The sequence below is a fragment of the Callospermophilus lateralis genome, chromosome 5 (assembly GCF_048772815.1).
Source record: "Callospermophilus lateralis isolate mCalLat2 chromosome 5, mCalLat2.hap1, whole genome shotgun sequence".
NCBI lineage: Eukaryota > Metazoa > Chordata > Mammalia > Rodentia > Sciuridae > Callospermophilus > Callospermophilus lateralis.
The window spans coordinates 12920392-13063914 of NC_135309.1; positions in this window are offsets into that span (position 1 = coordinate 12920392).

The window sequence follows — 143523 nt, forward strand, 5'->3', positions numbered from 1 at the left end:
GTAGGGCTTTGATATTGTCTGCAACATCTTCAGGGCTTGTATGACAATCAAAGACCCAGCATCCTGGGGAGGTGCTCCCTCCCACCTGTGAAGGGTGGGATTGGCCCCCATGGCTGGGAAAGGGAACCACAGGTCTGGGGCATAGGGGAGGCATGAGGAGTCTAGTGGCTGAGAACATGAGGTGGTGATGTCCAGGAAATCCTCGGAAATGTTTACATGAAGGCCAGCTTTTCTGTGATCCAGCAGGAAGGAGGTTTGGGGATTTTGTTGACATTTAGAGGCAGAGTGACCCCAGAAGGCTTTGAGGACTTGGAAGCTCTCAGGGAGAAGAAGATTCTCATGTGAAAGAAGAAAAAGAAAGGGATTGTATTCACAGGTCAGAGCTAGGTGTTTTTGACTTCAAGCTCACGTCAGTCTCATTTCCGCCTGTTGGGGTGATTATTCATATTGCCATTTTATATAGATGAGGAAACTGGGCTTAGAAGTGGAACAGTTTGTTCAAGCTTATGAGATCTTTCCTGAACTTCCCAGCAGCCTCTTGGCAAGGGGAGGAAAAGAGAAGAGGAGGAGGAGAAAAGGGATGGAACTCAGAGACCACTGAGAAATGGGTTGGTGGGCCGGAATAGTTAATGGGCACTGCTGTGGTTGAATGTGTTTCCAAAATTTGTGTTTTGGGAACTCCATCCCCATTGCAGCAGTGCTGGGAGGTGTGACCTTAGGAGGTGATCAGGTTAATACAGTTCTGATGCCTGGGGATGTGGCTTAATCACCACAAGAGTGGATGGTTGCAAAAGCAGGTTCAGTCTTTTCTCACACTCTCTTGTCCTTCTGCCTTCCACCATGGGATGATGCAGCATGAAGACCCTCACTTGACATTGAACTTCCCTGACTTCAGAACTGTGAGAAGTAAATGTTGATTCTTTGTACATTACCCAGTCCGTGGTATAAGGCTATGGCAATACAGTGTGAATGAAGACAGACACCTCCAAAGTCCCTGATCTAACTTCCAAATTAGAGCACAGCACCACAAAGGAAAAGAAGTCTGCTTTAAAAGTTGGTGGGGAGTCTCTTTAGAAGTTCCTGCTTGCAGAGAGGGCTGCAGGAGTGGCGCTGGGAGAGGGAAGCCTGTGAGACTTGAGCCATTTAGGGACAGTCTCAGAACTGTCTAATATGCATGCACACAGGGGACCTAGGCTCTTCTTTAATAACATCAGTGAAATTGTGTGTTAGTCAACTTTTAGCTGCTGGGATGGAAATACCAAACAAAAACAACTTAGAGGAGGAAAAGTTTATTTTGGCTAATGGTTTCAGAGGTTCAGTCCATAATCAGTGGACTCCACAGCCCTGGACCCAAGGTGAGGCAGGAAATTATGGTGGAATGGCATCCCAAGGGAAGCTGTTCATCTCATGGCAACTGGCAAGCAGATACAGGAAAAGTGTCTGCAGGGAAGATGCAGCCTTCCAGGATGGCCTCCAGTGACCACCTCCTCCAGCCACACCCCACCTGCCTACAGTTACCACCCAGTGAGTTCATTTATACTAGAACAGGCTGATTAGCTTACAGCTCTCATAATGCAATCATTTTACCTCTCAATAACCCTGCAATAACACAGGAGCTTTTGGGTGACACTTCGTATCCAAACCTTAACAAAATCATTCCGTGCTTTGGACTGTTTATGTGGCAAGAAGGAGAATATCCAAACTAACCTGGTTTAGAAACTGTATTGGGTCATCTAACTGAGCAGCCCAGGGCAACTTGCTTCCACAAGACGAGATCCAGGGCTTGAATTGTTGGGCGAGTCCAAGGATGCTCCATCCCTCTGCTCCATCCCCTAGAAGGTGTCTATTCTTAGGCAAAGTTTCACATGCCCAGTCACATGCCATGAAAACGACCAGAATCTCTCGGGCAGCAGGAGAAAGAAAGAGCCTCCTGACCTCCCCTGGATGAGAGATAGACATTTCCTTTAAAGCTGTGCATCCCATTGACTCGTTGGATCCAGCTGCTGATCTGTGCAGGGGAGTCTACTCCCTTACCTTAAGCTCAGTCTCATCTACACCTAACGACTCAAGGGGAAGGAGAAGTGAATGCTCCAGTGGATTATTTAAATTCCTCGCAAGTTTCATGGTTGGAAAGAAGAAAGAGGGTTGCTGTAGTTGGGCCTAACACATTGAGTTAAAAGCCTGGTCCCCAGGGCAGCATGTTGGCAGGTGGTGGAACCTTCAAGAGGTGTGGCCTAGGGGGAGTCTTTAGGTCATTGGGGTGGCCTGAAAGGTGACTGTGGGACCCTTCTCTCTTCTCATCATGAGCTCCCTGGCTCATGATGGGGTGAGAGCTTTTGCTCATGCTAACTGGATACAATGGCTGAATACATTTAGAACTGAGTGCAGTCTGACTTGACCAGTCCTGGGCAATCATCTCATGTCTCTGAGTCTCAGAGGTTGACATTTTGTTTGAGGATCAAAAGAACAAAAGAGCTGGAAAGTGCTCCTGCACAGAGCGGACTCCCTTCCTTCTCCCCAGAAGCCCGTGTCCCCAGGGCATTGCGACCTTGCTTCTACTAGTCTTTCTAACCTCCCCTTCCCTCACCCTTCCCCTCTCCTGCTCCATATTCCAACGGTGCCAGAAAAAACAGGCAGTGAAAGACCCTTGTCAAAGAGAGGCAGGCTCTGCCCTTTGTCCTGGTAGAGGATCTCTAAGTCTCTGGGGTGCCCTGCCTGTTGACCTAGGGACCAACGCCTTCAGACCACACCAAGGAATCCATGCTGACAAGGTGCTTGTGTGGGGGCTCTGAGCCACACCACATCAGCTCCACCTCTGGATGGAGACGAAGGTCACCCATGAGCACCACCACTTTCAGCGAACTCTGTGAGTCCTTCTAGCAAATTATTGAGCTTAAGGTGACCTTGGGACTCCCAGAAGCATGGCTGGTGTCAACAGTGAGCCTGCTTTGGGCCTCCTGCACTTTACACTTCGGGTTCCCCAAACCCTCTATGGTACCCTGTAGCTCTATGGCCACACGTGCCGCTCCTTCTCCTGTCCCTTACCCAGAGCTGCTGCTCATTCTTCCCCTCTCTCAGGCCCTCCTGAGCCATCCACCATCAAGACAGAATTGTCCTTTACTGTTCGTGTTGATGTTATGGCATTTACTCAAGGCAGGAATTATCTATAAATTTGCCCTTTCCCCTCCTGGTAGACATGCTCCTGCCAGGTAGGGCCCAGGTCTGCCTTCCTTCCCCATCTTCCTTCCCTGCGAGCAGGAGTCTATTTAGAGCCTCTGCTAGCTCATACATTGCCTTTGAAAAAATGGGGGGAAGTGTTTCTGGGGCATCCATATCCGTGCGTGCGTGCGTATACCCCTGCACGAGGCCCGCGCTGGGGACACAGGATGCGTAGGCTATGGCTCTTATCTGTGTGCTGCACATTCTGGCACTGTGCCTTGTGCCTAGAAAGTGTCTCAGTGAGTGTGTCAATACGTGAATACTTAGATGGACTTAGATGGAGGATTATAATTAGGGAGACTTTGGCAGATACTGCTTGTTCACCAAGAATATAAATTCCTACTTCCCGGAGGGCAGTGATTCTGACCTATTTTTTCAGTCATGGGGCTTTTTGAAATCTGGCGAAATCTGTGGTCAGTCTCTTGTAAAACACATGAAAATGTGGCATAGCTCAGGATAGCGTGGAATCTTGTGAGTGAATAAGCAGCTCCCACATCGTGTTGTCTTAGCACTGCGTTAGTCTATTTTTTGATGGAGTTACATGTTCAGGCAGAATGGCACGAACTCTGCTCACATGGACATTCAGGGACCCAAGTGGGGGAGGTCTCAGCCTCTTAGAACACAGGCTCTTCTTAGCTGCAGTGAAGCGCTGTGCAAAATTTGGAGGATTATTCAGCAGCTATTTTAAGATTTGATCCACAAGTTGCACAAATCACTTCCACCCTACGCCCCACGGGCCAGACCTCATCATAAGCCCCAGAACCTCAAGGACACAGGGTTAGTGCACCGTGCGATGAATTCCACTGCCCTCCTGTCTCCATGTGTCTTTCTGACTCTTCTCCTCATCTCCACTCTCAGTGTGAACCATGGATCTTTCAGGGGGACCCATGTTTAAAAGCAGTTGGAGGTCAAGCCATAAGATACCTTCAACGCTGGGCTAACGTCTGCAGTTGTGGGATTCAGGGCTTTATTTTGTAAGCCGGGATTCACAGTTGAAGTCCTGCAGTGCTGGCAGAGGCAGCTGCTCTGATGGCTGGGTCTGGGCTCTGAGAATGGTCATGGTCTACATGGTGCAGGGACTGTCTAGTGGGGCCACTGCCTCTCTGCTCAAGTCAATGTTCGCTCAGTCAGAAGCAGGCTCAGTGTTTTCCCATCTTCTAATTTTTTAAGAGGAATTAGAAATCCAGACTTAATTAAAATATCCCAATCGGAAGTATTGGTTCAATTAAGACAAAAAATGCTCTGCAGGCCCATGGAAGCCTATGTGTGGACTAGATGTGGCCAGGACATCAGCAGTTTCTGAATTCTGCCCAGGGGCAGGCTGTTTCCCAAGCCACGTGGTTTTTATCATGTGGTCTGCCTATGAAGCTTGATCTTGTTAGCTCCCAGGAGGAAATCTCCCCCGCCTGGTCAGTTCCATGTCTTTCCTGGACCTGTTGACTTTCCTGTACTGACCCAATATAGAAGCAAAATGGAGTTGAACTTAAAAGTAAAATTGTAAGATGCTTCCAGTGTTTCTGAAGAGCAGAGCTGGGGTGATTCTCTGCCTGTACAGTTCTTACCTGGGCACATTTCAGGGGGGTGGGGATGGGAGTGGGGCGTTCTGCTGCCGGGCACGGGACTCCTGTCATGGTCACTGCCTTCCCTTTACATGCTCACCACTGTGTACAGCTGCCAAGGAGCTCTGGCATGAAGCATCTCATTTAATCCTTACAGCAGGCAATGAAGCAGCTGTCACCTCCTTCTCCCAGATGGGGAACAAGCTCAGCAAATCAGAGATGCCAGCTGCTCCAGCTTGCAGGAGGTAACATGTCCAACTGCAGCTCCTCCTCATAGTGTGCCCAGCCATGGATTTTGTGGGATGTCCCCACAGTGCAGGCTGTTTCCCAAGCCATGGGCACCACGTCTCATGAAACTATTTTCTTTAAATAGTCTTCGTACGGTTCCTATTTTTATTTAGCATTGCTTTGTGCTATAGCATCTGTAAAATCAGACTTGATGTGCTGTTTACAAACTTCCTAACTTACATTAAGATGCATGGAATAGGAATCCTTTTACCCAAAGCCATGAAATGTTCTAGTTGAATGGCTAATGGAGAAAATTCAGGTTAAATAAAATGTTATAATCTGACATTATTACCCTAGGTACATACATCCCTATGTGACTGGTGTGATTCTACATCATGTACAACCAGAAGAATGAGAAACTATACTCCATTTATGTATGATGTGTCAAAATGCATTCTACTGTCATGTAATACTAATCACAACAACAAAAACAACAAAAAACCCTGAATGATAAACACATTCTAATTTCAAACATGCACATCACTTGATGTAAGCAATGGACTTCTTTATGAATAGGGATATTTTGTTACATTTTCTAAGAATGCTGTAGCAAAGTACCACCAACCCAGTGGCTTATGCTATAAAAATGTATTGTCTGACCTCTGGACACCAAGGGTTCCAGGTGGAGGGGCAGCAGCGCTGGCCTCCTTCTTAGTGTGAGGACCAACTGTTCCCGCCTCTGTCCTGCTTGGAGGTATCTGGCATTGCTTGACTGGTAATGTACCCCTTCTACCTCTGCCTTCACCTTCAGATGTCATGTCTAGATTTCTCCTATTTGTAAGGATCTCAGTCACTTTGGATTAGAAGTTCACCCTACTCCAAAATGACCTCATCTTAGCTTAATTCATTATATATACAATGACCCTATTTTCAGTGTGCTCATATTCTGAGGTTCTTGGGGTTAGAACTTCAACTTTTTTTTTTTGTGTGTGTACAGTTCAATCCAGAACAGGTGCATTATCTAGGCTTCTGTGCTTAACTGCATTCATAATGAATTGCCTACAACTTCCTTGTAGATTCTTGAAAATGGATGAGAATTTAAACCCTTGGAAGAAAAATCTGAGTGTAAAACTCTTTGGATTTTATTGCTTTCACCTGATCTTTAGTAGCAGGCTTCATTTCCCCTGACTCAACAGCACAATTTATCATGTTGGTTTTATCCAGCAATTCACCTTTATCAGGTCTCTCTAAAGCCTCAATTTGATTTTCATATGATCTGGGCTTTTCTGTCTTTCCCTGCTCATATTGCTTTGGTCTACATGATGTTTGATTGAATCATATACAAAGCCAAATCTAGTGGCACTCCTGGTTTGGGGACTAGCCCAGATGATTCCGGGTGAGCATGCTGTGGCCCTGGGGGCAGCGAGCCCATGGCTGGAGAGAGGGCCCTTATGGTCTGTGGGTGCCAGGCACCCTGACTGAGCACACAGGGAGCTGAGTGGATTGGGATAGTGAGCTTCTCTTGAGGAAACGGGTGGATCCTATGTCAGCCCACCGGCAGTGGGACAGGCACATACTTGGCAAAACACCCCGATGCAGTCATTGATTTGTTTTTAAAAATGAAGTTCCCACCATGGGCAGGCCTGTGCTGAGCTCTGGAGACGGAGGAAGCAGAAGGCAGAGGCTTAGAGCCATGCGGCAGAGGAGAACGTCGCCACGGACAAACATTTTGTTTCATGGATTTTCTGGAGCCAGAGAAAGTTCTGAACTAGATCTTGGGAGAGCGTGAGTGTTCAGTCAGGGTTTTCCAGAGGACAGAGGCCGACAGGATGTGAGTGTGAATGCGTGTGTGTGCGTGCGTGTGCCTGTGTGGTGACCCAGGTTAATCTTCAGGAGCTGCCCCACTCAGCTGTGTGGCCTGTCGGGTGTCTGTGGGGTGGGCACACAGGCTGGGGACCCCGGTGAAGCAGAGGCTGTACCCAGGCCTGAGGGGCCTCTGCTGGCGGGATCCCCTTGCTCAGGAGAGTTCAGTCCCTTTCTCTCACAGCTTTGGTTGATTAGAGGAGGCCCGTCCACATTCTGGAAGACAATTTGTACTACTCAAAGTCCACTGATTCAAATGTCAGTCTATCCACAAAATACCCTCACAAATCATCTAGAATAACATTTGACCAGGCATCCGGGCCTGGTGGCCCAGCCAAGTTGGCATGTAAAACCAACCAGTATAGTGACCTGAGATGGTCACTGGTCACTGAGATGGTCACTGAGATGGTCTTGCTGCTTCAAGTGCCTCTTCTCGGATCTGCCATCTCCTAACCTGTCTCAGAGAGACCTCTCTGGGATGACCTGGTGCTGCTTATAAACCATCCACAACTCCGTCCCCTGTAGATGTCATCCAGACCCCTCCACACAGCATGGGGCTTGCCCCGGAGTGGCCACCTCTGTTTCCAGGCCTGTCTCGCCTGCTCTTGCCCTTGACCTACAGCGACCCATCCTAGACATCTGGCCCTGTCTGCAGCCACTGTCCCGTGGCCTGGCCCATGCGGAGCGGGGTGGGGCGGGCAGGGCTCCCCCATGGAGCACGTGGTCCTCAGGGCTCTGGAGACCCAAGTCCACGGTCAGGGATTGCATGGGGCGTGCCTGGGGGGAGCCCTCACCCTGCTCCGTAGACAGGTGCCTTCGGGACAGAGCTGCACATGGGGAGCAGGAGAGAAGGGGTGCTATTATCTCACATCCCTTCCCCAAAGACATCGAGCTCACAGTGGACACCAGGCTCTGGCTGGGATGGGGAGTGATGGGGGAGACCGAGGCTGGGGCCGTGGTGGGCCCGGCTCCTCTCCCAAGAGCTGAGGAGGCTTTCTGAGCTCGTCCTGAGACTTCGTGAAGCCGTGGCTGCTGATTTTAATGGAAAAGGGGCATCAATTATTCACAGGTTACAGCCGAGTTGCTCCGTGCTACATGAAGGCCAAGGAGACACCCTGTTCGCGGAGCGCTGGCCGCAGCCTGGGAAGTGGAAATGAGAGGCTTCCTCTCTGGAGAAGGCCCCCAGCCCCCATCCTTCCCTCAGTTTCTGGAACGGTCCAGCCACTTTCTGCTAATGATCGGGGTACTTGCCATTGCCCCGGCTGGGAATCATTGTCACCTGCCCCCTGTTTAAGTCCTGGTCACCCACAGGTCTGGCTGAGCTGATCAGAGGGGCTGCCCCAGCCCTGGTCGGAACAGCCCCTTCCCGCCTTTGCTTCCTCTCGTCAGCCTGCTTTCTAGTACCTTCTTACAATTTGGGATGAGGTTTTTATTTTTCTGGGTGCTCCATGCCCCTTCCTTTACTATACTACAAACTTGATAAGGTTGGGCTCTTTCTGTCCTACTTCTTCACTCCCCAGGCCTGACTGAGCACGTGGCACACAGGAGGCACTTAGTAGGCAGTTGTTGGAAAAAGAAAAGTAAAATAAAATGAGTTAGGAACTCGTGTTGAGAACTCCCACAAGCAATTGGTCATGTAAGACTCACATTGATTGGAAGCAGAGTATTTTTATATTGTGTAAGTGGAACAGAGGCCCAGGGTTGCAGAGGGTAGGAGCAGAGCTGAGTTCAAGTTCATGTCTGTTGAACCCTCTCACCCTAACAGGACTCTTCTGTTGATTGACAAGCAGGCTCTGTAGTGGGCACCATGCTCTTATAACAGGCTCTCTCTCTCCTCTCTCTCTCTCTCTCTCTCTCTCTCTCTCTCTCTCTCTCTCTCTCACACACACACACACACACACACACACACTCACACGCACACTGCCTTATTTTACGTTTTAAAGCAGCCCCCTTCTTCAAGGGCTGAATCCAGTCCTGCGCCTCCTCTCCTGTTTTAAATGCTGGTTTCCATGTGGATGCACATTCATCCTCTGTGAATCTCATGGAGCTCTCTGGGCATCTGTCTGTAATCCTCTCTCATAATAAAATAGAGCTTTGATCAAAGTGAGAAGGTGCTCAGATGATTCAAAGCTACAGGAAAAGGAGATATTGACAATTACATTTTGTGCACATCTCAGAATATATTACAAATGCATTATAAATTTAATTTTTTTTTCCCTGAGGTGGCATGGGGACACTGGTGTATTAGCTCATTTTACTTAAAATACAAATCTCCAGCAGAGTAGCCAAGACCCCTGGAACCTTCCGAGGCTGCTACAGAGGTCCATAGCTCTTTCTCATACCTTCAAATGTGTGGTGGAAATTGTTCATTTCTATCAAGCAGGCTGCTGGCTCCTGTTCCTTGCATCTAGGTGGGTGTCCCTTTCTGGCCCATCTTTAATGACCTTTTCTCGATGGAACCATGTCGTGGGGAAAATTTTTGCTTTATTTAATAAATGGTGGGTAGCATTGAAAAATACATTTGTTTTCAGGGCATCAGTGAGTCACAGAGATGAGCTTTCCAAAGATTTTGACTGGAGGCAACTAGATTCAAATGACAGTCTCAGTTCACAGCATTTTCACAGAATTCCCTGCAAGTGGAAAGTGGTTGTATAATGTGATAGGCCACGGCCTGGCCAAGGTGACCGTGGGACAGGTCCAGGTATTGGTATTGGTCTAGGGTCTGCCATATTTCCGATCTGTTGTTTTATAGCCAAGTCCCTGAGCCCCACCTTGCAAGGCGATGCTTGAACTTCAGTGTGGCACTGACATGATTGGCTGTTCCTGTGCTTAATGACGGCTTGCCCAGAACTCCCTGGGATGTACTTAGCACGTGGCATACTCAGTTGACTGCTTTCTTACTGTGTGGCATCTCACAGCAATCCTGGTGCCCAGGGTTAAAGTTTTTTTTTTTTTTTTTTTTTTTGGGTAAGAAAAACGAAGTAAACAGATATATTCCAAGCTCCCTTTCTGTACTAGAACCGTGTGCACATTGCAGAGTCCTGCATGAGATTAGCAAGAGGAAGCCCAGGGCTGTCCAGCAAGCTGTCCGAGGTCCTGGGGGCAGGTCTCAGAGGAAACAGATCTTGGGTGCCCTTTACTCTTGGTGCCTTAGTTTCCCCTCTACAAAACATGGACAGTAACAAAATCAGTTTCACGCAGATGTGAAGATTAAATGAGTCAATACCCCCTACAGCGCGGAGGAAATGTTCCCTGTAGGAAGGTGCTGGTAACCTGGGGTCTCCCAGTTATTCCTGCCAGTGACTCCTGGTGATTTCTGACGTGAGACGTTCACTCCCAGGGGGACACCAGAGTTTCTCTGCCTGTCACCAGGCTCAGGAAGCTATCATGAACATGCAGCACAGTATCACCGGCTCCCCAGGAGCCCAGTGCCTCAGTCCAAATAAACCTGCCAGGGTCACTCTGATTGTGGCCACATGGACAGAAACTGGCAGTCTGGGTGGATCCACCTGCAGGGAGTTTAGTCTTCAAAGGACACCCATCTGATTTCATCTCATGTCAATGCACACAGAGACAGAGGGAAAAGTTCAGCTCACGTACTTGTGTGGTGCTCAGTGACAGGTGGACCTTCTGCTCTTATGGTGGATGGCCTCTGGCTATGAAGTGTTCTCATTTGTGTGACTACAGATGCATGGGCACAGGTGTATGCATATTCATGCACAGAAAAAAAAAATGTTTGCCAGCTCCCTTTGAAAGTTGAATGATGATGATCTTAGGATGGTGGACTCCTAGTGGGCTTTTCCTCATTGACTTACCTGCGTTCTCTAATTTTTCTTTAATGAGCAAAGACTGTTTAATAAGGTGAAATTAAAATGGAATGGCCATTCTTCACTAGTTCCCTCCTTTCGGTGGGTACAGTATATCCTATCCTCTTCATATTTTCTAGCCCTTGAAGCCTGAAGGTCTTTGCAAGAAAGTAATTCTCACCCCCATGCATTTATGGAGTAAACCAAGCAAAGCTAGAGGATAAAGATTGCTTGTTATCTCTCCAAAAGGATCTTTTCCAGAATCTGTAATCTTTTAATGACGTCTTTCAGATTTTCCCCCAGACCCCCATTTGATGGTGTCTCCAGCCCTCTGTCAGTCAGTGCCCTGGAAGCCTCTCTCTTTCTCTGCCCCTGGGAAGAGGTTTCTGTGACATCATGAGCTCAAAGAATCTGTTTATTTCTGAGTGGCATTGCTAAAGCCTTCTGGGTCCAGAGACCACAGTCCTTTGTCACTTGACTGAGCTGTCTCAGGGAAGGGAGACTGGGATGAGCGGCTGGTGAGCACAGACGCCCAACTCTGCTGGGGGGTGGGGGGCTGCTTCCTGAGGCTGGGCAGGGAAAAAGGCCAGTGCACGGGGACCCAGAGATGGCCTACCCTTGCCCAGGAAAACTTCATATCTGCAAACCAAAGCTGGCAGGAGGTGGGAGCTGGTGCCCTTTGTTTCCAGGGCTGACACCAAACTTTTGAAGGCCTGTGTGGAGTGGAGAAGGTGCCTTGATTTGGTTTAGTTCTTTAACTTTCACGCCAGCTCAGAGTCACGTGCTCTGGTATTCCTGGTTTACAACTGCACTCAGAGGGCTCCGTTTAGATGATTTAGCTGGGTCATACGCTGGTTCCACACCTAGTCTTTTGAGGAACTTCCACTCTGATTTCCACAGTGGTTGTACTAATTCACAGTCCCACCAACAGGGTACACCTGTCCTCCCCGGCCACACACACACTTGTTAGTCTTATTTTTTGTATTCTTGATGATTGCCATTCTAACTGGAGTGAGGAGAAATCTCGGTGTGTTTTTGATCTACATTTCCCAGATAGCTAAAGATGTTGAACTCTTTTTTTCATATATTTGTTGGCCATTCATATTTCTTTCTTTTTTTTGAGAAATGTCTATTTAGTTCATTTGCCCATTTATTGATTGGGTTATTTGCACTGGCTTGTTTTGGTAGTAAATTTTTTTTTAGTTCTTTTTAGATTCTGGATATTAATTTTCTACAGGAAGAATAGCAAAGATGCCCATTCCATAGGTTCTCCCTTCATGCTCTTAATTGTTTCCTGTGCTGGGCAGAAGCTTTTTAATCTGATGCCATCCACTTATTGGTTCTTGTTGACCATGGCTCTGAAGGTTTTTTCCTGTTCTGGCCCTTGCTGTACTAGTTCTGCTCTGACCATATCATGTGCCAAAAGGTACAAACACTTTTGTTCTGCTCCTTGAGCAAGGCAGCTGCTTTCTGGTTTCAGATTTTGCACTTTCTATTCCCTCTAATGAAATTCTTTGCCCTCAGAGGCCTGCTGCCTGTCTCCTCAGGTCTTTCCACATGCTATTTCTATTCATGGATGGCTTCTCTGCTCTTTTCAGTCCAGATTCGGTATCAGCTCCCCAGTCTTTCCCCAGCCAATCAATCCCAAATCCCTGCTCTGATTCTGTTTTCCTCTGCCTCAGATTGTTTCTTGCATATCATGGGAAAAATATCATAAGGAAAATAATAAAAGACACAGAGACAAGATGCAGAGGCAGGAAAGATGGCAGAGTGGACAGATTCAGGAGCAGTGGAGCTTGGTGAAACATTGTAGTTATCTAGCCAGACAGTTCCTTTATTCCCAGGACCTATGTGCCTGAGATCCAGGTAGAGGCTGATAGAACTCTAGCACAGAGCCTCCTCCTCATTCAGGGCATTGCCATGGCAGCTAGACATTGCACATGTATTTAGTTACTTTACTAGTTCCTAGAAGAAACCACAGGACATTCTAAGGGTGGTGAGCACAGAGGCCCAACAGAGTGCCAGTTCCCTACCCCCCACTCCTGGGGTGGGGGTTGCTCACCAGAAGAGCACTTCCCTGTATAGTTCCACAGTCAGAATTTATATATATATATTTATATATATATTTTATATATATATTTTACTTTGAAAATCTTTCCAGTAGGACATTGCCAGTTACATTGGCCACTTTTTAAGTTGTTTTTTTTTTTAATGAGCTTTTCAGTAGGGTTGGGATGCAACTTTCCTAGTTTTTTCCCCTGTGAAAATCATAAAGAAATAGCCCCCAGCTAGGACAGTTTCATTAAGAGGACTTTTACTACCTACTGAACCTAGGGGATCTTCCCAACCCAAGGTGCTGCTGCAGAGCCAGGCGGTCTTGTAAGTTGGCGCCCCTGGGAGCTGTCCCTGGTGCTGAGACGGGGGAGCCTGCAGGACGGGATGGGCAGGTCTCAGCTCCCAGGACAGAAAGGTGAGTGCTGCCCCCACCCCCAGCTCCCATCCTTCGGGCCAGAGAGAGGGGAGGTGACCTGTAGCTAGGGCACTCTAGGGACAGCACCTGTTGTTTGAAGTCCCCTCCCTCTCGCTGTGGTCCTGCCCAAGGGCTCCTGTGCTATTCTTCTGATGAGCATTTCAGTATTCAGGAGGGTCTCTGGAGGCTGGAGTGGAGACACTTCTGTGTCTTCCCCCTTGCTCAGCCCTCAGTGTGCACTCAGGATGATTCTACTTCTCAGATGGTGGGTGAGTACACACCACGGAGCTTCCTCAAGCCTCGTTTGTAGGTCTTAATATCTGCTGATTTGTCAATGTGTATTTCTTAAGCCCTTGATCTGTGCCAGATCCTGCACCAGGCACTCACTTTGTCAATGTAAACTCTCATATTTTATGCAAACTGCTTGAAAATTATTTTTTTAAAAATTGCTTTATCTTTCATTGACACATAATGATTGTGAATATTTACAAAATGTGATGTTTTAACACAATATGTACTGTATAGTGATCAGATCAGGATAATTAGCATATTAGTCTTGGTCATTTATTATTACTATTATTATTTTGTGGTGGAAATATCCTGAATATTTTTATACTTGGGCAGACAACTGTCCCTCCTTCAGCCCACTCCTGTTGATCCTCCCTTCCCCTGAAAACCATTAGTGGAAGCTTTGTGTTTATTATCTCTACACTCCTGATACACGTGTGCATTTCTAAAATATACATTGCATGTTTAAAATCTTAATATGCACATCGTCTGTCCCTTATGTGTTCTTATATAATATAAGTTTTCACTCCATATTAGGATTTTTGAGATTAAGTAGCTCAGGTTCATTGGTTAGCCCATGGTCCTGCCACAAGATCCCACCCTCAAGAAAACTCAGTCCAGTGGGAACATAGTACCTATCCAGCTGTCACGGGAAAGGCAGCCATGCAAGGGGGCCAGGGAGCCTGGGGCCCCAAGAGCCACCAGCCCAGTCCAGAGGATCAGGGAGGGCTGCATGGAGGAGGTGCCACTGGAGAAGGTAGAGAGGGGCTGGACAGTCCAGGAGGCAGGGTCAGCAGGGCAGGCATGTGCAGGGTGGGAGGGGACAGAGAGTGGATAGGTCAGTGTTGCTAGGATATAAACTTTCAGGAGGAGAGCCGTGGCCGGGTAGACTGGGAAACACCCCGGGCCTGGTGACACGGGGCTCGGGCCCTCTCCTTGTGCTTAACCCCCTATGACAGAGTGTTCATGGCCATTTTGAAAGATGAAAAATTTAAGCTTAAAAATGGAACTCACTCTTCCAATGTTCTGCAGCTGGCAAGCGGAAGGCTGGGATCACCCTGCGCTCCGGATTCAAGTGCTAGTGTGTCCGTCTTCATCATGGTGTGAAGGTTATGCTGGTAGCTGGGAAAGTAGGGAGTGGGTTTCAGGGAAGCTGGGTGAGGGACACGTGGCAAACATGCACTTCAACAGATGAGTGGTTAAATGATACAAGATATATATATATATGTATATATATATATATATATATATCATTCATATATATGAATGATGGGATATTACTTGGACTTAAAGAAGAATGAAATTATGGCATTTGCTGGTAACTGGATCAAGCATGTCATCTAAGCAAAATAAGCCTATCCCCCCAAACTAAAAGTCTAATGTTTTCTCTGACATGTGGCTGCTAATTCACAATGGAGGGTCCTAGGGAGGAATAGACTTACTTTAGATTAGGTAGAGGGAGTGAAGGGAGGGGGGGATTTGGAGGTAGGAGGGGTAGCAGAATGAATCAAACATTATTACCCTATGTAAATATATAACTATATGACCAGTGGGATTCTATATCATGTATAACCAGAAGAATGAGCACCCTAGGAAATAACAAGAATATACTAGCACTTACGAGGCTCTCCGTTTCATCACTTTATTTGCCAAAGTTCCATTTAGAATTACTGACACAGTCTGCTGATTGCTGGCGATAATATATTCTGGCTATTTATGACTCCATCTGAGAGAGAAAAGTTCTCCTGATTGTCTTGAGCAACGGCCGTGGCACGCTTTCTCTTGCTCTGGGTCCTTGTGATTACTGAGCCCGTGATTAGCTGCACTGATTGTCCTTCCGGATCACAGCGGCCAAAGTCTGCATTTTGACTGTCCCCATTTTCAGAGTTTGGATGACTGCATGGCTTCATCCTGTTCTTTCAGGAGGTATCTGTGTCTTCATTCTCCCCAAATCCTCCTTTGGGAATACTGTCAGTCAAGACAGGCTAGGTCATGCCACGGTGAAAAGTCCTGCGAGCTAAGGACCCTGTGCTAGCACAAGTTCTTTACCGTCTAACCCAAGTGGGCCGGGCCTCCCTTCTGTCTTCACAGGAGACTCAGCTGATGAAGGAACCTCTTCTGGGACATTGTCAGATGTTCAGCAAGAAGAAAAGAAACAGGGCAAACCATGGGCTGCCTCTGCAGGCTTTCAGCAGGAAATGAATCGTTACTTCTTCCTGCTGTCATGGACCAAAGAAGTCCCATGGCTGGACCCTAAATTCAGAGTGGGGATGTGTTCTCCTGCTGGGACGGGAGACACCAAGAGTGGGAGTCTGTTCTCCCGTGCACAAGACCTTGCTGCCTTTACTCAACCTCTCCGTCTCCCTAGGAAGACAACTCCAGAGCCCCTACTCCAACCCACCCAAGGTTCTGCTTCAAGATCAAAGTTCAGAGTCTCTGCAGGAGGCATGACAACTTCTGCAAGCTCCCTGCCTGGTATTTAAGAACACCTGTGTCACAGCTGGGCTTCCCTAGAAAGATGCATCTGGGGAGTGAGGGAGACACTGCTGGAGGACTGGGAAGTGAGATTAAAACAAGGAGTCCAACAGAGGCGCTGGAGCTAAGTCCTACTGGAGAAGAGGCAGGCATGGCCCACACTCGCTGGCCAGGAGGTCCCCGGGTTAATTCCCAAGCACATCTGGACTTCTGTGTCAGCAGAGAACATCCTCAGGAAAGAAACTCAGGTGAGTGGTTGGAAGTGACAGGTAAGGAGGAAATAGAACGGGAAGAGCCCCCAATACAAGTTTCTTGGCACTTTCTACCCAAAACACCTCATAGAGCATGAATAAGATAATCTCCCTTTCCTAAATGGTGACACATGGCAGCATACAGCCATCACTGGGCTGTGGCAATTTTGCAATCACATGATGAGACTTCCAGCTGGCATGAGGCTGTCCTACTACTGTTCTCTGTCACCGTCTGGGATGATATCCTGTCTTCTCCATGGTCCTTCTTCCTGATTTTATTGACTTACAGAATCACCGGCTTTGTTATGGCTTCTCTGTACATGCATTTAGCACATTTCAATCATTTCCACCGGCCCCTTCCTGATCTCTCTCAGGTACCACTGAAGAGGGCTTTGGGAAGCTCACCCTTGTGGGAGGTGGGTGGTTCTCTCATCTGCTTCCTCCCACAGAAGAGCAAGGACCGACGGGTCTTGAACTGTCACAATCTCCAGTTCTTTGCCAGAGTGGTGGTACTTTTGACGTCAAATTCTCACTTAGCTGGTGTCTTTCAGACAGCATATGGTGCAGCTACGCCTACAATTCTTTCTGAGGCATGACTTTCTCTCAAAATTGAATTGTGGGTATCTTGAGTTTCAGTTTTCTGAACAAGCCTCATCTTTAGGATCTGTCCTCTGAGACACATCATCTAACAGGAAAGATTTATTACTTGCTGTGTTAGCTTTTTATTGCTGCTTCATAAATTATCAAATTTCATTGGCTTAAGAAAATGCACATTAATAACCTCTTAGTTCTCTGCCCAGAAGTCAGGGTGTGTGTGGCTCTGTACTAGGGCCCACAGGCTGAAATCAAGCTGTCCACTGGACAGGGCACCTTCCTGAGGCTCAGAGTCCTCTTTCAAGGTCATATAGTTGTTGGAAGAATCCAGTGCCCCACAGTGAACTTAGTTCTCTATCTTCTGAAGTCTCCATCTCTGACCTTCTCAAGGGTCACTTTGAGATCTAGAGGTTGTCCTCAGGTCATGTGAGGATATGACCTTTTACTTCTGAAGAGCAGCTGCAGATTACTCTTTCTTTGAACCTCTCAAAGCTCATTTGAAGGCACCCCTGGTTAACAGGGCCACCCAAGGAAAACCTCGTTTGGTGATGAACTCCAAGTCCTCTGGTTAGGACCTTCCTGATTTTTGCAGGACCTCTGATGCATACATGCGGTATCCATCATCTTCAAGTTTCTGCTCACCTCTGAGGAGAGTAACCCAGGGTGCATGTGCACCTGTCAGCCTGATTGGTAGACTCGGGCCACCTTCATGCAAAGGGCTGAAAAGAAGTGCCGGCTGCCACCCGGAGCTGACCATTTCCACGAAACCAAGTTTTAACTAGCTGTTTTAGTTTGATCTTTCACAAGGTCTTGAGTTTGGGGACTCTGTACATGCCTCAGACTTAAAGAGAAATCCGTGTGTTCTGCCTGACACACCTCCTTCTTGCACCATGTTGCCACATGCTAAGAATACCCATCAAGGCCACTGCTGGCCTTCTGTTTGCCACCCTTTGGCCTGGAGGTACTTGCTCCTCAGAACTTTTATGTAGACGGGTTTTACTAACTGCTCCACCACCACCTTCCAGGGACTTCCATCTTCTGGCTTCCAGGGTCACAAATTTCTATTTTTGCAGGAAGAAACCTGTGCTACAGAACCGATCCTGCTAATTGGTGAGAGTGGGCGAGTGGGCCCAGTGAGGCAGGCAGCCTCCAGCTCCCAGCAGCCTTCAGCAGCCGTGGCCGCCTGCTTCCCTTGTGACCTGTCTCTACCGGGTCAGCCCCGTCCCCACCCTGATGGAGCTCCTGTCTGTGGCACCATGCCAGCTCTGTGGCAGAGGGGAGGAGACAGGCTGGCCCATCACACATCTGCCTGAAGCAACCAGCTTGCTTCTACCGACCTTCTATCAGAGGAGCGAGTGAAGGGGACATTTCTGTGTTCACCCGAGGAGAGACGTGTCGTCCTACTTCAGGGATGGGGAGGACAGGGAGAGAAATCAACTATGGATGAACAGGAACAGTGCAATCCTTCTGTGGCCCTTCGAGAGGGACTTCATCTCTGTCTGGACGGGGCTCCCATTTCCTCCCTCCCATCTCCATGAACCGTAAGAACCTGGGAAGGAGGAGTGAGCTCCCTCTCGGAGGAGGCAGAATCATCTCCTTTGTCTAGCCTACCTTTCCCCATGGGACCCGGGACTGTCAGGCCCTCTAACTTAGAACCCCTTCAATAGGGGACTTCAGACATGGCCTGCTGTCCTTGCCTCCATGTTTATCTTCTCCTCTCTGATTGACAGGCAGGGTTGGTGTTGTTTTTCAATGAGAGGAGGGTCCGGGTACCAAGAGGTGAAGAGTCTCTTCGGTAGCACCTGCAGCCCAGGTGAAAGTTCCCTACGTGGACTTTCCAAGGCCATCAGGGGATACCAGGGCTCTGGCAGCTTCCTGGTTGTCATTGTGATCAGCGTTGTGTCAGTCAAGGGCCAGTCATGAAAGAGAGCACGCGGAAGGGCATGTGGTGCTCTCCTAACGGGAAGCTCAGTGGACTGTGGAGCAGGAGGCCCAGGTGCAGAGAGGGGCACAGGCCAAGCGCAAGCCAGGCCCCCTTCTCTGAACAGAGCCTCAAAAGCTAAAGAGAAGCTTCCCAGGAGGAAGAGGGAAGAATCGTGGAGGAGAAATTGAACGTTCCTAGCAGAGAGTGACGGGGGGCAGTCCGGTGTGGCACTGAGTCCAGCGGTGGAGTGAGGCGGTTGGGTGTGGAGGTCAGCTCTGACACTCAGGGGTCAGAGGAGTCCTGGGCCTCGGAGTCTCAGTCTCTTCTTCTGTTAAAGGGAAGTCATTATATTCCAACTTCAAAGGGGTGTTGTGAAAATCAAAATAGATAACCTGCCTCAGTTTTTAGGAGAAATATCAAGTCCCAACTCACTTTTTATGAAGGCATAGAAATACAATTGAGTAAGATGTTACCAGGAAGCACCAGTTGCCTGGATCCGTGAGTGGGTGGAATGCACATAAGGCGTGATTCCCAGCACTGGGGCATGCAGACCATGGAAGCTACGCTGGTGTGTCATGAAATCTCGAGTCTTTGACATAAGCGGCTTGATTTCACATAAAGGCAAAAAAAGAATGATAGAGGCGACAGATGAGAGGGCCAACGTGGTCCAATTTGTGTGCAGAAAGCTCATGGCATGGTGCTGTGGAGGTTCTAGGATGGAAGACCCAACCCAGGTGGGAGGCCGTTGCTTGGTCTGGGAGGGTCACCACCATGGGATGCTGACGTAGTAGCCACTCAGCCACTTGCCGAGGAATCAAAGACTGAGGGGAAGAAGACTGGTCTGCATCACCTAAGGGTCCTGGAGGTCTCCTGGGGCCCGATCTACTAATTCAAGGTAGACCGCCCCTGGGATCAGCTGTGATTGCCCTGCTTCAGAAGCAGACACCGAGGATCTGAGTCCCGCTGGCTCAACCTCATGGGCTTGGGTAGAGCTGGGAGCAGGGCTGAGGCTGCCCTGTGGAGGGGGCTCCTCTATGGGGCAGGGGTTGGGAGTGCTGGAGATCTTGTCCTGCTCTCCCCAACCCCCTGCCCTAAGGACTTCAGACTTCAGCCAGCCGAGCATGGGGCACACCACCCTCTGGTTCTGCTTTTCTGGATGAGCTCTGACTGATGGAACTATTCACAGGGACCAGGGAGGAGGCGGACTTCAGCTCTATGCCATCCTCCAGGGACCCAAGCGGCTTCTATGTATTTTTCTACCATTCTCTAGGGACTCAGAAATCTCCCCTGGGATTTTTTTTTTTTTTCAGTTGGTGGGTAAGAGAAGAGAATGAAGCTCAGAGAAAGCACACATGCTGGATGCTCTTGTCTTCCAGGCGAGACTAGCACCTCTGTAAATCAATATGCCATTGGCAGAACCAGTGGCTTTACTCGCAGGGGCCTGGGGGCTGTGTCCACCTGTGCTTAGGAAGAAAGCAGGGCACAGCCCTAACAGCCAGACCAGTCCCCATGCCCTCTCCTTTGTGTGGCTCAGCTGTCACTGGCCTGGTCATTCCAGGCCATGGGCTAGGTGACTTTTAGCAGTTATCCAGAGATCCCAGTCCTGCAGAGCTAAGGGTTGATAATGGCTGAGTAATACGTCCTGTGTGGGATGTCAAGAGAGATGGCCGAGGTCCAGTTTGGGAAACTAGATAAAGACCAAGGCTGTTGGAAGACCTAGTAGGCTCCCTAGCTCTCTGTGTGTGTTGTCTATGCTACATAACAAACTACCCAAACCTTAGTGGCTTCAGGTACCTACATCTGCCATTCCAGAGATGCCACTGGGTGGGGAGACTGTGCACCATTTGCCTGGGTCCTCTGCAGGATCTCAGCAAGATGCAGGCAGGGTGTCACCTGGACTGAGTTCTTGTCTGGAAGTTTGAATGGGAAGATCTACTTGCGAACTCCCTCAGGTCGTGTGCAGAATCAACGTCCTTGTGGCCTTAGCTGCGGTCTCTGTTGAGTGCTGGCTGGTGGTAGCTCACAGCTCCTAAAGGCCTCTGGGAGCTCCTCGGAGGTGCACCCAGGTGGCTGTAACCTGGTCCTTTCACAGCATGGCAGCTTAGTCCTACAAAGCCAGCGACAGAGCCTCTTCTACCCCACAGCACTAAGACAGAGGTTTATGCGGTCAAGGGAGTGACCACCAAGTACCACTGCTGTGTCCTGAGGGTTAGAAGCAAATCACAGGCTCTAAGTGCTTGAGGAGGGAGAGCATTGGCAGTGGGCACTGGGAGGGTCCCTCAGGATGTGTCCACTGCACTCTGTCACAGAGATGGGATGCAATGAAATCTGTTGAAGGATCAAAAGAGGAAGATGGATGAGGGAGGCAGGTCCAGGGAGGTCCCCATGGGACTTAGTTACACCCCTCGCAGCACACATTCCACGGGCCTGGGTGTGTTTAAAGGGGAATGATAGAGTGGACTAGGTCTTGGAAGTACCCACTTCTCCAAGCATGCCTTCCCCTGGGCACTGGGTGGTGGGCGGCACTGAGCAGTCAGGCCTCAGGTGGGTGGTAGGTGGGTGCTGACCTCCTGGCTACTGTGTCCATCCAGGTCATTGCCAAGGTGCAGGGTCCCCGACATCCCGGTGGAGCCAGCCCCAGGCCCACAGTGAAGACGACACATGGACTGGACTTCCGGGGCCATCCCTTGGTGCTGCTCACTGAGATGCGAGAGGCCAGAGGCCGAGGCGACCTAGTGCCCATTGCTCAACGTGCCCTCTCTAGTCAGAGGGAATTCTGTCTTTTGGGGGCTTTCCTGGGAAGTCTGTTCTAATCCGTGGTGCCATCTGCTTGCCTGGCTGTAAGCCGAGTGACTTTATTAAAACTCGTGGGAGGCTTCCCTTGCTCTCCTCTGAGCTCGAGCCACGTCAGAAAAAAGGGCTGTCGGGGAAGCAGAGCTGGAGACAAGGACTTCAGTGCTCATGGTTTGGGGAGATGGCCCTTGGAAGAGTGGGACAGTGGACCAGGGAAGGGAAGGAAGCTCATGCGCTGTGTGTTGGCTCCTGAGGCCCAACCCCACGGGGACCCCTGAGACTGCCAATGTGTCCCCAGTGTCATCTCAATCACAGGGCAAGAAGGCAGGGGGCCCCTTTCTCCAATTCTTGCCCTCGAGTGGGGGAGGAGGCCCCCGGAGCTCCTCTCCCTTGTCCCATGGCCCACGGGGAAGGGTGCCCGAGGGCTGCAATTGCTTTGCAGATGTTGGTAGCAGACGCCCATCAGGCCCTGAAGTGAGCCTGGGGCAGACTGCCAGGCCCACGGCCTACAGCAGGAAGGGAACTGGTTCACGGAGCAGGGCCTTTACTTGCTGCTGGGTTTGGTTTGCTCTTGTTCACATCGTTCTGCATTTGTGGGCACAGGGATTTCCATTCTGGGGATGCCTCCCTCTTGCCGTGATAGCAAGGTGACAGGAGCCTCATAGAATGAGCTGGAGAGCACCCCTTCTTTCCTACCTTCAGACGGAGTTTGTTTTCTTCTCCGCGTCAGTTCACAATCACTGGCAAAGCCGTCTGCCCCTGAAATTTTTCTCGCTGGGAAGATTTTTAATTACTAATTTAATTTCTTTACTTGATCATGTATATTCAGATTTTCTCTTATTTTTTTGAGTTAGTTTTGGTACCTTGTATCCATCTAGGAGTTTTCCCATTTCAATGTCCCATTTCAAATGTCTAATTTGTTGGCATAAAGTTGTTCAAAATCTTCCCTTATAATTTTTTTTTAAACTTTTTGTAAGTTCATAGTGATGTCCTTCTCTTCATTCCTGACTTTGGTAATTTCTGTTTTTCTTCTTTCTTAGTCAATCTAGCTAAAGACTACACTGGCTAGCAATAATAAGAGTCAAAACTACACCCGCTCCATGAACAGCGGTTCTACTGATGAGTGATGCCACATTTCCAACGGAGGGCTGCGGGCAGCTGTTACTTTGTGCAGAACCTTCTGGAACATAGCAACATGGGTAGAGCTGGTCAGTGCATTGCGTGAGCCTGGAACCTTCATATCAGGGTGACAAGAGCAGTTTGAGAAAGAAAAACGACAAGCTAAGCTCACTTAATATGTGTAGGAAAGATAATCGAGACAGAATGCTACTGACGCCATTTCTAATTCTGTGAAGTAAAATAAAGTATCAGACACTTTAGCAACAGGCCAGGATGAACTCTCCAGCTCTGTGACTTGCAGCTGGGTGGCCCTGAGAAACCGGCCTTGGAGGACCTTGGCTTCCTCACTTACTTAGTGGGATGGAGGAGACCAGGTCACGTGCCCAGCTTTTCCTCATTCCATTTTGTCAAGGAGCTTGTGGGGTGCATACATTGCTCTTGGTGTTGGTGACCACGTGGGCATGGTTGCGACCAGGGTGGTCTGTGGAGCTTAAGTAAGTAGATGTGAGTCAGCACAGCAAGTCCCTGGCACACAGTAGGTGCTTAAAAATAGATTCCTACCCTGCATCCCAGCCTAGATCCACACCTTCAACAGCATCACCTGCTTGTTTTCTACTTATTCTCACCCCTCAAATGTCACCTCCCCAGGGACCCTGAACCTGGCCACACCCCATGAATGGCTCCCACCCCTTACTGTCACATGCTCCTACTTTTTTTGTAGTGATAACCCTCTTAGCTCTCTGGAATTCTCTTATGAACAGTTCCCTTCTGATGTTGCCCTTGCCTTTGACCATGAGCTTCCTGAGAGTAGGTGCCTGCTGCCGCTACTCTGCTGCATCCCCAGCCTCTGGAGGTCTGTACACTCATGTCTCCACGAATCTGTGGGGAGGGAATTGTTAAGGCCCACGTGTTTACCTCTGCGGCTCCTCGGCAGACACCTGGCTTGGTCCAGAGCAGGGGCTCAGAAAGTCATGGAGCTGAGGTCCTGTTGTGCAGAGGCTGGGGGCCTCCCCCAACAGGGTCCCTGTGAACTGCTTCTCCACAGAGGGCTGTGCGCTGGGGTGGGTGAGCATGGCCGCAGCAGGGCAGTGCTCTGGAGCAGAGCCAGCTCTCCAGCCCCGAGGCTGCCTGTGAGTGAGTTTCTACAGCAGCCAAGTGGAGGGTGTCCCCCTGGGTGTCCACCAACAGACCCACAGAGAATGGAATATTATTCAGCCACAAAAAGGAACGTAACCCTGCCATGTGCAGCAATATGGATGGGACCGGAGGACACTCTGTTAAGTGAAATCAGCCAGACATGGTAGGACTCTCATTCACCTGGATACTAATCCACTGGTCTCAAAGAATAAGACAGTAGACTGGAGCGCAGTAGAGGACAGGGAGGTGGGAGGAGAGGGTGAGAGGGAGCCAGAGAGCAGGTACCGGAGCACAGCTGGAGAAGGAGTAAGTTCCAATGTCCTGTGGCTTGGGAGGTGACTATTTCACAGCTGTTGATGATGTATAGCATGAAGAATGGTGGGTGGACGTGGGACACACATCAGAGTGGACACAAGTGCCTCAGAGGAAGTCAGCTCAGGCAGGAAGAGAGGCAGACAGAGCTGTGACCCTACCTGAGGCCTGGTCAGGCTGGGTTCTATCTAAGCAGGGTTTGTGGTATGATGAAACAAATTTATGCTTTTATTTTAGGAGATAGTAGAAGATAGGAATTCACTTTCCATCAAGGAGATGGAAATGCTGATAGTCCCGACTCGATCGCAGCAGTGTCTGCAGTATGCAGTGATCACCCTGCGCCCCACAAGTGTGCGATTATCATGGTCAATCACGCACAGCTACGCAGCAGGCAGCCTGGGTTTCCTTCCATGTGCTTGACTCCGGTCTCCTGGGGTGACTGGGAGGTGGAGTAGAGCCCAAGGACAGAGCAATCCCCAAATGCCACGTCCTCCTCCAAGGCTGCAGCTCTCAGGTGGCCCTGGGCAGCGGGGCTGGCTGCTTCTCTTCCTTTGCAGTGGGAGGGGCCAGGCCTGCCCTCGTCACCCTCCGCTCAGGGTGAGGTGTCTCCAATTGTGCTGCACAAGTTAAAACTGGAAACTTTCCTAAAGATGGCTTGAAATTGGAAGGTAGGCACCATGGAAAAGTGAAAAAGCAATTTTTTTTTGTTTTATGAGTTTATTAAAGATGGTAAGAGGAAGAATGCAAGCTAAAAGGTTGAAAACTGCCTCGAATTTGCTTTTAGTTAGGAAAAAAATACCTGATGCTCTCTAACTGTCAGGAAAGAAATTAGAGAACTTTTATAAGTAATCATGAGATGGTTTTTCTTTCTGTCAGGAAAGAAATAAGGGAACTTTTATAAGCAATCATGAGATGGTTTTTCTTTCTTTTCTGTTTTTTCTTTTTCTTTTTTTAGGTAGAAAGTAAAAACTTTGAAGAGGACACAAAATATCCCAGTTTGTTTCACATGCTGGAGAAAAGAAGAGCCGAGACTTAAAAACAAAACCAACGCCCATTTCCCATGACGTGTCTGCCTGGCAGCTGCGCACTCCAGTTGTACACTGACCCGCAACTCATCGGTCTCACAAAACCCTCCCGGGGGCTCCCGTGTCCACTCGAGAGTGAGGACACGTACAGAGACCTGAGGCGTCTGTCTGAAGCTGATAAGTGGCAGGGCCAGCTCTGACCTGCTTTCACTTGGCTGCTCATTTGGGTAGAGTGTCTCTGACCACATGGAGCAGACGCAGCCCTGGCGCGGGTTCAGAGCAGGGTTGTGCGATTGCGTCTAGAATAAGACAGCGTGGAGCATAGCAGCACCCAGAGCCCTCACTGCAACGGACTGTGCAGGGACAGAGGGCAGATGCAGGCGCAGGAGTGTGGACACCATAGATGAGAACATGCTGGCCTCAAGACGGAGTCTGTGGGGAGCTCCGAGGACCTGAAAACAGAGCCTCCGTGAGACCAAGAGTTCAGCTCCACAGAAGGAAGTGATGGGCCTGGGTGGGGACGTGGGGTGTGCATCAGGTAGGAGGCAGGTGGGTGGGTGGGAGTCAGATCAGGCAAGGGAGAGAGGCAGGGCCTGGCCTTGGACCCCCCAAGGCCAGCACTGTGCTCCACTTTACCAACACCTGTGAACAGGATGTGTAGATGTGACGAGTGTGTCGAGGACACATGTGCATGGAAGTGGAGGTGCATGTCCACGAGTGTCTCTCACACACACATTTAACTGCTTAATAAAGTTCACCTTTTCTATCCATGGAGTATGTCTTAGTCCATGCAGGCGGCTGTGAAAGAATCCCGAAGATGGGGGAATTGTGACAAATGTATTGCTCATGGCTCTGGAGATGGCAAAGTCCAGGATCATGATGCTGCAGATCCGGTGGCTCCTGAGGGCCTCTTTCTGGTTCACAGGGGCAGTTCTGCCTGTAACCTCACATGGCTAAAGGGGTGAGGGAGCTCTGAGGGGTCTCCTACTTTACCCTCACAACCTCATTATGTCCCAGGAGGGCTGTCTCCACCCGTGCTGAGCTGGACCACTGGATGCTCTCTTGACATGGGAAATTCTGAAGGGAAGAGGGAATTGCAATCATCACTTTTAACCAAACTCACAGCCCCCCAAATCCCAACACTAGTTCATGCAGAAAGGACTCTAAGCGGACCTGCACGCACATCCGGTGTGCTCTAAGTTAAGGGTGCCTTTCAGTTTAGTTCTAGCACACAGCAAGGGTTTACTGGGGTCCTATAGGATAGGAAAGCCCCCAGAGAGTACTTTTCCTTCATAGCACTGACAACTAAAAGTGCCCTATGTGAAACACATGGGCTCTCTGCATCTGTAGGTTCCACATTCAGGTTTAACCAACTGAGGGTCAAAACTACTTTTTAAAAGTTCTCAAAAGTTCCAAAAGTAAAATTTGAACATTTTATAAGCCAAGGACAAATGGAGTTGTGTTGGCATCATGTTAGGCATTTAAAGTCATCTAGAGATGATTTAAAGAACGTGGGTGTGTGTGCACAGGTGATATGCAAATACTGTGCCACTTCATGTGAGACTTGAGCGTCTGCAGGCTTTCGTGTCCGTGGGAGGGTCACAGAGCCAATCCAGGGGGGCACTGAGGTATGACTGCACTTTGATCTGTAAGGAGCAATCAAGGAAATTCCACAATTAGATTTACAAGTTTAGTTCTAAATATTCATGAATAAAGTTTTAAATAATGCTGAGAGCCATTAGCCAAGTAGGTATGACAATTTCCTTGCCAGCGTACCCCATGTTGCTTAGAGGAAGGACTGGTGGAAATGGACTTGCCTTGGACATTTGCAGTGACATTGCATGTATGTTTGAGAAAGGTGACCTTGCACAAGGACCAGGGCGGATCCGGGTTTAGGGCGGATCAGGGTTTAGGGCTCTCCTTGGGTTTAGGGCGTTTCCAGGTTTAAGGTGTACCCTGCTGAGAATAGGGCGTATCCTGCTGCCTCAGGCGTGCCCGCTCCTGGAGTTCCCGTTAAGTTCTCGGATTCAGAGAGTATTTGGGATCCAGAACGTGGAACTTGGCAGAGAATGTGGATTTCCCCAGAACGTGTTTGTAGAGGGCCGGTGTGAGTTTGGGAATAAAGAATTGCTGTTTGAATCTACAAAGCTGTGAGTGGCTCGTGATTTTGTGCCCAGCCAGACTGCGGCAAAATAATACTTTAAAGAAGCTTCTAGAAATTCTAGAAATTTCTCAAATTCTATCAAATTCTAGAAATTCCATCAGAAGTCTTAATGGGAAGAAGGCTGCAAATGCAACACTAGGTGTTGGTTTTCATGTGTGCTGTTTATATAAAAGACATATTTTTCAGTCACTGACCCTCATTGAAAAACTATGAATGCAAAAAAAAAAAAATTGACATCTGTGCAAAGCCTGCTGTAGTATTTGAGACAAGGCAGGGACGTAATGGTGGGCTATTCTGCATTTTTGACATACCAGCATGTGCCTGGGAAGGGACCCCCTGGGCTCAGCATCAGCTTTCCCAGAGGAGTCTGGCTCAGCCGTGTTCCCAGGAGAAGCAAAGGTCCTGGACAGTTGGCCATTTCTCTTTGTCTTATCAATACTAAACATTGATGAATTGCTGCAGGACAGTCCAGTCTTCCCAAGAGGCATTTCCCTATCATTAATCCAAACGTCTTCCAGCTAATCAGCCAGCAGCATCTGGAGTGCTCCCATTGCCCACAGGAGCTGAAGATCATTTTTGGAAGCCAGCACACAAGTTGATTCGCACACAGAACTCAACACCTGGCCTCCTTTTTTTGTCCCCCAGTAATTCGGAAAGATTTCTTTAAAAGCCAGAAAATCGGTTAATGTGGATGGATAGCAGGTGGAACATGGTGTCAACCCCTTCATCTGGACGGTGCTGTGTTGTCTGCTGGTGGCCGTGATGAATCTGTGAATCTGCCCCAGCAGGTGTTCTTCGGTACACTTGGAATAGACTCATCAAATCAGGTATGTGAGTCCTTTCTCCTGTCTTCGAACTCCAGGTTGCACTTGTCCCTGGAACTTCTCTGCAACAACTGAAGCTCATTATCCAGGGTAATGCCCCTGAAGCATTCAGTTACAGATTTGATTTCTGCAGCAGAGGAAGAAGAAACAGATGACTCCCTGGTCCACAGATCACCTACCGCCTGAGCCCAGGCCGACCTTGTGGAGGGTGGGGAGGCCTGCTGGAGCTCCTCGGGCTCCTCAGGCTGCAGCACCCACCCAGCTAATGCCATCACAGCCTCCTGCTTTAGGCAGTTCGCTGGATACTTTCAGGACATTTGTTCAGTGTATCTGTACAAGCAACTGGAAAGCCTAGTACGGAATCTGTTTCAGCATTGAGCCATTGACAACGGAGTGGCACTTCATGTGTTTTGCACAGGGGACCAGAGTGTAGAATGCAGAGTGGACACTATCTAGACTGGGGAGCAGCATGGCGATGTTCCTGGAGCCTGGTCCCCCTAAACCCCATCATCACAGGACGTGATTGTGTTGAGCCTTGTGAGTATTTGCCTGGCTCAACCTCTTTAAGTGTTAACTCAAAAGGGCCTGGTACATATTTCTCCCTAAGCCTAAGATTTGGACAATCTTAGTGTACACATGCCCACACATGATTTTTACAAAGAGCACTTTCAATCTTTCTGACCATCCCCATCAGTGAGGCTGTTTTCTAGATGTTCGATGGCACATACAGAGGTGGCAGAGAACCCTTTCTGGAGGTCTGCACAGAGCTGAGTGGACATAACAGTGCACAGGGGAGCTGAAAGACCTGGACATACTACAGTTTGATGCGTGAGAGCTTCAGGTGTGCTCCCCCTCCCCCGCTATGACTTTGAAGATTGTCTATATGCATTTAAAAATGATATTTGAGTAAGATGCTTGCAGGGGCTCAGATGTTTGCAGCTACCACAGCTGAAAACCCTAATGCCGAGGAAAAGGGGCTCTGGAGCAGAATCCTGGCTGCTGCCACCAGCTGTGTGAATATCACTTGCATCTTTCAACCTTGGTTTTCTCATCTCTCCAAGCAGCTGGCCATTTCATGGAGTAAAGGTGACATGGTGATGAAGCAAAGCTTAAAGCATGAGCGGCCAAGGTCTCCTGCCCAGCGAGCACCAGGCTCTGACGCTGTAAAGTCTGTTTTATAGGAAGCAGGTATTGCCAAGGGTGTGACACCTAAAGCAGGATCCATGATGCCATTAGCCTCCTGGGGTCACACGGAGAGGCTGCCTTGGGAAGGGCAGCTGTCAGCCTGCTCTGCACATGTGTCACACAGAGATTTCTGGAGACATGATGATTCTTGGGCAGCAGCCCCAGAGGTTCTGATCTGAGGAGTCTGGGAGGTGACCTAGGCATGAGGTCTTGAAAGCTCTCCAGGACTTTAGCAGGTGAACAGTGTTGGGGACCGCTGCTCCTGACGAAGGACACACTCCTCCAGGTCTGGGGACAACACCCCTGTCTCACGTTGTCTCCTCCTATGCGGGGAGTGTCGGTTGCTCTCCAGGCTATTCCCCCAACTACTGCCGCAGGAGCTGCGCCTCCGTATGCAGTGCCAGGTGGCCACGTGCCTCCATCCCACTCGGCTGCTGTCTCTCCAGCATCTTCTGGGCTTCCAAAGCAGGATGGTTGGCATGTGCGCTGGGTGCCTTGGGGAAAATGCCAAGACTGGAATCCTCCAGAGCGGAGAAACCATGGTTGACATTCTTCTTCTTACTCTGCAGGGAGACGTGACATGGGTTGGAAAAATAAAAATAATTAAAAAAAAAAAAAAAAAAAACAAACAAGGGCTACAGACTTTGCACAGCCAGAGGATACTTAAAACAGTGCAGAGAGGAGGACACGTCCCACCTGGCCATAGACCTGCCCTCAGTCGTTCACCACAGATGCTCCCAGCTGAGCCCAAAGGAGAAGCATTTCTTCTGCCCTAGGGAGACATGAGCCTTTGAGGAGGAGGTGACATTTGATGTGGGTTTGGAGGAGAGTAGCAGGTGGGTTGGTGTTGGAGGGCCTGAAAGCACAGGCAACAGAGTGACCCGCACCAGCAGAAGCACAGAGAGGAGAAGGCCCACTGCATGTGCATGATCCCACCGAGGGAAGGGGTGGGAGGCTGCCAGTGCGTGGTCAGGATGGGTTAGGTCACGCTGCAGTAACAAACAGCCCCCACATGTCGGTGGCTTAAAATGGGCATGTCTGTCCACTGTGCTATGGGTCCATCATGGCCAGCGGGGGCTCTGCCCGGTGTTGTCCCAACTCAGTGATGGACCCTCTGCCCCTGAGTCATCATCACTCACTGTGGCAAGGGGACAAGAAAACGAGAGACGAATTGGCCTTGAGGGGCTTCCAGGGGAAGTGACACTGCGTTCACGTCTTATTGGCTGAAGATAGACACATGGCCATGCCTGGCGTGAAGTGCAATTCCCCACGGACTCAGAAGGAGATGAACGGGAACTCCAAGAAAGAGGGCCTCAACAGGTCCAGGGGGGAAGGCAGACCAGCGAGGTCTGTAAGTAGGAGAGAGGGCTGGAGCTGAGGTTACACAGAGGTGAGGGACACTCATCACCTTGCCTGGTAAAGCTTCCCTCTCTTTCTGAATTTCAGGTCTGCCTGTCCAGAGAGAAGGCACACTTTATATCTGTGGGTCACCTCTGGAAGGACTGGGAGGACAGGACAATATGCTAGTCTGAGAGGGGAGAGAGCACATTCATGTGATACTTTTATTACAGTGTCTTGTCATCAGAGTCCTAGATCATCACAGTTGTTTATGTCTTATTGTACCTGGCTTATAAATTAAACTTAATCCTAGTTATGCAGTATAGGAAAAAAAAACACTGTTTTATAAGATTCCATATTGTCTGTAGGCATCTGCTGGGGTCTTGCAATGTTTCCCCCACAGTAAGGGGGATAATTTGGGCACTGGGTGGGTTGAATATGGGGATTACGAGGAGGAGCTCAGGGGCCAGGCTAACCCAGGGTCCAATCCCCAAACCCTAATCATCAGCAAGGACAAGAGCAAAGGAAGATCGCAGACGACTTATCTTTTGTGGTATTTCTTGCCTTTAAAAAATGGAAATGACTATAAAATTCAAGTCCTAGGGTTCTTGTGAGAAATGATGACTGATCCTTAGGAAGTGGTTAGTATGCTCCTGGCATAGGAAGCCCTAAATGGGGTTGATAGTCACAGCTTGGCATGTCCAAGTTATAGCCGATTTGGGCTAAACGTGAGGACGCTTGGACTTCTCAGAATGAGAAGCTTATCTCCTTATATTTTTTCTCTTGAAAACAGATTCCTGTTGATAAGGAGATCTGGCAACCCAGTGCAGATGCAGAGAGCTAATACATTTCCTCATATCTCTCTGCCTCAGTCCCCGTGGGACTCAAATTGTATTTGTCCTGGGAACTTTAATAAGGTTTTTCTTATTTTCCTTCTCCCTGGGCCAGTTTTTATTATCACTATACATTCCGTTCTCCTCAGCCTCCCCTGTGTGGCCTGGGTCACAGTCTCTGCGTATGTCTGCAATTATGATGACAGTTGAGAGTCGGGGGTTCAGAGGTGAGGTGGCATGCCTGGCAGACTCCTCGGAGCCCTAGTCTGCAGTGTGGCATGCATTTTTTAATATCCCCCTAATGCAGGGGGAATCAGATTTATTTTCATATTGAAAACTTTATTATTGTGTGGAACAGAGATTTGTGAATAGGGGGATTTTTTTTTCTTTATCCTGTAATTTGGTTGTATTTCATTGCTCAAAACTGCCTTCCAGCTTCCAGGAGACACAAATCCAGGACTGCAGCTGAAACCGACCTTCCATTTGTGGGGCTGGAAATAGTTTTGCGAGGTCCCTGGAGGAAGATTCTGAGAAGGAGGTTTTTGTCCAGGAAGCTCAATGCTCCGGAGCCGGGGAGGCTGGTTTGGATGGAGAGGGAGGCAGGCACTGTGCAGGCTTCAGGTGATCCCAGGGGCAGTGTGGGGGCTGGGACAGCCCTGCAGAGCTGTCCAGCACTGAGGCAGGGGACACAACCAGGAGTTAGAGAGAACTGCTGGAGAGGGCAGGACAGATATTGGCTCAAGCAGCTCTTTTTAGCTGAAGGCAATTCCTGGAGAGAGAGACATCGGTGAGACCCTGTAGCCAGCACCCCCAAGTGGGCACAGACCATCTCTGTCCTGAAGGGGAGGCAGGTTCCCACCCCCGCCTGGCACCCCCATACTCTTTCTTCTTCAGTATGAAATCACCAGCGCACTAGCACAGTTGGCTGACCTCCATAGGAGGGATCACACTCATTTCCTCAGGCCGCTGTAACAAAGTTCCACAAACGTGGTGGCTTAAAACAACAGAAATCTCTTCTCTCTCGGTTCTGGAGCCTGAAAACCCAAAGTCAAGTGTCAGCAGGCCGTGCCCTCCCTGAGTCTCTCCCTGACCCATCGGTACCTCTTCCAGCTCCCGGTGTCGGCAGTGACTCCACGGTGTCTCTGGTACCTGTGTCACTCCCCCTGCCATGGCGTGTCTCCCTGGGTGCCTCTGCGTGCAAACTTCCAAACTTCCTCAGCCAACTGCTAAGGATACCAGGTGAAGGGATTGGGTGCACCCCAAGCCTTGCTGACCTCTTTTTTCATGTTTTTTTTTTTTTTTTTTGGTACTGGGGATTGAACACAGGGGCACTCAACCACTGAGCTACATCCCCAGCCTTATTTTATGTTTTCTTTAGAGACAGAGTCTCACTGAGTTGCTTAGCACCTTGCTTTTTGCTGAGGCTGCTTTGAACTCGTACTCCTCCTGCTCAGCCTCCTGAGCTGCTTGTATTACAGGTGTGCGCAACTGAGCCCGGCATCCCTGACCTCATTTTTACACGTGCAAAGGTCCTATCCCCAAGTGCAGTCACATTCACAGGTTCCAGGACTCACACCCAGATTTCTGGCTTCAGCTTGGTCTCCTCCCTGAGGCTTCCTGTCTGTGCAGTTCCTGCTTACGAACTTGACCTTCTGTGGGTGTAAACTTACCTTTCATTTCTCATAACAACTATCTAGGGTTAGGGTTTCCACATATGGTTTTTGGAAGGTACAAACACCACAGACTCAATTAAAGAGACATGATGGTGGAATGTCATGAACATCATTATCCAAAGTACATGTATGAAGACATGAATTGGTGTGAACATACTTTACATACAACCAGAGATAAAAAGTGCTCTATATGTGTAATATGAATTGTAATGCATTCCACTGTTATATATAAAAATAAAAAATAAAAATAACCTACAAAAAATAAAATAAAATTCATTCCCCCCCCTCCAAAAAAAGGGAGAGCTATTTGTATACTACACCGTGTTCCATACCACATCACCCCTGTCCCTCACAGATGCATTATTAAAAATAACATCTCCAGCTCCGCCACTTCTCCAGGGGGCTGTTGACTGCATGGGTTCTGTTCTCCCTGCAGTCCCTCTATCCCATACCCCCTCTGCCCCAAGAGGACCCTTCTAGGACCCATTTAAGATCATGTCACTCTGCTGCTCAAAAGCTAGCAATGGCTTCCATTACCTGTGTCAGGAAATGCACCTGCAGCAGCGTGATCCCCAAGGTCCCCCTCGTCCGCTCCTGCTGGCCTACACAGTCTCTTGGGTAGCTCGTGCTTGCCCTAAACACTACAAACTCTAACTTGCTTAAGTGTGCCTACCACATTCTGAACACTTGAGAAATAGCAGTTTGGTTTACCAAAAGACTTTTCTCCTCCAACGATAGAGTGAAATTCTCCCGACCACCCAATGATGGAGGTGACTTCCCAGGTGAGCAGCGTGTGGATGAGGGTGCCCTGAGGCAGGGAGCACCAGCAGCTGGCTGATGGAGAGCCAGGACCCACACCCAGATTTCTGGATTCAGTGGTCTCCTCCCTGAGGCTTCCTGTCTGTGCGGTTCCTGCTTACGAACTTGACCTTCTGTTGGGTGTAAACTTACCTTTCATTTCTCATACCAACTACCTGTGCAAGCTGCAAATACTGAATTGGGGGTTGGGGGCAGGTCTCTCTTATGTTACACTAGAAACAGAAATAATTATGAAGAAGAAAAAAGTTTCCCAAATGAAACAAATTGAGGGTAGAATAAAAAGGCATTTGGGTTGTGAGATACTGCTTATCTCTCGTAACTCCTTGCTCATCAAATCAGTAAGCGTCCTCTGTCCATGCATCAGGAAGGCACGTGGGCCCTGGGAGCGGAATCAAAGCATCAGTGTATGTCTGTTTCTTTAAGATACAGCTGTGTGAATCATAGGTGGGATGCCAGGTGCTGCAGAGGTTTCCATGGCAACCCCATCCTTGTTTTCCTCCCTGAATAGCACTGCTAAATGGTGATGGTGACGCTGGAGCCACACCCATGTGAGATCCTCAGCCTAAAGTTCTGTTTCATCTTTGGCCTCATTTGCATGTTCCCAGGTACACAGGAGAATGAGGTGCTTCCTGGAAGTGGGGGTGTGACTCCCTGCCACTGGCCTAGATGGCCCACCCGTTCCCAGCACCGTTGTTACCGGAATGACGCTGCACTTACTTCTGCTCTTGATTTTGCTTTTCTGTGATAGAAGTAGCTGAAGAGACTTCACGTCCTCAGCCTTGTGAAGGAGAAACTTCTAGAATGTATTTGTAGAAAAAATGAGGTCAATGCCAGCAGATGAGCCTGAGGTGGACAGTTTGGCCGTGTTTGGACCGTCAAGAAGGCACACCTGGGAAGCAGTGAGAATACGTTCCTTGTGAGGTCTCTGTGTTTCCTGTGTCATGCTGCAGAAAGGGCTTGGAAGGGGACCAGGTGTTACTGTCTGTAGCCAGGCACCCAGTGGAGGTCTCTCCTTCAGATAAGAGTAGGCCACTGTCATCCAGATTTGAGAAGACCAGAGAAGAAATCAGGGTGCATCTGACTGTACTCATAAGTCCAAATCTGCCTCTCTGTCCCTCACTTACACAAGGAAATAAAAAGTTACTTCTTTAAAAAAATATTTATTTTAGTTGTAGGTGGACACAGTTTACTTATTTACTTATTTGAGTGTGTGCTGAGGACTGAACCCAGCGCCTCCCACTTGCTAAGGCAGTGCTCTACCCCTGAGCTACCTCTGACCCCAGCCCTGATAAGTGGCTTCTGAGCAGGTCTTCCAGCATTTGAATCCCACCTCTCACTGTGCTGCAAGCCGCTTCCTGGGAGCAGCCCTGGCTGTCCCTGCTTGCCCAGGGCCAGTGAGCTCTCTTCCCCCGCATCTCCCCATGGTTTCCCCATGTGAGACCCACGTTTTCAGTCCCTCCTGCTTTCCTAGGACCTGTGCAAGGGCCGAACTCGCAACTCTTTACTGAACGGATAGTTGAAGGAGCAAGTGAATAAATGAATGGCTGAATCAGGTCTGGCTGAGCAGGTGAGTGAATAATTAGTGAGCAGATGATTACTCTTCTGTGGCGGAAAGAGAACTGGGGAAGCAACGAACCTGAAGGTCCGGTGTGCAGCGTCACGACAGCAAAACGCTCCAGCCAATCCACTTCAACAAGTCAAACCGCAAGGAGGTAACTGCTCTCAGCCACCAAGGGGGGTTGGCACCTTGTAGTCACCTGTCATTTTGTAAAGCTAGACTGGGGTGGGATACCAGTTGTTACGAAGCTAGATGCTACTGTGTTCTCCTCCCCTCACATGCAGTGGTCCCCCTGATCTACAGGGAAACGTCCCAAGACCCCAGTGGTGCCAGAAACCACAGAGAGAGCCCAACCCACTGTGTCCTCTCATGAGGCATACACCCAGGGTGAAAGGAACCCAAGTCTTAGACTGGGCAGGTGGCACCCTGCCCTCAGCTCCACTGTGTGACCTTGGGTACCAGCCTCACCTGTCCAAGCTTCACTTTTCTAAATGTGAGGATGGGTCCCATCTCACCAGCTTACCCTGGAATAGAAGTCCAATTATGTAAGAGGGGCCATTCCTCTTTTTTTTTTTTTTTTAAGTGAGATTATTCATTTTAGCCTTAGGTGAATAGAAGTGTTCAATGTTAATGCTTTCAAAATAGTCCCCAAATCACACTTGCTTTCTGACTAGAGACCATTTATTATTCAGTTACACATTATGAAAGGTGCCCTTGGGTTCTGCCGCTGGGGACGACGCCTGTGTAGAGCTGTTGACTTCCAGCAAACATGGGGAGCAGAGCGTTGATGAACACCGGGCTTCTGCAGCCACCGTCAGCACCTTCTGCCTTCGGTCCTCGAAGCAGTACCCAGAGCTCCCCTTGGCCCCCGGCTGGTCTCACGGGACCACCCAGACTGGAAATGAAGGTCTGGGATGGTATCTCAGGTCTGCCTGGACCTGATACCGCTAGCCTTCTGTCACTCTCACAGTACGCGCCGTATTGTCTTCCTGTAATTGTTCTCCTTTTTTTTCTTGATGATCCACTTGGCTCCTGCTCCAAGCCCTCTCCCTCCCTCACACTCAGCGTGTGGCAGGAGTACTGCTCCTGGGACTTAGCTATCAAGACTGACACGTGGCCCTGGCCCGCCCATGTCTCACATTTCATTTGGCCTTGGAAACTGGTTCAAGAATTGCCTTATGATCCAGACCAGACACTGAGAACATTCTGAAATCTTGTTGGAACCATCGCAGAAGAGGAACTCTTCTTTTCTTTGAACTTGCTGGTTGTAAGGTGCCCCCAGGTTGAGACACAGGGAGGATCTTGCCAAAGATGGGAAACCACGAGGTGCAGACGAGGAGAGCCAACTTGTTCAGCTTGGTCAGGACTTTCTCAGGTTTAACACAGAAAGCCCTACATCCTGGGAAGCCGCTGTCCATCTGCACCTAGTGTGGCGAGGGGCAGAGAGAAAGTCTTGATGCCCCGTGGAACTCTGAGGACAGACTGCGTCTAACGCCTGGCTTCACGGCTCTTTCCTGTTATTACACAGGCATCTCCCTTTCTGCTCAAGCCCGTTGAGATGGTTTCTATCACCTGCAGTTGAGAGGATTCTAAGTGACAGACAGCACCAAGTTGGAGGCTTGCAACCTCCCGGTGGAGCCCACGGGACAAGGATGGGATTGTGTAGGGAGACAAGGGCAGGCAGGGTGTGGAATCTCACTGGAGAGCAGTTCAAGATCGATGTTCTAAGGCAAGGGCTGTGGGGATGCCAAAGCCCAATGTGTCGGGTAGGAGGTGAGGTTTTAATTGAATCTTGAATGAAGTTCAAAAATTGTGCTGCCAAAGCAGGCGGGAGAGGCAGAGAAAAAAGAGCACATTGAATAACAAAACATGTTCAGACCAAAATAAAGCTTCTCCTTAAACAGTAGCAGTGATAAAACTGTAGCTGGGCACAGAGTCGCACCCCTGTAATCACAACAGCTTGGGAGGCTGAGGCAGGAGGAACACCAGTTCAAAGCCAGCCTCAGCAACAGCGAGATGCTAAGCAACTCAGTGAGACCCTGTCTCTAAATAAAATACAAAAATGGGCTGGGGATGTGGCTCAGTGGTTGAGCTCCCCTGAGTTCAATCCCTGGTACCCCCCCCCCCAAACCTGTACCAACTAGTCTTATGTTGGGGTTCTTCATTCAGGAGGGACCTGGAAGGTGCCCTGAGGGCCAGGAGCTGTGTTTAGATGAACACACAGCAGTTAGGAGCATGAGTGTTGGAGTCACGTACCTTGCCTGGGCAGAGAATGCCTTCAGCCCTTTCCTCTGGGTGACAAGGCAGTTCTCCCTTGATTAGCCCCTGATTCTAAGCAGGGGCAGCCAGCTAAGCAGAGAGAACCTTTTTGGAGAGGTCTGTGTGGGCCAGGAGGCATTTGAGAGGAGGTCTTGGTGCTGAGACGATGATACATCACAAATGCAGGGCGAGTCACCTTGTGGGGGTCGAGCTCAGACTTGGACCTGAAATTGCACACTTGCGGTGTGACCTTGAGTCGACCTTTGGATTTTCCTAGGCTTAGTGTCCTCACTGCTTGAGTGAATTAAAATGTGCACGTCATATTTTCCTGTGAGAGCATGCTCACAGAGCACGTCACCTGCCATGAGCCGAGCCCCTGACCAGGTAATTCACAAACCACAGGAACTTGTTTGTCACAGCTCTGGAGCCCAGGAGTCCGACCTGGATCAAGGCACTGGCAGGGCATCTGCCCCACGTGGCAGACTCCCTCCAACAAGCCCTTTCTGATAAGGGCACCTCGTCCCTTTGGGAAGGCACAGCCCTGTGGCTCAACCCCTCCCTAAGGTGTCACCTCCCAGCTCTGCTGTGTTGGGATTGAGTTCCAACGTGAAGTTGGAGGGGACAGAGCCGTCAAGCCAGAGCTGCCTCCTACTTGCTCTGTCCTCCCTGCCATCAGCCCACAGAGCAAAGATCATCCAGACTCTCTGAACAGCTTCTCCCGCATCTCCAGGGATGGGGAGGAGGCTGTTTTATGAAGTGACTCCATCCATGGGGGGCAGTTCAGGAGGCGAGAAACTCTCCGTACTTTGAGCCCACATGTGTCTCCTTGTGACTTGGTCTCCCTGATCTAGGTTATGTTCACTGCATTTATTTCCGTGAGATCAACCCCTGGTTCTCTGGGGGACGACTGCTTCACGTGAACATGGGTGGATGTGGCCGGCATGACGTGTGATCGTGGTCATGTGAAGCGCTCTGCACTGCTGGGGACGTGGTCAGATCCTCGCAGATGGCAGCTCAGGAGGCCTTGGGACTGGGAGGTCTCTTCAAACCCTCTCCTGCTCTCTAGGGATGTGACTCAGGGTAAATCACCTGCTCTTCACCCCAGTTATTTCTGCATAAAATGGCGATGAAAAATCTACCTCATAGGATTCTTTTGAATTTATTAAAAGTGAAAGGAATGGCAACATTTATATAAATTGAGTTTCCTACATACCTAACTTTCCCACAGGATTCAGGAAAGAGATGGGAAGCTCCATAGACCCCCTGGGGTTCAGAACCACAGTAAAACAACTCAAAATGAGGAAGACATGGGGCTTAGAAGACAATGGTTCCAACCCAGAAAAAGCAACTCCCGGTGTCCCAGGGTGTCACCTGTGTCCAGAGCTGGCAAAGGACCAGTCTAGAGAGATACAGAGAGGGGAACCCCCAAAGGGTAGGGTCCTTGAGAAAGGGATATCATAAAACCTAAGGAAGAGAAGCTTTAAAAGACATGGACTTCAATATAAGCAGAAAGTAAAGATAGTTAGAAACTACAGTGGCCACATCCAGCCACATTACAAAGAACCCGTAACCCAGGAGACTGTGCGGTACGAGGCAGGTAAGCTCAATGCAGCCATGACAATGTTAACCATTCATCAGAAGACAGTGACACCGTACTGGGGACAGTGGAGGCAGAAAGAACCGGTCCTCGTCTGGAAGTTCAGTTGGCAAGTAGTTAATGTCTATGACGGTCAAATTGACCAGGCTGGGGAGACGCTGGTCAAAGGATCCAAAATTTCAGCCAAACAGGAGAGAGAAGCTCAGGAGGTCTATCGTTCAATATGGTGACTATAGTTAATTGCAAGGAATCGTGTACTTGAAAATTACTGAGAGTAGATGCAAGTGTTCTTACCAAAATAATAATAATAATAATAATAATAATAATAATAATAATAATAATAAAAATGATAAGAGTGGGAGGTAATGGGTATATTAGCCCAAATTTGCCACTTCACAGGATACCCATGTATCAAAACATTGTGCTGTATGTATGACACAACTATATTCAATTTTATTTATCAATTTGATAATAAGATAGAAGTATTGACATATTATTTGAATATGGATATGACTACCAAAAAAAAATAACTAGAATAATTAAAATTTGTTGCCTCTGTAGAGTAGGATTAGGAATTGGGGGTGACCTGAAATACTCGTTGATCCATTCAAAATATGGGCTTGCTCACTGTAAGCACTGAGATGTTAGGCATTGCAGAGACAAGAGTGGCCAGGACAGAGCAGAGAAGTGCGCCTCTCAGCTCGTGCATCCTGTTTGCAAAGCGTGGAGATTCATGGGAGATTCTTCTCGGTCCTTGGGGCTCTTGCCTTTCAGTGGAGGAAACAGAGAAGAGAAAATAGATGAGCCTACAGTGGCTTGCCCTGTGGAGGGACAGAGTGAGGGGGCAGGGCATGGCAGAGGGAGGGGGGGCTGTTTTAAGGGTGGTCAGGGTACCCAAGGAAGGAGCCTAGGACACCCCAGAAGAAGGCCTGGAAGAAGAAGGGGAGCGTCTGTGTTTGAGGAAGAGCCTGGCAGCTGCAGGGCTGCCCGTGAGAGTAGGGAACAGCCAGAGGCAGGTGGAGGCTGCATCTGCAGAGCTGTGTGCTTTTGCATAGAGTCCGGACCTCGTTCCCTGCAGGCAGAAGCAACTGGCAGAGCAACTCATCTGCCAGGTGAAACTGCCTGCTTGGCTGCTGTGTTCCGAGTGGTCACAGCGCAGTGAGCCTGGATTCCTGGAGACCACCTGGGCGAGACCAGTGTTTGAAGGAGGAGATGGGCATGTTGGACCATGGAGGTAGCAGAGGAGGTGAGGAGCTCGGAGCAGCTTGTGTTTGGAAGGCACAGTTGGCTGAGAGCACTTGCTAATAGCCTGATGCCAGGTACAGCGGGGAAAAGAGAAACAAAGGGCAATGCCGAGGGGTTCAGAGTCATTTGCTGAGTGGAAACACTAGGGGCACAGAGCTTCTGTGGGAAATGCTAGGGTTTAGTTTCAACTTCTTTATGATTGAAAATGCCTCATTAAAGAGTGGGTTCTCCTCCCTGGCTCCTTGGAACTACTTGCTATTTTCACCATTAGTTTGCTATAGATGAGGATTGCATTCTAGAATATACCGTGAGAATAATTTGCAAGAGAGAATATACAAGTAAACATACGTGTGTGCTACTCGGACACATTTATATACACACCACAATCTGCACGGTGCACACAGCTCACATGTATGGACAAGCACATGGGAAATTACAAATGAAGACTCTCTCTTGATTGACAGTTGCCCAAAACATCCTTTCTGCAGCTGTGGTTTGCTGCTGATGCTGCAGGAGGCCTTATTCTCAGGGAAGATCCAATCCCCAGGCAGTGGCTGAGAGTGCTGGTGAGCATTCTGACATTCTCCCACTAGCAGCAGCAGAGAAGCAGGCCTCATGGAGAAGAAAATCGAAATAACCGAAAGGCTGCAAAGATCCCGCGGTGCTCTTTTGCAAGGCCAACCCCTCTTTAGAAATCTTCTGGCTATTTCCCAGTTGTTATGGTTTGGATGTAGGGTATCCCCCAAAAGCTCCTGTGAGAGAAAATGCAAGAAGATTTGGAGGTGAGATGATTGGGTGACCCTTCACATAACAGCTCATTAATCCTCTGATAGAGATTCACTGGGTGCTACTGAAGGCAGGTAGGGTGTGGCCGGAGGAGGTGACTGTAGGGTGTGCCTTTGGAGTATGGTGAAGAGCTCTCTCTCCCTCCCCCTGTCCCTCTCTCTCTCCCCCTTCCTGGTGCCATGTCCCCAGCTGCTCTCCTCCACCATACCCCACCCATGATGCTCTGAGGAATGGAGCAGGCCATCTATGGACTGAGACTTCTGAAAACATGAGCCCCCAATACACTTTTCCTCCTTAACATTATTGCTGTCAGGCCTTTGGGCTGAAAAACGTGACTCAAATACCAGCGATGGAGTAAAACGGCAGCTCGGCCACCTTGAGAGGTGGTGCGCGCCCTCCTCCCTAGATTTTATCCACTCCCACCCCACCCCCCTCCAGAGTCTGCACTCTTCCCTCAGACACGTCCCCAAGTAGGCTGGGCATGCTCCCTCCACCCCTGTGACCAAGTGCACAGCGTCCCCTGGCTGGGAGGGCCCCGCCCCCTCCCCTACGTTTCTGGGACCCTCTGCAGCTCTCCCCTTGCATGGTGACCTGCTCGAGCTCCTCCAGCGTCACAGGCTCCCACTTTCTTCCAGGGCCTCTCTCTTGTGCTTCCAGTTTGCTTCTCTATAAATGGGGTGACATATCTCTGTCGTAGGCTTCACAGCGCCTTTTGGAAGTGGTTCTCAGTGACAGCTGCTATCCTTATGATCAATATAAATCATCTCCTCTAATTTTCCCTAAGATCGGGGCGGGTGGCTTGGGACAGATGGGGACCTCCACAGCTCCTGTAGGATTTGGAACCACGGGGACAAGAGCGCCCATGACTTGGATGAAGCCGGCAGCGGGGTTGCTCCTTTAGGTCAGTCTGTGGAGGTGTTTGTTGACTGGCTGAGTTGGAAGCATGACAAGCCAGGAAACAGATGTTTGCAGGAGGAAGGAATCAATACATGGATAAACACATGGGCTTTCAGTCTCACTGGTTCGCCACCAGTGAACACGGAGATTCTGAGGTTTAGAACCAGAAGGTCTCAGATGGACGCTGCTCCGGGGCCGCTGGCGGGTCCTTCCTGTGTCCCTGGCAGTCTTCCCTGTTGGAATATTCTCTCCAGGGAGCCTCAGGGCCTTTGTCACCTTTGTGCTGGAGTCACACTGGCTGTCCCTCTGCTGAGGAGTCAGTCCCTGGTCAGGCACTAAGACACAGGAGAGCCCGACCCACAGGTGACCTTAGGTGATCTTAGGTGAGTGACTGGAATTTGTGAAACTCTGTTTCCCCCCATTTGCAAATGAGGGGTGAGGATGACTCTTCAATAGAGGTGAAGGTTGCAGCCACATAGTGTCAAACTGAGAGCCTGGCCCGGGCACCAAGCTGTGCCCTCCCCCGATCCGTCCCCACCTGCCCCACGGAACCCTTCTCACCGCCAGGTGGCAAATGGCACCGGGTGGACGGGTCAGCACTGCACCTGTGTTGCTCTTAATGCTTTTATTTCTGATGACTTTTTAAATTGTGGTAAAATTTACACAACCTAAAATCTGCCGCGCAGCCTAAGAGTAGGGTCATGGCGCTGGGACACTGGCCTGGCTTTGCCATGCTCACTATTCCTTTATAGAGCTCGCTCATTGTCCCACATGGAGGTTCTGAGTATTAGACGGTGACTTCCCTGTGCCTTCATCCTCTGCCGACCTGCCATTCTTTCTAATTTTTAAAAAATTTAAAATAGAAAACACAAACTACCATGTGTAGGCGTACAGCCCGGGGATATCAAGTACATTCACACGTTGTGCAGTCGCCACCCCGTCCATCCTCAGAAGATCCTCATCTTACGAGACTGAAATTCTGAGCCCATTAAACACTAACTCTTGGTCTGTGCCGACCCCTGACACCCCAGTTCCTGGCCTTTGTGCTTCTGTCGCTGTGATTTTGTCTGCTCTAGGAACTTCATGATCTCATGGGGGTGGTTCACAGGGCTTCCCTGTTGTGTGGCTGCCCTCTCTCACTTGGCGTAACGTCCTAAGGTTCATCTGTGCTGTCGGTGTGCTACAGTCCCTCTCACCCATGATAGCCCATTGTAAATGCAGCCCACATTTGGTCAGCGCACTCAGTGACCACCTGGGCTGCTTCTGCCTTCGGCTGTTGTGAGCAATGCTGCTGGGATCACGGGTATGCAAAGATCTCTTTGAAATCCCGTAAACTTGTACTTTTAGCTCTTATATTTAGGTCTGTGATCTGTTTTAAACAAATTTTTATGCATGGTGTGAGGTTAGGGTCAGAAAATCTCCCCCAAATTGATGTCCAGTTATTTCAGGACCATTTGTTGAAAGGACTGTTCCTTCTCCCGTTGAAGTACCTTTCGTCAAACACCAGTCTTAGTGTGTTTCTGGGTTCTGTTCCATTGGTTCGTGTGTCCATCCTCCTGTCCTGACCACACCGACTGCCATGTTTTCCCTGTCCTGTTACATCGAGCCTGGAAACCAGAGAGTGGACAAGCCCGCCTTGATTCTTCTTTCTAGGAATTGTCACCTCTGATCTGGGGGGAGGCAGCCCTGGACATGCCTAGGGGGAAGGACCATCCCAGGAGGAAGAGACTTGAAATCTCCCTTCTTTGGGGGGCTAATGCCACTAGAGACCATGGTGTGGGAGGGCAGGAGGAGCTTAGAGCTCAGCCACCAGCAGGAGGAGGATTCTGGTGGGTGGGGAACCCAGCTTTAGTGCTGCAGGCCAGAGGGTGGGGCTGCGTTAGCTCAGGGTGCAGCGTGGATGGAAGGCCCCTTCCTGCCCCCGTTGCCCTGGCCAGTGGAAACGGGGCTGTGCCGTGAGCATGCGCTAAGGGGGCTGCCAAGCAGGAGTCCATCGACGAGGGCACACTGTGGGGCCCTAGGTGCACGTGCCTGTCCACCAGCACTGCCCATGCAGACTGTAAGGTGTGTGGAATCATCTTGGGGTGGTGTGACGATGACACTTCCTACACAGCCGGTCTGAGGTGGTGAGCGGGATTCTGCACGTCTAACCGCTGCTGGTCTGCTGGACTCTCAGCAAGGCTGTCGAGGACTCGAGTTCAACAGGGAGACAGGTGACAGGAACAGCAGTCCCAGCAGCCACCCCTGGACTGGCCGGCCTCTCCAGGTTGGTTCCTATCTCACTTCTGAAAGGAGGAATAAGGATTGGCAACAGAAGGAGCCCAACAGGTCCGTGAGGTTTTCAGGCAGTTTAGAAGTGGGAGGAAGACCTAAGATGAGCCCTGGACTGGCGCATGACACTAATAGAAGCTTTTGGAATCTGAACAGATAACGCAAACAATCATAGAAACGTGTGTTGGAACAGGAAGCTCATGAAATGGGTTTCACCCTGTTAAACTTTTGCTATTGTCTTGTCACACTTCACAGTTATTAGCTCCAAACCCTGAAGTGAGGAAGCAGGCATTGTAAGTGGCCCTGGGCAGAGAGACGTGTTGCAATAGCTGTGACAATGTCCATTTTATCAAAATGACCTTCCAAATGTCAACTGTTCTTTGATAATCTGCTTGGAAAGTCACTTTCTACACTGGAGGCACTAGGATGCAGGGGGCTAAAATGTGGGGGGCTTGCTTTATAAAATCCTGAGCACAGGAGGGATGGACGGTGAGCGCATGGAGAACGGAGTGAACAATGCAGGCAGTGCAGAGAAGGGAAACTGCAGCTCTGGGGAGACTTCTGTGGTCCATGTTTTGAAGATCTAGCAAACTGTGACAGAGGGTGTCATGATCTGCCATTTAATTTTAATTATTTCAGTTAAAGCTGCTGGGTTTCTTGAAATATGCTGTGGAGTGCAAAGCATTTGTCTCTGAGTTAAATGGCAATAACCTCCACTTACTCAAGACATCTCGAGAAGACAGTTAGCTCCAGTCTTTCTCCTTGAGAAAGAACTGCAGTCATGAAGACAAATACGGCTTCATCCACGAGTTAAAAATAACAAACCCCATGGGAGAATTTTTCTGTCTCTTTTCCTTCCCAGTATAATGTAAATAATATTTGCTGAGTGCCTACTTCATCCAAAGACCTAGCAGTTGGGCATCCAGGGAGAGATGACTTGAGGACCCTGCCCTTAGGGGCTCACCCTCCGGGGGAGGAGACAGGGATACTCCAGAACCTGCAATCTACAGTTTTTACAAACAGAGAAAAGGCATCCAGAACCTCCTGGGGACAGAGTGGGGAGCGATATATTTTTCCCTGGGAGCCATCCAGGAAGACTCCATGGAGAAGATGATGCGTGGAGTGAGTCCTGAGGAGCAAGAAGCTTGATTTAATGTGCCTGTCAGTTTTATTATAATTACTATCTTTAATATGCTACAAGGGTTTTGTTGCAAATGACAAAAACAAGTTTCACCAAGTAGAAGAATTTGTTGTTTCTTAAAACTGATGATTGACAAGTCCAGGGGGTTGTTGGCTCTGGTCATGGGCCCTCATTGTCATGGATATCTGGTAAACTCACATTTCCTGAGCCTTCTTTGTGTGAAGCCTTACACAGGCTCTTTTGTAGATGGTGGCAACTCCTCTGGGATCTAGGCTGCAACCAGAGTATGCACAGAACAACTCTCTACTCAAGGGCTGACAGAGGCCCTTGGTCTGGTGGTCAACTGCCTTCTCCCAATCCAGTCCCCACAGCCAGAGGGATCACCCTGGTCAGGTCTGGGCCAAATGGACCACCCCTGGTGCTGGGAGTGCACAGAGCCTCTCTCCCCCACGCCATTCCCCACTGAGAGATGGGTAGTGATTCGCACAGAAACACCAGACTGGGAAAAACCCGTGTCCACGTTCCATTCCGCCCATGCGTAAGTGTGTGATTCTAGACTGATCGAGGGCTCAGGGAAGCCCCCACGGGCACAGGGAAGGCTTCCTGCTAGGGTCGCGGTGGAGTCCGTGCTCTAAGAATGATCCGAAAGTGAAGTCCCGAGCTAGATTGCTGCATATTATATTACATTTATATTAATTGTTTCTCTCACAATCCCTTAAAAAGGCAGTGTGTTCTCCACATTATTCTCCAGAGGTTAGAAAACAGGGGCTGTGATCATGTCTAGGCCAGAGAACAGGACTGGTCTTGCTGAGACCTGGAACCATACAGCCTGAAGCCGAACCCTTATTTAATCTATAATAAGTTGTGTGGCATAGAGAATCATCTTTCTGAACAACAGAAGAGATTTGTCCCTCAAAACCTCTAACAAGGGCTAAAATATATTCTTAAAAAGTAAAACCGACTGGCAACTCACTTATCAATTATTTATTTGCCTTGGCCCCAAACTCTAGAAATAATAGTCCTGCTCTGGAGCTCATGAACCCAAAATAGTCACGTAAATTGAAAACTGCTAGGCAATGTGGGTTTGTGGTGACAAAGGACTGTCCCCAGGGCTCTGAGGGAGGAGCTGACGCCCCTGCTGCAGTGTGGGAGCTGGTTCACAATGTCCTGGGCTTCAGAGTTCTGCAGAAGCCACTGTGTGGAAGGTGGGAGGGCAGGTGACCTGCGCTCCTGGGCAGGGCCTGCTCGGCTCCACTCAAAGCCCCTGGCCTAAGGTGGAACTTGCACTGTGCTTCACGGTGCCAGCTGCTCCCTGGCCAATGCCCTGTGGACCAGGGTGGACAGCTGACCCAGGAGACACACTTCATGAGCTGAGTGGAGCCATCGGATTCTCTTTCCTGGGAACGTGCATTGGGAGCTTACCAGAGGGGACAAGCGCCAGCACTCAAGGTCACGTGGACGTGGGGCAGAGGCTGCCAAGGGCTTGTGCATGGATGGTGAAGAGTCCTCAGGGCTGCAGAGCTGTCTGCGGGGTGCAAGGGAAGAGCAAGGGAAGGACCCGAGACAGGAGCTCTCTTCCACGACAGCAGCTCTGGCCATGCTGCAGGGTTTGACTTCGTTTCACTTTGCTCCCAGCAAACAGCTCTGGCCAACAGCAGCAGGACAGGCTGCGCCTTCCCTCCCGCTGCTCCGCCCTGTTCCATGGACCTTCAGCTCTCTCCTTCACAGGGCCGTGCTTTTCTGAACGTCTGTAACCTCTGGGAGTTTCCCTGAAATGGACGAAGTCCAGCTCCCTCCACCAACCTCGCTGCCACCATAACACCCTGAGCCTCTCTTCTAAGTTGGGAACAGAAATCACCTCTCTTCACTCTCCTTACTCTAGTCAAGTCTGACTTGGAGCCTCCGTCCATGTCTAGGTGGGAAACGCACTCGGTTACTCTCGGGTAATCCAGGGTCCTGCCCACATCAGGGACAGCCCATGGACCTGCCATTCCCCAGAGCCTGGCTGACTCTTTTGCCCTCTCCCCGCCCGCTCCTAAGTCCCCTAACGGCTCCTGCTCAGGTTCTGCCTGGCTGACCCTTTTGCCTTCTCCTCCCCCTTTGAAAGTCCCCTAAGGGCTCCTGCTCAGGTTCTGGAAAACAAAGATGGAGAAAACCAGTCCTGGAGAACCAGGGATGATCCACCCCTCACCCCTTGCAGGGCAGCCTGCAACCGAAAATGGAACACTCCAGAAATGAGCTCCCAGAAGACCTGCTCTCTGTGGTTGCTGAGCCTAGAGCTACCTGTGGCTGCTTTGGTCATGGAAAGTAGACTGAGGAGCTAGAGGGGGATCAAGTTCAGGTGCAGGGAGGGCCTGAGACAGCAGCCTGCCAGCCGTGAGTCCATGACCAATCAAAGAAACAACAGAGTCTTTTTTTGCTGAAACTCGCTTCTGTTATTTGCAACCCAAAAGTCTTGAGTAACATATCAGAGACAGCAATCATAGAAATTGAAAGTAATTATTATGTGAAATCAAGTTTTAACCTGTTTACCGAGCTCCGATTATATCGACTTTATGGATACAAGCATCAGACATGTTCAAGGAACTTGTAGGGTCTCCAGGAAGAAGACACAAAACCACACTTTACACGGTTCTTTTTAAATCGTTTATTCCAGAAATAAGCCATTCACAAGTTTTAAACCAAGTGATGTTCAGAGCACTGTGGAGGAAGCTAGGGTTAGTTAGCACCTTCCCCAGGGCAAGCATTGTGCAGAGGACGTTTTTTCCCCAGAGATAGTTTGAGTCATTGTAAAGTACTCAGGACATGTGCTAGAGTTCTGCACGCCTTGGCCCATTTAACCCGGGTCTCACCTCCACCCTGTATAACGTGCGCTGCCGTCACCTGCCTCCAGGTGAGGGTGCTGCGGCTCAGTGGGGCTATGGAAGAGGGTCCCCAGACCCCTTGCTCTACTTCCACCTTTCAGCTGCCCACACTCAGTCCCGGGCTGAGCTGTTCAGTGGGACATTTCAGAAACAGTCCTTAAGTTTCAAACCATGCGCCCTTCTGAGTAGCTCAAGTAGCCTTGAGCCACCCGGGACCCGGATCACTCATCGCCCTGAGCGCCCAGGCCGTGCAGGCTGCCACCCAGCTTCTCCAACTCCCAAACGCCTGCCATAGCTTGGCAAATGACTCCCGGAGGGCTTGTTCCATTACTTTGTTAAAATCATTGAGCTTCTAAAATCATTGAGTTTCCAAAGCAGCCCTCCTCCCTAATGGGCATGTCACTGGGGAGCCTCCTGGGGCAAAGAGAGCAGCGGAGAACACGGACTGGGATGTGGGATGGAGGGGCGTGGGGAGGGGTCTCCTTCCTCTGGGCCTTCCAGCCCTGGCCCTGTGGAGTGAGTGGGCCAGCTGAGCACCCCTCTTTCTCTCTCCCCACCATGCTTTCCGTCCGGCTCTTCCTTGCCTTGCTCAGGTTCCCTTTCCTTCTTTGCTGGACGTGGACTGTTGGCCACCGAGCACCCGCTCTGCAGCGAACCCGCACTCACTCTTGGTGGTAATGACTGCAGTTATCGACGTCATTACAACAGCCAGGCACAGTTCCAAACGCTGCCCACAGTGTCTCCTTCCACCCCTAGACGGTTCTAGGGAGTGGGAACTATTAACTCCCCTCAGAGGAGGGCAACGAGGCACGAAGGATTGCTGAGGCCGTGCACCTCCAAACACACTCAGGGACTCACAGGCTTCATCCACATCCTCTCCCCACAGTGCCTGGGAGGCGATCCCAACCCCTTCCCCTGGTCTCCAGATAGCAACCCGAGGCTCAGAGCTGAGGAGGAAAGTCCCCCGGGTGCATCTGGTGGGAGGCAGGGCAAGGGAGGAGGAGCCTCACCTGAGTCCAGGCTCCTCGCGTCCCCTCTCTGCCGTCTTGTCATCTCCTACCTCCTTCTTCCTTTTATTTCAGTGCTGAGGTCGTCAGGATTGAGGACTCAGGATTGACCTTGAGTAGAGGGCAGGCTCTGGGTCCTGGGGCTCAGCCAGGTGGCGGGTGCTTACCTCCTCACCGTCTTGAATGCTCCTCTCTCACTCCCAGATCAAGACAGCGTGAGCTTACAGGAGGTGACAGTGTGTGAAGTGCCTGAGACCCTTGAAGACCAAGCTTCACTGCCCCCCTCTCCTCTCTTCCTTCTCCCAACCTTGGCCAATGAATCGAATCCCCAGGATCCAGGTTTCCCATGACCCCTGCAGGGCCATAGGCCACCCAGACCTGAGCCGCATTCCACAAATGACAGCCCACAGCAAACAGAAGCAAAGTGGTAGCCCAGCCCAAGACCCAGCAAGCCAGCTGACCACCGACTGGGCCTGGCCAGGGTCACCCGGAGACCTGCCAGCCCTGCCGGAGTGCCCTTCATCACCCTGCTCCTGGGCCTCAAGAGTCTGTGTCACCCTGCTCCAGGGAAGGAGCAGGCTTCCAGATGCACTCTCTCCCAGCACCCTGCCCCTTCCCACCACTGATCCCAGGAGAAATCACTTAACCACAGGGACAAGCCTGAGGTGAGGGAGTATCATCAATTCTATGTTATCAGTGAGAAGGCTGAGGCTTGGTGAGTTAAGCCTGCCTTCTGGCCATGGTGTGGCCCCCTGCCCCTCCCCTCCTGGAGAACCCTCCTGGCTCTGTGCTTCTCCGCCTCATGGAATCACGCTGCTTCCCCGCCCAGAGTGCCCTCCCCTGCTGCCTCTGGGACACTCATGTTCAATGTGGAAACCCCAAACTCAGCATCACCTTCCAGATGCCTCCTGGGCCTTCCCCTAGCACGTCCTCCTCTTGGCTTCTGTAGCTCTGGGCATGTTCCTCTGCGAGTTTGACGTTCCTCTGGGAGTTTGACATTACTCCGTGGTCCAGCCTTGTGCTTCCTGGGCTGAGCTTCCTGGGGGACAGGGACCCTGCCCTGGGTTCCTTTGTGTTGCCAGCACTAAGCACAGTGACAGGTGGGATGAGTCAGTGAATAAGCCTATCCCCGCACATTTAAGCACAAGACACGGAGAATCCATATAACAATGACATCAGCATTCAATACCGGAAAGAAAAAAGACGAATTTATGTCCCTCTGGTAGGGACAGCTGTGCTGGTAGGGACACACACTGCTGGCTTCGTGTAGGACTTTTGGGGAGCAGGCTCTTCAGGGTTGGATAGACCTATCTGCCACATCAGGCTGATGTCACTTGTAAAGCACAGCTACTTGAGTGTGGCTCATGGCCGTCTTCTGGGGAGGGTTTGTCCCCATTTGGCTGGCATTGAGTGGTGGGCTTGCTGAAGCTCTGCTGGAGCAGGATGTGGTTGAGCCATTGCAAAGTTTAAGGTCTGTTCTTGTGCTGCTTGTTACTGAGACCAGGGCAAAGGACAGGGAGCTAATTATCAAAGGAAATGGAGATAGCACTCCTACCACCTGGTTGCCAAGAGCCTACGGGGAGGGGAGGGTCCCATTCTCCCTCTCCTTGGCTCTCTTCCTGCCCTTTTGGTCACATAGGCAAGATAAGAGGTGGAGGAGACATGAGAAAGAGAAGAAACCTAAAATCTATAAAAGGGGCAAGAGACCCCCACTCCTTTGGCACCAGCTCTGGACCCCTCTCCTCTCTGGAGGAGTCTCTCCGTTCTCTCTGTTCAATCCTTTAAATAAAACTTCTTTTCTGCACTTGCCTTGGCGTTTCTCGGGTGCTCAGTCTTCAACATTGAAGACTCTTGGGGAGGGAGGGGACCCCAATCCTGACTCTCAAGACTGGTTTCATTACCATGGTTGCAGATCACTCTCTGTTTCCCTAAGTTTGTGGGAACTTTTTTTTTTGATTTTCAGAGAGTAGGTATTTATGACTCAATATATGGTAGTAACTTGGATTTGGCATTCATATATTCAGTGCTTCCGAGAAGTTCAGTTCTCATGTTTCCCAAAATTAATGACTTCTGAGGATTAGCCTCTAAGTGTTATTTATAGCTTTGAAAAATTGTTTGATTGTGGTTGGCAAATCATAAAGAAAAAATGCAAGATGCCTAGAACATTTATTTTCAGGGAAATACCCATGGTACTTTGCTTTTTAAAATAAATGAACAATGATTAATAGGCTCTTAGGATTCTGTTCAAAATGTAACTTCAACCAGAAATATGTCATTTTTTTTAAGATCTGAGTCAGCCTGCCTGAGCCCCACAGGCTGGGAAAGCTCTCACGCATCCTGCCTGGCCAGGATTGTGGCCGGGGAGGGGGCTGGTGGCCGCTGTGTGCCACAGAGGACAGGGGTCCCCTGAGAGCTGCCTCTCTCCAGGGGATGCACTGGGGCCACATTCCTGGCCTGAGATCTCAATGCTCACCTGCTCTCCCGTGGTCCCTCCCTAAGGCTTCTTCCTCCTGGGGTGAGAAGCCATGTTCTCGGGGCTCCTCCTATTCATGGTTCTTTCTGTCTCCTCCTTCTCCTCATTTCAAACTCCAAGTCGAGGCCACCCGGCTCTGCTCTCTAGCTGCTCTCTCCTCGGTGACCTCCATCAATCTCATGCTGGAGACTCCCCATGTTACAGCGTCCTTGAGCTTGGCACATCCAGGGGCCTCTCTGACTCCACTGGGCTGTCCAGTGGGCATATCAGACATAACATTGGCAGGATGGACCTCTGACGCCTCCTCCCAGCTCCCTCATGCCTCCCAGCCCCAGGCCTGTGCCTTCTCCAGCCTACCAGGGGGACAGGAGGCACTGCAGAATCCCCACAAGCCTCAGAGCCCCACGTCCAAGACACCAGCAAGCTCTGGGACTGTCCTTTGGGGGCCGGCTCAACCTGCCCACTCCTCCTCCTTCCACCTATCGTGGGCCCGGCCTTCTCCCCCTGGACTCTGAATTGCTCCCTCAGTGGATCCCTGCACCTGCTCTTTCTCCCTGCCGTCCTTCCTCCACTCCAGTGGGCTGCCAGTGACTGTCCTGTTCACCTAAATACAACACGAACCCCTTCCTAACGCCTTTGGGGCCTGCTGTCGCCCAGCCCTACCTCTGCCTCAGGGCTCTTCTCAGCTCCTGCCCATGATGGCTGCATTCCAGGGCCCTGGCCTCTGGCTTCTCACACGCTCGCCTCCCGCCCACTGCCACCTTTTATTCATAAGGTCCCTGAGGTTCGAAGAGGCCAGGTCATTTCTCCACAGTTGTGGCTCCTAGATGGCAGAAGCAGGTGTCAAACTTAGATCTCTCCAGAGGATTTAGCTATTAAATCGGGCACTCTATAGTTTTTGTTTAGTGCTGGGAATCAAGCCCAGGGCTGGCATGGGTGAGGCATGAGCCCTGTCACTGAGATGCACCCTGCCAGGCTCTCTAGTCCCTACGGGGACAGTGGATATGGGTGAGCTCTACGTCTTCCCCACCCTCTATCACTTCTCGGCCTCACAGTGCTGCTAGCAGCTGGGCGTCTCTGATCCCTACTCCCTTTTCCTGACCAGAGACAGTTGAGGAGCTGATGTCCTGGTGGCACCAGAGTGGCTGAGGTCTGGTGTTTTCTCTGTGGCCTCTATGGCACAGCCACTGCATTGGGAACAGGGCTCCACGGGATTCCACTAACTCGGCCTCACTCCCTCTGACGTGCCTGGTGCCCTGGCCTCCCTGATGCCACCCACATCTGCTGAGTGCCTAGGAGAGGGGAAGAGACCCCGTGACCCTGTATCTATCACAGATCAGGGGCTTTGCTCCCCAGTGGAGTTTCAAGAAAGCTTTGCAACAAATCTGAGAATTCTTTTTCAAGGAGAAAAATGAGACCAGCTTTGTCCGAAAGAGGTTTTAATGAGCTCAAAATGGAGCAGAAGCACCAATATTCTGGAAGTGGTTTAGGAAAGTAGGGGACAGTGGTTGGAGAGCAGACTGTGGGCACTAGAAGGCAGCCACAGGAGGGTACATCCAGCGTTCTCCATCAGAGTAGGGAGGTGAGTTGACAACAGCATCCGCATCTTAGAAAGAACTAGAAGCAAAAAGTTCAAAGGTCCCAGCCAAAGAAATAACAAATATTTAGGAGCTAGAAATGCTGATTACCTGGTTTCAGCATTACACATTGTATATATGTATCAACTTATCTCACTGTGCCCTGTGAATATGTGCAATTATGTGTCAGTTAAAAGTAAAAGTGCTCAGCTGGCAGCAGGGAGGAGACTAGCTTGCACATACTGCATGTAGAATGAGCTCATCAGGAGGAGGAAAGCAACATGCTGGGATGAGCAGGGATGGGCCCAGTAGAAGACGCTTATGGTCAGCAGATGCAGTACTGGAAGCACTGGGGGTCGCAGCTCCTTCTCCTACAGTGTGGGTTGAGGTGTATGGCGCAGCTACTGCGCAGCTTGCCTTCCTCTGTGCAGGAAAATGTGCTCAGCTCACCGGGGGCTTTCCAGCAATGGGTGGATGCAGAGCAGCTGGGTCCTGTGTCAAGTTTGCTCAGGATGAAAATAGAAGCTGCCTGGGCTAGAATTGGGTTGCATTTTATCACTGTGACTCCTCTTGGTACATTGACACAGGAGAGAGGACAACAGAGAGGGGAAGCTTGGAGGGGACTCATAATTGTCCTGAGATCCAGGGCTGGTAAGTGACTGTAGGATTCTTCAAATACCTGCAGTCTGCCCCAGGGGCATGCCTGCTCCAAACTGCTGGAGAGGCAGCCTGATAGTTACCAGGTGCCATTACCTGTGATTGCAAAAGAAGCCACAGAAACCAATTAGCCTCCACTGGCAGGCCACCACAGCTGCTGACAGTTCTCATCCCAAGAGTTCCTGGAGTCCCTGTGTTGTCTTGAGAGGCTGGAACACAAGCCGCTGCCATTGGCCCTCCATTCCTACTTGGCTACCACAGTCCTCCTTGTCACGCAGGCTCCATGCTGTGGGCACCCACCAGCCACCAGGCAGAGCACTTCCCCATGGTGACTGCCACAAATCCTCAGAGGCTCAGCAGGTATCTTAGGGCATGGGCCCTTCTCTGGGCTCATTCTCGTCTCGTCTGGGCTTCGTCCAGTTGCAATAACTGGTAGGTTCAGGGCTTTGTTAGTTCACACCATTCCTGATCAGCTCTCGCAGCACCAGTCCTGAGCTGGCAGAGCTCTCTTGGACAAAGGGATGAAGACAGGCGTTCACTCCACAATCCAGGACCCCTCCTGGAGAGCACAAGTGAACTAGGAAAGAGGGGGCATCTTGGTTCCCAGTTGTGAGGTCCCCTAGAGAGAAATGGGCGTCAGCGATGATATCCGAGCCTTACCTTCTCCTCTGAGCCACAGATGGGCGATTCCCGTATTGTTTCCTAGGAGAAGGCACGGCTCCTGGCCTTCCAGGTGGCTCTGTTTCAGAGAACCTGCCCATCTGACAGTTTCCTTTCCTCTGCCTGGTTCATCTCCTAGAGAGGGGACGTGGGCTGCGTTGTGACTTACTTAGGAATGGCAAAGAGCTGCTGTTCTTTGTCATGCCGTTTTTTATGATAGCAGACCCTTCCCCCACCAAAAAAAAAAAAAAAAATCAGTACACTGTAAATGGTCCCTGGTGGCAGGAGCATCACCAGTGGGCTCTGTCGCCTGAGCTGGGGCTGGGTTTACCCACCCGGTATTCCACACTGTGTTGAAGGCCCTTTATTGTCCTTGAGATCATTTTAGTCTCCAACAAAGGCTCTTTCCTGGGCTTCCTCAAAGTGGCCCTGGGGCTTTGGGTTTCTCCTGCTGATTGCCAGCCATCTTTCTCCTGTGTGCACCTGCCCAGGTATGTGCCCAGCCCACAGGGGGATGCAGTTTGGCTGTTTATGAGGACACTCCCACCCCCACCCCACAATAGATGGTGAGTAAATCCATTCAACTGTCCCATCTGGGCCATCTTACCCATGTCTGAGTCTCCCCCCTCAGGTTGGAACTTCTACTCCACCCACTAGCCACAAGTAGACATGAAAGATCTCGGTGTTTCTGTAGAGGATCAGAGAGACCCTTGTCCCCCTGTCCCTCTGCAAAGTTCTTCTGAGCTCACTGGACTTTCATCTCACATCAGGGCCAACAAAGACTGATCAGAAACCAATGTGACAGTCCCCAGGCTTCCTTCCATCCTAGGACACTGTCACCACCTGCCTCTCATTATCTTCTGCAATGATGCTCCATGGACATCTCAACAGACAAATGGCCTCCCTGCAGAGTCACCCAATTAACAGCTCTTTCAGGAAAATTAAGTCGACTCTTCCTGCCAGGAACGTGGTGTCCGTCGCTGGGAAGAGATGTCTCACGGACATGCAGAACAGGGAAAGGCCACCTGGGTGTCCGCAGGCTTCTCTGGACAATGCTGAGTCCTGTTCGTTGAGTTATGAAATTGGGTAACTTCCCATTATAGATCAGCTAATAAGCTGGCACCAGGGATCACACATAGGACCTGCCATTTAGCATAGTCATCTGCACATCCCCTTCCCTACTCCTGCCACCCAATTCTGCCACCCCTACCCCTGGCCATAGCTGTGGACCTGTCATTGCTTGGTCCAACCAAGATTATTTACTCACCTAATTGATCCTCTAGGGAAAAAAGAAGAATGTATTTACTTAATAAGGAAACTTTACATCAGCACCCCAAATCAAATCGCTGCAGCATCAACTATAAATAGAAGTTGTAACAACTAATAGGGTGGAAAAAAATAAGGCCAATGGCTGCCAAGTTCATGAACGAGAGTCCAGGTGAGAGGAGTAGAAGACTTGCAAATCCACCCCCAGGGTCTCAGCAGAATGAAGGGAACAGGTATCTAGAGGAGACTGGGGTAAGAGAAAGGGTGCAGAGAGTCAAGGGGAACTGTGGCCACTCCCAAGAGTCTGCCTGTCATGGCTCTGAACTTGAAGCCTCCTGTTCTCATCCTAACTGAAAAGGAGATCAGCAAATGTCAAAGGAGGCATTAAAGATATTGGCACCGCATGGGGTGCCTACTGAAGGAATCAGAAAGCCTATGAATGCCGCATCTTGATCCATCTAAAATCAGCTGTCCTCCGGGAGTGTCCTGCAGCCTGCAGGCTGGGAAATTCTACACAATCTGAACTTCAAGACCACCCTGACTTGAGATGCCCTGGTCCTCTTACAGAGGAGGATGCTGAGATGTGTACAGAGAAGGAGATGCAGGAGCTGCAGAGGAAAGAGGGGCTGGTTTCACGTTCTATCTGCTGTGCTTTCCGTGGCTGACCGCGAGGCCTGCTCCTGAGCTCTCTGTCCAGGTACCACTCCAACTCCAGGAAGCCCTGGGGATCTTCAAGACCTTCATAGGTGAACAGGGTTTCTTCATGAGAGGGTGGCGTGGCACTTTATAGACAGACCCAGCCTCGGGAGCTCGTCCTCCAGCAAGGGGTCCACCTGCTAGGAAAGGGCTGAATGACCCACAGATGACGAAGTCCATTCCCAGAAGCCCATTGGGGCTGCACTACCCAATGCCAGTGCCTCACCTGTGCTGGAGATGGTGGCAGTGATAGGGGATGGCCCTCATGGGTAGTGTCTGGTTATTCCAGGCCTTTGGGGTTGCTTGGCTTCATCTCCCTTCCCCACAACCTCCCCTGCAGGTATGCTGTACAGGGGCTTGCTTTTCTCATCTTGCTGAAGCCCAAATCCCCAGGACTCTTCCTCCTGGCCTCTGGCTTAAAGTACTCATGCTTCAAAGACCTGATGATGCATCTTGTCCGGAAGACCTTCCCAGAGCTCACACGATCATTCCTTCCCCCTCTTTACTCACTCCCACAAAACTGGTGTGCAGTGTGCTGCTGACACCCACCACTCGGAATCCCTGGCACAGGATGTAGTGGAGAGGAGGTGCCCCACAGACCGTCCACACCTCTCCACCCTTGATTCTGCATCGCAACTGCCTGTCAGAAACCCACACCAAGATGCCACCTACACCAACTCAAAACTGACTATTTCATTTATTATACATGAGGTGCAGTGGCTGGGTGGAGTCATCATTTGCAGGTTATGTTGCATAAGTAGTTGTTTAATTGAATTTAACTGGGAAGATAGGCTTCATGGCCTGTGGCACTTAAAAATACTTTACACTAATGTGATTTAGTTCATTTCAGTTCAATTCATTTCCCAGACACTCACGGAGCATCTTTGATATGCCAGACGTTGTTCCAGTTGTGAAATATAAGACAATCCCACCTGCTTCCTCTCCCGGGGAGGTGGGCATCTGAGTAAATAAGCAGAACACAGCATGGCATGGGTGAAAGCAGGGCAGGTGGGAGACAGGAGGATTGCCCAGGAAGTCAGGGGCTGCCTCCCGTGGCCGAGTAGCAGGAGGGACATTCAGTTTCTGAACTGGAAATTGAAGATGACTAGAAAATTACTGGGTTTTTCTGATGTCAAAGACTAGGGGTCTTTCCAGGCAGAAGGAATAAAACCTAAGTGTAAAAGTGCATGGATCTCTCGCTTGGGTCCCCAACCCTTTCTGACTCCAAACTGAGAGTGATTTTGCTTTTGTGACAATATTTACTAGCTGTTTACAAACTGCACAGCTATGCGGTGGCAGTACTGACAAAAGCAGGTGAGTCTTGACAGTCACAGAAATGCATCCCTGGAGGGGAGACAGCCACAAAACCAACAGCAGTCAGTAAGTACTTTCAAGTCCCAAAGTGCTAGAGAGCAGGGCGGAGGGACGGCTTGAGCAGCCTTCCCCGGAAGGGCCCCGGGAGCCCGGCCTTGTAAGGTCTGCTTGGAAGAATGTCCCCAACAGAGACAAGAGCGGGGCCAAGACTGAGGGGCAGGGGGCCGGGGTGTCCAGGACAGAAGGAATACCCATGATGGGAGGAGGAGGGCAGGAAGTCACTGGTAGCAGATGAGTTGGTGCAAGTCTGTGGCTGGAGTCACGAGCCGCTCCTTCCAGGCCATGCCCAAGAGGGTGGACTTGAATCCAAATGCACCAGGGAACACATTATTTTTCATGATCTACTGCAGAGGGCCCATTCTAGCCTCCTTGGCAGTGAAACCTTGATTTGTTCCTTAAAGTCACGTGCCACCTGAAGCACCTTCCTGGGTCGTGGTGCCCAGTGGGGCTCTGCTGGTTTGGAGAACCTCACTGGGCCTGAGCTCCTTCCTGCCACTCAAGGAAGGCGACGGGCCTGCGAATCCATCTGACCCTTTTCAGAAATGATTGAGCATGTTTCTGGGTCCCATGGAGGCTGCTTTAACACCCATGCTCCTCCTATCATGCCCATTTGTCCTTGGAGCGTAGTTACTCCATGACCAGTCCCTCCTGGGGCCTGTTTCTCATGGTGAGAAGTTGGGCTCTTTGGACAGAACTTCATCAGGCCGACTTTTGCCCTGCTAATGCTTGAGACCCAGGACAAAGTTGCCAGGCAGGCTGGGGAGGGCTCACGGGGAAGGGCTGTGAAGTTGGCCTCAGAGAGTCAACTAAGGCTAAGATTTGGGGCTCTGGCCGTCTTGGGCTCAGACCCTAACTTTTCTTCTTACTAGTTGTGTGGCCTTGCAATGTGTTTATGCCCCCGGGCTTCTCGTCCTTGCTAACACGTGCAAATTCCAGGCTACAGCCTAACCCAGAGCCAATAATCAGTAAGTTTTATTTTCCTCCTTCTCTTATTTTCCCCTTCACCATACTTGCTAGAACAAATCTGCTGTCTTGTTCTTAAATCTGCTGGGCCAAGCCTCTCTGCACCCTGGGCTTGTGGATCCTAAATGCTTGCTTCCTTTCAATAGCAAAACCTTTTTCTAAATATTTAATAGAGCACAGATGTAATCGCTACACTTGGTTAACTCCAAGTCCAGTGGGAGAAGCATTACGGCAAAGTAATGGGCCACTCCTGTTGCCATTGGGCCACATAGAGCCTCAGAGTAGTGAGGAAACAGCTCACCAGGGACAGCACTCATCGTGAGTGTACTACGTGCTGGACGTTTCAGGACCACCTATGGCCACCCACCTTAAGAGAGAGGCAGGCTGCCTAGGTTGAGGCCATTGAAAACTAGGGGAAGGAAGGGGGCTCCCGCCACCCTAAAGGTGGGACTCAGTTCAGACCCTCCAACCCCCGTGTTCACTGCCACTCCTGAAAGACCAGGGGGGACATGGCAGCTGTTGTTTAAAGGATCTTTATCGGATGGACACTCAAGACTTAATCCGCTAATCAAGAAATAGTATTGACTAATTAGAGTACAAACATGTTGAACCTGAAGCTGTCACTATGTAAAAGCCAACCGCTGTACGCATTCAGGGGTAGTGCTGGATTTATTAAAAGTCTCTGGTTTTTCTTTTTTAACCATCTGTGTTGACTCTGTTCTGTTGCTTTGGTGGTGACTGCTTACAAATACAACAAAGATATCTCCTTTTAGGCAGTTCAAATCTAAATATCTTCCTGGATGGGTGCAGTGGGGCCTGTGATCCTTGCTACTGGGAAGGCTGAGACAGGAGGACTGGGAGTTAAAGCCAGTCTGGAAAGCACAGTGAGACCCTGTCTCAAAAACAAACAAACAAACAAACAAAAACAAGAACGTGGACATCTCTCAAAGATCATATGTGGACGATGCAGCTCAGAATCTGGACTGTGAAGGGTCACATCCATGCACGACCTCTTCTCCTCGTCCTTGTCTTCTCTCTCTCTCTCTTTTTAAAGTTTACTTATTTATTTGTTCTAATTAGTTATACATGACAGCACAATGCATTTCCATTCATACACAAAGTAGAGTCACACCCTTCGAGTCTTCATACATGTACTTGGGGTAAAGATTCCATCTTATTCCAAGTCTTTCCTACCCCTTGCTCCTCTTCCCTTCCCCTCTCTCCCCTTTGCCCTATCCAGAGTTCGTCTATTCCTCCCACGCCCCACTCTCATTATGGATCAGCTTCCGCTTATCAGAGAAAACATTCAGCTTTTGGTTTTGGGGGATTGGCTAATTTCACTTAGCTTGATATTCTCCAACTCCATCCATTTACCTGCAAATGTCAAGGTTTTATTCTCTTTTAATGCTGAGTAATATTCCATTGTGTGTACACACCACATTTTCTTTATCCATTTATCTACTGAAGGGCATCTAGGTTGGCTCCATAGTTTAGCTATTGTGAATTGTGCTGCTATAAACATTGATGTGGCTGTGTCCCTGTAGTAAGTTGTTTTAAGTCCTTTGGGTATAGAACAAGGAGTGGGATAACTGGGTCAAATAGTGGTTCCATTCCCAGTTTCCCTAGGATTCTCCATACTGCTTTCCAGATTGGTTGTACCAATTTTCAGTCCCATTAGCAATGTATGAGTGTGCCTTTTTCCCCACATCCTTGCCAAAACTTATTGTTGTTTGTCTTCATAATAGCTGCCATTCTGACTGGAGTGAGATGAAATCTTAGAGTGGTTTTGATTTTCATTTCTCTAATAAGTAGAGATGTTGAATATTTTTTCATGTATTTGTTGATCGGCTGTATATCTTCTTCTGAGAAGTGTTTGTTCAGTTCCTTGGCCCATTTATTGATTGGCTTGTTTGTGTTTTTGGTATTAAGATTTTTTAAGTTCTTTATATACCCTGGATATTAGTGCTTTATCTAATGTGTGTGTGGTAAAAATTTGCTCCCATTCTGTAGGCTCTCTCTTCACCTTTAACTCTTTGTCCTTTTCTATCCCCTCTTTCTACAGGTATTATATGAAAGACATAAAGTGTTTTAATTTTCTATCACTACCAATCTAATTAAGTGAATAGTGCAAAAGAAAAGCATGCGAAGGAATCTGTATTGTTTGGCCCCAGGATCAGAGACATCTGACCTCTTAGACCGGCTTCTCCAGCCCTTGGATCAGCTCAATCCTTCCAACTCCCAATATCTTTATCCCCAGAGGTGAGGACCACCAGGCTGCTGAAAGAGACCATGAGCTGATTGACAAGCAGCCTGCCATCTATCACAACTGACCACTGGAAAGGGCCCTGTGGCCCTCAGACTTTTCTGGAATTGAAGGATATTCATCTTCAGCACAAACTGTATTCTAGTTCCATCCACTGGTTATGAATTAGTTTCAAAACCAATGTGTCATATACATTGGTTTTTCCTGCAATCTTGACTTATAAGTTCAAGTTTAAGCTTTTTAGATACTTATTTACTCTCCTTGATATTTGATATTTTGTGTACAATTTCCATCCCTTGGGCTAATCTTTATGGCAAAGCAGAGATTCTACTGACCCAAAGAAATTGCCTGTGCTAAGAGTTCTCACTTACCAGGACTTGCTATGTGCCAGGCGCATAATAATATTCCCCAAACACTAGAAGGTAGATTCCCTTGTGATTTTTTAGTTCCTGTTTTGAAGATGAGGAAAGTGAGGCTCAAAGAGGTGACTGTCTTGCTTGAGTCCTCACAAGAAGCTACAGAGCTGGGGTCTGCTCCTCTGCCTGACTCCACAGCGGCATTTCTGGTGACTGAGTTCATCTCCATGACGACCGATGGTGTGTGTGAGCACGGTGGGTCACAGAGCTGAAGGGAGCAGGCGTTCATGGAAAGGGCTGAGCACCAGGCAGATGATGGCTCAGCACCCACAGCAGCGTCTGTTTTATAGACAAGGAAATGGGGTTCAGAGAGCAAAATGACTTGGCCAAGGTGCACCTGGAGCTGGAAATCCAGTCTGTCCAACATTCTCAATATATCAAGAGCATCAGTTCTCAAAATGTGGTACCCAGAGCAGCCACAGTGGCACCACCTAGAAATCCATTACAAAATGATAGTCCCACCTCCAGTCTTTCTGAATCAGAACCTCTGGGGTGCAGCCCGGCAATCTGCCATCTCCTAGGCTGTCCTGGTGATTCGGGTGCTCGCCCAGCTTGGAGAACACTCCGCTCTCGCTCAGACACAGTCTCCTATTAAAAGATGGTCTTTGGCACACAGTCATAACCACCAAACAGTGAACCCAAACCGTGGCTTGCTCCTGACAGGTAAGACCTCAGATGGTCCAGGTGGAGGCCATTTGTTTTCTTGGTCTTATGCAGTTCATTAAACATCCACCGCGGGAAGAGGAGGAGAGCGAGATCAGACTGTGGAGGCAGAACCCCTTTCTGTGCTGCTGCTGGGCCCTGCACAGCATATTTGGCTGGCTTCACTTGACCCCAAGTGAGCTCCCCTAGCAATCCACCTCCCAGGGCACACAGGTGTGGAGCAAGGAAGGAGAGCAGCGGTGCTCCTCGCAGCTCCAAGATCTGAGAACTTCTGACCCCATGAGTTTCCCCTCTCCTCTTTTCTTTGAGAGACCACCTGGAAGTTCTTGCATATCCAAACCCACCTTCTGGGAGCTCCTCCTCTCCTGGTCCTTGGGCATGCAGGGATGCGTTGCCTAGGGAGGGGGACTCATTCTGAGCACTGCAGCGGCAGGCCACTCAGCACCATGTGATCACCAGGGCGAACTTCCACCGCCCAGGTGGTGCAGCCTGCTTTGGACTGACACACACCCTAGAGATGCAGCATCGCTCTTGCTTCTGGGACCGTGCTGAGCAACACCACGCTGGATTCCATCAAGCACAAGAGAAAACGCAACAATCAAGAGACACAGAGGACACAAGATGTCGGGGCCTCTGCAAACCGTTTCCTGTGAGCTTTCTTTTGTAAATGGAGGGAGAACACACTGAAGTAACAACAGAGAGTGCGGCACAGTAAACGTGTAAACGTGTAAGCCCATCACCCTGTCCAGCCCCGCAGCCCTGCGTGCGCCCTGCTCTCCTACGCCTGGCAGTGCAGTGGGCTCATTCACACCTCCTCCGCACCTGTAGTCTGCGACTGGCATTTTCAGTGCCAACTATACCGTGTCCTCTGTCTGGAAGTTGCCACACCATCTGTAAGTTCTCACGTACCTGAATATTCCCACACAAGTGACGCCGTCTTTGATTCCTTGACTTAACCCAAGTCCACCCTCCTCCTCCAGTGACTGCCGGTCCTCGTGCATACAGATTCTGGCACTGTTAGAGAGTCTCCAAGTGGCTTCTTGCTTTGTCATTCCCTCTTGTAAGGCTGGGATCCCTGAGGACAGGATCTGGCTGACTCACTCCTGAGTCTCCGGGTGAGTCCAGAGGCTCATGGGGGTCAGCACCGGCAGGAAGCTTGTTAGTGAGATGAAGAAGGACTGCATGAGCCTGCCAGCCTCTCATGTCCCCAAGCCTCCGCCCCATGAGGCCCGTTTCACTCATTAGCAGTAAGTATTAAATGAGATCGTGAAGCGGAAACATTGGAAACTGTAAAATAATAGCGCACAGGGTGCAGTGGCGGCCAGTCCTTGCACACTGAAAGCAAAATCAAGGAGGCTTTGTCTCATGCTGATGGTGGATAAATGCTTTGTTAGGGGCTTTCACTGTGTGAACATCAAAGAGAGATGGACACAGAGCAGGCCACGGCCAGCCAGTCCCAAGCCCTGGGAGCCCTCCACGAAGGGGAGGAGGCAGATTACATGCAGAGAAGCAGAATGGAGTGTAGCCACGTACTGCAGGATGATACTTGGGACAATGTTGGGCCATGTACGAACAGTGACCCAGCAAGACCAAGTGGCCCTGTGACGCAGTAGCGCCTTAGTTGAAGTGTACTCCGATGATCAGAAGATAAAGTGCCCTACAAAGCACTGACTAGAACCTGCCCATGGCTCAGTGACATGCAGCTACCCCATGGTGATGGGGTAGCTGCAAGCGTTTTCCAAATGGATCCAGTGGAGAGCAAATAGGTCTCATGCCTCGGGCCAGCGCTAAGGACCAGGCTCTGGGACTCTGTGTTCTAGGGAGGTGGACTGTGGCAGGTGAGAAGGGAGCAGCCATCCACCAGGCAGGGAACTGGCTTCTGGAAGCTGCTCTAGATTTGCCTCCGGCACAGCCCTGCCCAGGGCTCTTTCCTGAGCTCTGTCGGGAGTAAGGCGGAGGCTCATGGTGGGGGGGACTCCTCCTGGGACCACACCATGGGTGGGGGTGCAAGCGAAGGCCTGGGCACCCCGGCTGGGCCCACAAAGCCTCCCTGGCTCTCCCCAGCCCTGCGTCCAATCAGCAAAGGGCACAGAGCTTCCTGTCACCTGGAGGTGGGCATGCTAAGGGACACCAGCAGAGGGGTCGCACAGGGCCTTAAATCCCCTGCCTCCTCTTCCTCTTCCTCCCCCTCACGGGCCGGTGGTTGCTGATGCTCCGAGTCTCAGGTACCAGCTCATCTCGGCTCTTCTCTAGGATCCTGAATTATCGCTCAGAGCCACATGTGTGCTGGAGGCAAAGGAGCAGTCCCAGCTTGTCTTCGAGCTTTTGTCCTTGTTTAATCACGAGGCAGAAGCCACTTTTTTTTTTTTTTAAAGACAATTTGCTTACTTGCTTTTTCCCCCTTCTGTAATTTTTAAAACTTTTAGTCAGCAAGATCCACCTTGAATGAATCTCCCGATAGCTCAGCTGGCCAGGCAGGCACAGCCACCTGCCCACGGTCCAGTGCATCTCTCAGGCAGGCCCTGAGTGCCAGGCCCAGTGCTAGAAGGCAGAGCTGACAAGGGAGACGGGCTTCCTGCTTCAGAGGCTCGGGGTGAGCCCAGAAGCGGGGAGGGTGCATGAGGGAGGGTGGAGGGAGACAGCAGGGGGACGTCACCACCCTCTCTAGCCTGGCTGCAGGGGAGGAGGAGGTCAGCAGCCAGGAGGCAAAGCCACTGTCACACAGCTTGGGAGGAATTCCTGGTTCTCCTAGGGGTTCCCAACTCACCATAGCCGTTGACCGTGAAGGTCAGAGGCTGGGACAGGGGATGGCTTAGTCCTGTGGCATCCGCTCACGGGTGGGGAAGGTCACCTGCCTGCCATGCTGGGGATGCCTCCTGTGGGTTTCTGCCCCTGTTCCTTTGGCTTTTCCTTGGACAGTTTGGAGGAGCAACGGGATGTTGGGAAACCTGTTGGTATGAAGGAAAAATGGAATCACGCCAGAGACAGGGAGAAACTGAGACTGCCCCTAGCAAATCCAAATGCAGAGCCACCCTTCCCAGAGGGAAATGACAGTGTCCCCAGCTCTCTTTGCTGGTCTCAGTGTCCAGTTTCCCCCCCTGGTGACAAAAGCTGATCCTACCACCCGGGAAAGGCTAATTGCTCAGGAACTTGGTGTCACGGGCTCGTATCGGGAAATTTCAAAGGCCTCAGAAGCTTAGACTCCGAAGCCAGAGATGGAGACCGAAGTGGATTCTCCCTGTTGTGCATCACAGCATGGCGAGGGGCAGACAGCAGCTTCCTGAGATACCAGCGAATGCCGCTGAGTCCCCCCTCAGCGGTGGGAGATTATTTACGAGCCCTGTGAAGTAAGCATGTCCCTCTCACTTGATCAGCCTATTGTACCATTTAATATTTAAACAAGGACCTGATGGCACACTTGCTATTGTGCTAGACACGGTGGCATTTATATAGCACTTCCAGCTACATTGCCGACCGTCACAACATCCCCGTGATGAAAGACACACGGTGTGTGTTGGTTGTTTTGTCTGCCCAACACTTTCCACCTCTTCGGGGGCCAGGCCCGCCTTCAGGGAGCCACGTTTCCCTCCTTCCTAAAGGTGGGGGTGGCCTTTCTTCCCGAAGGGGACGCCCAGAGTGCCTCAGCCAGGTGGGCACTGAGACTGGACGAGGCAGCTCCTCTCTGGGCTTAGGGCAGAGCGTCTTTCTTCTCTGCCAGTGACGACAAAGTGACCCCAAGGGCTCCGGTGGCCACCCTTCCGGCTTCTTTGAGATGTCAGTTCTCAGAGCAAGAAAGCCAAGGTGTGCAGAGAAGCAGAGACCAGAGGGACTGCAGCTGAGAGGCCCCCCGGGCGCAGTAGGCTCTGCCCTGTTGGAGTCTGAACTGCCCCAGCCACACGGAGCTGTTTCTGTCCTGCAACCCCCAAAGGCCTGAAGAAAATGGATATGATCCCCATCCACAGAGGAGAGAGGGAGGGAGGAAGGTCCTGGCCAAAGACCTCAGAGACTGAGCACCTGAGTGAGGGACTGGTCACTGGAAGGGGACAGCGTGTGCCCTATGCTGCTCCAGGGCCCTTCCCTCTTGGTGGGATCTTCTCTTTTCAAAAAATAAACTGTCTTCCCTCGGCCTTCCTCAAAGTTCCCTCACGGTGAACGCTCTGCTCTTGGCCTCCGAGGACACCCTCAGGTCCTGGACGCCTGACGGCACCCTGGCTCCTACTCCTCTCCTTCTGTGTGGTTAAGCCGCAGCTGCCGCCCTTCCACCCCGTGACAGGGTCAAAGGTTTGCAAGCAGAATGGTTCCCTGCCTGCAGCCCCTCAGGATTCCAGGGAACCCAAATTCTAGATCAGACGTGGGTGCAATCCTAGGCTAGGTCGGCACCCGGGGACTGAATATTTGAACCTCAGATGGGACAGATGTTTCTGCTTCTGGGCCCGCCCCCTGGATGAAACGGGCAGCTCCCCGTGGCCACCTTCCCTCCTCACCTCTGCTCTGTCCCCTTGCCCATGGAGTTCTCCACATGTGACATGGCTCAAGGACATCTAGTCATGCTCAAGGACAGGCACCGTGTGGAGGCCCTTGAATGTCATCTAGCCCTGTCCATCCATCTGAGTGGGGTGAGGATTCCCAAAACACCTGCAAAGAAGGAGAATTGCTTTCTCCCTCCCTTCCCTCCTCCTGTGGTGGTGCTGGGGGGAAATGGGGCTCCTGCACAGGGGGGCCAGCTCTCCAGCACTGAGGTGTGCCCCAGCCACACTCTTTCTTCTTGGTCCCAGGAATTGAACCCAGGGGCACTTAACCAATGAGCCACTTCCCCAGCCCTTTTTCTTTCCCTCCCTCCCTCCCTCCCTTCCTTCCTTCCTTCCTTTCTTCTTTTCTTTCTATATCTCAATTAGCAAGAGGAGTCTGGCTATATTGCTTATTAGGGCCTCACTAAGTTGTCAAGGCTGGCTTTGAACTTTCAATCCTCCTGCCTCGGCCTTCTGAGCTGCTGGGATTACAGGTGTGCACCACTGAGCCTAGCCCTTCTCTTATTTTTATTTTCATAAAAGGGAAAACTGAGTCTGAGAGAGGCAAAATAAATTTAAAAATCATAAAATTCTACTTTACCATTCCACAAACTGTTTTGCTTTCTAGCCCATGTGTTGTCCTGCCTCCTGGACAGGGCTTCCCTCATCTACCCAGCGGCTCTGCAGACTCAACCTTTCCAAAGCTAAACCTGTCACCTTGATAATCAAAGATCAGTTTCCTGTTTCAGTTGAGGGTCAGTCGGCCACCCTCCCTCCCTTACTTCCTGCCCTCCCTTCCTTCCTGCCCTCCCTTCCTTCCCTCCCTGTATCCATCTCTCCCTCCCTCCCTCCATCCATCCTCTATTCGTTCAGTTGTTTAAGTCAGGTACTTGGATGGGTGGCAAGGGTGTTCATGATGGACTCAGATTTGAGTTTGAAAATCGTTTTGCCGTCAGTGTGTCTTTTCTCATTTTTGCATGTATCCCTCTTGGTATAAATTACTTCATTTAGTCTTGAGCCAGACATTCCAGATTGGATGATAGCACTTGTATTTTTGATGGAATAGGAAAAAATGTGTGTGTGTGATATGTAATACTGTGTCTGTCACTTAAACACGTCCTTATCACTACTGTTTGTTTGACATTAGTGGCCCTGTACCCGAGCATCCAGGGAAGTCCTGAAGCTCTCGACACACAGTTATGTCCACACCCACCCAGGTTGGTCTGTTCAGAAGTCGCGTAAGTCAGGATGCGGCAGAGGGAGGGCAAGGTAACTAAACAGGATTGCAAAGCCACGTGTCATTCTGTCCCTAGGGAGTCTTGGCAGGTTCACTACTGTGCACGTGAATTTTAATAAATATTGGACACTCGGTGCCAGGTTTCAGAGTGAACTCTTGGGTCATACTTTGTTAACATGAACAATGGCCACTGCTCACCAGGGTTCACTCTGGGCTAGCACTGTGTTCAGTGCATTCTGTGTCAATTATTCAGTATTTGTAATAATATTGACAAATATGATCAATTCTCTCTGCTGGAGGTCAGGAGAGTGACATTCATGGAGACCAAGTTTTTGCTCCAGGTCACGCCATCCGCCCCAGCTGAGTTCTCTCAGGAGACCAACTCCAGCGCTGGGTCTGTTTCCACACTGTGTCCTCACACCACAGTGAGTCAATGGTTATTTACAAATGCCTCTGCCTTCGGGGTCCTTTCCAATCAGTAGTTGCTGGTAGTTTTCCAACTGTGTGTCCCCAAGGTCGCAGAAGTCTGGTGTCCCTTTCTGATGGGTCAGCTGTTGCTAAGTGATGGATTTTCCGAGTCTCTGGCATGGATCTGGAGGATGAATTTCACATCCAAAGTGACACTCGGATGGCACTTTGCCTCCCAGAGCATCCCAAAGACACTTCTCAGATTGTTCTCCACAGGGACGTCTTGCAGGCCTAACTCTAAGTACCTCGTACTGGGGTCCCAGAGAAAGTCAGCAGGCAATGTCCTCCTTGCAGTGGGGTAGAGAGAGAAACCCAAGACACATCCATCCCAAGACATCCATGTTACGTGCCTCCTGGGCTGTCCGCGTGTGGCAAGGTGGACAAAGTGCACTTACCAGCGCTTCTCCCAGGAGACAGACTCTGGAAGCTCGTTCTCCAGCTCCACGGAGGGCTAGCCTGCCCTCTAGTTGGGTGGCTCTTTACTGACTGCACTCCATGGCCCAACAGTCTTACAAGGATGATCTCAGTTCACCTTTCACACAGCTCCAGGTGGGCGCCCGTGTTCTGTCCATTCTATAGGAAAGAAACTATGCGTGGAAGGATGAGGTTGCCAGCTTCAGCCCACATAGTCAGAGCGCTGAAGAACCGGAGCTCGACCTCACATGGGACTCCAGGCTCTGAGCTTCAGCCACTCTGCATGCCCGCTTTGCACACCCATGATGGGGATGGGTGGCCGGAGAGGGCTCGGCAGCCGAGGGCCAGGGTGGATGGGGAAGGTCATGTCCAAGGGGAATTAGTGAAGTTCAGGGGAACCCCACCTGAGGTGACAGGAAACTTGAGTTAAAAATCAGAGAGAGAGGCTGGGAAGGACGTGGGGGGAGACAGAGCGAGGATGGCACTGGGCACAGGCGCAGCTGGATGGGAAGGATGACATCTAACACCTGTAGCCCGTGGGTAAGTATGATGGACAGCAGCTCATTGTGTCCCTCAGAGTAGCTAGGGAAGAGGAGACTGGATGTCCCAACATGATGGATAAAGTGATGGCCATGCGCACTACCTGATGTGGCCATCCCACATTGCACATGTGCATGGAGACATCCCATGTACTTCATAAATGTGTGCAATCATCATGTGTCAATTTAAAAAATTTAAATCCATGTTGGTGACACAGCTAACAATGCTGCTGAGTTTGTGCAGGAACTGGTGGGGGACAGCCCGCCTGGGCGGACGAGGGCGTGAGCAGCCACCTGGGTGGTGGAGCGGTGCCAGGTGGGGTGAGGAGTGCCTGCTGAACCTGCACCTCCTCACCCCCCAGCCCCCTGCTTCCCGGGAGCAGCCTTCCCTAGCTGCTTCACACTCCATGGAAATCTCATGAGGTTTGGGGTTTGAATTCCATGAAGTGCTGCCGAGAGGGAGATAAAGAGCATTCGAGAGCTCACCCAGGGCCTTCGCTGCCGATACGCCCAGCGTTTCTAGAAGATCTCTGAAGAGTCTCTGGGGGGTGGCAAATTTCTCTCACAAAACAGCATTTTTGTCAGAAAGAAGCGAATCAGCAATCCGTGAATTAAGAGCCTCTTGAAACCCAGATGGGTTTTAAACTCGAGAAGGAGAAATTGCTCCCTGAAAAGCACGCAGGGCCAGGCCACGGGGTCATCCATTGATTTGTTTTTCGAGGGCATTTCTGCAGGAAGTCAAAGCACCCATCAGGAAAGAACTGGAGATGGTGAAATCACAGGCTCTAGGAAGTCCTGAATGACAGTTTGAACTTTTTTGTTTAAATTCTGTGTTTTCATGAAATCCTAGCGGGTGGCCTCAGACACCAGTCCAGCACTCTGCAAGGACGGTGCTCATAACTGCAGGAGGAATCTGCTTCCTGTGATGGCCTCACAATGGAGCTGTGCTGGACAATGGACAGTGACACGGGCAGCCTCGTTCCCACTGATTGGCAGAGCAGGCCCGCAGGGAGGCCACCCAGCCCAGGGTGCGGACGCCACACAATGGGTGGCCTATGTAGTCCAGAAGAATCCCACGTGGCTATCCCAGGATCTGTCCTGTTCAGACACTCTTGTGACTCAGAGGCTGCCAGCAGGACTCCAAGGGCTGGGGTCACGTCTCCCATTGCACAGGGAAGCTGCAAGTTTGCCCCGAGACTTGGGCTGGGCTCCCTCCTCTTGCCCACACCCCCAGCCGTCCATTATCAGGTGCAGTCCCATCCTGAGCATGTCTGCAGCAGGGGCTGGGGAGTCTGCGACTCGGTCAACTTCCTCCACCTGAGTCAGGGGAGAAGCAGGTTGGGCTGAGGGCTTCAATTGAGCTGTGTTTCAATTGCTTTTATTTATGCAAAGTATTTTATTTAGACCTATTAAAAGCCCAGGCAGTTTAATTATTTCCACTTTTGAGTTGAAGAAATTGAGGGTGGAGGGGAATCACAGTTTGCCCCACACATCCCTCTAGGACACTGCCCCTTGGAATCAGTGTTGGAAGCATTGAACAATAAAGCCCATGAGGACCAGGCCATGCAGTCACCACCTCGGAGCACTGAGAACTTACTGAGAACTTACTTTGTGCCAATTCTAAATGCTTCATAGTAACACCTCATCTAATCTTCTGAATAGTCCAAAGTTCATCAATGTTCTACAGATGAGGAAACAGGCAGAGCACAGAGATACCAGGCAACTCCTCTAAGGTCACAGAGCCGAGGAGGGTAAAGGCAGGAGGTAAACCCAGGCAATAACTTTTCAGATGTTTTCTCCCCCAACATTCTGCTAGGAAGAATTTCAAACATACAGAAAATCGGAGAGTTCTACAGTGAACATCCGTGTGCTCACCATCTTGATCCATGGTTTTTAGGGTTCTGTTTAATTTATTTTTACCTCACATCTATCTGTCTGCCCAGTTATCAACCTACCTTATTTTTAATGCATTTCAAAGTGAGTTGCAAACATCCGTACACTTCCTCCCTAAACACCTCAGCATAATGTCCTTCACTAGGATTTAAAATTCATGTTCTCCTCATTATAGAGATAAAATCTGCATAGATAGAAATGCCCAGGTCTTCCTGGCACCTCTCAGGAACGTCCAGCTGCAGACCATCTCCAGGGCTCCGCACACCCTCAGGCCATACTCTTCCACTGCTCACCCCTGAGAAACCACCCTTCAGCCCTTTCTTTCCCTCTTCCAGAACTTTCTATTAGTGGAGTCGTACAATAGCACCTTTTCTGTCTGGCTCTCTTTGCTCCGCATGCTTTTCCATTTCCCCTGTATCGCTGACTTGCAGTAGTCGGGGCTTCCTGCTGCCCCAGAGTATTCCACAGTCCTGATGATCCAGTCTCCTGTTAATGGACACCTTGGCTGGGGCCCCATCTTCCACCTGTCAGCTGGTTTGAGCAGGATGCTGTGAACAGTCACATGCCAGTCTTTCTCTGGGCTTGGACTTTCATTCTTTGGGTTAAACCTTGGGAGTGGTCTTACAGCTGGAAGGTGACACTTGCCGCAATCTGGCTGGGCACAATTCAAGAGCCACTTATCAAGCAGAATCGAACTTTATTTTTTAGAACACACACAGTGCACCACACAAGCTCTTCAGGAATTCCCTCAGAGCCCAATTGCCACCACAGGCTTCCCACAAGTCTCTCAACCCCCACTCCTCCCGCTCTTGAGGCCGATTGGCTGGGTCGAGTGGGTGGAGCCAGAAGAATCCCCCAATGAGCAGCTCCAGTGGTCTGAAAGGGCGGGGAAACAGCCCAATGAGCATCACCACAGAGGAGCCAATCAGCTGGCAGCTGGAAGTTTGCTGGGGCCAGGGTGAGCCAATCAGCTGGAAGTTTGCTGGGGCCTCTTCGGCTGTAGCTCTCAACAGACGCTCACTCTGGTTGGACCAGAAGCTGCCAGAAGACTGTTTGGCACTCCCACCCAGCAGCTGCAAGAGGTCCATTTGGATGCTCTGTTCTGAGCAACATGCTCCTGCCTTTGCAAGTAGGAAGACCATACATGTCTGCCGTTGTCTGAGTTTCTGAGGTTAGAATGAGCCGGTGGGCTTCACGGGGCCAGAGGGGAATCTGGGCTCAGCTCTTCACCTGCTTTTCTCCTCCAAATTACAGGGGACGTCCCACAGGGATTACAAAGCCAGAGTGCTGGCTGGACTTTGGGGACCTCTCTATAGCCTCCTTTCCTTGGGTTCAATCATGGACTGAAAATGTTCAGAGGGAAAAAACGTGTCTACCAAACATGAATAGACTTCATTTTTCTTGAAATTATTTTCTGAAATGTGGTATAACAAATATTTACAGAGAACTGATATTGTATTTGGAGTTATAAATAATCTAGATTATAAATAGTTATAAATAATCTAGAGGTAATTTAAGAAAGGTATGTGCAGGTTCTATGTAAATGTTACCCACTTCACCTACAGGGTTGGGCATCCACAGGATTGGGTATTGGAAGGGAACCCTGGGGACTAGTCTCCTTTGGATGTGAAGGGGTAGGTGTGTAAATAAACAGATACTTCACACCTCTTCAGGCAGGGAATTAGGAGCTCTGTTAAGGTTTGATTTGTTTGTTTATTTATATTTTTGATATTGGAGATTGAACTCAGGGGCACTCAACCACTGAGCCATATCCCCAGCCCTATTTTGTATTTTATTTAGAGACAGGGTCTCACTGAGTTGCTTAGTGCCTCACTTTTGCTGAGGATGGCTTTGAACTCCCAATCCTCCTGTCTCAGCCTCTGTGTTACTGGGATTACAGGTATGTGCCACCATGCCCAGCTAGATTTATTTTCTATACTGGGAAACTGAGGTTCTGTGGGGTGAGTGCTTTCTGTGGGGTGAGTGCTTTCCCTGTGGACACTCCCCAAAGGCGAAGCCAAGATTTGGTCCCTTTTCTGTCTGACTTAAAAGTCTGAGCATTTATTACTGTGTTCTAAAATCTGGGAAAGAAGAGGGTAGGCTGGGAGAACTCAGGGGAGTTGGACGATGTAACTGCACTTGCTGGGTCCCAGAGCCCTGGTTCCTGGAAACCTGCAGCAGGGGTCAGGTATCTAGGACCACTCCGTTGGCTACAACTCTCCTGGGTCAATTTGCTGTTCTAGGCTCTGTCCTTAAAGGGAACGTGCAACAACTACAGATACAGTGACAGAAAATGTTGTACAATTAACAGTTAACTTAAGAGATAATTTCAACTCTGATACAAAGGAGTTACTATCTTGTTACAGACAGACATAGTGACAAATAAAATAAAATAGGCAGGTTGGCACAAAGAGGAGGGAAATCGTGTCTGTAAAGGCCACTCTGCAAACTACCTACCCACCCACTGCCCATCAGCCAGGACTGCAGACAGCAGAAGGGTGGCTCATCCATGCCATGGAACCTTGTGCAGCTGGAAAAGGGGCCAGCGAGGTGCTCTGAGGTCCCAGTGCACCCGCTCCCTGCAGGACGTTGAGGAGACACACACTCATGCACACCTGCCTGTGTTCCTGTACACATGTGCACCACAAGTCCAAGCGAGTTCCGCAGAGGGCTCCTCACTTAGTTTGGGAGAATTCCTTTACACCCGTGAGTGTGCCGTCTGTCTCTGGGCGGATGCACCAACCGCTGGGGATCGGGATCACTCTGGAGGGCAGAACAGGAGAGCAAGGGGTCAGGGCAATATTTTTCTTCTTTACCCTTTCTGAAAGCTGCATTAATGTTAAGGTCTGTAAACAAGTCAGATTGGCACCTGATATTTTGCCAGAGAAATGTTAGAGTATGAAAAACAAGTCTGCATGGTGCCTGGCAAAATGCCAGAGGGAGTGGTTTGTGAAGTAACAAAAGCGAGCCATTAAGTGTGGAGATTCCTTATTGGTTGACTGCTGTATCTATTTTATGCTAATTAGATAGGCTGTGTAAAATGTATAAATACCGCTCTTATTCTACAATAAACGGCTCTCACTCCTGCTGCATCATCGTACACAAGTCATTCGTCACACCCCCCCCCCCCCCCCGCCCCCGGTTATTTTGCCCAGCCAGCCGGGCTGGGGCACATTAAGAACAAAAACCAAAGCACAAAAGCAAAACAAACAAACAAAAAGCAAAAAATCACTGGCAACATGTAAAAGCAATACAAAATAAGGAGTTCAAGACCCTGGGGAAAGACAGTGGGGGACTCTGGCCGGACCATACCAGAAGCGGTTTCCTTTGTCCTGTTGGGCAGTTTGCCGTGGGGAAGAATGGCAAGTGAGCTATAGAAACACGTGGGCATTGCTTTCTCCTTGGGAATGCTCTGGATATCTGGACGGCTGTCCCAGGTTCTGGGCTGCTCATCCAGCTCTTCTTCTCTCATGTTCCTCAAGTCCTGCGCTAACCAACCCCCGGGGGCAGGTGTGGTGCTCCTCTGCAGATCAGGGACTCTGGGCACCCACTCCAAGAACCGGTTCCTGTTCCTCCAAATGAGGCTGCTCAAGCCTTTTGTCTCCAGCCAGTGGAATTCGAGGCTGAGTAACTTCCCATGCTGGGTCCTAAGTAGCCCTGGATCTCTGGGTCTCTGGGATGCTTGCAGCATGTAATAAATCTGACCAGTTTGAGATGGCCCTAGCATGAAGAGGTCCCATGCTGGCCATGTGGAAAGGGCGCACGTGGGGAGAGAGACGTCCCCGGGCAGCCATTGCAGCAGATGGCTGCCATCTGACCACAGTGCATGGGACCCTGGCAAGGACCACCAGACCGTGCCCATAGAAACATGAGAGAAGAATTCAGGTTTGCTTTTTTGTTTTAAGCCACCCCCCCCCCAAATTAAGGTGGTTTGTACTCAGTAATAGATAAGCAGGACTAGTGATGTGTTCAGGACTTTTGATGATGTTGCACACTTTGGGACACTGAGTACAGATGAAAAATTTACCCAGGCGTCTAACAAGTAGAACATGTAAGATTTGGCTAGAGGGCCCCCTGGGTTCCCTCCGCTATCCTCCACTGATGGCCAGTCTCCAGAGCATGCTGAAGGGCAGCTCAGAGCCCAGCAGAAAGCCACAGCCCAGCGTCAGCACTGCCGGAGATCTCGGCAGACAAACTCTGGCCCAGATCCCCCACAAGCTGGGCCAGTGTCCCCTATGGTGGGAGAAGATGGGGGAGACCCACCACCAGACCTTAGCTCCTGATTCTGGGGGGTCTCTCCTGCAAACTCTGGTTGGCACTGTCCAGGGGCAGCACAGCAGCAGAGCACCAGCCACCTTCCAGGCCTTGGGAACAGCACTACTGATGCTGGGCTGCAGGTGTCCACAGCACAGCCCTGGCCACAGGCCAGGTTCCCATCCCTGAGGCTCAGCAGAAGCTGGCAGTCCTTGTCTTCAGGGACATTCCCAGCAAAGTTTGATCTGGAGAGCTGGGTAGCGAAGCCCGGCCTCCTGGACTATTGATCTCTACCCTCGTTTTGGTGCTCAGGGGACTTATTTAGACAGCCTCCTATCAGGCCCTCTGCCCTCCAGGAGTTTCATGTAGCTTCACCACTTTGTAGCCTAAGCCTCTCTGGCTCGCATCGCCTACAGGGACACTTGACACCTACAGGGACACTTGACACCTACATAGACACTTTAAAAGTGCTGCTCCTGACTGCAGAGGTGCCTCAGTATTAGAGTGCTGGTCTGGTGTGCACGAGGTCCTGGGGTCCATCTACAGCACCGCAAAAAATAAAATAAAAAGAAAGAAAGGAAAGAGAAGAGGAAGGAGAGGAGAAGAAGGAGAAATGTGAATTCCAGAATTGCCATCTGCATCCGATGGCACCCTCGCTGGGCTCAAGGGTTAAGACATGGCGTTGCCTGCTGGACTCCTGCCTGCCCAGGGCCCCACCCTGAAAGGCAAGGGAGCTCGGAGCAGGAAAAGGATGAAGACACTGGGCTGGTGGGCATCACTTCCGTGTCCATAGAGTCCCCTGAGAACAGAAGAGTTAGGAAAGGAAGGGCGGAGGCTGAGTTCAAGGGACACTGACGGAAACACCTCAAGGCCTGGCAGTAGACATAGGGACCACAGTGTGGCCTAAATGGCAGGCGGAGATTTCACCTTGAGGCCACGGTGAAGAGCTGTGCAGTGTGTGCAGAACTCTCTCTTTTCTTAGCTGGTCCTCATCTCTGGGTGCCCTGAACCTGAGGCACCCTGGACTCCAGCCTCCCTTCCTCCATGAGGTCCCACAGGGTCCCCATCCTGCAGCTTCGACAGGACCTCGGTTGGTGCCCCTCTCCTGTGCTCCAGCCTGGCTTGCTCACCTGGAGAGCTCAGAAGCCAGAGTTGGTAAGGAAACACTTGGAAGCAGCAACTCCCAGCACGCCCAGGGAGACGACAGACCACCCACCTGCCGAGTTTTCAGCAAACTTTAAGGTTACAGTCTCCTACCCTGCAATCATCCCACGGCGGCTGTCAGGAGCATCATGAAAGCTGAAAACCTGTAACGAGTGAAATTCCCACAAAAGAAGGCTGCCAATCCTCGGTGCTCCATGGGACGGTGGCTCCGCGTGCTCCTGCGCTGTTCCTGGCCCACCGGCCAAATGCCCAGGGCTGCGTCCTCTCACACTTGGGCACGCAGTCCCCTTTCTCGACCTCCAAGGGTCCTCTGGAGGCCTGGGATGGCCTTGGGCTTTGGTGAAGCGTTTTGCTTTAAATTTTGGCTCCGCAGCTGCCTGGCTCCCAGGGTCTCGACTTTCTGAGCTCCTGTCTTCCTGTCACTCACCCACAGCCCTTTGGTGTGCGGGTCCAGGAGGTAAAGAAAGAGCCCAGTGTAGGGCCTGGGGTCAGAGACCTTTGACAGAGAGTGGTCCCCACTTGCCTTTGTGGGATGTCCATGTGTCTGTCCGTCATCTCTTTGCCCGACGTCCATGTGTCTCTTGGTCTGACACCCATGTGTCTATCCGTCATGTCTTCAGGTCCCCGAGGCCCCTGATGGTGGATTGAAGATCACATGCTCACAGCCAGACCTGCCGCCCGGGCCCAAATCCTGACTCCGACCCTTCTCAACTGCGGTGCTGTGGTGAGAGGTCCCACCCCTCTGCGACTTCACTCCTGCTGCTAAGTGCTGCTGACTCTTGGGGGTCATGGTGAAGGTCAAATAGCTATGGCATAAGAGCCTGGCATATGGTAACTGGTAGTGAGCAACTATTGTAGATCTCTATCCAATCTGCATTTATTCAATGCTATCAACAGCCTTCTGGGGATGGCAAAGGAGCCTACCATTAGGTTGGAGAATTTGTGCCTGAGCCCACTAAACAGGCTGGTCCTCAAGGGCTATTTTTCAGTGACTCCTGTAGCCCACCCCAGCAAAGCAGAAGTGCCTTCTCATGTTGCTCACTTGGCCCCGTGCATGTCCGTGGACTGCAATAAGGTCCAGCAGGAAAGTCAGAGTTTTGCAGAAAAAGAGACTGAAATTCCCATCCCAAGCTGTGTAACATCAGGCAAGTGGCCTCACCTCTCTGAACCTTGGTTTGCTCATCTGTAAAACGGATACCAACACCTGCTTCCCAGAGCTTGCTTTGAGGATTCCAAAGAACAATGGTCAACCCAGTGGACACAGCGTCCTTCCCGCCTTACAACCGTGCCATGCATAGTTTTCAGTCTTTCAAGAATTGTCTGAAGGCAGACTGCCTCTGGGGGAGGCTGGCAGGCTCTGGTGGGTGCTATGTGGTGGTGGGACCACCTGGAACAGCTCCCAGGCGACCTCCACCCTCTGCGCTCCAGCTCATCTGTCACCCCTGCATTTCCCCATCTTCCTTCCTGCAGGAGGGGTGTCTGCTGTGCATTTAACTTGAAAATCTCATTATCCTGGGATGGCTACTGGGTCTCGTAGTGCCAGACCCACATCCATCCAGGGCAGGTGTTTCCCACCTTGCAAGCAGGACTGCACCTGCCGTGATTGACAGAGCCCTGAGTAACAGCTGGCCACGTGGGGCTGGGAAGGGCCTGACGATGAATTCGCCAGTCACGCTGCTCCAGGTGCAGGAGCTGAGTGCCCAGGGTCCCTGGAGCCCCCACCACGAGCCAAGGGTGGGTTACACCCTCCTCCCCGTGTTACAGGCGCCTCATCTCAACCGCTGTACAACATGGCCTCCTCGCACTGACAGCGGGAGCGCAGACGCTGCTGCTCAAGCATGTCACCGTCAGCCCCCAGTTTTAGCTCCGCCGAAACCTCACACAGACACACACACAGACACACACAGACACCCACAGACACACACACCAGGAAACTTCCCGTATCGTTAACCTGACGTCTCCAAGTGCTTTGGACTTAAACAAACAAACCTACTCGAAGACACTCCAGGAGCTACAGGGTGTGGCCAGGAGCACACAGGAGAACAGTTGCTCAGGGAAAATAGAACCAAGTGTCGGGTCCTCCACTTTGGGAGGGAGATGGGCTGGAGGCCTGGGTGGGGTGCGGAGGGGGAGCAAGGTGGGATGAGGGGCAGTGGAGGAGGGAGGGGGTGGCAGGAGGACAGAGCCACTGTGAACTGATTCCAGATCCAGCCCCGGCTTTCTCGTCCGTGCAGTGGGCACCGAAGCCAAGCTGGCGGTGCTAGGCCCTCCAGCCTTTCCATGCACAGCTACTTGGCTGCTTCCCAGACCCCGAGGCGTGGGTGCTGAGGAAGGGTGTGCGTCCGTCACTGTTTACAGAAGACAGGCTCAGTGACAGGGAAGTCGCTTGGCCAAAGGACACGGATCTCAAACTCGGAAGCCAGTTTCCAGTCAGGGGCGTGGCCTGCGATGCCTGGTCTCTAGGACCCTCTCCTCTCCACGGTGCTGCAGAGGCCCTGCCACTGATGAGGCCAGCCAGACTCCGCATCTGGAGGCCAGGAGACCAGGTGTGCAGGAAAGTCTCCACAGGGCTCACTCACGCAGCCAACTTGGCAAGCAAGAAAATTACAGACAGGGATGTCATTTCTTCTCTAGGGTCTTAAAGAGTCAGAGAAAGACACAGAGAGAGGAAACAGGACCCAGGTGACACTGATTAGACCGATTCCCAGCCCAAGTCTGGCTGATGGGGGAGAAGACGCCCCAGGTCTCTGTCCGCTGCGCACAGTGAAGGCAGCTTGTTCAGAGTCCTGGAAACGCAAAACTCCAAGTCCGGGCCAAATTTGTCAATTGGGAAAGGGTGACACAAGCCAGCATCCCTCTGTGCAGGGAGACCTTAGTGGGCCTCGGGCTCCTCGCTGGGCAGTGTCAGTCCTCCTCTGAGGACGCTTGGCCATTGTTACTTTTAAAAGCTTCATAAATACTTGCCCACAGTACTCCCAGCTGCCCTGTGTGTCGGGATCTGAAGATGGCACTTTTCCTTCCAGAAGCTGAACACACCCCTGGTCTTAAGCTGAGGAGCTAGTGGGCCCTTCTCCTGGGTCACACAAAGAGCAGCCATCCTCTCCTCTGCCTCTGCGGGCGTGGGCAGACGGCCCTGGGAAAGTGGCCAGGAAAATCCATAGACTCCTCCGGGTGCGCTGGAATCTTTATTTGGGAAAACCTGGGGCTGAGCCTCCCATGTCCCCGTGAGAGCTAGGGTCTGCTCACCCGGCCGTGAGCACGCACCCTGGGTGTCCTCTGATGGAAGGGCTCAACATCTGTGCCTTCTGAAGGACAGGAGTGACATCCGACCCACTCCCTTGTGTAGATGAGGAAGCTAAGGCCACCCGCTGTCCTTCGGGCACTGCGCGTTTTATAGCCAAACACTGAGGCTGGGAGCTTTTTAAAGAGGTCTGTGTAGCTCACAATTGGAGGTGGAATGGCCAAGAGGGGTGGTCCCGTCTGCTCAGCCTGTGGTGAGGGTCTCGGCATCCTGTGGGAATAGGAGGAGGGAGAGCTGAAGGGTCCATCTGTCCAGTCCTCTCCTCGCTCCTGTGAGAAAGTCATGAATCCCTCCCAACAGCTGCCAGCTTCCTTAAGGCCCACCACCTTGGTCACCCTGCTGGGGTCCCAGCTCCCGCACAGCTGTAGGGGACGAGCCCCCCCCACACACACACCAGCCCAGGGGGAAGAGCCCCGCACTTGCCACCTGTTTGTCGGCCACAGACCCAGGTCCTAAACCCTAGCTCACCTGCTTCCTGACCTGTCACCCCTGGGGCACAGCCATAGTCGTTCTCTAAGACCCCACACCAAGGCAGAGGAAGGGGTGGGGCAGAGAAAGGATACGTGTCCTCAGGCTCCAGAGCCTTGGCCTGTGACACCAACCTCTTGCTGTCCGGTGCTGCTCCTCTGGCCTTGGTTCCCTTGGTCCCCTTGGTCCCCTTGGTCCCCTTCCCACTTTGGCTCTGGACTGAGTGTAGTCTCCTTAACGGCAATGCTGCTCCTGGCCTCCACGCCTTTGCCCAAGAGCGTCCTCTCCCTGGCCCGTCCCTGCCCGGTCTGTCTGCTCTCTGGGAAGCTCTGCCTTCCCAGCTCCCGGAGGGGCCTCCTCGGCCAGCAGAGCCGTGTCCCCGAGCGTCCCTGAGCGCACACTCTGTCCACGCAGCCAGTGCCCTGGAGCTGTGTGCAGGTTTCTCCTTTCTCCTTCCCCAGGGTCTCGTGGGGCTGGTCACAGGGCGGCTGCGACAAAGGATGGTCACATTCACACACAGTCTCCAAGCACAATGAACATCATCCAAGCAAGGGCCTCTTGTTCTGATGATCTAATACTGGAAATGTAGATCAGATTAACGGCAGAAGTCATTAGAGCTGATGCGCTGGCCTCCGAGTTCATGTGTGTGTGTATCCCCATCTAATTATGTTTGTTCAATTTGAAAAACAAAAGTGGCGTAACCTCCTGCAAAGAATCCCGTTCTTAAGCAGAAGCCTCATCAAGCAGGAGTATGGATGCTTTCCCCGTCAGGGACGGTCATCTGTGTACGCACTCAATGCCCACTTTCTACGGAGGCGCCAGGTTACCCCACGACTCAGTCAGTGCATCCTTAGTGCTAGCAGGAGCCTGGCCAGGCGGTGACTCCCCCGGATCCCTGCACCTTGGGTGAATAGTAGGTGGGTCTGCAAGGTGAGACTGCCTTGGGCTGGCATCATCATGGGAGGGTGAGTGGTTTACAGTGTTCCCCACTTGACCACTATGAGCCCCTTGGCATGGTTGGGGAAACTGAGGCACAGAGAGGGAAGTGCCTGCTGTGGTCTTGCCCAGACAATTCAGAAGACTGGGAGCTTGCTATAAACTCTTCCCACAAAGGGGACTGGCCCTCAGAAATGCTTCTTCATGCCAGTTCATTAACTGTACCTCATAAAGTTAGGTCTCACGATAATCCTATATGATAGGGGTTAAGAAAATGGTCTCTCAGTTTGCAAGAAAAGACAACATCTCCCAAGAAAAGACTTCTGTCCCACCTCTTCGTTCTTCCTTACATTAGGACATGATGGAGCAGCATGCTGACTGGCATGGTGGCAACCACCATGTGGCCATGAGGTGATAGCATGTTGAAGATGGTGGGGCGGGAAGAATAAAGTGTCTCAATCACCAAGTCCCTGAGCCAAACCTACAGCCGCCTTCCTTCAGTAGCTCTGTTAGGTGAGATACTGGAGTATTTTTTGAAGTAATTACCTCTTAACAATTCTATCAGCTACAGCTGAGACATTCCCGAGTGTTATAAGAGCTTTTAGCGCCTCCTGACAGTCGGTGCTCAAATATTATGTCAGAATTTTGCAGATGAGGAGATGTGACTCCGAGCGCTGAGGTCCGTTTTCAGTATCAGCCCACAGAACTTGCACTCAGGTGGCCTCCCATGGCCTTCCTTCCACCCGTGGCCCCTGTTGGTCAGTGAGGCTGAGCCTCCAGGGCTTCCTCCAGCTCTCTCCTCTCCAGGGCTGCTCCCTTAGCTGCCCTCGACTCCAACACGCATCAGTCCTGGCCACCTGCTGTTGGGTGGGTGCGGGAGGGAGCTGGGTGCAAGAGGAGGTGCCCATGGGCAGCGTCCTGCCTGCTGGGCAGAAGGCTGGGAGCCAGGTCCTGGGCTGGACACTGCTTCTTGAGAGTGCTAGAGGCTGCATAGTGTCCCCTGAAACCCACAGGTTGGAGTGCTGAGGATCTGTGATCTGGCCATCTGAAATCTGAAATGCTCCAAAATTCAAAACACCGAGGTGCTGAGAGCCATAGCCAAGTAGGAATGACGCATGGCAATTTCCTTGTCAGTCTACCCAATGTTGCTTAGAGGGAGGATTCTCCGTTGTGGAAATGGGCTTGCCTTGGACCCAGGTCATTTGCAGTGACATTGCTTGAAAGGTGACCTTGCTCAGGGATCAGGGCGGACCCAGGTTTAGGGTGGATCCTGCTGGGAATAGGGTGGTTCCAGGTTTAAGGTGGATCCTGCTGGGAATAGGGCGTATCCTGCTGCCTCAGGTACCCACTCCTTGCTTCCCGTTGAGTTCTCGCGAGATTCAGAGAGTATTTGGGATGCAGAGCCCGGTGGAGAGGTGGATTTTCCCAGTACGTGTGTGTAGAGTGCCGGTGAGAGTTCGGGAATAAAGAATTGCTGTTTGAATCTACAAGGCTGTGAGTGGCTCGTGATTTTGTGCCCAGCCAGACTGCGGCACCGAGGCTTCAGGATTTGGGGTGAGGAATATTCAGCTCGTTGATGCAGACATTCTAAAATCTGAAAAATTCCAAATCTGAAATGCTTCGGGTCCCAAGCCCTTCAGAGGGGACATTCAACCTGTATCCTAGAAGGTGAATGCACTTGGAGATTAGAAGTTTCAGAGGTGAGAAGATGCATCAGAGTGGACTTGAACCCGGGAAGACGGGGCCTCATATGAAGAGGGGATGAGGAGAAGACACCCCAGAGGAAGGAAGAGCCCGGGTACGGGGATGGTGCCACCTAAGGCCAAGGAGGGACGCTGCAGGGCGACCGCTCTTGACCTCAACCACAGACTTCCAGCCTCCGGAGCCACGTGGCTGCTCATCTCTCTGTGAAGTCGTCCTTGTTTTACGGTTATTCCTGCACAGGGGACCAGGCTTCCTGTGCTGTCTCTACCCAGGCACCCAGGGCTTTGGGCTCTGCCCCTCCACCCCCACACACCCTCCCACCTTCCCAGACCTGGGACTTCTCTGCTAATTTCAGGTCTTGGGAAAACGTTTCTGCTGTCGAAGACCCCCCCTCCCCGCAGTCCCCGGCCCCCTGTTCTCCCACGGAGCTAAGAGAAGCGAGCCCTCTGGGGGCCTCTGCATTGGGTCTCTGAGGGAAAGAGCCATCAAACAGCCCTGCAGGACATGTCCAGATGCTTCACGAGGTCCCCGCTTCTCATCCCGGTGGTGGGACACAGGGGCTTGTCTTGGTCTCCCGTAGAGAGAAGGTGGCCCGTGTCCTGCTCTAAGGCCTCCATGCCATCTTGAGGATGATGTTCCCTAGGGTGTCAGCTCATGCTCCCAAGGTCCCACCCATGAGCCCCAGGTGGCTCTGGGCAAATGAGGACATGCCACTGCCACCGGTCACTTTGGCTCCCATAGGAAGGCACCCTCGGAGGCCCAGGACTCAGCACAGGGCAGAGCCTTGCCTAGCATGTCCTGGGTACCAGGCTCCATCCCCAGGTCCACAGGAGGGAGCTGAGGTCCTCGGCTCGCACCCCTACCTGCGAATGATGAAATAAGTCCTCCAGCCCACAGGCCTCCTGCCAGGCTCGGAGTCTAGGGAAAGCTTTACTCGTGGCAGAGGATGCTTCTCTTCTCTTCCGTTTCCAAAACCTCCTCAGGGTTTCAGCTGTTGAAAAGCATGACATTTCTACTGATATCTATAATGAGATCAAATATTTGGCCATATGTGAGAGCAACAACAGAAAATAAGCTTGTAAAATTGGAGAGAACACAGTCGGTTTGGTCATTTTTGAGGGCATGTTCCAACATCTCTACCTTGGGAAAACATTTTAGAAGATTAAACACCTTTGTTTTTACTGAATAAACCTACAACAGCTGTCTTTTCAAAACTGGGAATAATGGTAAATATAATAGTACATAATGATGCGCATACGTCTGCCTTCCCCTGCCATTACTATGCAGATCCCTGAGGTGCAGAGCGGTCACGCAACTCCTCTAAGGTCTCCCAGCTTGGGGTGGCAAACCTGGAACTGAAGTCAGGTCTATTTAATGCCAAAGGTCATGCTCGTACCCGCGAGGGTCATCGCCTACTGGTCTCCCTTTGGAATAAGGAGGCGATGAGAACTAAAGCAGCCCCGTCGCTCTGCAGAATTCCTGCCCCGTTAAGATGCGTGGCCAGAGCACCTGGATGCAGACCTATCGCCCCTGACCTCTGCCTGGCCCGCGGGGCAAGCCGGGCAGGTCCTGGATTGGGGGAGGCAGGTGTGTGCCTTGGGACCAAGGCACTTGAGGAGGTTTGGCAGTGTCCCCTGGATCAGGCTGCTTCCGGGGGGCATTTTTCCTTGTTTTGGACTGAGTGAGGCGTGGGTCCCACAGGCCCCTGTGTGGGATGCTTGGCCCCCGACACAATGGTATGGAGGGTCATTCAAAGGCTGGCGTGGGGGATGGGCCAGTTCAGAGGGCTCTGACAAGAACAACTAGAGGAAGGAAGTACCTCTCGTGCTCGGTTACCACCCAGTTGACCCATGTAGGTGGATTAGCCCAGTGGCTAGGTTTGCTTCATAAACTGATGATCTCACACTGAACTTTCTTGCATTGCCTCACACGTGCATTTTGGGGGACACCTCTTATCTAAACCATAATAGCAGGGTCGTGGCACCACCCTTGAAAGGGCTTAAAACCTCTTCCCTGAAGTGGCTGAGGTCCCGTGTGACCTGACAGACACCATGAAAGAGGGTTGTTAATAAAGCAAATTTTCCCTTTGCGTCTGGCGTCTTTCCTTACACGCCACTTGTTCTTCTGCCTCGCCACCCCATTGTGACACAGCATGAGGCCCTCACCAGAAGCCAATCGAATGTCAGTGCCATGTGCTTGGACTTCAGAGCCACGAACCAAAGTAAACCTGTTTTCTTTATGATTTCTCCAGTCTCGGGGTATTTTGTTATAACAACGCCAAACAAACTAAAGTTCCTTTTGTAACTTAAGAGGCTTTTGTGTGCCTATGTAGACACACATCCACTCCAAGCAGCAGGTGTCTCTCTCAGAAATAACCACCCTTAATTATCAAAGACAAGGAAACCAAGGCTTGCTTGGGGAAAATAGAGAAGAAGGTTTCAGTTTGTGGGGCCCCCCCAACCCAAGCTGTTCCCTCTTGCCCTTTGAGCAGCCTCCAGGTTTTTCCCAGGCTGTGATTAGGTACCTGGATATTTTATTTGATTTTCTGATGGCCATTCTCGACATCTTTCTGGACTGGGTGGATCAGAACCCTGGATGTTGTTTTCCTAGCCCTAATTTTCTTTAGGCATTCGGGGAGCCCCATCCCTCCCTCCACCCCTGCCATCTGTAGCTTAGCTTAGGGGCAGCTGCCCTGTAAGGTTTTTCACGGACAGTGTCACAGACACACCACCCAGCCACTTCCCTCCTAAGCCACTCCGGCCCTGCCCCCAGCCCCGCCCTCTGCTCCTCCCCCTCAAGGGTCTGGGGCTGTCAGTAGCAGCTCAGTCACTGTGAACAGTCTTCTGGCCTAAGGGAAGTGTGCAGTCTCTTTGTGCTCCCCACAGTGACTGACAGGGCTTCAAAGCATAGTTAGAAGGAGTCTTGGTCCTGACATTTATGCTGCTGGTGGGTGTTTATTGCCGAGCAATTAGAACACGGATTAGCATAATGTCTCTGCTGCTTTGCAGCCTCTGAGTGCAATCCACCCGCTCCAAGAGCTCCCTTTTGTCTTCTTCCTCCTCCTCACCCATCCACCCACCTGCCTTGAAATATGCGTTCAAATTTAGAGTTCAAGAAAGTTTGTGTAATCAACTCGTAAAAAGAGATGTCTTTTCCCTGCTTCCACTGCAGAAGCAGCCCAAGGCACCTGTATTCGCCACCAAAAAGGCTCTTTTTTTTTTTTTAATCTTGAAAACATAAAAAAAAAAAAAAAAAAAAAAAATCCTTCAGTCTGTCCTCTTTTAACTTGGCCAAAGCGGAGCTTGGGAAGCTGGGATGGGCTAGAAAAGACATTTTTGTTGGCCAAGTCCTGTGATCTTGGACGTGGGGCAGTTCAGTCTTGCCAGCTGCCCCGTCCTTTCATGGAGAAAAGGGATTTCTCCGCTGAACCAGACCAAAGGAAGAGACCATGGAGCACCACACCTGCATGGTAAGCCAGTGAGCCCCTGGAAACGGGGACAAGCAGCTCTACTGTCTTACCCTCTGGCGAGCGGGTCCAGGTCTCGAGGTCTCTGCTTGTCCCCAAGTCCCAGAAAGTACAGATCCCGAACCCACGTCTTCTCGACACTCCCACCAGGGCACCTGGGCTAAGCCACCGGCTGGCTTGGGCTTTTGCAAAAGGCTCCTACCTGCCCTCCTCCTCCCCAGTGGGTCTTTACAAAGTGTCAGATTAGTTTGTCCTGTGTCAGGGTCCCCAAGACCTCTGTCTGGTTTAGGGGTTCAGTAGGAGGACTCACAGGAATGGGTACACACTCGCAGCTGTGGGTTACTGCTGCAGAAGGACCCCAGCACTGTCCACTGAGGGGAAAGACGGACAGGGTGGAATCTGGGGGGCAGCGGCAGTTTCCCGGGTCCCCTCCCTGCAGGGCCACACAGGGTGAGCCTAACTCCCCAGCAAGAGGTAGTGAGACGGTGCATCCTGGTGAGCTCATCCGAGACTTGGCCCTTGGGGGTTTTTATTAGAGCCACATTGAATCAGGCGCATTCCCAGATTCCAGACCCCCAAATGGAGAGCAGGGTCAGCCAGAGTCTCAGGGCTACCTGAGCAGCTCTGGTGCAGCAGCTGTGCTTGACAGAAACTGTCCCCAAATCCAAGCTCCCAGGTGCTATCTAAGGGCCAGCCTGTGAGCAGGCCTTGCAGAGAACAGTGTCAGACCTGTGGCTGTGGTGAATGTGTCCCCAGAGCGAATCTCCAGGGTAGCAGGTGACTCAACCAGGAGGCTCCGCTCAAGTGCATGGATTCACACAGACTGTGACTGCGGCCCAGTGGCTGCCAGCGTGGGCCTGTGGAAAAGCAAGCTGGGTGCCTCTCACCCTGGGTGTGCTCTCCTGCCCTGCACCTCGGCTGTGGGTCCACATTGAAAACACCACATAAAGATAAACTGTCGGAGACCAGCTCCAACAGGGGGTCTCAGGAGAGGAACGGATGGTGAGGAGTCGGCGAAAGAGGGGTGGAGAAACAACACAGACACCAAAGTGCAGGTGTTGATCCCAATCTTTACTTGTGAAGTTGATCATATATACTTTTCATTTTGGCAGGCTCACAGTACTTTGTGGTTACAAAACAGGAATAATTATTCAAAGAAACAAAATATTACATAGCTACAATCAGAATAGAAGAATGTATCTTGGCTTATGCATAAGCAAACATTTGTACTTTCACTTCACGTTTTGCTTTGAGCTGTTTCTGCTTAGTTAACTTTTAATAATAGTTACAAATGTCCCAAACTATTGGCCTATACCTTGACTATTCTTTGTTGACTTACTGACTGGAACCGGTGACATGGTTATGGCAAGTGGTTGACTTGTTATTAATTTTAATCAAACAAGAGTAAGAGCACAAACCATTGTGCACAGGAACAAGAACAAGTTGCCCAGTACTAAGCACTAATCTCTTTTCTTAACATTAATTTTTCTTCTCTAGATTTTAATTTAATTTCTCAAAAACTTCCTTGAGAGGAATACAGGAAGTTTTTCATTAGACATTAACAATTTACACTCCACAGCTGAATCATTGCATTTAGAGCAAACAGATCCATTCTTTAGAAGTAGTTGTATTAATTGGGAAAGTCATGTTTTTTCCTTCATACTTAATGGTCATATGAGAAGTCACAACTATACTTATTAAAGGAATACAAAAACAAATTAGCCCATTCCCAGAAACATACTGCGCTCCTCCAGAGGATGGACGCCTTGCGCCATCCACCTCAGTAGGGCCTTGCCATTGCCTGAGTCAGGGGAGGGGCGCAGCAATAAACAAATAAAATAAAGATATGCTGCCCATCTACAACTACAAAAAAATTAATTAAAAAAGGAGGGCTGGGGTTGTGGCTCAGGGGTTGAGTACCCCAGGGTTCAATTCCTGGTACAAAAAAAAAAAAAAAAAGAAAAAAAAGTTGTAATAATGTATGAAGCTCCAGGGTTCTTCCAAATGCAACTCTCAAAATAAAGTATAAAGCCCTTGTCCTAATTTTTTAAGGCAAAAAGTTTACATCTTAAATAATTTGTCAAAAACAAGTTATATATGACTGGGCCTGGGTGTAAACAAATCTCTGATTTTTTTTTTCTACTAGCTCCTAGACTCAGTTATGAAAATATCTGTAGATGCAGGACTTATGTTAGCATCTTAAAAACAAGACACCTTTGATCAAGATGATGGAAACCTGTACTTTCCATCTACTGCGGGAGCATAAACTCATCTTTCGACCAACCTTTCTGGCCGCCTCCTGAGTGTGTTAGTTGACTTTCCATCATTGTGACAGAATATCTGAGGAAATCAACTTAGAAAGAGGAAAGGTTCATTTTGGCTCATGGTTTCAGAGGCTTCATTCAGAGGCACTAATGGCAGGAGCACGTGGTGGAGCTGACGCTCATCTCAGGGTGGCGGGTGGGGGGGAGAGAAAGGAAGAGGAAGAAGGGAAGGGGCCTCCCCACCCCCTCCACGGCACACCTCCAATGACCCGCTCCACCAGCCCCACTTTCTGAAGGTCCCACGGTCTGCCCGAGTGCCCCAGGCGGAGGACCCAGCCTTCAACACGAGTGCTTTGGAGGATGTCAACTAGAGCAGGATGTCACTTTTTTTTTTTTTTTCCATTTTCCAGAGCAGCTTTCTTCCCCTGGTTCTGGGGATTGAACTCCTGGTCTCGTGCCTGCTCGGCAAGCACCCCGCCACTGAGCTACTCCCCCAGCAGGAGAGGACTCTTAATAAAGAATCAGGTGTGAGAACCTGGACTGGATGCAGGTTTGGATAGGTGTGAAGCCAGACACAGCCCATCACTGCACCCAGGCCCCTGCTGAGCTCTGATTCCTCCTGCACCACTGTGGAGCCCTGAGCTGGGCAGGGTGAGCCAGGGACTACGGAGGCTCAGAACTGGCCCCCTGAGGAGGAGGCTGGCTTCTGGGACCCCACTCTGCAAGCCTGAGCAAGTGACTGTGCCTCTCTTGAGACTCTGCTTCCCACTCCTGGTGGGATGACGATGACATCCCCCTCCTGGTTGAATGATTTCGCAGGACCCTGGAGGCGGAGGTCCAGAGCTTGCCTCTGAGGCAGCCGTGGTCAGCACTTGGCATCTGGCGCATGCTCTGCTCTCCTGCCGTGGCCCCACAAGCCAGCAAGCCATCACCTGCTGACAGAAGTTAGAGGGAGCTCACCCTGGAGCCAGCACCACGTTAAGACCAAACCAAAACCAAAGCACCAGATCTGAGCTCAGGGACCAACCTGGGTCACTTTTCAGAAGGTGCAAAGATAAGGGTGCAGGATGCAACTGCTGGTGACAGGCTGCCTGGGGCCACCTGGCTCTGCTGCCCTGGGTGCTGGAGACTAAGAGGGAATGCAACAGGGCTTTCGAGAGTGCTGGGGTGGCCGCAAGAATGGCAGGTGCCCACTGGCTGGTTCTACCTCACTAACTCCCATCTCCTCATCTTTGAAATGGGAACAAGTGTCCCAGAGGTTAAGGGAGAGGACGGGGAGAAGCCAAGTGTTGGCAGAGGCCAGGGCTCCAGAACACTTAGTGTAACAGGGTGCAGCCCATTCAGTGCCCACAATCAAGTGAATTGTAAGCAGAAAGGAGCTGCTGTGTGTGGGGTCTCCTGTTATCACCTGGATAGTCACCTCAGGGTCACCTTTACCAGGCATCCTAATGGATTCACCTGGTCTTGCTGAGAAGTACTCTTAACTAGCTGAGTAGTCGTGGAGTTGCCACAGCAGGACAGGAAGTCACATTCACAACTCGGCTGCTAGACTTGCGTCCCTTATCGTTTGGCGTATTTTTTTCTGCCCCTCAAATCCCACCTCCTCCCAGGCCCCTTGTTCATGGCCTTGCTCACTGAAGTATTGGACCTGGGGTGCTCATGCCATGCCTTACGAGGTCACAACCCTTGGTCCTTTCGAGTACCCTCAGGTGAAGTCTGAATGGGGCTCACAATCCAAAGCCCTTTCTGCAAGCTCTGTGCTGCCTTCTAGACCAGCCTGTAAATCCCTGGGGTTACATGTGTAAGTCAGGGCTTGCTGAGTTACAAACATCCCTTAGATCTCAACAACTTACAACATCGTACGCCATCTCCATCCTTCAGATCTGCGACTCCCCTGAGGTCTTGGTGGTCTCCGTTGGACTTGGCTCCCTGCAGTGGGCTGGATTCAATCCTGTTCTGCACGGCTCCTCAGTGTGGGAGCCAAGCTGAAGGACCAGTTCTCTCCTTAGCATTTCCTGGGGGCCATTGCTTCCTGGGCCAGGTGCTTCCAGAGAGGCGCACAGGAGCTCACGAGGCCGAGCACTTCTTGCAAGCTCATTGTGGACCTCCCCGGGGAGGTGCACACCACAGCCATTCTCACCCTCTTCCAGGGTCCTGGCCATCTGCCTGCTTCGGGGCTTGCAAGAGGACAATGGGTATGGAGTCATAATCCTGCATTGGGGAGAGTGGGGGTGTGGGGACGATAATCCAAACTACCACAGGAGGAAACTTGAAAGACTTCAGTTCTGTGGACCTCAGTTTTCTTATCTACACTGAGGCTGAAAATACCATGCAGGATGACTTCCAAGGGTGTGTCTTGTCTCTGGCCCCTTGTGTTCTCTCTCTCTCTCTCTCTCTCTCTCTCTCTCTCTCTCTCTCTCTCTCTCTCTCTCTCCCCCCTTCCTGGCAGCCAGGAAGTGGGCATCTCTGCCCCACCACGTGCTCCACCATAATGTGCAGCCTCACCCCAGGCCGGACGCCATAGAGCCAACTGCATAGATTGACAACTTTGAAACTGTGGCCTAAACAAATATTTTCTCCTTTCAGTTGTTTTTCTAGGTATTTTTGTCCCAGGGATGGAAAGCTGACACAGAGAGTCAATGAGACAGCAGTGGAGAAAATGTCTTCTAAACTAAATAGAAAAATAGAAGGATTTGTAGCTGGTCTTTATGACAGATACCACGGTCTTGTCTATTTACTTTAAATGGAAATGATCGTGGTACCTATGTATGGGGTGATAACTTGATGTAGTTAATGTGTCATGATCAGACATAGTGGTTAGCATTTCCTTCTTCCTCAACTCCTCTCCTTCCTCGTCCATGGCCGTCTCAGCCCTGGTGCAGACGCCATGAAGGCTCCTCCCCGCAGCGCTGTCCAACCCCCCCCCCAACCCCCCCCCCTCCCTCTTTGTCTATCCTCCATGAAATCCGCACAGAGCCTGTCTCGGAGCCTGTTCACAGCCCAGACCTGGCCCTCTGGGATGAGCACACAGCATCTGCTCCATCCCTGCCAACGGCACAGTCTGGGAACGTTGCCGGAAACCTTTGGAAAGAGGCGCTTATTTTGAACTTGGCTTTCTCAAGCTGGTCGGCAGACGCGGAGGTGGGAGGGCTGGTGGACTCCCTGGCGAGACACCGAGAGAGGCAGGGTGAAGAGCTGGGGTAGCTAGACGTCCAAGGACCCTGACCGCAGGGAGCCAGGCACCCCCAAACACCCCTATTCCTGGTACTTGAGCCGGCACATTTCTTCTTGTTTGTTTAAGACACTTAGAGTTCTATTTTCTGCCCAAAAGAAAGCAGACTAATAACAGCAGTGGGTCGGCCCCACCACTGGGGCCAGGTATATTTGAAGCTGCCCTCTGGGGTCGGCCCAGCCAGACTCCAGGGGACTGTGGCTGCTTTGTTTCTCCTGGGCACTGAGCGCTCCATGGATGGGTCTGTCCCTGGTGCCTGAAACATGGCCCTCCCTCCTCTTTCACTTGGCATCAGGACTCCACACTAGAGGCGGAATAAGCAATGGAGCAGGGGCATCCCATAGCCCATGCCCCGGCCATCCGCAGAGAGCCAGGTCTCCTGTGGACAGTGCCCAGGCCCCAGAGATCCCCCTTTCCCCGTCTGTGACGTCATCGCCTAGAGATCTCTACTGTCCAGGCTTCCACCGCTTGACCTCCTGCCCTGGGTGCTCGTCTCTAACTTCTTCCACTGACTTCCCGTAGCTGCTGTCCAGGGCCCAGCTCGGCCACCACTTACCACCTGCAAATTCCGGGCCGCCACTCCAACCGGAGGCTCAGTGTCCTTCCTGTGAAGCAGAGATGGCAGGGCCTCCCTCCAGGGTCACTGGGGCTCTTGATGAGATGACGTTACACAGTGCCTGGGTGGCACACAGTGGGCACCGTCCTACGCTGCTCCTCGTCACTTCTGTGTGTCTGCCGTGCCTGGGTCACCCCTGCCCACTCGGGCGGACTCTGTGCTCAGGCAGTTCCCTGTACGAAGCTTCTCTGCGTCCCTTGCTGTTCTGGCAAAGCCTCAGTCCATGACGGCTGCGTCATAGGACCCGTGGGTGGGGAGGAGTACAGGAAGAAAGGACGTCTGGGCCTGCGGGTGACGGGGAGGAAGGAAGAGGAGAAATGAGGCTCTGAGACCCTTATTCCCCTGTCCCTAACTGGGCACTTTCTCTGGACTAAGATTTAGGACAAAATTGCGGTATTTGAGGAGCTTGGTCAGGAGGAACATAAAAAGCAGAATAAGCAAGATAGAGAGGCCATTTTTGTTTGGGTTGAAGAAACTCGTTCTAGCAATCCTGAACTGAAGGGACACACAGGTGGTGGACACTGGGTATACCAAGGATGACAAGGAAACACAGGGAACCTCGGTCCAGGTGGCCCCTGATCATCTGTCCATGGTGTAACTGTCAGCACCACGGCAGGACCCAGCACCCTGCTCTCTGCCCTTCCTAGGAGGAGGATTCCTGCTTAGGACAGAACTTGGGTGGGCCCAGGTGAGGTCTCCGGTTTGACCTGGACCCAGCAGAGGTGGCCCTGCAAAGCTCTCCACATCAGGGTTCAGTGCTGGTTTCCAGGGAAGGGCAGAATCCCTGGAGAGGTGGCTTCTGCAGAATTAAGCCCTAAATAACGGTGAGTGCTTAGACACGGAGCATTCTCCCTCAGGCTTGGGAGAAGGGAAGTCTTCAGTAAGAGGTAAGCACAGAGCACGGTGTTCCTGAAGACAACAGGACTCATGAGAGAGTCGGATCAGTGCACTTGACCTTGAAGATGGAGGGCTGGCTCAGTGGGGCTCAGGGCCTGAAGGGCACAGAAGAGTCCAACTTTTCCCTTCTGGAAAAGACTCTAAGTAGACTTGGGCATTGAGGGGTGGCCCCCACCTCAGTCAGGGCCTGTCCATAGGTCGCGGCAGTTAGGGCCAAAAACTTGGCTCAACCACTGTCGCACTGCCAGGTCATCAGGTCTCCCCCAGGCCGCCACCGGCTCAGCTGAGCAGGGGAGGGAGTCCCGTGGTTCCTCATAGCAGAGGGGAGGCCTGAGAAGGATGTAGTCGAAGACATCCAGCAGGCATCTGAGGGACGGGAAGACCTACCTGTGCCCACGGGTCCTTTTATTTGTCTTTCCTTTAGAAACTCCTCCGCCCAGGCGCCAGTCATCATTTTGATGGATGGGATTTTGGAGAAACCCCATAAAAGCCACATTTGGATGCCAGGAATATGGTGACCCTGCTTATTTCAGTGACCTGTCCATCATCCTGGGAACCGGCTGGGAGGGAAACTGGGTCGAGGAGAGCTCATCCTATTTTTAGCTCACAGCATAATTGCTCGGTTTTGTTTTTCTGCCTTTTTCTTCTGCATGCCTGAGCCCTTGGGCCTTTTATTCCTGCCTTTACCCTTGTCTCTGGCCAATTCTTTTTCAGAGGCCTATACCCTGGATTCCAGCAGAGCCGCCAGCGGCTCTAAGGCGGGAGCCTCCACTCACTGGTGCAACCCCCATGATTTCCCTGCACTGGAGCAAGGGCAGATGCAGCCCCAATGCCTCCTTACGCAGTTTGCAACCGCCATTGATAGCTGCTAGTTTGTCAGCTCCTGCTGCCTGCCAGACCGCTCTGGGCCCCGGAAGGGAGTGATTTCAGGGAGGCATCCAGAGATAGGAAGTGTGTGGGCACTGCAGGCACAGACCAAGGCCCCGTCCCTGGCTCTGCCCCCGTGAGCTGAGGCGCCCCCCCCCCCAGGAGTTGCTGCTTCCTCATCTGCAGAGTGAGGACATCTCTCTGGGCCGCAGTTATGTGGGAGAGAGCTTTCCACACAGTGCTTTCACGGAATGGTATCTGGCTTCCCGAAGATGCTCAATAACGCCAGTTTCCTTCATTCACGTTCTTTCAGGTTAAAATGATGTCTGCTCGGGTTTCTCTCCTCTGATGATTGCCCTCTCGTCATGGAAAGTCTCTCTCTGTACCTTGACAAGGGAACTTGGCCACTTTAATGGTGGCAAAGATGATGAGGGGAGCCAGGGAGTGGGGACAGAGGTATGTGCAGCTGCAGGCTGGTATTTTGCACAAGAACTCAGAGTGGGAGCCTGGGGTGGGGGGCAGTGAACCCTCAGCCAGGCAGCCCCAGAGTGGAAGCAAGATCAGCAGAAATGGAGGCACTAATTGTCAGGCAGGCCAAGGTCACTGCAAAAAGGAGGCCAGGCATGGGCCTGGGAGGCTGCTTTCCTTTCTGGGCTTAAACCTCTTCACCCATCGATTGACAGAAGGAGGGGAGGGGGAGGGGGTGGGCACCAGAGCTTCTGTTAATTCAATTACATGGTTTTTTAGGATCTTGTAACTCAAATTTCAGGTCCTCCATCAAGTAACCCTTGCACGGAAGCAGTGACTCAATCTCCCTTGGAGGCTTGTTATGAGAATCAGAAACACGTTGGTGAAGCACAAAGCCCTGTCCCTTGGGCCAGGGGTATCCACTCTGGGTTGTGGGTGCTGGTGCCCATCAGCATCTCTGGTCCCCCTGTCGTTGGACAGAAGCATGGTGCTGTTTCCAGAGAAAGACAGGTGGGAAGGGACAGGCCATGGGTTCACATCTGCTTCTCTAAGGGAAGCGGCTGCTTTTTGATTCAAGAAAATTTTTACTTCTGCAATTCATGGAAGAAAAATATGTTTTGTCTAAACTCATGAGTCTGCTTCCTGAATTCATGAGGAGCTGCTGTGGCCTGGAAGATCAGAGTCAAGGGCTTCCGCTGAAGCAGATTAAAATGAGTTTAAATGATGTGCATCATTCACACGCGGCCCAGGGCGGTGTGATTTATATTTTAATTAAACCTCTCCTCCCAGGAACTAGTACAACCTATGCCTTAGCAGATCCGGACCAGGGCGTCCTGTTCTGGTCTCAACCAGCTGGGATAGAGAACCTTATTAAAGTGGTACTTGGGGGAATGCCTCTGGAAGTGCCCGATCCGACCCTTGGGGAGTATTTTCCCCATGTAAGTCTCCTCAGCAAACACACACTGAGCACATGCTACGACCAGGTACTTTTTGTACTTATTTAGGCTTCCCTACTCAGATCTCCCAGTTACCTAGTTTGACCAAATGCATCAATTGTATGTGGCTACTGTTCTGCCTTTGCACTTTTAAAGTAAGACAAGGACAGAAATGGTCAAGTGGGTCAGATCTGTTTGTCCTACGCAATACAGACATCTTTCTATTCCACGCCTGAAGCGCCCACACCTACAAGCTCTCTGAGCTCCAGACAATCTGGAGCAATGTGCCCCTGGGACTGGGAGACTGGGAAGTTCCAGGAGCATGAGATGACCAGGACGGGGGAGGCCAATGGTGGTGGTGGTGGGGGGTCAGAAGCCCCTGGTGACTTGGGGAAAGCAAGAGGGAAGGGCCAGCAGGTAGGAAGTCACTTAGCAGGAGTCTCCCTGAAATGCATATTTCTGGGCCCCAAGTAGGTCCAGGGAAAGTTCTCTCAGTTGTGCAAATGGAAAAAAAAAAAAAAAGTGGTTAAGGAGAGATGGGAGGGGAAAGGGAAGCACAGAGTTTGCTAACTACCTGTGCAGCTGCACCAGGTGGCCACCCAAGCATCGCAGATCTGCTCAAGCAAGTTAAGACCCACTTGCACCGGACCACTCGTTGGAACATGATGCTGTTGTTTCAGAGAGAACAGATCGGGGAGGAGGAAGGAGAGGCATTTGAAAGTGCAGCAAATTTGGATGACCCAGGCTCCATTTTTGCCACTGTGAGATGTGATGATTAAGAATACCAAATAAAAATGGTGGGGGAAAGATGTGAAATGTTCCGTAGCAAAGCGGAGAGTCGCTGCAAGTGTCATGGATAAGCAGGAGCCCCAGGTTTAGAGTCCAGACGTCCATTGGCCACGAATGGATGGGGGCCTTGCCTCCTCCCCAGCTCCCCTGTGACCTCCAGCAAATCACTGCTTCTCCAGACTTGAGCCTCCTCCTGGGGCAGTGAGGGAAATCATTGCACATAAGGCAGTGAGCAGCTTGGCTCGATGCCCACATCTCCCTCTTAACCTCCTCTGTGCTCTTCCTGCTGGGTGGTGCTTTTGTCCTCTGGCCTGCCCTGGATCCTTTCATCTGGTAATTGCAGCCTTGCAGCCTTATTTCCCTTGGAAACTGCTCTCCAGCTTCTATATCTTCCAGGCTTGGTGGAGAGATTCCATATTCCTGTTCCAAAGTAAATCTCCTGAGCCAGTCTCTCTGCCACTGAGCCACACTCTTTTTATCTGATGAGAGAGAGCCCTGGGACACTGGAGCCATTCATTGGGTTAGAGAAGCTCTTATTCCAATGGAGTATGCTATTTGGAAGCTGAATAGGTTAGAGACCGTGGTTGTACTACCTCTACTGAATGAGCCCCAAGGGTAGAATTGAGAGACTGGAGAGAGTCTGCTGTCTGCTGACTTGAAGCTCTGGGCCAGATGGTTGGGTGCCAGAGCACAACCTGGCATGAGCTGAGTTTCTGCTAGTGCAATGCCGCAGTCTGGCTGGGCACAAAATCACGAGCCACTCACAGCCTTGTAGATTCAAACAGCAAGTCTTTATTCCCGACCTCTCACCAGCACTCTACACGCACGTTCTGGGGAAAATCCACACCTCCACCAGGTTCTGCATCCCAAAATACTCTCTGAATCCCGCAAGAACTCAACGGGGACTCAAGGAGCGGGCGGGCGCCTGAGGCAGCAGGATAGGCCCTATTCCCAGAAGGAATCACCTTAAACCTGGAACCGCCCTAAACCCTGATCCGCCCTGGTCCTTGAGCAGGGTCACCTTACTCAAACATTCATGCAATGTCACTGCAAATGACCTGGGTCCAAGGCAAGCCCAATTCCACAATGGAGAGTCCTCCCTCTAAGCAACAAGGGGTAGGCTGACAAGGAAATTGCCATGCGTCATTCTTACTTAGCTATGGCTCTCAGCAGTGCAACCACACAGGTCGGCTGTTAGAGCACCCAGCACAGCCATGAGTGCCCAGTGCTCCCGATGCTCCTGTGGGACCTGAGCAGGGCTTCTGTGCAGCTGACCCAGCACCAGTCTCACATAAAGAGTCCATGACTGTCGGACAGTTATCATCCCAGCAACTCGGGAGGCTGAGACAGGAGGATCACAACTGGGCCAACCTGGGGAACTTAGTGACACCTTGTCTCAAAATAAAAATGAAAAGGGGGGCTGGGGATGTGGCTCAAGCGGTAGCGCACTCGCCTGGCATGCGTGCGGCCTGGGTTCGATCCTCAGTACCACATACAAACAAAGATGTTGTGTCTGCCGAAAACTAAAAAATAAATATTAAAATCCCCCCCCCTCTCTCTCTCTTAAAAAAATATGAAAAGGGCTCAGGATGTAACTCAGTGGTAGAGTGCCCCTGACTCAATCCCAAGCACTGCAGAAAGAGAAAAGAAAGAGAAAAGGAAATGCAAGGCCCTGAGTTCCATCCCCATCATCCCTACCCGAAAAGAAAAGGAAAGAAACAAAAATCCATGACCACCATTGGGCTCCTTCTCTGCACTGACACATTGTGTGGCTTGGGGACGTACAGTCACAACCACTCAGCTCCTCTTCCCGTGACCCCAAGTGTGTTCTTACAGCAGTAGCTTCTCAGGGTGTAATGAGGTATTAATTAACAGGTTTAATGAGCAATGAGAGTATAAGCACTGCTCTAGGAATGGTTTCTAGGAGGCTCCGGGGAACTGTAACGCACCAACCTTCCCAGGTGTGAGCACCCCTGTAAGGGTAAAAGAAATTGAAGTTAAAGTGTAAAAGTTAAAGTGTAAAAGACCGGGCATTGTAAAGTTTCTAAACTGCAAGGCCTGAGTTAAAAAGTAAAGGACCAGGTATTGTTAAGTTCCTCTGCTACCCCCAAAACCTGAAATTCCTGTAGCTGTTAGGACAATACCCGAACTGCCTAGTAAATATTCCCCCTGACCCTCTGGTTGTTTAATAACCTAGGAGCCTGTGTAGCCTGGCACGTAGGCATTCAGGGCCCAAAACCAATCAGTTTGAATGTGTACCCTGCTTAGGAGTGACCAATCACCCCCGCCCAACCTGTTCCCACCAATGAATGTACTAATCAAGTCTAAGAATTGTTGTTCAATTTTCCCGAGCCTCATGATGATTTGTTCTGATGTATGCAAAGCCCCCGCCCTCCTCAAAAAGTATACTTAAGCGCTGCTCAACCCCTGCCTGGGGCTCTGGGCTGCTCTCCCTTCTTGAGTGAGCACAGAGCCCCAGCGCATTGGATTGGATCCTCAATAAACCCCTTTTGCTATTGCATAAGTTGGTCACTTGGTGGTCTCTTCCTCCGACGTTCGCCGGACCCTTACACCATCTGAAGAGGGACTGAAGATATAGCATCCACTGTTGAGCTCAAGTCAAGGTTTCGAGCTTTCTCTGGGCCCCTTCTTCACCGTCCTGATGCTCACTCTTCCCTTTCCATGAGGCAATCCAGAGAAGCCAGAATTCCTCTTCCCAAAGGAGGGTGGTGGAAATGAAGCCCAGTTCCCAAAGCCAACCACAGAGCTCAGTATGCGGCTCTAACTGCCCCCTCCTTTCTGTGTAAGAATTGGCACAGAGAGACTAAGACCCTCCCTCCAGAAGGTCCTGCCTCTCCCAGGAGGAAATCGGTGCTGTAGCTGAGGGCTGGGGGAATCTAAAGGGACAGGCTTGCAGGGTGCAATCAGGGTCCTTCAGTGGCCTGCTTTTTATCCAGTGACGTTTCTATGGCTACTACTGCTTCACAAACCTCAGCTTGAATCTGACGGCTTTCCCTGTGCCTTTGGGTCTTCTATCTGAAAGCTCCCAAGTCAGGGGAAGTTGTTCGCCTTTCTTTTTATTTTTTAAAATTAAGTAATTTATTTTAATTAGGTCTATATGACAGCAGAATGCATTTTGATTCATTGTACACAAGTGCAGCACAATTTTTCATTTTTCTGATTGTATACGATAGAGAGTCACACCATATGTGCAGTCATACATATACCTCGGGTAATGATGTCTACCTCATTCCACCATCTTTCCTGCCCCCATAACCCCTCTCCGCCCTTGCCCAATCAAAGTTCCTCCATTCTCTCCATATACCCCCATTATGGGTCGGCATCCACTAATCAGAGAGAACATTTGGACTTTAGTTTTTTGGGGATTGGCTCACTTGGCTTAGCATGATATTCTCCAACTCCACCCATTTACCTGGAAATGTCATAATTTTATTCTCTTTTAATGCTGAGTAATATTCCATTGTTTGCATCTATTGAAGGGCATCTAGGTTGCTTCCACAGTTTAGCGATTGTGAATTGAGCTGCTATGAACACTGCTGTGGCTGTGTTACTAGAGTATGCTGATTTTAAATATAGACTGAGGAGTAGGATAGCTGGGTAAAATGGTGTTTTCCAAGCCCTTCAGGTCTTAGAATTGGTTTAAACCTGATTAACTCATGAGGAAAGGGGAAATTTACATTTTGAATAAGATATTTAAGTGGCTCTTAAGAATAAATGCTTTCTAACCTGCGCAGGAGCCCAGGCCCAGCTTAGGCCCCGGTGGGCCCTGCCGATCGGTTGCATTTCTTAACCTGTTAACCAGTTTCTCTCGTTAACCCGTCTTAGGTTACAGAGCTGTCAACCATGATCCTTTGTAATGAGCAGGAAAAGAGGCCACACCTTTCCCACCCCTGCACCAGACAGGTAACCATGAAATCTCTTCCGTGGATATGCTTGCAGAGCTGTTCTCTGAACTGCAGGAAAGCGCATCTGAACGGGCCCTGGGCATCCCCTGGCTGGGGTGGGGTTAGCAGTGCCAGGGTTTAACCCTCACTTCCTCAGACTTGTCTTAAGTACTAGACTTGAACCCAGGAGCACTTTATCACTGAGTTCCATCTCCAGCTCTTCGGATTCTTCATGTTGAGGCAGGATCTTGCTAAGTTGCTTGGGGCCTCGCTAAGTTGCTAAGGCTAACCTGGCATTTGAGATCCTCCTGCCTTAGCCTACCGAGTTCCTGGGATCACAGCCCTACACTGATAGAGCTTAATTCTAGATGCATCTTGCACAGGTTCACTTAAGCCCAATTGAAGGCCCTGCAGCAGACCCTGGGGCTATATGAGTTAATGACTCATCAACTTCCCCTGTCAAGAGACTCACAGCTGAGGACATGGCAGGAAAACACACACACACACACACACACACACACACACACGCATGCACAGTGGGAGATAGAGCTAAAGATGCCGAGCACAGACAGCCTACCAGGCCAGGAGATGAGCAATGGAGTCATTTCAATTGATTATAAAAATGCATTCACTAGCGTTGCATTCAGAGGCCCCGTGGGCAAGGGAACTCCATGAACTAGGGCCAGACATCTCAGGAAGCTGAAGAGGAATTTTATGAGACTGGCCTTTGGGTGGAGGAGGCTCTCTGGCAAGTGGGACCTGAGATCCCCAAGGCTGGGACATAAATGTGGCATATATGGAGCTTTGAAAATGATCCCCCAAAATACAGTGCTTTGACACCCCGAGTACTTTGAAGTAAAGGAGAAGCCTCAGAGCGCAGGTCCCTGAACTCCTCCACCTGCTCCTCTCTCCCCTGTCTTCCAAACACAGGGCGGGGCTGCCTCCCCACGTTCCCCTAACTGGCTGAAGGAGGGCTTCCAGAAAGAGCACAGTGTTCCTGAGCCCTTGACCAGAGTCTCACTAAACAGGGAAGACTAGCTCAGTAAGCAAGAAACTGAAACTTGTGCTACACCCACAGCCAAAGTGTCCTGGGGTGAGTGCCTGTTCTTTGGGCCTATTAATCTCTCCTAAATTCCATTTGCTCTTCCCTTAAAAGCACTGACACCCTCACGTTCCTGTCCCTTGTGGAGAGGGCCTACACACCTAAACTTCTAACTCTCCCAGGGTCTGCGGTCCCAGTCGTCAGTCTTGAGACACCTCCGTGTACGTAGACAATGTTTTCGTAGCCTTTTCCCTCAATCTGTCTACAGTCAGTTTATTTTAAAGACTCAAATAGTGAACCACAGAGAACAAAAGGAAAGTCCCCCCACCCGGTCCCTGCACATGCAGTGGGGGAGCCATCCAAACCCATAGCCCTTGACTCCCCAGAGACGTGTTCAATAGTGTTAACGGGAAGGCGGGAACCCTGGGGGAGAGTAGGAGTGGGAGTCACAGGAAGCTCCTGTGTGCTAAGACGCCGTGGAACCCTGGAATTTTTAAGAAAGAATGTTTTTCATTTCCAGATCATTTTCATTAACCCACCCATCTACATCTACGTATTGCTCATTTCAGGAACCAGACAAGCAATAATCAACCAACTGTGGGCTCTGCTGCCCCAGACACGACAGGCCATGGCATTTAGCGTTTCTGAGAGGGGTGCTGACTGGGGGATGACTGGTGACTATAAATCTTCAGTGAGACGCTGCTTTCTGGAAAAGGTTGGCATCTCATTGAATTGAGAGGAGTTTAAAGGGCAGAAGAAAGGTTCGTGTCTCCCAGGAAGACCCTAAGGAGGTTTGCTGTGTTAAAACAGGGTCAATGAGTTGTCTTACATCTTTGCAAAAAATTGTCGCTGCAAACTGTACCTGCCTGACAGTGACTGGCTGGATCAGATAAGTGGGGCAGAAACACTGCTTCCAAGAGGCGCTCTCCTTGCTTTAAAAAAAAAAAAAAATGTAGCTAATATGTATTTGAGAGGCTCACATTAATTCCAGAGTCCTCCAGAGTAAGTGTGGCTGCCTAGATTAGAATCTCTCCATAGGTTTTTTTTTTTTTTTTTTTTTTTTAAAAAGTGGAGAGGGTGGGGTGAGAAGAAGGAGGAGGAGGAGGAGGAGGAGAGAGAGAGAAAATAAAACCATCATACCCAGTACCTACAGTACAAATAAAATGTAAAGAATCTCATAACTTTAATATAGAAAAACAGATACTTAATGCCAAGAGTGCTACTTTTTAAATTATAAAGAGATGGAGGCCTCGTCCACTGGCAAGCGAAAGAAGGGGGATTAAGACCTGCACAGGAGACACGCGCCATCTGTGCAAGGCAGGCGGTCCCTTGGGAAGGTGAAGGTGGCCTGCTGATCCTGTCAAGTATTTATTTGACTTTTGTCCAAGTTCTAAAATCCTATAATCTCCAAAGTAGTCTTTTTTATGCTAATTGAAGGTTGAAGGCAGGAAGCCCAAGGTAGCCTCAGGAAGGGTGGCCGGTCACAGGAAAGATCTAGGCATGATCAGCGGGGAGCCACGGGGAGCCACGTTCAGTCCCACCCCCAAACTCAGGGAGACCAGAGAGGCTAAGCATTAATCTGGTCATCAGTAAGTCAATGATTTAATCAATCTGCCTGTGTCATGTCCCACAGAAACCCAGAAGGACAGCTTTGAAGAGCTGCTGGACAGGTGGAGCTTCCTGCAGGGTGGCATGCCCCAGTGGGCACAGGAGTGTCCTGCCCCTTCGTCCACTCCAGGCATAACTTTGTGTGCACTCGTGTAATGTCCTTTAGAGCCACTGTCAACCATAGGTGTTCCCCTGAGTTCTGAGAGTGGCTCTAGCCACCTGAGATGTGGGAGGAGGGAGTGGCCAGCTGAGCCCAGAAGAGGGCCAGTTGGGGGTGCCCAGAGAGGACTGCAGGCCCCTGGTCCAGGCATGCAGACAGATCAGGGAGCCCGGCAGGAAGAGCCGGGAAAAGAGCATCTGGGCCTTGTTTCCGTCCCTCCTCCATCTTCATCAGGCTCCTCTCTGCACTCCAACCAGAAGCCACAGATGCTGAAGATATGGAGGGATGAGTATATGTGACTGCAACTCAGGGGCACAGGTCTGGTTGGCACTTGCAGGCTGTCTTTCCAGGATTGAGGACAAGGTACAGAAGCTGGGGAATGGACCACAGCGGCAAGCGAAGACTTGAGATCCAATCTGGAGTGAAAACAGAGCCCTTGGCATATGGATGGACAAGAGAAATATAAGTAGAATCAAGTCCAGGAGGGACCACACACACATGGAAATCTGGTATAAGGAAGAGAGATATTTCAAATTCCAGAGTCAGGAAAATGGCTTTGTAACAAAACAGTGTTGGCATCACAGAATAGACATTTGGAAAATGCTAGAATTATGTCGGCATAATTGACCAGAGAAAGCCCCACATGCACTGGAAAGTTAGATCCCAAAAGATCAAACAATACAAAGATTAAAAAAAAAAAGACAAATTCCTCTGAACCTGGAACTGTAAGAGCCTCTTCCCTATGATTCATGATCTAGGAGTATTAAAAGAAAAAATTGGTAAGTTGAACTACTTGAAGTTTTTAAAGTTTTGCATGACACACCCACAAAAAAAGAAGTCAAAAGCCAAAGGAAAAACCAAGAAAGCATTTGCAATGTACATCATGAAGAGCTAATTATGCTAATGCATTCAAAACCTCCTCAAAATTGAGATAAAATGGGCAAAAGACATAAACAGATAGCTCATAGAGAAAAAGAAAAGGCAAAGGTCCCCACCCATATGAAGATTTGCTCATCCTCAGTTCGACGGGGGTAGGGCAAAGCTCCTCTTCACTGAAATGCCAGTTCCTATCTCTCAGGTTGTCAGAAAGCCAGGAGTTCAGAACGATGTCCTGAGCAATGAAACCATCACTCTCATGTTGCTGATAACAATGAAAAATGCCCAGCCCCTAAGAAGAAAATTTTGTAGCATTCAACAACATTACACGCTTACTTACCTTTTGAACCTGACATCCTGTTTCTGCTTCTAGGAATCCACCCTGAAGATGCACCTGCTTGAATAGGAAAGATGCCTCCTGCCATTATTGCTGGGAACAGAAAGACTGGAAGCAATTCAAACATGCATCAATCAGAGAATGATTAAATAAACTAGTCTGTGCCATTTTAACTTTTGAACTCTATTAATGTTTCACATAGTTCAAAAATTAAATTAAAAAGGAAAAATCAACCAAACGTTGAAATTAAACTGAAGCAAATAACCATGCTTGCATATTAAATTCATAACATCAACATAGAGAAAAGATTTCAAGTGATTTTTGAACATGGTTCTCAGAATGTATATCCTTAGGGCAAAAAGAACAGCAAAGAAATCTTTAACCTTTCAGAATGGTTCACATTCATAGGGTAATTGTAACTTTGCAATTATTTAGTGTTCATTATAAGGTCAAGCAAATCTAGAATGCATAGAGTTGGCTGTCACTATCCACAGGGACTAGCTCCAGGAGCTTCACGGGTAATGAATCTGAAGGTGCTCAGGTCCCTTCAATTAAATGGATGGTGTATTGTAAGTAACCTGTGCACATCCTCCTGAATACCTTAAACCATCTCTAGTGACTCATAACACCTAAGACAATGAAAAGTCTATGTAAGTAGTTGCTGTGCTCTATTGTTCAGGGAATAACGACAAGAAGATATCTCTACACATTCAGTACCAAAGAAATTCTTTTCAAATATCTTTAATTCTCGGTTGGTTAAATTCATGGACACAGATCCTGAAGATATGGAGGAATGAGTATATGTGACTGCAACTCAGGTGTTAAGAATCAGCCCTGTAATATTAATTTTGAATTGTGGATATCAATGTGAAGACATGATTTTATTAAAAATACTTATTTTCTGGCTCTCTGCATTGGATGGACCTATAAAAAAAACAACAACAAAAGATATTGGAATAGCTGTGAGCTCACCTAGTGCCCAGAACTGGGTTCCTACATACTATTCTTCTCTGAAAGGAAACAGCAGGAAAAGTGGGTGATTCTAAGTAGGGGTCGGGGGAGCACAAGAAGAGATGGTGGTGTGGGAACAAGAGCAGGGAGGCTTGTCAAAAGACAGAGGCCAGGTCACAGAAGCCCCCACTGGCCACATCTGGGACATTTTGAACATGGTAAGAAAAACAGCTTGATTGCAAAATGCAGGAAGAATCAAAATCTGCCTATCCATAGCAATTCTTAAAAAAATGACAATATGGAAAAATATGTGGATAGATATAAACTCCTTACCTTGAAAATTAGTAATAGAAGAAACAAGTATTTACTTTTCAGAAGGACCATAGTTCATCTAGTTGGTAAAGGAAACCTTACCAACTTTAGCTTACCAGAAATCAGAAAATCCTAAATTCACAGTCACCAAAGAGATCATTTGCTCCTGGCCAGAGGATTCTGGAGCAAGACACTGGACAGAGAGGCAGGGTGGCCTGTGTGGAGTGGGTGTCAAGGATGTTGGCTATGGCAAAGGACATAGTCCACTTTATAATTTTGGTCCATCTGTCCCCTTCAAAATGCTCATCATATTGTGTGTGTATGTGTGAAGTGGTTTCATAATTTAAACACTTAGCTTAAAAATTATCCAAAACTTCTATTTTGCAAATTTTGCTTTTTATTCAGAACCCATCTCTGCTGTTGCCTCCTGAAGGAGGCAAACTTTCCAGGCCATCTTTATTACATTTAAAATTCGTAAAAATGTAAATGATCAGTTGTCGACAGTTCCATGTACATATCTGCCACCAGAACAAATGGTTTTTATTCTTAATAACCTTGGTTCGTTGTTGACACATAGTAGGGTTCAATAAATACACAACAGGTCTGCAATAAATGCTTGTTGAGAATTTCAGAAATGAGCTAGGAGAAGGGCTTCAGGAAACAGATCATCAGGCCTAACTCACACCTGACGCTCTTCCTTCTCTGGATAAAATCCTCCAAAGAAAGAGTTTGATTATGTACCATTCAAAACATAGCTACAGAATAGATTATGCGATTTCTCTGATCCTTCACTTTTCTCATCTACAAAGGTATGTGGGGTGAGGAGGAGGAATTCAAGATACTGTTAGGAATAGTTGAGAAAAACCACATGCTTAATAATTGATTTTGTTGGTTAATCAATAGAATAATAGAATTTGTAAACAAATGAATAAATGGAGCAATAAAAGAACACAGAAAGAGAAATGGAAGGATCAGGAGGGAATGAAGGATGGGATGGATAGGTGATGGATGGATGGATGATGGATGGATGGATGCATGTCTACATGAATGAATGGTGGTTAGATGGATGATAGATGGATACATGGAAGGATGGATGATGGATGGTTGGGTAGATGGATGATGGATGAATGCATACATGGATAGATGGTTGGACGGATTATTGAATGGATGGATGGATGGATGGATGAATAGAGATGAACAGTCAGGTAGGTCAGATCTCACTTGTTCTTAGGTAAATCACAGATGAGGCCAACAGCCTAATTGAGTTAGGAAATTTTGTATTCCAATTATGAGCTTTTCCCCTCTTTCTTCTGCTTTCATGGTTAAGAATGTTGTTGGATGACCAGGCTTAGACCCCAGAAACCTGATTTCTTCCTCAGACTGGGTCTAACCCAGCCGCATGCGGAGCAACTCACTTCATTCAGCCTGGACTCCCCTACAATGATAAAGCCTTTGAGTCTCTTGACCTGGTGATCAGCTATCATTTTCCCAAGTTGGGGTGGCGGGGAGACGCTAGGAATTCACTCCCTTCCGCAGTCTGGCTGGGCACAATTCAGGAGCCACTTGTCAAAAGAAACTAACTTTATTTTTAGAACCACACACCCAAACAAAACAGCTCCTCAGGAAAAACCCTCAGAGCCCAACTGCCACCACCGGCTTCCCACAAGCCACTCTCCCCACCACCAGCCTCTCCACCTCCCACAATCCTCCTGCTCTTGAGGCCGATTGGCTGGGTTGCGTGGGCGGAGCCAAAAAAGTCCCCCAATGAGCAGCTCCGTGGCCTGAAAGGGCAGGGAAACAGCCCAATGAGCATCATCGCAGAGGAGCCAATCAGCTAGATGTTGCTGGGGCCGCTGTGAGCCAATCATCAGCTGGCAGTCTGAAAGTTTGCTGGGGCCCCTTCGGCTGTGGCTCTCAACAACTCCCATGTGATGTAGCTGGTGGGAAGACACAGGTTTGCAGGGCAGCTTGGGTCTCACCCCTGGTAGGTATAAGAAGAAGCCCAGAATTTACTGTCCCCTATACAAGATGAGTTAGGCTTGCCTTGCAGACTGAGAAAAACAGAAACAAATCAAGAAAGCCCGTAGTCTGTGCTAAATGACTCAGTCCAAGGTGGAGACTGTGTTCACATCCTGAAAGTTCCCTAGCTGAGCAAGCTTCAGACTCCTCTTCCCCTGTTGAGCCTCAGTTTCCACACTTGGGGAATAAGAAGTTGTGCCAAGACTCTCTCTCTTGCGCTACCCATCCAGAGCAGTGCAGGGCTCTCTCTCCAAGGCTGCCTCACTGTGGGACCCTCCTGGCATCTGAATGTCTCCATCCTCTTGCTGATTGTAATTATACCTGTGCTGCCTGTTTTACACGATTGCTGTGAAGAACAAATGAGATAATGGATATGAAAGTGCTTAAAACGGTGTGGAGTCGCTGAGAACGTGAGATTTAGGTAAAAACTCAACACAGCCGCTGCAGTTCTGCATTGGAGAGACCACAGAGGATGGATCAGAGGGCAAACACACCTCGGGAAGCATTTCACTCTGGCCCCACGTCTTGGCAGCCTCCCTGGGCCGCCTTCCTCTGAGGAGGGGGAGGGTCTGAGGCAGAGGTTCTCCTGGAGCAGGGACTGGGCCACTGCAGGAGCTTCCTGGCCACCACTGCCCCTGGTTCTGGGGACCAGATAATCAGACTGGCTTGGCCTGGACACCCCACCGGGTGACCTCACACAACCACCTCCTCTCCGGAGACTCAGTTTTCTCATCTGAGGAGTGGAAGGACACAGTGTCCCGTCTGGGTTGCTGCAGGCTCGACAGGGCGGCATGTGAGCATGCTCTGCAGAGCTGGGACTGAGGAGAGAAGAAGGTCCTTTCCTACACGGAGACCGGTTAGTTGTGGGACCTAGGCAGGCCAGGTCAATTTAAGGTGATGTCTCCTAATCCCTCTCACCCAGGAAGGGGCTTCCAACAATCGCAAGGCCTGCCCCACAGCATCCCGTCACTCCAGAGTACAGAGAAGCTGTGTCAAAAAGAATTAGAGCTGCGGCTTTTAGGCAAAAAAAAATCAACCACCCTAAGAAACCCACGCAAAGATGTTAAGTGAGTTTTAGCAGATTGGAACAAAGAAGTTGAAAAATGAAAAAAAGGATTCAAGACTCTTACATTTCCATGGTGGAAAGCGGGTGGAGAAGCCCCCTCCGCAAATGAGGTCCCCTTTCACATTGGAAAGAAAAGACATTCCTGGCACAGGCAGGAGCCCAGAGCCCAGAGGTGGAGACAAAGAGGTGGGGACCCAGGGCCTAGAGAGCCATTCCCCGGGTACAGACTGGATCCTAAATCCAGAGCCAAAGAACTGGTGCCTAGCTGGGTCAGAGCTTCCAGGAATCACCATCCTCTTCAGTGCAGGGCTCTCTCTCCAAGGCTGCCTCATTGTGGGACCCTCCTGGCATCTGAATGTGTTCAAGCAGCCCATCTGGACCTGGTGCGAGCTGGGAACTCCCAGACCTTGCTGAGGCCCCGGTGGAGCGACTTGTGCCCCTGAGAGGGACGGGAGCCTGGAGCCAGAGAGGGACTGTGCTATGTTGTTGCATCACTGCCCCATGCTCCCTGCCCCCGTATACCCACCCTCTTTACGGTTCTCTCCGCATTTCTTCTGCATGGGGCACGTGACTTGCCTGGGACAGAAGGAAAGCCACTAAGTAACCATCAGGCAAGCACAGGCTGGCTTGGGTGGCCTCTCTTCTCTCCCTGCAGGATGCATCCTTATTCCCTGTCCACAGACTCCTGCTTTGAAACATGGTCTCCTCCAAACGAACTGATCTTTTTAAAAGTTAAATTTGTATCCCTATTGAGCAAACTCGCTAGTAGAAGAGAAATAACCAAGACCAAAGAAGGTAATTGCTGTGCTTGATTGAATTTGAGCTCAGCAAAGAGAAACCCAACTATCTGTGACTGCAGATAGCCTGATCTCTGGAAAAAGAGCAGTTTTCATCAACTTCAGAGATTTGCTACGTAGGTGGCTCTAAGGGCAGCGCAAGACAATGGCCTATGCTGGATCCCCTGGGGAGCTCCTGAGCATAAAGAAACCACACAGTCAGCCCTCCTCCAGTGAATGGGTGGACCTGGTCTGTCATTAGTTGCCGGCTGCACCTGGAGAGGACATAGCCACCCAAACATTTCCCTGTGAGATGTCTTCTAATTTGCAGGCAATAATCAGAAAAAGGGTAACCCCATAAGAATTCAGCAACCAACCCTTGGGGCAGCTGAGGACGGGGTATTATCTAAAAGAGATGTGCACAATCCCCAATCCCATCTGTAGCAGCTTCCTGGCTGTCAGGGGAAAGGACATTAGGGTAGCCTGCCAAAGTAGCAACTTCTCAGTTCCAAGGGTGTATAGGCTGAACATCCTAATCTCCAAATCTAAAATCCCCAAACGCTCCAAAACATGATGTTCAACAAGTTTCAGATTTTGGAGCATTTTAGATGATTTTTGGATTAGGGCTGCTCAATTGGCAACATGTATGCAAATATTCCAAACTCTGAAAAACTTCCAAATCTAAACACTTCTGTTCTCAAGCATTTTTTTTTTTTTTTAGTCGTAGTCAGACACAATACCCTTACTTTATTTATTTATTTTTATGTGGTGCTGAGGATTGAACCCAGCACCTTGCACCTCACACATGCCAGGCAAGCGCTCTACTGCTGAACCACAACCCCAGCCCCTGTCCTCAAGCATTTTGGATATTCAACCTGTATTCTATGCTGTGGCCCAACAGTAGATTTCAGTGGACTTTGCCCTGAAGGCCCCAAGTTCCACGAAGTCACCTCCTGCTTAACATCTAGGCTGTGTGTTCCTTTCTGAAGCTGCCGTAGACCTTCGAGCACTGGGGCTGCAGCCCAGCTGGTGCTCCACAGTGTCAGAGGCAAGATGAGGTTTGCCTGGAAGAACAGAGGGAAGGGGCTCTTCATCTGCAAGAATAGCAGTGACCAGGACTTAGAGCCTGACAATGGCGTTTACGTCCTCCACGTGGAACCCCGAGTTGGATGCGACACAGTGTCCCGGGCTTTGTTCTGCCCACTCTTCCCAAAGAGGAAGCTGAAGCTCAGAGAGGCAAAATCATCTGCCTAATGTGGGGGCGGGTACTGTAAAGGGACAGATAGTAAATATTTTAGGTCCTGAGGGCCAGAGCGTTCTGCTGCCACTATCGTTCTAGTGTGAAAGTAGCACAGACACCATGTGTATGATTGGGCGTGGCTGTGTTCCAATAAAGTCTGAATTGTATTAGGAGGCTGAGAGCTGGGTTTGGCCTTCAGGATCCCTGGGTACAAAAAGCTGCACACCCATCAAGAAGCAGAATCTGGTTTTTTAAATCCTCACCGGGGAGAGCAGAGCCTGAGTCTTTGGCTGGTACATGGAGGGTTTCTTGGAAACCATAAGAAAACTTTAAGAAAAAAGCAAGTGATACGAACTGAATGTTTTTATCACTCCAAATTTATATGTTGAAGTCCTAACCCCATAGTGAGGGTGTCTAAGGGACCTTTGAGAGATAATTAGAGCTCGATGAGTCATGAGGGGGCCCTGTGATGAGATCTGTGCCCTCGTAGGAGAAGGTGCTAAAAGGCTTGCTTGCTCTCTCCCTGTCATGTGCGGATGCAGCAAGAGGGCCACTCAGGAGCAGGGTCCTCACACCGGGGTTACCTGCTGTGTCTCTGACTTCTAGTTGCTCTTGGCTTTGGCAGGTCACACCCTGGAGGCTTCACTTCTGGCATTTCTAGAAAGTAGCCCACGGCTTCCAGGATCAGAACTGGAGGTCATTCAGATCTCTGCTTGAAATTCAGGGGCCCAGCGTCAGAGATGCTTCTAGAATATCCTCCTCCCCTTTTTATTCTGCAGTGTCTTCTTTAAGAGGGTGGGTCCTGGAGCCCAAATATGTGATACCATCCACATCAGAAACACGGGCTGTGGTGCCATGCAGGACATGGAAGGACCTACTGGAGCTGCCAGGACATGGACCTTCCTGACTTGGCCTGCTGGTGGATTGGGAGGTAGGATGGGAACTTTCCCAGGTCATGCACCCTGGGGTTAGGGATGAAGGCTGCAGAGAGCTTCCCTCTCTGATAACACCCCAAATTGTCCCAATAATGAAGGTGGCAGAAACCCGAATAGACTGTGACAAATACCAACAGGGACAGGCATTTTCTCTTTCTTGGCAGTCTTTCTTACAAGGTCCATTCGGAAACAGCAATGGGACACCTGTGGTTCTTCCTTGGCATCAAGGAGCCAATAAAATCTCTTCACACTCCACTGTTGGGGCTTGCTGTCACCCTGTTTTATTATCCAAGGCACTGTGATTTCCCAAGAGCCACTGCAAAGGGGACTTGCATCTGGGCTCACACGGTGTGGGTTAGCATCCTGAGGGCTGCATCCTGAGGGTAATATCCTGAGGGCTGCATCCTGAGGGTAGTATCCTAAGGGCTGCCTCTTGAGGGCTGCATCCTGAAGGTAGCATCCTGAGGGCTGCATCCTGAGGGTAATATCCTGAGGGCTGCATCCTGAGGGCTAGTAGCTAACATTTTGGTTTTTAGCCAGGTTCTTCATGTTTTCAAAATGTTATTACCCTCGAGGAGCCATTTGGTAAAATGGTTACACTAAGGGTTTGGAGCAGATGGGTCTGGGTTCAACTCTAGATGCTGTTACTCGTTAACTATAGATATGGGAACTGTTCTTGAACCTTCCAAGTTTGGGTTTCTCCATCTGCAAAGTGGAATATTTGCACTTTCAGGTGAAAGGACGGAGAGCATGCCAAGCGTTTGGTGTGACATGAGACTCAGGACAAAGTTTTATTAGATGTTAGCCATTATTGTCACCTCTGAGATAGAACTGAGAAATACCGAGAGCAGAGACTACTTTCCCCGGGATTTGCTATGACAAAACCCAGCCCCATGGAGACAGTTGATCTACAAGTGAGAAGCTCAATAGCTTCCAACTCAGCTTAAAACTGAGCAACCATTAAAGCAGGTAAATAGGTCTTTTCACTTGTTTGCTTGGGGTCTTGCTGGTTTCATCCAGAAGCCCACCTGCCTGGCATAGCCACCAATGCAGGCCCAAGTGTGTCCCAGCTCCTATTCACTCTGTGCCAGGAACCAATCTTCATTTCCAGGTCACCCCTTTCGCCTGCCCTCCAACTCTTTAACCATTTGAATGCACCAGAGGTGGGATCTTAATGTGCCTATTATCCCCAACCTGTTTTAAAAATCATCGTGCCTGCTGGGTTCTTTCTGTATTTTCGTCTGTGTTCTTTCTTAACCTGTGCAAGTGTGACATCTCTTTCAGAATTTATTCACATTATGCATTTAATTAGCAAAGCACCATATTAAATTGATGACACCTCACTGAACACAGAGCCTTCTTGGATTCTGTATCTTAGCAATTAATGGGTGTCTAACCCATTGAAAGAGTTTTCTAAATGAATAAACTTCCAAACATTTTTCCTGATCATTTGGATCCATTAGGAAAAAAAAAAAAAAAAAAAAAATTCTCGTGTCTTTCTCTTTGTGGCAGTTTTTACAATTAGGATTTTGCAGAGTTTCAAAATGCCCATCAAATAATCTGAAAACATTTTTTGGCATCTCTGTGGCTCTCAGGTTCCTGTGGATATTGTATACTTAAACTGTGTAAAACTATAGGATCTTGGATGGCTGCTGAGTCTCTAGCTGGACTCTGTCTAGGCTAGAGTTCCGGAGTGCTGAACAAGGATCTGCATTCAGGTCAAAGGCCACTTGTGAGACCTGCAGAGGGTTCAGAGTTGTGTCCTTTCCTGCGTGTGCTGGTTTAGGGACCCCTTGTCCAGCACTGGTTGTGTGCTCTGCATGCCCACACACAACCTTCTTCACACTGAGTGCCATGAGATGGGGTCTGCACTTCCTCCTTCTCTGTAATTCTCTGTCCACAGTGAACGCGTGTCCCCTCAGAGGCGCCCACTGCCCCTTCCATGCACCTGTTGGCCTTGGGGGTGGGAGTGCAGTGCCCCATGGAGGTGCACGAGCACCTGAGTTGCCTGTGCTGTCTCTGACACTTACTGGCTGAGCTCTGGGGCAGGCACCTCACTGTTCTGTGCCTTAGGTTCTCATCTGTGAAACAGGGACATGAAGACGGTCCCCAACTCATGATGCTTTATGATTTTTCGACTTTACTATGATACAAACTCAATATGAACCCAGTAGAAGCTGTAGGCCACACTCTGACTGTGGATCTTTTCCTGGCTGTGGGGCGATGCTCTCTCCATGCTAAGCAGCAGGTGAGCTGCAGCTCCATCAGACTCTGGTCACCAAAGCAAAGAACCGACACTGCTCGGTTGTGCTGGGTGGGTGAGCTTGGTGATTGGGAAATCAGTTCATTAAATGAGTTTTTGACAATGTTTTATTAGGATTAGTTGTAAGTCAAGGAGTACCTGTAAGAGGACAGTTGATCCTCATTTTTGCAAACCCCATTGTTGCAAATTAACCTACTTGCTAACATTTATTTGTAGCCCCTACATTAGAGCTCATGATGAACTGCGTGAGGTGCACACCCCCAGCTGAGAAGGAGCAAGGTCACCATCCCCTCCTGGCTTCTTCTCATACTACAAACAGGGTCCTTTGTGCAGTGTATTTGCAATATTTTCCCATTTGGTTTCTTCTTCTCCTACTTTTCCTCCCTTCTTTCTCCTTCTTCTTCCTTTTTTTTTTTTTTTTTTTTTGAGATTCTGCTAAGATGGTCCTCACACCTGTGGGAAGGCTTGCGGAATGTTCTGACGTGCACTGGGGCTGTGAGGTGTCTTGAGGAGAAAACGTGGGTTAGACGAGCTTCACTCAGTTGTGAGTGGCTGTGCGTTGGCTGCTAGGTCCGTTAACAAACCCACATTTTGTATTAAATAAGGCATTTGGACAGCAACGCACACAGGAGGTTGGGATTGGTGGGTTGACAGAAATGCCTGCAAGGACCTGCCTCTGGGGACAGGGGTCCAGTCACTGATGTGGAGACTTCCTAGAGCATAGCCAACACAGGTAACAGGGCCCGCTGCTTAGGCTCTGTGGCCTGGTGAGCTGAGAGCCTGAACGTGGATCTCCTGCTCAGACCTGGTGCGAGGTCTGCCCCCTTCTCCTGATCACCTGGCACATCCTCCAGGTTCTGTCCCCTCTCTGCTACTTCCAGTGGCCTCTGAAGCCCAGCAAGAGTGGCCTGTGCTCCTCTGAGCACCCTCCTCTGCTTGTGTTCGAATATATGTCCCCATATATTCAATATAACCCATGTGTTAAAAACTTGGTCCCGGGCAACAGAGCTGGGAAGTGGGGGACCTCCTAAGAGGCGGCACAGTGGGGGGAAGTCAGATCATGGAGGCCCCACCCCCGCCCCTCGCTCTCTTTTGCTTTCTGGCTTGTCATGAGGTGAGCAGCTTTGCTCTGTCACACGTTGATCATATGGTGCTGTCCTAGCACAGACCCAAAGCAATGGACTGACCAGTCATGCACTGGAACCTCCAAAGTCTGTGAGTCAAGACAAACCTTTCCTCTTTATAAACTGGGTGTCTGAGGTGTTTGTTATAGTGACAGAAAGCTGACTAATACCAGCCCAGTGCAAACCTTTGCCCTGGGCTGGAGCAGGCTGAAGTGTGTCCTCTGACCATGGGTCTCTTGCTGGACTCACCCTGACAGACCTGGTGCTGTCCCCACTTCCTGTACTCCTCCCTCCACCACTGGGCCTGATGCCCTGGGCCCCCTGGAAACAGAGCATCCTGCTGGGTGGTGGGAGGTGGGGCAGTGGTCAGGAGGGACCTGAGCTTTCTCTGTTCATTTTCTCACCAGGAAAACGTCTCTGCGATGAGAAAGTTGGCGTTATGTAATGAGCAATCCTGCACCCCCTCCTTCAGCACGTTCTGTGCCGAGCATCCCTGAGAGAAGGGATTTTATAAAACCTTCCTACTCCCCTGGCAGCTCCCTGTGACACCCACCGTGAAGCCTGAGCACATCTCCTGGCACCTGGTTAGAGCTGTGTGCAGACTGGACCCCGGGGTTCTTGTTCAGCCAAACCCCAGAACTGTTTCAAGGCTCAAGAATAAATGTGGACCCCCAGAGCCGTGTGGTGTCCCTGGTCTCCTGGGAAGAGCAGTTTCTGAAGTCAAGCAAAGCTGACTCCAGGGTCTGCTGACACTAGGACCCTGTGTCCTGGGAGGTCCCTCCTGACCTTGGCTCTCAGCTCAGCCCCACTGTGGAACAGTGGAGAATGGATGGAATCTTGGCTTTTGCTCTCAGTGTGTAGATGTCTCCGGATCTGTGCAGGCGGAGAACACAGACTTGAGCAGCTGGGGGTTTGGGGAGGGTGAAGGCCATGCTTGTAAACCTGAAGCATCCTACAAGCCCCCCACAAGCCCCCCAGACCGAGGGCAAGGGTTCCGTAAACATCTTGGCGGGTACAGCGTCTCTCACTGTTGCTATGATCAAGAGTAAAGTGCGCTTAGCATTCAGGGCCTCTGAGGGCTCCACAGCAGTTCTATGACTCCTCGCACAGAGTAGGGTCTTCCCACCGGCATCTTCCCTCTCTACTCCTCCTCTCGTCCTCCCATAGAAATATCCGAGTACATGTGGATCCACATGATTCCCATGCGCACGTTTAACCTACAGCCATTCAGTGACTGGACTTTAAAAATACCCCAGTGGGGCTGGGGATGTGGCTCAAGCGGTAGCGCGCTCTCCTGGCATGCGTGCGGCCGGGGTTCGATCCTCAGCACCACATACAAAGATGTTGTGCCTGCCAATAACTAAAAAATAAATATTAAAAATTCTCTCTCTCTCTCTCTCTCACTCTCTCTTTAAAAAAAAAAAAAATACCCCAGTAAGTTTACTTTGTTGTTGGTTTCACTTTTGTCTTCACTGTGTTTTGTTTTTCTGGGGTGCTGGGGGTGGAACCCAGGGCCAGGCCGGCACACACTAGGGAAGCCCTCACACTGAGCAGTGTCATCTGGAGCACTGCTGTGGCCCGAGAGCACCTGTTGCTGTTTCAGATGCACATCAAGGTGGGTTCTGCAGTTTTTACCAATTATTCAAAGGGGCTTTTGCAGCCGGGGAAATGCATCATGTGGGATTTGACTCAGTGGCTTCACCGAGCTCTCTCCTTTCTGCTGGTCTCCTGTCTCCCTGGACACCCACTCCAGCTCTGGCACTGCGAGAGCTGAGAGGCACGAGGCAAGGAAGCCAGGATCTGCTGGACAGGTTCTTTCTTTCTTTTCTTTTTTTTTTTTTTTTAGAGAGAGAGAGAGAGAATTTTTTATTTATTTATTTTTTATTTTTTATTTTTATGTGGTGCTGAGGATCGAACCCAGCACCCTGCGCATGCCACATCCCCAGCCCCATGGGCAGGTTCTTGAGGGCCCCTTGATGAAGACGCATTCCATGGGAGATTAAGATGACCCCACCCAGCTCCAAACATGGCTCCTCCATTTGGGCCACTGGCTCCGGAAGCCCAGGCTGCACGGTGATTCCCTCTCTCTCCCTCCAGTTTGCACCTGTGTGGAGGACTGAGGGAGATGAGGGGACAGGGCTCTGCAGCCAGGTGCAGGGCAGGGCATTGCTCTGCAAGAGCCTTCACAAATGCAGGCCTCTGTACCAGAGGCCACCAGGCTGCGCAGCTGAGCTCCTGATTTCCTGCTCCTGAGAGTCCATCCTTGGGGCCAGTTGTGAAGTCCCCACAGCCCCAGGTAGCACTCACAGGCCTGGGCAGGAGTGCAATTCTCCTCCACACCACGCAGCTCCCAGAGCTCAGAGCCCAGAGCTTCCCCTGCTTAGAGTTGGGCCTCTGTCCCCACTGCCTCTGAAGGAGCAGAGCACTCAGTGGTTGGCTCCCAGTGGGCCCCTCTTGACTCTACTGTGCCCACCTCCTGGCCTTAGAGCCACCCCCTGAAGCTCCCAGGAATCTGTCGGGACAGGCCATTACAAGGCTTGACCACAGGCCTCCCCTCCCTCTCCCCCTGTACCCATGGCCTCTGTGCAGCTGTCCCCCAGAATGCCGACCACACCTCAGCGTCTCTAAGCACTAAGACTCTGAAACTGTCACACTGTGCAGTGCCATTGAAGCTCCACCCACTATCCAACCCTGTCCATGAGGCCATCCCCGCAGATGGACCCCGATCCCTTTTGGTGCTCTTCTCTCTGGGCCCATGGTGGCTGTGCGACAGGAACTACCAGTGTGTCTCTGTCCCCTTGAAAGGGACTGAAAGACCCGAGCAGAATAGTTTTGAGACTGGAGAGCTTGTGATCAACGACCACCTGCAGATGGGCAGGGCTGGCAGCTTTGGCTGGGGCTTTCCCAGGGCTCACTGTCCCCTCCTGACACTTTCTAGAGGAGGAGGCAGAAGCTCAGGGAGGCCCGCCGCATGGCAAGGCCCTGGCTGACCCTCTGTGCTTTCCCACCAGCTGTTTCCCATCATCTTCGCCACAGCAACCTAGGTGCCGTCTCCCTGGGGATTCGACGGGCGGCTCTGGGATCCCTGCAGACATCTGATCCACACATGCCCAAGTCTGTCCTGTATATAAGACGGTGAGGCATCTGCACAGAGCCGTTCACCTCCTCGATGCTTCGAATCATCTCTGAATGACTTTAGTGCCCAGCACCAGCCAGTGCTCCGAGGGTAGTTGCTGAGCCACATGGTGTAGGGTGGTGGTGGGAAATCTGCCCAGATTCAATCAGATGCAAACGTGAAAACCCAGATTCAATCCCCAGGTGGTCAAATCCACAGGTACAGGACCCGTGGACGTGGAGGGCCAACTCTCTAATGACCCCTATTTAGTCAATGAAGAAGCTGAGACCGGGGATTCATTGACTAGAGTAGAAACTCCCAGGTGGTTACTGTAAGGATTAGAGCTGGGGCCTGAGTCGGGACTGCGGACTGTGACCCCTGCAGCCACTCAGAGCAGCCCCTGGCCACTTTAGTGACATGAGTGAGGGGAATGATAGAGATTGGTGGGTTTTATTTCTTAAGGACATGTGGGTGTCCATTCTTTCCCACTAGTTGGTACCTGGGTCAGAGTGAATCTGTGGAATCACAGCCCCTGCCTGAGGGGGGGGGTCCCTCTAGGGTGCCTATCAGAACCCTCTCTTCCCTTCCAGGCCTACCGAGTCTCACCAGGGACATCTGATCACAAAGACCAGCCAGCAACAAGCTCTCTGGATCCACCTGAGGCATCTGTGGCCAGAGGGCTGGTCCCAGGCTCCCCTGCATTCTGTCTGTGGTCCCAGGGGGCATGTGTGTGCTGGACAAGCGGTTAGGGCCAACTCCTAAGCATTCACCCATTCCCGACCAGCGGAACGTCTCCACCCCCTTCACAAAGAGCTTCCTACCTACCAAGAATCTTCCCTGCAGCACACACGAGCTGCTCAGTGAACGTTAATGGGATGAACCCACTTGCCCCTCCTCGTTTCCCTCACAGAGTGCCGGCAGGTATCAACAGGCATGCAGAAGGCACTGCTGGGCACGTGACAGGTGCCCAGCTGGGGAAGCTGGCCCCTTCAGGCCTACTCTGTGCCGGACACCATTCCCAGCACTTCTCATCCATGGTCTCAATATTCCCTACAACCCTAGGTTGTTCCCGCTGAGGGATTTGAAGTTCCAGGGTGGAATATCTTACCTAGCTTATGCGCTATATGTGGAACTTGAGGCAGAACACGGGTTCAAATGCAGCCAGATTTGCTGAAGAAGACTGGTGCCTGGATCGTAGAGGGTACTGGATGATAGGCAGCTGTCACTGAGTCATCATTAGTATTAAAACAGGCTTTGGAATCATGCAGCGCTGTGTTTAAACCCCTTTCTGCCACTTAGTGATTCTGTGACACTGATCGAGTAATGTGATCTACCTAAGCCTCTGTTTCTACATTGTATGGGCTAGAGTTTGGTTGGCAACGAGGACAAGAAAAGCTGAAACAACAGCAACCGAAACAGGACCTTGTGTACGTGGAAGTCTACAGGTAAGCAGCCTAGAGTTAGCTGGTTGGGTGGTTCCACAATGTGCCAGGCTAATATGCCCTTCTTAGCCTGATTCTGATTTGTACTCAGTCTGACTTCTGATCCAGGAAAGAGACCTAACACCTTTTTTTTAAAAAAAAATATTATTAATGAAAGGTGTCTAACATTGACAGAGGTAGAGAGACTCACACAATGAGCCCACCTCTCCTCCCTATCAGGCATTGCTCCATACCTTCAGGTCCATTGAGGGAGGGAGGGAGGGGGGGGAGAGAGAGAGAGAGAGAGAGAGAGAGAGGGAAAATGTCATGGGTAAAATTGAAGCTCCTCAAGAGTCCTGCCCCCACACACTGTGACCCCACTTGCTTTTCACCCTTGTAGAGATAACTTCTGAACTGAAGCAAGCATCTCTGGTTTTACTGCGTTTTCTGGAGGCTGGGAAGTCCCAGAGCACCATCCCATCGTGACAAGGTGGAGGACAGACATGGTAAGATGAGCTTGCTGGAGGGAACTTACCCACAAAGCCACTACCTTGACAGCCCAGGGATCCCCCAATCTGGGAGTGGATTTATCTGATCATTTCTAGGGCCCCCCACCACGTGCCATTAGCCTATGAAATTCAGAGGACACATTCAAAGGGTCGCACCTTCCCTTGTCTGTTTTCATACTTTTTCTTCTTTAGTAGGAAACAACATGTGATATTAACTAGATGGTTCCAAACTCTAGGAATCATTCTGCGATTTGCTCTAATTCAGCATGATTTTGGAAGGGCGTGAACACCTTAATTTTAACGCGTGTTCTGGAGACTTTTTGCTGGTGCTGGGCACTCAGGCTGCTTCCTGCTGGGGGGACAATACAACTGGGCTGGGCTGAGCTCCTGCACCTATCTTCTTGTGCAACGTGGACTCCCTCTTATCAGTTCCTCCATGTGATGCTATAGGTCGTGGAGAAGACTAAGCCCAGAATCCCTGCAGAGCGGCAAGGCCAACCTGGCCAAGGGAGGGAGCCCACCCTGGGACAGCACAGGGGCTCCTCAGCAGCCATCACATTCTTGTCTATTTCCTTTAGACACCTCGTCCTAAAGCCTGCACTGGGCAAGCTGCCCAGGAAAACGTGCAATGCTTCCTGCCGGGATCTGCAAGGGCTCTCCCCAGGGCTGTTAGTAATTTGCACAAAGTCCTCTGTGAGTTTCCTAAGTCAGTCTAGAAGCCAAATAATTGAGGCAGTTTAATTTTAGCTCCTCCTGTCTCCTTATAAAAGTTAGCTGTTTATGAGAAATGTGAAAATTTCCCTATCCCCAGAAGAATTCTCGCTCAGGCTTGAAATAGTCTCTTGCGGTGGCACGCTCGTGGGATGATCCACGTGAGGTCGATCAAAAGACTCGTCCCCACTTTGATGTCCCTAAAATTAGCCCCAAAACTTCAGCGCCAGGTTCAGCCCTGCTCTTCCCCGGCTTTCTTGCCCCTGGGACCCAAGAATTCAGAGCCCATTTCAGCCCCGGCTGCTGCCCCTGGCTCTGTGCCGGTCACGGGGGCACTGGGGTTACAGGACAGGAGCTGGGAAGGTTCGGGGGACCTGACGCTCTCCCACCAGGCTCACCCATTTCTACTCCATCCCCGGGGCAGCAGATCTTAGCACCAGCCTGAAGTCCCCACCGTTTTCATGAGGAAGGTGTGCTGGGTCCTCCCTGGGGAGCTGGCAGGAGCACTGACCAAGTCGCTGACCACAGCTCAGCCCCGCCTCAGCGTCCTCCACGACCACAGGTGAAATGGTGGAGCCGGCCTCAGGTTGGCATCCTGAGCCCTGCACGCGGACTCTGCCCGCCTCTCTGGCCCCTTCTTTGTGCCCACTTCCTCCGGGCACTGCTTGCTCTTCACGTGGGTGAGCCTTTCCCACCGTCACGCCCACCGGCCATCGCAGGGCCATTTCCCCTGTCCGGAATAGTCTTTCTGTACTCCGTTCCTCGGATTTCGGCTCATTTCCAGACCCAGGTCGAATGCGGGGTCCCCTCACCCCAAGCCACCTCACTCATCTGCACATTGTCCTCTCCGCTGTGCGTCTTTGAGTGAGTCTCTCTCCAGCCAGATGCAAGCTCTGTGGCACAGGGTGGGGACTCCCAGTCCCGAATCCAATGTGCTCCCAAATCTGAAATTTTGGGGAGCTACCATGACACCCCAAGTGGAAGCCTCCACACCTGACCCTGGATGACAGGCAGTCAAAACACAGGAGGACTAACAATGCCGGGTAACCGCCCCCAGGCTCGGTGAGTGGCGTGCTTAGGAAACAAGTCATTCTGGGCTCAGCAGTGGCCTCCAGATGCCACCCCCCACCCCCAGCACACAAACAGCCCAGATTCTGAAACATTCGCCTTCTCAACATTTCCCGGTAAGAGGTGCTGAACCCATCCTCCTGTGCCCGGGTCGGCATGGAGACCACCTCCTCGGGCCGCTGCTCAATCACTGTGCTGGGGACAGAGTGGAGAAGGCCCTGTGTTAACAGGAAAGATGAGAAGATTGGTTAAAACACACCAACCTGCCACTTTCCCTTTTTTTTTTTTTTTCAGTAGAAAACATGAAAATCTTATCCCCAATACCATTGGTTTGAATTTTGATTCTACAGTTTTCTTTTCCTTCCGCTGAGCCATTAAAATGCTTTCCTGAGGTCTTTAAGGAGAACACTGTGGTGCCAAGGCCTTGGGTTTGGAGCTGAGGACAATCAGTGTCATGCATCCAAAGCTTCCGGAGTCCTAGGGCCCAGCCTGAAGGCAAGACCTCACTTTTCAAGTTGGGGCTGTGTCTCCTCCCCTCCGTTCACAGACCCCACACCCAGGACCTGCAGGCCTCTCTCCCCATCTCTCTCTCATCCTCCGGCCTGAAGCACCTCCCTCTATTCTGACGTGAGGAAAGCTCTGGTGTCACCCCTGTCTCTGGTCGGAGGCCCCCCCTTTAGGTCTTCTCAGAACTCTCCTGCAGCTGCTGGACCACAGGAGACGGGAAGTCCTGTGGACCAACTCTGCCCTCTGCACTGAAGCATATTAAATATCTTTTTGTGTATTTATGGCTTGTTTGCATTTACTCTTTGTGAAATAACTTTCAGATCCTTTGCCTATTTTTTTGGTTGGGTTGCTTGTTATTTTCTTATTAGTTCACGAATGCTCCTGACATATTGGACCCGAGTGCTTTGTCAGTTCTGTGTTGCTGAGATCTACTCAGCTTTGGTGTCCTTGCTGTCACTCTTGATATTATTTGGTAAACAGTATTCTTCCTTTTGACGTAGTTGCATTTATACTTCATTATCCTTTAGGCTGTATATTCTTTATGTATTTTTTAGGCCATCTCACAGGTTCTGATATGCTGTTTTCATTTGGTTCAAGTGTTTTTCCAATTTTTCTTGCTTAACTTCCAAATATCCGGACATTTTCCAAACAGTGTTTGGTTGTGTATTTCCAGTTTAATTCAGTTATGAGCAGAAGACATCCTTTGTGTTAGGTTGACTTGTCTAGATTCTCTGGCACTTGTTCCTAGAGCCAGCTCATGGTCTACCCTGGTGACTGGCTCCGCGAACTAGAAGGAACGTGCTCCCTGCTGCTGCATGAAGTGCTCCCCAGGAGTTAGCGGGTCAGATGGGTTCAGAAAACTCGTGTTTTCTTAATATGACATTTCCTAACCTGTCACTTTTACTAAATCTTCACCTTTATTTTTATTTATTTTTGCAGTACTGGAGATTAAACTCGAGGGTGTTCTACCGCTGACCTACATCTCCGGGATCCCCTGCTTTAATTTTGAGGCAGGGTCTCTCTAAGTTGCTGAGGCTGGCCTCGACCTTGTGATCCTCCTGCCTCCGCCTGGGATTATAGGCAGCATCGCCAAACCCGGCCTTTACTTTTACACTTAAAGTGAGGTTCTCAGAGACAACATGGTTTGGACTTTTAAAAAATACTTTCTTAATCCAACTTGTATCTACCTTTGGATTGCAGTAGTTGAACAATTTGCATTTTAACATGCCTAAATACATAGCAGGGTTTAGATCCTGCTCTTTGTTTCCTATCTGTCTCAGCTTTCCTTCAATAATTATTTTTATTTTTCCCTTATTTTGGTTTGAGTTATTTTTATGGTTTTATTTCATTCCACTATTAGCGCATGAGTCTGGTTCTCAAGGCTTAGTGGTTTTCCTAGGACTGCCTCAAATGTCTTTAGTATATGACAATCAACTCCAGAGAATATCATTCTACTTCTTTGTTAGGGGCTATCAACCACTGAGTCATGTCCCCAGTTCATTTTTTTTTTTTATTTCTTTATTTTGAGACAGGGCTTCATAATTTGCTGAGGCTGGCCTTCAACTTGTGACCCTCCTGCCTTAGCCTCCTGAGCTGCTGGGATCATAGATGTGTGCCACTGCACCTGGTTTCATTTTTAATGTAACGTTAGAACATTACCAAAATCCACTGCCTTCTGCTCTTCCAACTCTGTAGACTAAAACATGTATATGTTTTCTGGGCGTGAATCTTCTGAAAGACACATATAATACAAATAGTTTTCACTTTCTCTGGTTGACATATCGATTTTTATTAACGGTGTATTCTAATGAGCACCAGATCACAATTTTGGTGAAGTCCGACCTGTCGCACACTTACTGGGGTCGACTGTGTCCTGATACACATTTGCTCGTGCATTACTGGCTTGGCTGGGTGACTCCAGGGCTGGATTGCATGCTGAGCTAACTGCTCTGATTGCCTAAGTCGGAATTTACACACTGGAAGGGGCCTTTGGAGATGGAAGGGGCTGAGACCAAACCTGGCGTAGGCACTCCCTGAAGGTCTCCCCACCCTGGCTGAGAGTTGCACGGCTCTTGGAATATCCTCCGTCAGCCTTCCTGGAGCCAGGGAGACCTGCATGTCCTTTGCAAAAAGGACTTTCTGATTCACAGGGACAGGGATTCACTGCGCCCTGGACTGCAGCCTCTGCAGGTTGCTGGCTTCCCCAGCCCCAGGCCCTGCACCACCGTCCTGACCTGCGGGGGTCAGCTGAGATGCTGTCTATGTCCCCCATCGTGGCTCCTAGTGCTCTTTTCACAACCTCCCACATTTCCCTTAGACTTGTTTCCAGAGCGTCTGGCTTCCTTTTGGTGTTGAGAGCTGGCTTCTCTTTAGCAGTCGTGCGTGGAGCGATGGCAGTGTGCAGTGGTTCACCTACGTCACCCACCAGTCCTGACAGAGCAGTGGGATGGTGTCACCATGCCACTCTACAGAGGAGGAAGCTGAAGTCCAGAGCCGAACAGAGGGCTCCTCCCAGTTCCTTCCTGGTCAGGGATGGGACTTCAGCTCCGGTTTTTCAACCCTGCGCTCATTCTACTCATGCTTAAACAAGATGCCAAATAGGAGGATCACAGAATATAGAAAAAGAAAGAACCCCAGGCAGAGCGGGGCGGGGGACAGGGACAGAAGGACACGTGCTGCCCTTTGTGTGCATGTCCAGGTCCCTCTCCATGGACTCACCCAACTCAGATTAGATACATTCAAAGAAAAGCCTCACCTTCAAGCGAGGCCCCTTTTCTCCTCATTATCCCTACACTCCACAGTGCGACCACCGCTCATGTGGCTTTTGTGTTGTTGGCTGTTGGGAGTCCTCAGAGAGGACCGACCGAGCACAGGGAGGAGTATAGGTCATCGCTATGCCATTTGTCATGAGGAACCCCAGCGACAGGGTGCAGGGCACCCTGGAGGCGATTCCCTGTGGGCATTGCAGGTTAACTGTAGGTCAAAATGTCACTCTGATTTCATGAGAGTGCTGGGAATTTTTGTGTGTCTCAGTTTTCCTGATTTCATTTCAGACACACTGATGCAAAATGAGGCAGCTCCCGGGGCCTGCAGGAGTGGGGCTTCCCGGGGTGTCTGTCTGGGCATCTGCCCCTCTTCAATGCCACAGGCTGCCTTTTCCTGCTCCCTGGGAAATGATCTTTTCCATGAGTCACCTCACTCCCCAGGCAAAGTAGCTTCTACCTCCTCCAAAAGTCATTGTGATTTAATCACAGATAATTGCTGCACCAAAAGATCGGCATATTACATCCCTCGGATCGGCTGTCTCTCAACTGGAGCAGCTCAATGAATCATTAGGCGGGTTGGTGTGATAGACGTTCTGCAGTTGAAAACCCACCTGTCTCCCACATGCCTCCTGAGGGTGTTTTTCCTTGTATTGATGGATCATGATGGAAAAGCTGCTCTCACCCTATCATTATGTTACAGAGAGTTGATAAAGACTCGGAAAGCTTAGTTCCTCTCCTGGCTGGAAGGAAGAAGCCACCATTTACCAGCTTGTACTTATGCCCTGAGGTAGAGCTCTGGGTAGGGCATTTCCTGCCAAGACAGGAGAGCTCTGTGGGCTTTGCCATTTCCAGGTGCAGGAGGGGCTGAAGGACAGGAACAGGCAGCACCCATCAGCGTGCACTCTGATGCACTCAGCCAGGAGGGCAGGGTCTGGCCCGCTGCGCCCTGGATTGCAGCCTCTGCTGGTCACCGGCTTCCCCAGCCCCAGGCTCTTCCCAGCCATCACCACCCGTCCGGGGGCAGCTGTGATGCTATTTAATCCGTCACCACAACCACTTCCACTGATCTTTTCATAGGCCTCCTACATTTCCGTTAGATTTTTAGGTTTCCTTTTGGCACTATGAACTTTATCACGTTGCCACCATGTCCTGAATCCTTAGACAAGTGCCTGGCATGTAGTAGGCGTTTGCTAAATTTATGCAGAATGACAGGTCTGGCAAACTTGCCGTCTTGGTCTGTTGAAGCTGCTGTAACAAAAGACCGCACGCTGAGTGGCTTAAATACAGCAGCAGCTCATTTCTCCCGTCCCAGAGGCAGGGAAGTCTAAGGCAAAGGTGGGAACAGAGGCAGGGTCTGCTGAGGGCTGCTGCCTGGTCCAGGGAAGACCCTTTCTCACTGTTCTCACAGAGGAGGAGCAAGCTGGCTCTCAGGGGCCCACTTTGTAAGGACACCGATCACACTTGTGAGTCTCCTTCCTTGGGACCTAGTCACCTCCCAAAGGCCTGGACTCCTAACACACCACCCTGGGGGTCAGGGTTTCAACAGAGGAACGTTGGGGAGGTCTGATCCGGCAGAGCACTGCTCTCGCTGAGTTCTTCTGCTGAAATTTTAGTAGCCAGAAAATTGTCTGCAACTTGTAACAATCTTGTGCTTTCCGATACTTACTTTCCCATACTTACGTCTTTATGTGAGAGACTGTCAATGTCTCGCCTGGCCCATATTAGACAGCAATGCTTCAATACCAAGGATTATGTTCTGGGGAATTTGTGGTAACTGACTTTTATTAGATTGAGAAGATTTCATTCTGTTCCAGATTTTCTGAAGTTTGATTTTGATTTGATTTGATTTTCTACCCAGGAATGAGTGCTGGATTTCATTTTGTTTCCGACGTCTCTGGAAGTGACTTTTCCTCCCCATTGTGTTGAGGCTCTCATGAGCTGTTAACAGCGACACATACAGAGACCAGGTACGGGAAATGTGCACGCTCCCTGAGGTTCTTAAGTGCTTAACAAATAGCACACATGGGTGACAGCCAGGCCCGGACTGCGTGGGAAGCACATTTTGCTGCTCCAGGGGAGGACACGGTCTCTCTTTCCACCTTCCTGCCCTGCCGGTGCCTTGCTCACCCTGAGGGGTGGAGGTGATTGATCCTCTTAGCTAGGTTGTAGGCTCCTTTACTAGGTCACTTTTACCAGTGGACAGAGTCTCTGGGTGTGAGGGTCCTCCCAGGAGTGTTCCCTGTCTGTGGCCCCGGTACCAGGGCCTTGAGGTGAGCTCTGATGGCTTGGGCTCTCCCTCCTCCGATTGTCTCTTCTGTGAGGCCGTGAGGGCCGGCGAGGCTAGGAGTGGCCCCTGGAGACAGAGTAGCCCTCCCTGCCCTAGCCCCATGGTGATTTCCTTCAGGTGGGCTTCGGGGGACAGCAAGAACCTGCCGCAGTCTGGCTGGGCACAAAATCACGAGCCACTCAAGCAGGAACAAACTTTATTTTTTGAAACTGCCGCCAATGCACCGTAGGAGCCCGGGAAGATTACACCCGGCGTTCTCCCGGAACCCAAGAGGAGGGCCCTCCTCCGGAATTCCCTCCTACCGCACTTCCCCAACCAATGGGAACTCTCCAGGAGTCCCGTAGCTGCTGAGGTGGCCAGCAGGAGTCCAATATCCATAAGAATGCAAATCTTAACATAATCATATCATCTCAATGGCTTGCTGGCGTCACCTTTCAACCAAAAATGCCATGCAATATATTACTTGGCTGTGGCTCTTAGCATCTCCCCCCTTCTGTTTAATTAAGCAACAAGCAATGTGGCTAGGGACCGTGCCTGTTAGGTTTGTCCAATTCAACATATGGTTCTTACCCGTCATCGGAAAACTGACCTTTAGGCGTCAGCCTCCTGTCTTAGGTTGATACCACTGCAATTGGATCATACCCGTCACTGACTACCGGTCCAGCATATAGCCATACTTGTGGATAGGCCTATGCACCAGTGGGGGGGTGAGGTTCTTTGCCTCTGCCTCACCTCTGTTGGCCCCCAAATTTTAGACCTTGGGCTGTCCTGGATTCCTGTGTAGAATACCAGGTATTTTAAGAGGCATTAGACTGAGGTGACTAGAATCCTCCAAAAACACATCAGGTCCTAACCCTCTGTATGGAGAATGCGACCTTGTTTGGAAAACAGGATCTTTCAGATGCGATTAGTTACGGACCCTGAGATGCTGGGGCGGGGGGGGGGGGGGGGGGGGGCGTTCTCCTAACTCCAACAGCAGTGAGGACAATCATAGGAGGTGGTGCCAGTAGGCTCAGGGGGAGTCTCGTTGCCATGGAGACAGTGAAGCTCCAGTGCTGCAGCTCCAGGCCAGAGACACTGAGAAGTCCTGAGGCCACCAGGAGCCAGGGAAAGGGGAGGAGGGGTCAGGAGCCTTCAGAACACATAGCACCTTTGCCCCACTGCAGTCTTGTCTCTACCTCAGCCCACCCAGTGTGGGGACCCTACTGTAGCAGCACGAGGAAGCCACCCAGGCCCCAGGCATCAAGGGGATCGGGGTTAATAGTCGGAAGAACATTTCTTGCTGTCATAACATAAATAACAACACTTAATTAATTTTTAAAAAATATTCCTGAGTAAATGTACAGAAATTATAGGAACTTCTTTTCATGTCTGACTACAAGGAATTGGCTAATTAATGTTATATCACCTATTGAAGGGTATCCTACAGCTATCACAAAAACGTGATTATTGAAACTGTCTAGTGACGTGTAAAGGAAGATATTCATGTTATAATGTTATATGACCAGCAAACAGTGCAGATCTCTATTAGGGATTGGTACGGTCATGTTTGCGTGTGTACAAAGCCTGGAAGAAAAATACAGGAAAAAATAAAAAGAATTCATATAATAGAACAGTGAGATAGTGTATGATTTTGACATTTTCCTCTGAATGCTATAAAGGTGTTTTAATCATAATTTTAATTAAAATTCTAGGAATCTTTTCTTAGGAATAAGAAATGGCTATAGAACAATGGTGTCATAAAACAAAATATGTCCAGGATCCTGCCAAGAATTGTATGTGACTAACTTACAAATTAGCAGGGAAGAATGATTTTGTAAGACAAAGCTACTCAAACATAAAATCCTTTGGGCTGGTGCTGTTTTTAAAAGCACACACAAGAGACACATCCCAGTGTTCCTTCCCCTCCTCAGCAGGGCCCACCCTCCCAGGGCCCACCCTCCCCACCCCAGATCATTCCTGGACCTGAAGACAGGTGCCCTGGTCTGCCTCAGCCTCGGAGACCCCCATCTGTCAGAGGCAAGCATGATACCTGGGATGCTTCCTAACTCCCGGTGGTGTCTCCGTCTACTCTCTAGAGCTAATAACACAGTACACAGGCTGGGCAAGTTAGAAAGAAAAGAAGGCTATTCTGGGTCACAGTTGGGTCCCAGGTGGGAACTACCTTGATAGCAGGGTCCTGAGGTGGCAGGAGGCATCACATGGCGAGAAAAAGGCAGCCGGTGTGGGTATGCGTACGTGTGTGTGTGCACGTGTGTGTGTGTGTGCGCGCGCGCGTGTCCTCTGGAACTTGGTCACGGGGGCCTCTCTGATGACTCGTCTGACCCCAACCACCTCCCCCAAACCCCATCTCCAACACCATATTGGGTTAAGAGGACACCCTCTTAATGCCCCGTAGTGGATCTTAAATACCCATGTGCTTCGAGGGGGACAAATCGTGTTCAGGCCACCGCGGTGGGCGCCCTGTCCTTAGAGCGCTTGTTCTCATTCTGCTATCGATTCTCTCAGCTAGCAGAGCCCTCCTGAGCTGGCACAGGGGTGCCCAGCGTGAGTGGGAAATGGCCTCACCTCCGGAAGGACTCTCCAAGGATGAGCTCCCCCTTTGGAGAGCAGAGACCAGGCTCTGAGAGGCGCTGCTGCAGGTGGCAGGATGCTCTGGGCCAGCAGGGAAGGCACAGAAAGGGTGGCCACTTGGGAGGTGGAGCCCACCGGCAGCCACCTGGAAGCTCTGGGACTCCAGGTTAGTTCAAACAGACAGACCAGCTTCAACTTCTAAAACCAAAAGATGATCCATTCTCCAGAAATAGCCTCAAACTTAGTTTCTTTTTTGAATGCATTCATTTGTTCTCACTCCTCCACGCCCTTCAAGTATTCAAAATTGAAAAGAGTCACAGAAGTTCTTTCTTAGGCTTCTGTGTCTCCCTAAAGTGTGTTCTCTCTGAAGGGATGTAAAAATCGGGGTCTGCATTCCTGTTTCTGGCTTCTGCCCAACATTATCTTGAGGGTTCTAGCAGTTTCTGAATCATTCATATTTCAAAACTTTACTGAGCACTTATTATGGGCAAGAAAATGAATCTCAGAGACCTGGGAGAGTCGAGCAGGGGAGCCGAGGGGTAGGATGTAGCACAAGTCTTGGCAAATTTAGACCAGCATAGAATGCCAGGCAGAGGTGGCCCTCATGGGCTGGCACGTGACATCATGGGACTAGGAGAAGGTCATCATGGCTGAGATGAACCCTAAAGGAAGGGTTCAGGGAGACTCCACTCTACAGCTTTACCTGATGGAAAAGGTGGAGGAAGGTGTCCCAGGACAGACGGGCAGGGTCCCTCTTCCCCACCTCTGTGCCCAGCGCCTCAGCTGGTCCTGAGAAGGCGCTCACTGTGGCAGAGTGCTGAGAACCACAGCCAAGTAGGAATGATGCATGGCATTTTTGGTTGAAAGGTGACGCCAGCAAGCCATTGAGATGATATGATTATGTTAAGATGTGCATTCAGTTGGATATTAGACACGCCCCCCCCATGCCTCGACCTGCTACTTTGGAGCTCTAGCGGGGACCCCCCCCCCCCCCCCCCGCCCCCGCCGAGAGTTCCCATTGGTTGGGGAAGTGCGTAGGAGGGATTTCCCGGAGGAGGGATTTTCCGGTTGAAGTAGTGTGGCCCCAGGAGAACGCAGCGTGTGTGGTTCGGTATATTTTCCCGGGAGCATAGCATGGCATTGGCGGGAGTTTCAGAAATAAAGTTTGTTCCTGCTTGAGTGGCTCGTGATTTTGTGCCCAGCCAGACTGCGGCAGCAGAGAGTGCATGATGTGCCCTGTGTGTGTCCCCGGGCCAAATCCAAGCTCGGCCCCAGATGGCCACTCCCTGGGACTTGACCCCCGCTGGTGTAGAGTTGGGACCCCAGGGCCAAAAAGATCTTGAAAAGGAGTGAAAGCTAGTGACACTCGGACATTGGAAGATGGTGGGGCGGAGCCAACCAGAGCGCTGGCCCTTGGAGTGTGGGCTCAGGGTCACTGAATCTCCCAAGTTTTTAAGATAAGTGAAAAAAAAAAAAAAAAAAGATCTAGACAGGTATGTGGATTTTTCAGGTATTCGAAACATCCAAGGACCAGCAGAACATGCCCAAGATTCAGCTCGTGGTCACCAGTTCATGACAAATGCAGAACGGGGTCAGAATGAGTGGAGATGAGACAGCGGTGGTGACCTGGGCCACTTTGAAGGAGCTGGCCTCTCTTGGGACCTGCAGGTGGTGGGGAGCGTCTGAGGTTCTCAACGGGAAGGTGGCAGGGGCACATCTGCTGTAGGTGCAGAGGAAAGCTATGGTGCGGGAGACCCCATGAGGCTGACATGCCTAGGGACAGCAGCTGGTCTGTGGAGGAGCACGGGGTGGCGGGATGACATGGTCAGGAGAGAAACACAGGCGGCAGAGGGGGAAAACTCAGGGAGAGAGTGAGGAGGCTCTGCCTGTGGCTGGGAGCCCCAGGGGGAGGAGAAGGTGGCGGCTGGCCCCAGAGTCTGCCCATCTGTCCAGGGCACCTTCCTCCACCTTTTCTATCAGGTAAAGCTGTAGAGTGGAGTCTCCCTGAACCCTTCCTTTAGGGTTCATCTCAGCCATGATGACCTTCTTCTAGCCCCATGATATCACGTCCCAGCCCATGAGGGCCACCTCTGCCTGGCATTCTATGGCTCCAGGAATCCTACAGCTCATCCTTTCCTCTCTGCAAGTCCACACAGCCCAGCAGGGCGGCTGCCTCCCTGCCCTCTCCTCCTCACTCCCCCTCAGCCTCTTCTCCCCTCCTCTCACTGCTCCATTTCTCTCACCAATTGCCATTTCAACAAGCTCCTCTGCACCGCCTTCCCTCCTACGGCCGCCTGCCGCCTACCCTCCGCCTGCAAATGAGGCTTTTAAAGCTAATTGCAGAGACTTTTTGATCAAGCACAGAAGCCCTACACATTTAAAGCAGCCAGGCTGGGTGGCTGTGGCCTATTTTTAGTGGCTGCAGTGTGTAGCTGCGGCATCCAGAGACCCTCGCTCAACGCCCACTGGATGTGTGAGGTCTGCAGCGAGTCAGCCCTTGGACACAGGAAAGTCTGGTGCACTGGGACCCTGTCCTTGAAACCCTCCTGCGGAGGACCAAGATGTCCTCAAGGCCGGAATGCAGACAGGCCAGGAGGGAGAAAGTGCTGGAAGGAAGCCACAGACACAGTGAGCCTGGTGCAGACACGCCCGCCACACCCACTTCTGTGCCCACAGCCTGCTGTCCCTCCTTTCCTCACTCAGGCCACATCCCCTGCTCTCCAGAGGAGCAGCTGGGACCCATGTGCGCCTTTGCTCCTTAGGGGGAGTCAAGATGAAGGAAGGGGGAAAGTGGTTTCTTGTCTATTACGTGGATTCTCTTCTCAGACCAGTGGTGGTGGTGGCTGCCCCAGTATCTGTCTTGTCAAAACTCACACACCTGCACACCTAGAATGGGCAGAAATCACCAAGTGACCTAGGGGAAGGAGTGGGGACCGTGGCTCTACACTGAGCTCCATCCCTCTAGCCAAGCCCCCACCCCCACGGAGCGGCTGAGCTTTGCAGTTCTTCAGCCTCTGCCTCCCCGTGTGCCCTGGGGAACCTGCTGCACCTAGGCTTGAACACATTCATCTGCGAGGTTGGTGTGTGACAGTGCCTACCTTGTCGAGTTGGATTAAGTGAGGTGACACAGGTGCAGGGTCAACCCTGGGCAGAGGGGAGCACGTGTTTATTCCAATCGGCAAGCAGCCTCCTCTCCCACCCGCGGGGTTTATTCTCACAAGAGCCTGCCCGGGGTTGGAAGTAGGATTCGCCCCCATTGAAATCCCTCAGGAGAACCTTAATTGAGATTCAGGGACATGGAATGCCATGCCCAGTGACGTGCTTCTTGGAAGTGGCAGGCTGGGGTCTGAGCCCTGACTCCAACGCCAGCCCCTCAGGTCTCCATCCCACCACCTTTGGAGAAGGCTGCTTGTGTGTATTTTGGACCCCACCCCCACCACCCCCCCCAGGTTTCCCATACCACAACAGAAGCAGGGGTTGCTGGGTAGACACTCTGCAGCCAGAGGCGGCCTACGTTCCTTCTTTTGCCAGCCGACCCCATAATCTGTGCCCTGCGAATCTTCCCGGGCCCTCTCTCCCCATGCCCATCACCTGGTCCGGCACCTCTGGAGGCTGGGAATCCTGGCTCTTCATCTTTACTCATCCAGCCTGGTGCAGGCAACACTTGAACTGAACAGCGGGAGCACTTCTCCCTTTGAGAGCCACACCCGCTTTCCCACTGACTGCCACCACTGGACCCTGGCATTGGCTCCCTGGAGAAAGCTCCTGCCATCCTGCAGGCCTCTGCCCAACGGCCATCACTGGCTGCCTCTTCATGGACCACCTTCTCTGTAGACTGGAAGCTCCTCTGGGTCAGCCTGCATGGCTCAGATCCATCTCCACTTCCTACCACTCAGAGCAGCCTGGCCTAGAGGACATGTTCAGAAAGCTCCCCTCCTGACCAGCAGGCTGACCACGACTCAATCCATGCTTTCTCTTCTGGACGGTGGCCCTATAGTTCCTTCCTAACACTGCTTTTCCTTCTTGATGTATCCCCCACATTTCTCAGAAGTTGCTGCGTCCCTGTTCCGGGAGTGGGTGGTGGTGATCTGCCGGTTCCAGCTGAGGAAGGAGCTAGTGGTCTGCAGGAGATAGTGGCTGCTAATCGTGTAAGACACGTTTTGCCGTCTTATGGAAGTTCCCAGGAACCACTCCTCCCAAAATTGCGGGGGATCGCAGGGTAGACACCAAAGTCCAACCCTGTGAATGCCTCTTACCCACATCATTGCAAATATTCTGGGAGGGTTCCCACAAAAGCAAACCCCAGGGTTCCACATTCCATTTTGAATCTATTCTCCATGCCGAAGCTGGAGAGAAATGGTTAAAAATGTGGCCATTGGTTAGCTCCCTGCGATATCACCAATGTGTTAACAAGTCAAAACCAAATTTATTAGAACATATGCCATCACAGAGAGCTCCTCCCTGAGAAGGGACCTAGAGAAAAGACCGGCTTCTAGGAAGTAGGTGCAGACTGCATTTGCAGGCTGTGGGGTCTGGGACTCGTGGCTTGGGGCAGGCTCTTCAAGCTGAGGGACTTCTTGTGCAGGCAGTTGTGGCATGGGGGAGGGTGGGATTGGTGAACATAGCTAGGCAAGGACTTGAAGCAAGTCCTGAAGTCACCTGCTTTGGGATCAGCAATCAGTTTGCCCAGATGAGCAGACGCCATGCCGGATGTATTGACTCGTAGAGATCTGTCAGCAAAAGTGGGCTCATTTATTAATTTACAGTCTTATCTTTCCCAGGCAAAGTTTTCCTGGAATGAACACCCAAGACATGCCAACACAACAGGCAAGGCCTCATTTATAGCGCAAAACAGCACCCGAGGCTGCATCAGGTAGCAGAGGTCAGAGTTCCCAGTGGGACTCAGAGCTGATGGAGCAGCTCCAGGGTGTATGCTGTTAAGAAAAAAATGGGCATCCTCGGTGTTTGTTACTTGTAAGAGCCAGAATGAGAGAGAGAGACGGCCCACCTTTAGGTTCTGCTGGCCCGAACTATAGTCATAGGAGACCTTCCCAAGAAGTGTGTTGGGAGGATCCTGAACCTGCTCACCTGAGGGACAGCCAGTAGCCTCAGGGCCATTCTAAAGGGGAAAGTCGGGCCAAAACAGCAAATAACAAAAGGGGCTAGACTGAGCCCCAAGTGAAGGGGTTCATAGGAGAGGCAGAATCTTCATGGAGACTTTCATGGGCAGGAACAGGTTTCTTGGAGCCTAGGTGCAGATGAGACGCTCTGTCAATCCCCAGCATTCAAGGACCCCAGAAAGTCTGCTCTGCCCTGGTTTGGAAGAACTCAGAAGACGGGAAGGCAAAGACGGCCCGAAGGAACTGAGGGAGCAGCCTGGAGGGGGATTTCGGGCAGACATTCAAGCTGAGGAGGGACCGGGGCTGGCGGCAGGCTCCAGGTCCAAGGGCACCCAAAGCACATCGAGTAAGCCCAGTGGTCAGGGCTGGAGAAGAGAAATCTGGGCAGTTGGGCCTGGTGCCCTGTCACCATGGAACCACAGCCCAGTGGAGAAGCCCCCGCAGCACCTGCAACTCGGTCGAAAAAGCAGAGAAATGTAAGAGTCTGAGGGGCTGATTTGAAAGGTTGGGTGAAAATCAGAATCACAAGTTCTTTGATTCTCATCTTAACAGCCAATATTCATATGTGTTTCACACAAGGGCTGAATGGATGCCGGTTTCAGGGTCAGCCTGAGAGGCCAGCTTGGAGTGGGCCATGCATGGTCCTCCCGGGCACCAGAAAATGCAGTCTGCTAAAGCCTGAGGCTAGAGAATCAGAGGTTCACTGTTGTGACCAATTTCCAGGTGACGAGTTCACGGTGCCACCGGGTCCAGTCTCAGGGTGGGAGGAGGCGCCTCCTTTAATTGGGGCTCCAGCGGGGTTGCGTCCTTTGGTGGTCTGGGGTGTCTGATGAGCTCGTGGGCCTGGTTTTCCGGTGTCAGCTTGAGACGCCCCTGCACTCCTGTGCTTCTGATGAAGTGGACAGGTCCACAGGTGGACATTTTTATTGGCACCATTAAGTTCTTTATCAGTTTGTGCCTTACGGCTGTCCAGGCAGAAGGCGGTTGTTTCCCTGAACAAACCAGGTGTGGAGTCCTCGCACCTCCGCCCTTGGAGTGGAGCAGGCATGTAGGCTGCTGCTTCTAACATGGAGCGGCTCCTAGAACCTGCTGTTCCTGGCTCATGGGGCAGCTCAGCAGGGCCCAGGCTGCTCTGCACAGAATTAATACATCAGCCGCTTTTTAAGATGGAGGGTGGGGACCTGCAGGCACAAATGGTGGTTCCCTTGCCCTCACAAGTGTGTGCTCACAACACGTGAGGGATTTGTAATGATTTCTTTTCCCACTGTAAATAAATACTTGTATTTTTTACTTATATATTCATACCTAGTATTTTATTTATATTTTCACATATTTTATAGACGTCCCCCCTAAACTGAAAAATGACCCAACAAAACTGAATCCATCTCCCTACTGAGTGGATTTAATGTATATTTATCTTCAATTTTTGCTAATGATCTTCAGAACCTGTCAGTAACTTTCTTGGGACAAAAACCCCTCAGCCTTCTTTGGTTAACCTCATAATAATGGACACTCGTTAGGCAGTGTGCCTGTGCCTGGCCCGGGACTGCTTTTCCATGGTTCTCTCCACAGCTCCATGGGGCTGGTGTTGTTGCCATTCTCATTCTACAGCTGGGAAAACCAAGCCTTTGAGCAAATAAGGCAGTTGCCCACGGCCATATGATGGGTGGTGGCCTGCATGGCGGGAGCGGCTAGCTCTCCAGTCCCTGCACCTTCCTGCTTTCTCCTGCCAGATGGAAGGGAACATGTATTGTGACCTGCAGTGTATCCAGTGCCCTCTCATGTAGCCTCCAAAGCAGGCCATGGAGGCCCCAGAAGTGGGGGACCAGCCCCTCCTCAGAGTGGGAGGGAACCCACATGCTGCTGTGGTGCTCCAAGCAGCGTCTCTGTGACAGGGTCTCCAGGTGTCCTCGTGAGCCCTGAGCCCTTTCCCAGACCTCCTGATGCCCTTCTGTCCTCAGCCTCCCAAGCCCATTTCTCCTTGGGGGAAGCATCCTCCAGACCCCAGGCCCCTGCCGACTTCCCAGGGGGCCCATCTGCCCGTCCTGGACGCCTGGAGAGATGCAGCAGGAATCCCAAGAGGAGACTCCTCTTTCCACCGACTTCTTTCCTGGCTGTATCGCAGCAGGAGTTAGCTTGTTTTCCCCAAGGATGCAAACAAAAGCCCTGACTGAGCTCAGTTCCCTAGAGGGAGGGCAGCAGGAAGACAGGCTGCCAGTGGGGGGTGCTCTCCGGCTCCCCAGACTCCTGCGGTGGGATTTGAGGACTCAGGCAGGAGAGCAAACACTGCCTCATTACAGCTTGGTACCCAATGGATTCGTTAATCATCTCACCCTAATGCTTCCTGAGAAGTCTGCTCATCGCTATTAACGACAGGCTGGTGGGAGGGAGCTGCCTGCTGCCTCAGCATTCCTTGACCTGGCCTCCTCTGCCCACGTCCAGAGCCCAGAATAGAGCCTGGCTCACGGGCTGGGGGCTGTTCCGCGGGCCTTGGGGCTGAGCACTCCTGTCGGGACTTCCTGACATCAAAACAATGTGAAGGGGACCCACCACTAGGTACCTGCAGGCACCTCTGTGCTAACTGTGACGTCACTTACCTGTGCACAGTGTCCCCGTTGCACAGGTGAGGAAACTGAGGCTCAGCTGGGTGCACTCAAAGTAGCATCTGTGACAGGGATGGGAGGTCACAGTGCCAGACCCCGTGACCCTGAGCAGCAAGGGTGCCAGGCCCCCCTGCCTCCCCTCCTGCTCCTCAGCAAGTCACCGGGCACACTGGGAAGGGTGTGAGCTTTAGTGCCGTTCACACCTGAACCACAATCCCAGCTCTGTCCCCTGGTCAGTTTTCAGGGGAACTCTGAGCCGCAGTGTGGTCATGCTTAGAATGGGGATAGCGGTGCCCTTCCCAGGGGCTGTGAGGGTCAGCCAAGAGTGGAGGAAGGCCCCCCGCAGAGTGCCTGGCTGGCAGCAGGAGCGTAGCTCCCTTCCTCCAGAGAAAAGGATTGACAGGTTTCTTCAGACCAAGAGACTGGCTCGACTGCCCGGTCACATCCCCCAGGCCCAGGTTCCAGTATAACCCTCACAATGCCCACCAACCCCAGGGCCTTGCTTGGGCCGCGCCTCTGCCTGGCATGCTCTGACCTTGGCCTGGTATCCCCATCACCTGGCAAGCTCTGACTTTCTCCCGACCCATTCCGACTGTCCTCAGGAAGTCCCTTCTGATCCCACGAATCAGAATGAGTTGCTTTCTCCCATCCTAGGAAGACGCAGCTGATGGATTCGAAGCCTGCCCCGGCCAACCCCGGGGTCCAGCCATCGCCCTTCCAGCACCTCCTCCAATGCGCTGCCTGAAGGGATGTCTGAAGGATCCTGGATCAACAGCAACTGAGGAGTTGTTGGCCACAGACCTGCAGGAAGGAGCTCTTTATTCCCAGGATCAAACTTTCCCCACACTTGGAAAACACTCAACTATGCTGTTTTAATTACTTAGCAAGATTCATGGACTTTTCAAGACAATTTTGCTCTGGTATTTGAATTGGAGAATATCCAGATTTCAAGTTTAAAATCTCCATTCATTTACCCATTTACTTACCGATTCATTTGATTATTTTGCTGAAAATAACATTTGTCTGTTTGCCCTGTCCCTGCAGAGCCACTGAGGATCTGCTACGGCGCCTGTCCCCTGGGGTCACCTGAAAGCTGAAACAGGTTCTTAGAGGAGGTCTCAGCGGGCATCACCAGCTGCCAGGATCATCCACATTTCCTCACAGTTAGACTCAGGCCTTGTGATGGCGCGGTGGCGGGAGGAGCACCGCGGAGGTGACCCCGCTTTCCTTCTGCGTCCTCAGAGTGGTTCCTCTCTGTGGGCTTATGCGACGAGCCAGGAGCACTTTATAGGTTCATTCGTTTTATTTAACTCTGAGTTTCAGGAATTGATTTTAAATTTAATTTTTTATGTAAAAAAATTTGTAAAATATACATTTTATTATTTATTATTCCCAAGTCAAATCTTCAAAAAAAGGCATATTGAGAGAGGCATGGTTGGTGTCCCTGTCCCTCTACCTGACTGGCTTTTTTCCCAGAACAGGGAAGAATTCCAAAATGGTGATGGTTGGTTGGCTTTTCGTTGTTGTTTCTAAATGTAAATAACATATGGATGATAGATAGATGAAATACCCGGCCTCGAGTATTTTGTTATAGCAATGGAAAACAGATTATTACCATATGCAATACATACTTTTAATGCTGGTGTTATCCGTTGTGCATTTCCCTCTGGTCTGTCTAGCTCCTCTTGTTCTCCACCCCTCTCTCTCCCCCTTCTCTGCTTTGTGGCTATATGTATTGGTTGATATGGTTTAAACTGCATTTTCAACTTCTGTGATAATAGCAACCATTACAAGACCTCGTAACTCACTCCATTTGCATGTTTTCCTCCTTCCTTCCCGCCTCCCTCTCTCCTCTCTCCTCCTTTGCTGATGCCTGTGGGATCCTTCCTGTGAACCGCATCGAGGTCTACCAGTAGCTCCTCCAGCTCCTCTCCCTCGTACCCCACCTGGGTTCGTCCGACCAATGCCCTCCACAGCAATGCGTGAGCTGGCTCCGCCTCCCCTGCGTCCTCTTCGTCCTCCTCGGCTTCTTCATCATTTTCTCTTTCAATCTTAATTTAGTCTTAGCCTACAGGGCCCCTAGGACATGTGACTAAGGTCAACCACAATTAAAAAGGAGAGAAAAGAAACGTGTGTGTACACTTATGTGTGTGTACTTGAACATGTGTGGTGTGTGTGAGTGGTGGGCACACATGCACTAGTTGACTGGCAAATGCCTATTGAAGGTGGCCCCAGCCTCTGGCTACCGGTGCCTCCCCTTCTTGGGAGTCCCTCCTGCACGGGTCAGTCTCAGTTCCATGTCAGTCACTCTCTCTTCAGTCTCATCTGCCATCCTCTCTAACTCCGTTGTCCTCCTGGTTCACCTTCACCTCTGAAAAGACTTCTCCCTCCCTAATTCCCCTGACTTCTCTCTCCCGATTTCCAGAGGCCCCTTTTACCTAACCCTCATTCCTGGCTCCCATTCCTGTCCTTCCCTGTGGTCTCTTCTCCTGCTTCCCTCTTGCTAAAGGCCAGGTGTGGTCATCTTCTCTGTGTATGTGCGGCTGGCTGCTTGCTTTATCTGGGGACATTGGTCACTCCTTGGAGGACCAGGCAGAGGTTTTAGTAAAGAAGGTAGAAAGTCAAAAAAAATTTATACCTACATTAAGTGATTCACTTCAGTGAGTCACTACTTAATTTCAGGTGCATATGGCAAAATTGTTAAGAGAAAATAAGCTTCAAAGCTGGTGAGCAGGAAAGGCTAGAATTCCTACTTAGCTGCTAGGTGGAAATGTCCCGTGAGAATCTCTCTCACAAGTTGGGAGGTTTAAAGGGCTTCATCCACTCACACTCCCAGCCCCCATCCAAAGTCAGGTGCAGAGGCTGCACAAGGAGCACTGTTAGAAACCCCAGGGGCACAGGGGCTGCAACCCCTGGGGAGGGCCTGTCATCTGCAGGTCTAGGAGAAGGCTTCTGGGCTGAGACTTGGGTGGGGGGACAGGTGTTTGAAGGGTGCAGTTGGGAAAGACATCCTAACCATGTCACTGAGCAGTGGGGGTCGGGAGCCAAAGACAGGCTCTGTCACCTGGACTCAAGGCACTGACTGAAGTCACAGTGGACAGTGCCATGCTGAGGCTCCTGACCACCTCCTGCCATCACCCTCGACTGACCTCCGAGACAGGCGCAGCACAGACACAGCGAGGTGCTCATACACTGACACCCCCGTCACCCCAATATTCTGCAGCTCAAAGCTGTGCGACATTTGCAGATTTAGAGTCTGGTCTGCCTCGTGGGCACCTCTCACTTGGGGTCTCCCGTGAGGCTTGGCAGCCGGGGCCAGGGTCTCGTTGGAAATTGATTGGGGCTGAAGCACCGGCTTCCAAACTCCCTCACGTGCCACTGGCTGGGCTGGTCCTTGGGAAAGGACAGGAGTGTGGTCCTTCCCGGGCTGCTGCTCTGGGGGCCTCAGCTCCTCCTCATCCCCCAACCCTGTGGGCTTCTGCACAGGCTACTCACACCCTGGGGTCCTGCTCCTCCCAGTACCAAGGGTCCATAAAAGGGAGAGAGATGGTGCGTGCCTGGGAGGCAAGGCATGGCTCTCGTTCGGGAGAACTAACCTTGCATGACGGTGCAGCTGCTTCTGTGAGATCCATCAGGAGTCCACTCTTGCAGTGGAGTTGGAGGAAGAGATTGCACCATGCCCAAGTGCTGGGAGATGGGGTCCTTTGTGTGGTCTTGGAAGCTTCCTACGTCCCCTGTCAGCGTGCCCAGTGACACGGCTATAGACGAGGAAAGGAATCTGCCTGCTTCAGCTATGCTCCCACCAAAGACCCTTTGAACCCCAGATGGCCGTGGACACTGTCTCCCCGTTTCCCTCTCCAGCTTTGTGTTTTACTCTTTTCCCATTTTACCTGTTGGCTTGCTTATTGCATCTCTCCCTTCATGGTGTGCTGCCGTCTGGCTGGGCACAATTCAGGAGCCACTTGTCAAAAGAAACGAACTTTATTTTTAGAACACACACACCAAACCACCCAGCTCCTCAGGAAAAACCTTCAGAGCCCAATTGCCACCACCAGCTTCTCACAAGCCTCTCAACCTCCCCCACTCCTCCTGCTCTTGAGGCTGATTGGCTGGGTTGTGTGGGCAGAGCCAAAAAAAGTCCCCCAATGAGCAGCTCCATGGTCTGAAAGGGCGGGGAAACAGCCCAGTGAGCATCACGGCAGAGGAGCCAATCAGTTGGCAGCTAGAAGTTTGCTGGGGCCGCTGTGAGCCAATCATCAGCTGGCAGCTGGAAGTTTTTGCTGGCAGCTGGAAGTTTGCTGGGACCCCTTCGGCTGTGGCTCTCAACAATGGTGAATACCTGAACCCTGAGCCCCACACCCCTGCAGCAGCACTATTCCATCCTGTGACAGTGGTCACACGCATGCGCCTCTCTTCTCCCCAGGGCACTTGGACAAGCAGATGTTTCGACACAACATCCCCTGGCCTGTCCCAGATGTCACATCCTCTCAGTGCTCTATGGGGACAGCAGGGTCCTGCTGTACAGCTGAGGGGCCTGGTAAGTAACTGGCCCAGGTCACGCAGTGGCTCCAGAAGCCTGAACAGGACCCAGGAGGGGGACCCTGAATGCACCCTGATATCCACTGGCGTCTGCCATATACTCAGTTTATTTCTCTGCTTAATGCTGTGGCTTGAACTATTGCCTCCCAAGGATTCGACTTAATTTGGATTTCAAAAGACACCCCTCTCTCAAAGAAAATCCCAGCTTTTATGCACAGTGGAGCTGGTATTCATCTCCAATTTTTCTTCAAAAGGTTGCTGAAAAGGCGAGAAAAATCTAGCAATGCCCCATCTATAACCTTGCTTGATGGGATGATGCCCCTCCTCTGGAGCAGACCCACATGGAGATTAGCAGCCTTGTTAAAGGGAGTCAGCATGTTTCAGTAGAGGACAGAATACTGATGAATTCAGAGAATATTCACGAGAGCTGTATCTTAAAAACCGGACCAGTGTTCTTTGAGGAAAACATTATCTGATGTCTTATTTACTGGTTAAGGTATTTGGTTCTGAGGTCCTTTGGATGCTAATGAGTGTAAGTTTATGAATAGGATTCGTGTTGCTGACTTGGCTTTTAGGAATATTGATAGCTGTTACTCACTGAGCGCTCTCTGGGCAGTGGCGTTGGAGCACAACCTGTGTTTAATTAAAGTTAGCAGGTACAGCAGGTGGGTGGGCACGTGAAAACAGGGAGTTGGTGCTCAGGGGGTGAGGGGAGGTGCTCAAGGCAGATAGGAGGAA